At 43.5% G+C, this 144,179-nt stretch overlaps 3 protein-coding genes and 1 long non-coding RNA gene across 5 annotated transcripts; 3 read left to right on the top strand and 1 right to left on the bottom strand.

The window, feature by feature from the left end:
* The first annotated feature begins 43,873 nt into the window (after window positions 1–43,873).
* On the top strand, window positions 43,874–70,017 carry NKAP (NFKB activating protein). The gene is made up of 9 exons (XM_073599341.1): window positions 43,874–44,194; window positions 47,708–47,788; window positions 47,889–47,962; window positions 48,066–48,173; window positions 49,872–49,920; window positions 56,781–56,890; window positions 57,923–58,001; window positions 66,793–66,942; window positions 68,281–70,017. The coding sequence occupies exons 1-9, from the start codon at window positions 43,941–43,943 to the stop codon at window positions 68,453–68,455; spliced, it is 1,080 nt and encodes a 359-aa protein (XP_073455442.1). The 5' UTR covers window positions 43,874–43,940; the 3' UTR covers window positions 68,456–70,017.
* Window positions 70,018–81,404: 11,387 nt separating this feature from the next.
* Window positions 81,405–89,035, top strand: LOC141108099 (uncharacterized). Of its 2 annotated transcripts, none has more exons than XR_012236006.1 (3): window positions 81,405–81,546; window positions 86,250–86,397; window positions 88,572–89,035. It is a non-coding gene; the product is annotated as an uncharacterized lncRNA (long non-coding RNA). The 2 variants fall into 2 exon arrangements; XR_012236007.1 differs by having other exon boundaries at window positions 81,405–85,211.
* Window positions 86,890–111,779, bottom strand: AKAP14 (A-kinase anchoring protein 14). The gene is made up of 7 exons (XM_073599340.1): window positions 111,596–111,779; window positions 106,043–106,114; window positions 102,201–102,335; window positions 101,744–101,835; window positions 95,858–96,037; window positions 90,092–90,144; window positions 86,890–87,320 (listed from the first exon to the last, which is right to left on the bottom strand). The coding sequence occupies exons 1-7, from the start codon at window positions 111,762–111,764 to the stop codon at window positions 87,236–87,238; spliced, it is 786 nt and encodes a 261-aa protein (XP_073455441.1). The 5' UTR covers window positions 111,765–111,779; the 3' UTR covers window positions 86,890–87,235.
* A 14,485-nt stretch (window positions 111,780–126,264) lies between these two features.
* Window positions 126,265–140,107, top strand: LOC141108097 (putative defense protein 3). The gene is made up of 5 exons (XM_073599339.1): window positions 126,265–126,625; window positions 128,900–129,012; window positions 130,556–130,671; window positions 132,867–132,931; window positions 139,728–140,107. The coding sequence occupies exons 1-5, from the start codon at window positions 126,427–126,429 to the stop codon at window positions 139,850–139,852; spliced, it is 618 nt and encodes a 205-aa protein (XP_073455440.1). The 5' UTR covers window positions 126,265–126,426; the 3' UTR covers window positions 139,853–140,107.
* The last annotated feature ends 4,072 nt before the right edge of the window (window positions 140,108–144,179 follow it).

Genomic DNA, 144,179 nt, shown 5'->3' with positions numbered 1-144,179 from the left:
TTACAAACACAGACCAACAATCAGAACCTATAATACAAGAACATCAAGGATACTTATCACAAGTCTCTCTTAGAGGCTTTGTTTCTTCCAGCTATGAGATAGCTGGAAGATATCTGGAAGACTGAGGCATAGTCCCAAGCCATCATCCAAAGGGGAAGGGGCTATTTCTCTTCTTTGCACAGTCTTTTATACTTCGATCATACACCATTCAAACCCAACCCCATTACCATACCATCTAGACTTTTGACGAATCACAGTATTTATGGGGCAGTCCTTCTCAACAGTACTGTCTGTCCTGCTGTACTTTGGCATTGTCCATGTCAATCTTTAGGTGTCTGTTGATCCTTTGATCTTTGTCACCCACCGTCATCAATCATCCTGTCAGCCATGACCCCTTTCAAGTTTGCGTTATAGCAATAGACGGTCCGGAGCCAAGAGCTGAGAAACAACATTTCAGACCGCCCCCAGGAAAGCAAATGCTTGGTTGTATCCACCAGAAAGAAACCCCTTTAAAACCATTGAATTGCAAGGATTAGCCTGGGTGATCTTTGGGAATAGGAAACAGATATGTAACGGATTTATGACAGATCCAATTCAAACTCTGGATACTAAATATGACACTAGACCATGTTGCTATCCAACATGTGCCGCTTTGCGCCTAAAGGGCGCATACCACTCTTCTTCAGACACGGCTCCCATTGAACAGTCCTTAAATGTCTTAACGCGTGTCATTTCCCATTCTGTGTTTCCGAACCAGTTCCTATAATAAAAGAACATCAAGCATACTTATCACGAGGCTCTCTGCGAGGCTTTGTTTCTTCCAGCTATGAGATAGCTGTAAGATATCTGGAAGACTGAGGCATAGTCCCAAGCCATGATCCAAAGGGGAAGGGGCTATTTCTCTTCCTTGCTCAGTCTTTTATACTTCGATCATACACCACTCAAACCCAACCCCATTGCCATACCATCTAGACTTTTGACGAATCACAAGTATTTATGGGGCAGTCCTTCTCAACAGTACTGTCTGTCCTGCTGTACTTTGGCATTGTCCAAGTCAATCTTTAGGTGTCTGTTGATCTTTTTTTTTTTTTTTAACAGAAAAGAGTTTTATTGAACAATAAGACAATACAAATTTAGAAGGAGTTATACAGAGGAATATCACTGAGTACAGATACAGTATTTGCACCAACATGTTTATGTTTCATCGTATGAGTAATCTGTTGTTAATACAACATCCTATTGGTATCCAAGGGATCTGTAAGGTTTACACATTCTAGTACAGGTGGGGTAGCTGCAAAAACATACACCTGAAAACCGAGGCACAGAGGGGTCGGGAAGTTCCCACCTGGATGATAATATTACGTCCTCAGGTCCCCAGCAGAGAGAAGGGGAAGGTGGAAGGATAAACGTGGAGAACTGGGCGGGAATAGGAGGGGATGTGGGATTGGGGGGGGGGCGGCGAGGGGGGAGGGGGAAGGGGCAGGGGAGGGGAACGATGCGGGGGGGGGGGGACGGGGGGGGGGAGAGGGGGAGGGGGAGGAAAACACCCTTCATAACGACACTTTTTCAGAAGTACGACTGTTATCCTTCCCCCAACCCCCCGAACCTTAGCAGGGATAGGTGCCCTACATCCGGAGGCCACAACCCATTATACCATCTGGAACACAAATGTTCGTTCTCCTACAAGGGTCATAAATCCCCGAGAGCGTCATCCACATGTATTCACCCAATTTGACCATATTTTATCATATTTCTGTGGGCAATTTCTACTTTCGTAGGTGAGCCTGTATAGGGGCAGTACACCATTGATCGACTTTTCCCAGGCTGCTATAGTTGGGGGTTCCTTTTGTTTCCACCTAAGGAGTATTTCTCGTCAAGCGTAAAATAGGGAGTATGTAAGGCAGAGTTTAACATAGCGATCTCCCTCTATGTCATCCAAGTGGCTCAGTAGCATAGTAAGGGGGTTGAGAGGGATTTTGGTTCCACATATGTTGCTTAGTATATCCGCCACTGAGGTCCAGTAAGGGCGCAACTCAATGCATGACCACACTATGTGGAAAAAGGAACCCACCTCTACACCACATCTGTTACAATTGGGACTGAGTCCTGGGTATATGTTAGCCAGCCTTTGTGGCGTGTAGTACGCCCTGTGGAGGAATTTTAGTTGAACAAACCTATCTCTAGCTGCTATCATAGTAGGGATAAAAGTCGTCAGGCACTCCTCCCACTCCTCCTCCCCCATAGAGGGGATATCAGCTTGCCACTTTGCCATTGACCTGGTTGTTTTTACATCGTGTGCCACTGTGAGGTGCATATATAGAGTTGAGAGAGGTTTGTCTAGCATTCCCGAAATTAGGACACGTTCTATCGGGTCTGGTTCGAGGGTTACCTGGGAAGGGAATTGTGCTCTAAGAGCGTGGTGTAGCTGCCTATATCTAAAGAAGAAGGTCCGCGGCAGCGCATGGGTCAGTCCCAGCTCTCGGAACGGAATTATACCCTCCCTGCGGATAACATGTTTTAATTTGACAATCCCTTTTTTAGCCCAACTTGCCGGGTCTGGGATAGTCAGGAGGTGGGGGAGCATGGGATTAGCCCATAGTGGGGTGTGCGGGGAAATAGAGGACTCCCCTATGAGGGCTGCTCTGGATGACCTCCAGACCTGAATGGTGGCTCTCATAGGGCCTGTAACTTCGACTCCAGTCTTTACTCCCCTGTATGGTAAATTAGACAGGGCTGCATAGGAGCCCACTATGGCTGCCTCAAGGGTGACTGCTGGGTTGAGTTGGGGTTGCGCGAACCACCACCTCACCGTTACCAATACAGCGGCCCAATAGTACATCTGGAAATTGGGCAATGCCAGGCCGCCACTGGACAGGGGGAGGTAAAGTATGTTCTTTGCAACCCTCGGGGGTTTTCCTGCCCAGATGAAGGAGACCACTATGCTTTCCAACCGCCGAAAAAATGACTTGGGGATTATTACAGGGGTGTGTCTAAAAAAATATAAAAATTTCGGGAGGTATACCATTTTTAGGAGATTTCCCCTTCCCACTGGAGTCAGCGGGAGGGACTTCCATGTGGAGCATTTTTGTTGGAGTTGTAAAAGTAGCGGGAAGACATTCTTGTCGAGGTAGCCTGCAGAATCCCCACCTACTCTTACTCCCAGGTATTTAAGTTCCTGTGTCCATTTTAAAGGGGTACCAGTTTCTACCAGGGGCATTGTTGGACTAAGGGGGAAGAGGACTGACTTATTCCAATTGATTCTAATTCCAGAAAAGTAACCGAATTTGTCAATTATTGCTAGGGCCGATTTTAGGGAATCAGAAGCATCCGCCAAGTATAAAAGGGAGTCGTCCGCATACAATGAAAGTTTCTCCATCAGTGGACCTACACGTATTCCCTTGACCGAATCATCCGCCCGCAGAAGGGCCGCAAGGGGCTCCAATGCCAGGGCGAACAGCACCGGGGAGAGCGGACAACTTTGTCTCGTGCCTCTCCCCAGCGCGAGCGCCTCGGAAAGTGTCCCATTGGTGCGGATTCTGGCAGTAGGATGGGAGTAAAGCATTCCGAGCCATTTTAAAAACTTGGGACCAAACCCAAATCTACCGAGGACCTCCCAGAGGTAGCCCCACTCGACCGAGTCGAAGGCCTTCTCGGCGTCGAGCGAGGCCACCACTCCCCGTCCATCCGAGGGGGCCCTTGCTATATGGGTGTGCAGGCGCCGGATATTTATGTCCGTCCCCCTCCCGGGCATAAATCCCGTCTGGTCCGGATGAACCAGAGCTGTAATGACCGAATTTAGTCTGTTTGCCAGAATTTTGGCGAGAATTTTTGTGTCTACATTAAGTAGAGATATGGGACGGTAGGATGAACAGAGGGTGGGGTCCTTTTCGGGCTTGGGAATGACAATTATTACTGCTTCATGCATGGAGTCTGGGAGGCGAGTTTCCTCCAGTGACTCGGCAAACAGAGTCTGGAGTTTAGGGGCAAGTTGTTCGGCATAGAGTTTATAAAACTCCACCGGGAAACCGTCCGGTCCCGGTGTCTTCCCGGTCTGCATCATTTTTATGGCCTTGTATATTTCCTCAACTTTAATGGGGCTATCCAGCTTGGCAGCATATGTTGGGGTGAGAGTTGGAATGTCAACCCCATCAAGGTATACAGTGAGTTCCTCCCTTACATAAGACACTCTAGAGGTATATAGTGACTGGTAGAAGGAGGTGAATTCTCTGTTGATTTCAGCTGGGGTGGACAGTAGTGAATTATCTGGGGCTCGGATTTGACCTATAGACATTCCCACTGTCTGCTCCCTAGAGAGCCATGCTAAAAGGTGTCCCGTTTTTTCCCCCTGCTCGAATATTTTTTGTGTTTGGTGCAAGAGCCGCTTCTGCGTGAGAGAAGTCCTCAGCAGGAGAGTGTCCCGCAGAAGGGATTGCAGCCTGGTATAGGCCTGTGGACTCGGTGATCTAATGTATGACGCCTCCTGTCTTGATGTCTCTGCTTCTAAGTTAGTGAGCTCCTCCCTACGCGCACGACGGACCTTAATGATTATGTTTTGGTATTGTCCCCTAGAGAATGCCTTAAAAGCATCCCATACGTATGAGGCTGAGGCTGTACCCGCATTTATCCCCCAAAACAAATCCAGTTCCTCTCTGTACCTCGGTTCCACCTCCACATCCGAGACCCAATATCTTGACAGCCTCCAGAGTCTGTCTGAGGGGGACAACGAAAGGTCCAACTCTAGGAGGAGTGGAGCGTGGTCCGAGATACCCCGAGGAAGGATCTTAACCTCGCGGACCTTAGGAAGAACCGGACTGCCCGCATAGACAAGGTCAATGCGGGAGAAGGTTTTATGGGAAGCAGAGTGGCACGTGAAAGCTCTATCCTGAGGGAATTTCCATCGCCACAGGTCAACAAGGCCATATGTGTCAGCCAAGTCCGCAAGCCCCTTTCGGGTCGTACCTGCAGGAGACAGCCTGTCCAGGTCTGCGTCCGGGACGAGGTTGAAGTCTCCCAGGAGGACCACATTGTCAGTGGAGAATTCAGCTATCTTCGATGTAATTTGGTTTAAAACCTGGAGGGAGGCCGGAGGGGGGAGGTAAAGGCCCACTATCACCCAGGGTACATGATGGATCAGCGCATGAATTACCACAAATCTACCATTAGGGTCCAGAGCTAGGTCAAGGAGCCTGAAGGGGAGCGATTTGAGGATTAGAATGCTTACCCCTCTGGAAAAGGTGGAGTAGGTCGAGTGGTAGTGGTAGCCCACCCATGGCTTCTTAAGGGACAGCGTCTTCTTACCAATCAGGTGTGTCTCCTGGAACACACAGATGTGCGGGCGGTAGGACTTAATAAATTGAAATACCAAAGACCTTTTTATAGGTGAGTTAAGTCCTCTGGTGTTCCAGGAGATTATCCTAAGGGAAGACATCTAAATGACAAGTGGGTAATTTAGGAGGACCAATTTGCAAAACGCATTCCACGACCCAGCTCTTAGATCCGTCAATATTCACACAGGAGACTGAATACCATAGTTCAATACCATTAGTAATTAACATCCGTACTGTCTTATAACTTAAAAAGAAAAAAACGTGAAACAAACTTAAACAATAGGGCCAACACCGGGTCTGCAACGGCAGACCAAGATAGCCGGTAAATCCCCCCCCCCACCCCGCCCGTCCCCCAGAACAGCAGGAGGGCATCTCTCCCCAGGTAGAAACAAGAGCTGTCTAGCTCAACTTGAGGGCAGTGTGCAAAAGGCGCACTTCCTTTTTTACCAATATGCGTATAACAGTCCGGCAGAAAACAAAGTAGGAGCAAAAAAAAAAAAAAAAAAAAAAAAAGAAAAGAGGAGGATTAACTTGTGTAAATCACCCGGATCTCCGGGGGCTCATTCTTCAGACCCGGGGGGAGGCAAATAAAACATACTGACATAACAAAGTCAAGAGACTCCCCCCAGATTAGTACTGCTGGTTCTGGCTAAAGTTCCCGGATTAGATCATCAGCACAGCAATGGATTCGGGCTTCCCGTCAGTCTCCAACCACTCACAACAGATAGTTAGGTTCTCCAGAGTACATGACCTCCTATATCCCAGGGTGGGAGTGTGATGTGGCTAAAGTTATTAATAAGGGGTGGAGGCAACCGTGAGGGACCAGGGGCCATGACCACCGACTCCCCAACCGGAAACCCCACCGGCACCCCGCGAAGAGGAAAGGCCATAGCAGGAGCACATCCACTTAGAGAAGTCAGAGAGGAGCCGCTGCCACCCGTCCCCCCCCCCCGAATGAGCGGGGGTGAACTAACATGCTTGCTCGGAGGATCAGTTCAAGGATCGGTCCTGATAAAGAATTAATTTCAGAACATGGTCTCATCTCCCTCCGCAGGAATACAGGAGAACGGGGGAAAGGGCGTGCATCTGCCATACCCCTGCCAAAGCCGTGCTGTCAAGACCCCTGCAGCTCATCAACTTCCTCTTACTTGGGGTTTATTGAGCAAGTTCAGGTTTGGGAGCTTGAAGTGTAGACCAGCAGTACAAAATAAAAACAAAAGTTGCAACGTACCATATGGCGGCTCAGTTAGGTAGCGATTCAGCCCACGCCACGGCATCTCTTGGCGAGGTAAAAAACTGGACACGTTCCCCATCTTGGATGCGTAGCTTCGCAGGGAAAAGCATGCTATATTTTATGTAAGGAAGATAGGGGGCGCTAGATACCATATTATTCAAGTGCTCTAAATAAATAAATCTCCTGCATTACCAAAAAAATGGAAATGTAAGAAAGCTAGGGGGCGCTAGATACCATACTATTCAAGTGCTTTAAATAAATAAATATCCTGCATTACCAAAAAAATGAAAAACATAATAATGACAAATCATAATTAGATTACACATTGGAGTGCCCACAATAGTGAAAAAAATATATAGTGATTGATTGTCCACATAAAAAAGTGTTTTGAAGTGGTTGAAATGATATCTTTCAATAATATCCCAATCTTGTTGCTGTAAACGAAAGGTTTTCCATCACCAAAGGAAAATAAGAAAAAGGAAAACACCTCGAAGTAGTAGATATCTGCTTACCAGATACCATTGACTCCTTTAGTTAAAAAGAGAGTCACTAGCGCTTGTGCAGGGTTGTGCCTGCTCACATGGATGGCCGGACTGTGGTTGGTATTATAGGCATGGATCGTTCCCGTCAAGCTCATTCAAGATAGGATAAGGATACATAGGAAACAAAAACAGTCTCCATAGCGTAAAACCATTTATTAAAAAAGTAAACAAATTAAAAAGCCAAATGGCTGCTTACATTGGTGGGTGCCTACCCGGCACTGGGGCTGCTTGCATGTCAGGGTGACTTCACAGTCAGAAAAAGCCTTTCATGTCTCCTCCACGCTGGCGTGCGTTCCAGCTTACACAGGGGGGCAGCCAAAGGATCCGGATGTTGTTGGGTGATAGGACATGTGACCACGTACCGCTCCGACGTACGTTTCGTAGTGAACGTCTTCAGGGAAGCATAATGCTATATTTTATACCTTTCTGGCGAAGCATGCCTCGTACATGGTCAAATGCTTTTCTTTGGCGCTGTGTCTCTACCGTATAGTCGGGGAATATAAGCAGTTTCCCGTTTGCAAATTTCAGCTCGCCCTGTAGTCGGGCTGCCCGCAGCACGGTGTCACGGTCCCGGTAGTGTAGCAGCTTGAATATAAAGGTACGAGGTGGATTCCCAGGGGGTCCTCTGGTAGCTGGGATGCGGTGGGCTCTTTCAATCGAAAAATGTGGGGAAAATTTAGCCCGGGGAAGCAAGGATGGAAGTAGGCCCTCCATGAAACCCACCGGATCTTCTCCCTCTGCCCCCTCCGGGAGGCCGAGAACTCTCAGGTTGTTGCGCCTGTTGCGGTTCTCGGCGTCTTCCGCTCTATTCTCCAGGTGTTTTACCTTCATTTGTAACGCTCGGATGTCCGCATGTTGCTCTCTCAGGGCGTCCTCCGTGTCTGATACTCTTCTCTCCACTTCCGTCACCCGTTCCCGAAATCTGTCCATATCTCTGCGGATAAGCGCCGTCTCGGTCTGAACATGCTCTATCTTTGTTGTCAGAGCAGCCTGACAAGTGGAGATTGCCGTCATGAGGGCCTCAAATGCCGCCGAGCCCGCTTCTATGGCCCCCGCAGGCGGCGGGTCTGTCTGAGTTTCCATGTGTGAGGCCTCGTGGGGAGTAGGCCGCGACGTGTGTCGGGCGCTTACAGGGGTGGCAGCGTTCGATTTTGACCCTGCTTTTCTGCCTGCGGGCATCGCCCGAGCCTCCTCCCAAACAGCCGCCTAAAGGGACGTGCAGGACGAGCCTTTTACACCAGGATTCGCTCAGGATGTTACTGCCGGAGAGGAGAGCGGAGTTAACAAGCGACCGCTCTCTGCGCCATCTTGGACACGCCCCCGTCTGTTGATCTTTTGATCTTTGTCACCCACTGTCATCAATCATCCTGTCAGCCATGGCCCTTTGCAAGTTTGCGTTATAGCAATAGACGGTCCGGAGCCAAGAGCTGAGAAACAACATTTCAGACCGCCCCCAGGAAAGCAAATGCTTGGTTGTATCCACCAAAAAGAAACCCCTTTAAAACCATGGAATTGCAAGGATTAGCCTGGGTGATCTTTGGGAATAGGAAACAGATATGTAACGGATTTATGACAGATCCAATTCAAACTCTGGATACTAAATATGACACTAGACCATGTTGCTATCCAACATGTGCCGCTTTGCGCCTAAAGGGCGCATACCACTCTTCTTCAGACACGGCTCCCATTGAACAGTCCTTAAATGTCTTAACGCGTGTCGTTTCCCATTCTGTGTTTCTGAACCAGTTCCTATAATACAAGAACATCAAGGATACTTATCACAAGGCTCTCTGCGAGGCTTTGTTTCTTCCAGCTATGAGATAGCTGGAAGATATCTGGAAGACTGAGGCATAGTTCCAAGCCATGATCCAAAGGGGAAGGGGCTATTTCTCTTCCTTGCTCAGTCTTTTATACTTCGATCATACACCACTCAAACCCAACCCCATTGCCATACCATCTAGACTTTTGACGAATCACAAGTATTTATGGGGCAGTCCTTCTCAACAGTACTGTCTGTCCTGCTGTACTTTGGCATTGTCCAAGTCAATCTTTAGGTGTCTGTTGATCTTTTGATCTTTGTCACCCACTGTCATCAATCATACTGTCAGCCATGGCCCCTTGCAAGTTTGCGTTATAGCAATAGACGGTCCGGAGCCAAGAGCTGAGAAACAACATTCCAGACCGTCCCCAGGAAAGCAAATGCTTGGTTGTATCCACCAGAAAGAAACCCCTTTAAAACCATGGAATTGCAAGGATTAGCCTGGGTGATCTTTGGGAATAGGAAACAGATATGTAACGGATTTATGACAGATCTAATTCAAACTCTGGATACTAAATCAACAAGTACTATGCAGTTTGGTGTGATACGATTCTAAAAAGTAGTGCTTTGTATACTGTCCCCATTCACTTGAATTGGTCATGGTCAGTGGGCAGTAGTGCCCGCCAATGCATCAGGGGATATAATTAGTGCTGCAGCCACAAAGCCAAGCATCAGCAGCTGCTGCATATGCACACCCCTGGCTGCTGCCTTTGCAGCTAAAGGGGGAGCACTTGGCGAGGTGGTAAAACCCTGTGATTGAGCCACAGTTTTACCACCCCTACAACCACCAGTGTGAATAATCTCTTATGCCCTGTACACACGGTCGGACTTTCCGACGGAAAATGTGCGATCGGAGCTTGTTGTCGGAAATTCCGACCGTGTGTAGGCTCCATCGGACTTTTTCCATCGGAATTTCCCACACACAAAGTTTGAGAGCTGGATCTAAAATTTTCCGACAACAAAATCCGTTCACGTTAATTCCGATCGTGTGTAGACAATTCCGAAGCACAAAGTGCCATGCATGCTCAGAATCAAGCAGAAGAGCAGCACTGGCTATTGAACTCCATTTTTCTCGGCTCGTCGTACGTGTTGTACATCACCGCGTTCTTGACGTTCGGAATTTCCGACCAACTTTGTGTGACCGTGTGTATGCAAGACATGTTTAGCCAACATCCGACGGAAAAAATCCAATGGATTTTGTTGTCGGAATGTCCGATCGTGTGTACAGGGCATACAGTAAGTGTTATGTTGCATATTTATGACATTTGAAATAAGATTTCCTTCTGATGTTCATTTGTTCAAGCAATGCTGCACTGTATACAGCAACTAGACTCAGCTTCTGTTTAATCATCCCTCCTTTAAGCCACTCCCACTGTTAGACCTTTATTTGCTACTATGTGCTACAGGTACTGCAGTACTTATTTTTTTGCTCCATCTCAGGGATCCTCTAGGTATTGGAAGTATTTTTTAAATGATTGTGTTGAGGTTTATATGTATCCCTGAGATCCAAGCTTGTGGCACAGCAATCAAAGCATATTTTATAGGTACAAGGTAGCCCAGGTTTTGTTTAACCACTGCTTTTAAGCCCCTCCCACTATCATGTTTGGCCACATCCACTTTTTGCAGGTCACTGTCTTCCTGAAATGTCCCTCATTCTCAAGTTCAAAGGTTGGGAGGTATGCCTTCATGCATTCTATGCATGAAGAGAAAAAATCTTCTGCGTGCAGCAGCCCCTCAGCCCCCCCTAATACCTGACCCCCATGTCGATCCAGCAATGTGAACAAGAGCCTCGGCTCTCCGGGCATTCTCACTCCTCATTGGCTGAGGCAGCAGCGAAAGCCAATAGTCAAGCACAGCCAGTAAGCCAATCAGGAGAGGGAGAGAGCGCGGGCTGAGCAGCGGGTCTATCACAGGAGCCACGTACCTGAGGTGAGACCGAAATAATGGGGAGGCCTCCCTTGTACCTCGGGTCCTTGAAGCCTCTGGAGATGGAGACAGAGACTTGGTGGACACCGAGTGGCACGGGGGTCGGGGGTGCGGAGCACCATGCAAGCCTTAGTCCAAGATCCGAGCCAAGGTCCAGTCTAGTTTGGCAAGGAAGTATAAAAGGGTTAATCAGAAGAAGAATTGTCGAGATCCAAGCCAGGGTCGGTTCCAATCTGGCAGCTAAGTACAAAAGGGGCAAAGCAGTAGAATGGTCAAGGTACAAATCCAAGGTCAATGGCAAGCAGCAAACAAGAGTAGTCAAATAGGTTTGCAGGTCACAAGTTCAGACAGATCACACACTAGCACAGGAACAAGGGGGGACTGAAGATAATCCAGCAATTTGGCAGTGTCTGGGCTGGGCTTATATAGGGAAGTTTGAGGTAATTTCCTGTGCGCCTCCCGGGCATTTTCCCACCTTTTTCCATCAGGTCTTCTGCGCAGGTACAGGTTGGCGCAGTGAGGCGTCTTTGGCGCATGCTCAGTTGGCACAGATTTCCTCTTGCGGCAACGTGCCATTGGTGCATGCGTAGTAAGCCCTGGACTCTTACAGGCTCGGTGTGTGAATGGACAAGTAGATCGGTGGCTCGGAATAAAGCCTGCTTGTGTGCCCCCAAGGCTAGCTGTTTGCTGGGCACGGGCACGTGGCAGGAGGGAGGGGCCAGGAGCATTGGTAGGGGACTCGAGAAGAGGAGGATCCAGGCTGCTCTGTGCAAAACCATTGAGCAGAGCAGGTAACATGTTTGTTATTTAAAAAAAAAAGAAATAAATAATAATAATAATAATAAAATCACTTTAACTCTCAGCATTTTTTATTAGTTTAACATGTTGAGTACAATAAAATAAATATTCCCCAGTAGACTATTTGTTAAAATTCTTACTGCACTAGACTTTTTCATCTCACCTTTCAATTATTCTAGTTATTTTTTTGAAAGCCAAAATAAATGAAAAGTTATGATAAAAATTTAGTGGTTAACCGCTTCAGCCCCGGAAGATTTTACCCCCTTCCTGACCAGAGCACTTTTTACAATTTGGCACTGCGTCGCTTTAACTGACAATTGCGCTGTCGTGCGACGCTGTACCTAAACAAAATTTGCGTCCTTTTTTTCCCACAAATAGAGCTTTCTTTTGGTGATATTTGATCACCTCTGCGGTTTTTATTTTTTGCGCTATAAACAAAAAAAGAGCAACAATTTTGAAAAAAAAAACAATATTTTTTACTTTTTGCCATAATAAGTATCCCCAAAAGTGTTTTTAAGCACTAGCTGACCAGCCGCCGCAGTTATACTGTGGCAGGTTGGCTCACCTGGGCAAATTGCCGTAGCTCTACGTCGCTCCTTTAAGTACCTGGAGCCGATGCGCCTGCCTGGCGGGCACGATGACTGCCAGGCACCCGCGATCGATGACAGAGCGAGAACCGGGATCTCTGTGTGTCTCTCTCCTCTCCTATTCAGTCCCATCCCCCCTATAATTAGAAAACACCCAGGGACTACAGTTAACCCCTTGATCGCCCCCTGGTGTTAACCCCTTCCCTGCCAGTGACATTTATACAGGAATCAATGGCTATTTTTAGCTCTGATCGCTGTATAAATGTCCCAAAATAGTTTCAAAAGTGTCCCATCTGTCCGCCGCGATGTCGCAGTCCTGATAAAAATCTCAGATCGCCGCCATTACTAGTAAAAAAATTATTATTATAATTATTTTGTAGACGCTATAACTTTTGCGCAAACCAATCAATATACGCTTATTGCGATTTTTTTTTTTTTTTACCAAAAATATGTAGATGAATACATATCGTCTTAAACTGAAGAAAAAATTTGCTTTTGTTTTTTAAATTTTGGGATATTTATTATAGCAAAAACTACAAAATTGTGTTTTTTGCAAAACCGTTGCTCTGTTTTTGTTTATAGCGCAAAAAAGAAAAACCGTAGAGGTGATCAAATACCACCAAAAGAAAGCTCTATTTGTGGGGGGAAAAAGGACATCAATTTTGTTTGGGTGCAATGTTGTATAACCGCGAAATTGTCAGTTAAAATGACGCCGTGCCTAATTGCAAAAAATGTCTTGGTCAGGAGTTGGGCAAATCCTTCCAGGGCTGAAGTGGTTAAAAAACAAATTTCTTCATTAGTTTAGGGTAATATATATTCTTCTACATATTTTTGGTAAAAAAAAAAATCACAATAAGCGTATATGATTTGGTTTGCGCAAAAGTTATAGCATCTACAAACGATGGGAAAGATTTATCGCAATTTTTTTTATTATTATTATTTTTTTTACTAGTAATGGCAGTGATCTGCAATTTTTAGCGGTACCGCGACATTGCAGTGGACAGATCGGACACTTTAAAAAAAAAATTGGGACCATTGACATTTATACAGCGATCAGAGATATAAAAATGCACTGATTACTGTGTAAATGTCACTGGTATGGAAGGAGTTAACACTAGGGGGAGATCAAGGGGTAAAATGTGTTCCCTAGTTAGTGTTTCCAACTGTATGGGGATAGGACTGACTGGGGGAGGAGACATATCGTTGTTCCTACTTGTCTCACTTCTCCTTTCTCCTTTGGGTGACAAAATTCTTGCCGCTCAGATCCGTGCTCCTCCTGAGAAACCTTGTGACCACTGTTTTGTCCCTGAAAGTCTTTGCACCGCAGTGCTACAGACTTACCATTCTCCCAAGGCTGCTGGCCACCCTGGGAAGAATCAACTCATTTGGGCTATTTCCCAACCATTATGGTGGCCTAGTCTCCGTGCTGATGTAGCCGCCTTTGTAGCCACTTGTTCAGTGTGTGCTATGAGTAAGACACCACAACACCTTCTAATGGGCCTTTTACAACCCATACCCAATGGAGAGAGGCCTTGGACCCACCTGTCTATGGATTTTATTGTGGAGTTACCCAACTCAGTTATCCTTTTGGTGGTTGACTGGTTCTCGAAAATGTCACATTGCATTCCACTTAAAGCGGCGTTCCGCCGAAATTTTTTTTTTAAAAATCAGCAGCTACAAAATGATAGACACATATCAGGAATATGAAATGTTGTGGTAACATACACTTTATTAATGTTCAACTTTAGGGCTCCTTCCCATGGCTGATTACTTCCGTGTGCCCTGTGCAGGGGCGTGTTCTGCTGGCACAGGCATGCACAGGTGTTGTGTGCATCCCTATGCAAATAGATGACTATTGGGACACAGGGTTGCACCAACACAGCCGCTGTGTCCAAAGGTGACATTTTTGTGGTTTTGTGTCCCTGGACTCACCCTGTTTGAAGCCATACAAGGCATGGATGTCACATTGGGACACAGCAGCTGTTCCTGCCTTGCGTTGTGTCCCAATAGACATCTATGAGAATGCTGGAATGGGGATGCACGCAACACCTGTGAATCCCTGTGCTGGCAGAACGTGGACACTGCACAGCACAGGGAAGTCAGTCGTGTGAATGGGGCCTAATTGTTGAGCTATTTTCATCAGATGTGTACCAGAAAACAGCAATATATAAAACACATACATAAAAGTGACTGACTGAAGTATACATTCACTAAAAAACACATTGCATTTTCTTCTGCATTCCCTGAGGAGCACTAACTACAGACATGGGAATCACTCAGATAACTGACAACATAGCCAGCCATCACACGGCCCCCACACACCATTGTATTCCAGCATCTAACATACAATAAAACGACCAGAGGTTCGTCATTCAGAATCTTACACTAGAACAGCATGAAAACATAACACAAACAGGGCTCACCTTTCTCTCTTTTGCCCTTACTGTGCTACTTCCTCCGCCATCTTTGTTTAGGGCAACTTCTAAAAGATGTAACTTTGCCCACCTCGGAGCCTCTAAATCTATGTACCGATCCGGGTAGCTCTCACTAGGCACACAGTGACCCCCAAGACTGAAAGGACATAATATAATATGGACCGGTGTTCTGCCGAGAAAGTTCCCCTCGGCGGATAAGGACCCCCTGTACTGCGCAGGCGCAGCACTTGCGCAGTACGAGCCAGCGGAAATAGCCAAAGGCGAATAGTCAGTTTTACGATAAGTATATGTATATATATAGATCCCCCTCCCTCCCATCCCCCACCCCAACCCTTGTGCAATGCCTATGTTTCTCTTGATAGCTAGTTTAAATCCTAATTTTTTCTGCATAACTCCAGGATTTTTTAAACTCCTTCCAACACTTCCATTTGTCCACTTCTCTCTTTTCCTCTTTATTATAATGAATCTGCTCCATGGTATAGGTCTCTTCCACGGCATTTATCCAGTCCCACATCTCGGGGCTTTCTTTTCCCCACCAATTTTTAGGAATTAATCTTTTTGCTGCATTTAATAAGTGCGTGACCAGGGAAGCTCTGTATTGTTTCACATGCCCTTCTATGCCGTGGAAGAGAACTATCCATGGATCTTCTTTTACCTCTGTTTTAGTAATCTCTTTAATCGTTACTAAGATTTTTTTCCAGAATTTTTTGATAGTCGGACAGTTCCACCATAGGTGGGCCATTGTGCCCACTCCTCCACAATCCCGCCAGCAATCTGCCAATTTCCCTTCTTGGAATTTACAAGTCTTATCTGGTGTTGCGTACCACCTCGCCAAGCAATTATAATTCATCTCGGCTGTTTTTATATCTGCCGCTGAGCTGTGGGCTAGGTCTAACATTTTTCTAATAGTGCTTATATTTTTTTGTGTTCCCAATTCTTTTTCCCATTTTTTTGATGAATGTAGGTACCTCTGCTTCTTCTTCTTTCAATAACAATTTATATAACTTTGATATAGTATTTTTTGTGCTTTCTGAAGTACATAGTTTTTCTAGAGCCATCAGTTTTTCTCCTGATCTTATCGGTTGAGGTAGGTTCTTCACGAAGAGGTCTAATTGCATGTACCTCCATGCATCTATCACCCATGTGTCTGTGTTTTGTTTCAACTCTTGAAATGTGACTATTTTCCCTTTTTTTAATATCTCTCTAAGTTGTACTTTATCTTTTTTTATCCAATTCCCACCTATACTTATTTTCCCTGGTGCAAAATATTCATTCTCCTTTAATTCTATCAGAGGATAATTATAAACCTTATCCAATTGCTTATATACTACATCCCATGTCTTTAAGACTACCTTTGTCAAACAATGTGTATTCTCGTCTATCATTCTGTGATTCGGAGGGTTCCAAATAATAGATCCTAAACGTGTTTTACTATAACATTTTTCTGTTTACCCATCTTTTTTCTTGGTTATCCCTAGCCCATTCTATCGCTCTTGATAAAATTATTGCTTTGTGGTATTTTAGAATATCCGGAACCGCAAGACCCCCTTTATCTTTATCTTGTTTTAAGATCTTTAACGATATTCTTGATTTTTTATTTTTCCATATGATGTTAGATATTATTGATTTTAACTTTCTAATATATTCCTGTGGTAATTTAATTGGAAGCATTTGGAATTTGTACGTGATCTTTGGGAGGAGGATCATTTTTATAGCATTAATACGCCCCATCCAAGAAAGTGGTTTTATCTGAAGCTTTTTTCCCTCCCTCTTTATTTCATCCAATAGAGGGATATAGTTTTCTTATATATCTTCTCCGGGGAGTTAGCAAGCCTTATTCCCAGATACTTGATCTCTTTTTTCCAGCGGAATTGGAAATCCCTCTTCAGCTTTTCCTCCTCTACTTTGCTCACATTTATATTCAAAATTTCCGATTTCCCCATATTAATCTTAAAATTTGTTATTTCGCCATATTGTTTTAATATTTTAATCAATCTTGGCATTGTACTCCCGGGGTTACTTATGTAGAAGAGCACGTCGTCCGCAAATGCGGCCAACTTGTGTTCTTCTTCTCCCACCTTGAATCCCTCAATGTCGGGGTTGTTTCTAATTGTTGCAAGAAGAGGTTCTAGGGCCAGTACGAAGAGAAGGGGAGATAGGGGACATCCCTGTCTTGTCCCCCTCTTCATCTCAAAGGGTGTTGACAGGGTTCCGTTAATCTTAATAGCTGCCTTGGGTTTTCTGTATAATGTTTTAATCCGTCCTATCATCCTTGGACCCACTCCTATTGTTTCTAGAGTTTGAAACAGGAACCCCCAGTCTACCCTGTCGAATGCCTTTTCAGCATCACTTGACAAGAGCAGTCCTGGGGGTCCCTCCTCCCTTCTCTTCTGGATCAACAGTAGGGTTCTCACCCCATTGTCTCTTCCCTCTCTTCCTGTTATAAAACCCACTTGATCCGGGTGGACAACCGTATTCATTAGTTATTTCATCCTCGTAGCTAAGACCTTTGCGTATATTTTTGTGTCTACGTTTAGTAATGCTATCGGTCTATAGCTGGCGCATAGGGTCTCATCCTTAGCCTCTTTTGGAATCACGGTAATTGTGGCAAAAAGCGACTCACTACTTAATTCAAAATCTCTTCCCAACCCATTCATGTATTTACACATCTTAGGTACTAGTATGTCTTTAAATTTCTTGTAATAGTATATAGTGAACCCGTCCGGGCCTGGACTTTTCCCCTGTGCAGTGTCCGCTAATGCTCTAACTATCTCTTCTTCTGTAATTGGTTTCTCTAGGGACTCTCTGGAATTTTCCATAATCTTAGTTAACTTGGCTTGCTTTAAGAATTCATTTATCTTCCTGCTTTTAATTTTCTCACTTATCTGACCCCCGTTCATCTCCCCCGTATACAATTCACTATAGTAGTTTTTAAATATTTCACCTATCTCTTTAGTTTCATAAACCATCTTTCCTTGTTTAGTTTGTATCTTTCCTATAAAATTTAGGGCTTTTTTTTCCTAAGCATTCTGGCTAGATGTTTTCCCGACTTATTTCCCCACTGGTATCTTTCTTTAGCTATTTTATAGAGTTTTTCCTTTGTTTCTTGTTCCATCAGCTTTTTTAGTTCATCGCGTTTGTTTACCAGCGCTAAATATGTTGCTTGGTGGTGTCCTCTGTATTTTTTGTGTTCTTGTTCTAAATTAAATATTTCTGTTGTGAGGTTTCCCATTTTATTTTTCCTTTCTTTCTTTCTCCTTGCTCCTTCTTGTATTATTATTCCCCTTATATAGGCTTTATGTGCTTCCCATATCACCGACCCAGAGATATCCCCTGTTTCGTTTGTTGCAAAGTAGTGTTTTAGCTCTCTCTCTACCTTATTTGAGGTATCTTCATTTTGCAATAGATCTTCATTTATTCTCCATAGTGACTGTTGTCCCTGGGCCCTGGAAATCTGCATCTCCATCTCTATGGGGGCGAGATCTGATAGTGTAGTAATTCCTATTTTTGAACCTACTATCCTATCCAAAAGTCTATGGTCCACTAATATATAGTCGATCCTAGAATACGTCCGGTGCACAGGGGAGTAAAACGTGTAATCTCGTGTTTTACCATTCATAATTCTCCATATATCTACTAGTTGATTTTTATATATTTCCTGCTTTATCTTCCTCAGCTGACCGTTATTCGTCCCCTGTGCCCCGGACGTACTATCAACCTCTGGATCTAGACACATATTAAGATCTCCCATTACTACTAATCCCCCACTCCTGAAGTCCATTAATTTCTCCAATGTGTCCTTCAGGAATTTTGTTGGATTTTTATTTGGGGCGTATATATTCGCTAGGGTGCATTCTATTTCCCCGAGTGTTCCTTTAAGAAACAGGAATCTCCCTTCTGGATCCTGCATCATACCTCCTAATTTAAAATGTACCCCTTTTGCCAGCCCTATCGCCACTCCCCTTGCTCTTTTTGATATTGCGCCCCCATAATACCAATTCGGGAATTCTCTCGACCATAATCTAATATTTGAGTCATATGTCAAATGGGTCTCCTGTAGGGACACCACCTCTGCCCCATAAGTCTGTAGTTCCTTTAAGATTTTGTGTCTTTTCGAAGGTGAATTTAATCCCTTTACATTATAGGATAAAAATTTAAGTGTTGCCATTTTCCCTCTATTCCTACCTGCTTTTGTTCCTCTAGCCTATCTCGAGTTGCTCCTGTTTCTATCATAGCATTTGCACAATGTATCCCCCCTCCGTCCCTTTCCCCTTCCCCCCTCCTTCCGCGCCCCTCCCAATCCACCCCCCCTCCCCCCACTTGGCCCCATATGGGCCCCTAGTTCATTGGGTGCCTTGATACTCAAAGCCCTCCACGAATCTATTTTTCCTAAGGTGTGGTACCCAGTGTGCCCCTTCACCCTTTCCTCAGATTGAAGGTTGAGGAAGGGTGGGCCAGCCAACCTCTATTCTCGTGATCTGAATAACCTATATTTTAGTGTTCCCCCATTTACCCCCCCTCTACCCCCCCCCCCCCGCCAAGAACCCCGCCACCATAGAACGCTCATAATAGGTATCCCCCCAAAAAGAATTTTTAAGAACGCTTTAGTCCTCCCTTGTCCAGCCCAGCATATCTGGTATCTGCAAGTCTAGTTTTCTACAGAACCCTTCTAATTCTTCGGGGAAGCGCATTCTCACCGATCTCCCCTCCTTGTACCCTATCAAACAGGCTGGGAACCCCCAACTGTATCTAATGTTTTGCTGTCTCATCTTTTCTAGAAGGGGTTTAAGAAGTCTTCTTCTTGCCAGGGTATCTTGGGACAGATCAGCATACACCTGGAACTCAGCTCCTTCATATGTCAAGGGTGGTTTTCCTCTTAGTTTCTTCCAAATCTCCAGTTTATCTTCATAGAATCTGAATCTGATAACAATGTCCCGTGGTCTCTCTTCTGAGTTTCGCCGGTGTCCAACTCGATGTATTCTTTCTATTCTTAGGGGTTCCTCTCCCCTTTTATCTATAAGGGGGCCCAGCACCATTGAACTCATTTTCCTCAGATCTTCTCCCTCTTTTTCTGGGACTGATCGTAACCTTATATTCTGTCTTCTACTTCTGTTCTCCTGATCTTCCAGTTTATAAAGGTACTGCTTAAGCGTGCTGACTGCTGGTTTATCTTTTGGGGATTTGGGGGCGCCCCCTCTTGTCGTTTTAATTGTACTTTTACTCATCTTGTCCTTTTTTATCCCTCTTATCCGTTTACCCAGCCTTAATTCTTTGTTCTCCCTTAATTAGGGGGGAGCAGTGTCTCTGAATGGGAGGGGGGGACGGTTCAAAAATGGTGGGGGGCAGGGGGAGTGAAAGACACGTGAGCTGTTCCGGGATCTACCCCTATCCAGGGACTCCCCACTCATCAGTCCTGTTGTGCTGTGCAGTAATTAAATGTTTACAAACTGGTTATATTTTCAGGTGTTATACTTCTGATGGTTATTAGCTCTTCTAATCACGGTTCTTCCTCTTTCTTCCACCCCTCCCCCGACTCAGTTCTAATACAGATTCTAATACAGATTTTGACCATTTGTCCTTTAAGCGTATGTATATTCCTTCAGGGTCCACACATCAGTTCTCTGTACTGGCAATACTGATAATACTGGCAATCACATATACTCCTTTTATGTTTCACCGGGGCTTTAAAACAATCCCTTGTTCTTAATCACGTTATCTATTTTTTACCAATTTTCTCAGTATTACCCAGTTCGCCCAGTGATTTCAACATCCGTCCTTCCTCATATGACTGTATGAACTATTGAACACCTTTGTATATTGCGGTTATCCCTTAGGGTAGTCTTACATGTTACTCACCCTGCCCTGTGGCTGAGTTATCTCCACACAGAATTAAACATCACACTTTCCACAGTACCCTTGACTTCTGCCCTTCTGCGTTTTCCCTTTATTTACTGTTGATCCACACCGCTCTCATCCATCCATTTCTTACCCTCTCCACCCTTTGAAGTTCCTGTGTCCCAGGTGATCCCCTTAGACTCCTCCGGTGCACACGACTGAGGGTTGCTGTAGATAATAAGTCATCCAGCCGGCGGCCCGGGAGGCAGGGGGGGCGGGGGGGGCGGGGGGCAGGGGCTTACCGCTGCTTCACAGATCACTCACGGTTCACACTTTGCTTTACTGTTCCTGCCGCTCTCCGGTGTCCTAAGATGTTTCTCTTGAGGTGCGTTTTTCATCTGGCTGTCATTTCCTCCGCTGACATGCTGTGGCTCTCCTCTCGTTGCTGTTTCCGCCGGGAGTCGCCGGCGGCTTCACACAGCGTTCCTCGAGGCGGCGTCTCGCTGACACACTGGGACCCCTCCATCCGTGACGGACGCTACGTTCTCACGTCCTCACCTTCCATCCCTGTAAAGGCGAATACTTCTAAATCAGCTGTACACGGCGCCTGTAAGAGGGCCCCTCGCAGGCTCGCTTCGCTTGCCACGCTTCGGACACGGCCTCACTTCGCTCGCCACGCTTCAGGCACGGCCTCGCTTCGCTCGGCACTTTTTTATTCTACCTCTAGGGCCACTTGGATGGTGGGGCTTGAACCTGGACCCAGGGCGCAGGCGCCGTGTACAGCTGATTGAAGGTTTTCAGGTTCGGCTATTTTTGGTGGCTCCTTAGTTGTTCATACTGCGCAAGCGCTGCGTCTGTGCAGTACAGGGGGGTCCTTATCCGCCGGGGGAACTTTCTCAGTAAGACACCGGACGGCTCCTGCAAGTAAGGGCAGAACACTTTCTATTTGCAGCCAATCAATGACAGGCATACAATCAGCCAATCGCTACCCTCTTGTTGACAGCCAGCTTGTCTTCGAAGGAAAAGACAAGAGCTGCAATTGGCTGTTAGCAGATGCCGGCGTAGCAGACAGTAAATATGGTATCCCATGAAATTCGGGATCACTTGCCACTACTGCGCATGTGCCGATTTCAGACAAGAGGAACGGAGCGCAGAGCTACTGCCGACGAACACAGCTGAATTATATTAACTCCTCACATGCCGTGCATCATGAAGACACAACGAGACACCTGGCTCCATCTGGATGACAGCGGGGGGACACAGGCTGGTTCGGCTACACACAGTCTGGATGTCACATGGGGGTGGCAGTCTGGATGTCACATGGGGGTGGCAGTCTGTATGTCACATGGGGGGCAGTCTGAATTTCACATGGGGGGGCTGTCTGGATGTCACATGGGGGGCAGTCTGGATGTCACATGGGGGGGCAGTCTGGATGTCACATGGGGTGGCAGTCTGGATGTCACATGGGGGGGCAGTCTGGATGTCACATGGGGGGGCAGTCTGGATGTCACATGGGGGGGCAGTATGGATGTCAAATGGGGGCGGCAGTCTGGATGTCAAAGGGGAGGCTGCATGTCATAGGGGGCACACGGAGGTTGCCACAGGCTGGCTGCATGTCACAGGGGGCCACAGGCTACACTGGTTGCATGTCACAGGGGGCTACAGGCTACACTGGCTGGGTGTCACGGGGGGGCCACAGGCTGCAAGGCACAGGAGGCACACGATGGTTGCCACAGGCTGGCTGGATATCACAGGGGGCCACGGGCGGGCACAGGTTGCGCTGGCTGGATGTCACGGGGGGGGGGGGGCTGCAGGCTGCATGTCACAGGGGGAACACGATGGTTAGCACTGGCTGGATGTCACAGGGAGCCACAGGCAAAACAGACTGGATGTCACCGGGGCACACAATGGTTGGCACAGACTGGATGTCACCGGGGCACACAATGGTTGGCACAGGCTGGATGTCACAAGGGGCCACAGGCGGGCACAGGCTGCACTAGCTGGATGTCACAGGGGGGCACAACCTGCATGGCACAGAGGACACACGATGGTTGAATGGTTGGCACAGGCTGGCCGGATGTCACAGGGAGGCACAGGCGGCCTGCATTATAAGAGGGGTGATTCCTATTTTCACGGCCTGCATTATTAGAGGGGGGATTCCTATTTTCACAGCCTACATTATTAGAGGGGGGGGATTCCTCTTTTCACGGCCTGCATTATTAGAGGGGGGAATTCCAATTTTCACGGCCTGCATTATTAGGGGGGGATACCTATTTTCATGGCCTGTATTACTAGGGGGGTGATACCTATTTTCACGGCCTGCATTATTAGAGGGGGGATACCTATTTTCACGGCCTGCAGTATTTGGAGGGGGGATACCTATTTTCACGGCCTGCATTATAAGAGGGGGTGATACCTATTTTCATGGCCTGTATTACTAGAGGGGTGATACCTATTTTCACGGCCTGCATTATAAGAGCGGGGATGCCTATTTTCACGGCCTGCATTATTGGGGGGGGTGATACCTATTTTCATGGCATGTATTACTAGAGGAGGGATTCCTATTTTCACGGCCTGCATTACTAGAGGGGGGTACCTATTTTCACAGCCTGCATTACTAGAGGGGGATTCCTATTTTCACGGCCTGTATTACTAGAGGATGATACCTATTTTCACGGGCTGCATTCTAAGAGGGAGATTCCTATTTTTACGGCCTGCATTATTAGAGAGGGATTCCTATTTTCATGGCCTGCATTATTAAAGGGGGGGGGGGATTCCTCTTTTCACGGCCTGCATTATTAGAGGGGGGGATTCCTATTTTCACGGCCTGTATTATTAGAGGGGTGATACCTATTTTCACGGCCTGCATTATTAGAAGGGGATACCTATTTTCACGGCCTGCATTATTAGAGGGGGGATTCCTATTTTCACGGCCTGCATTATTAGGGGGGGGGGGATTCCTCTTTTCACGGCCTGCAGTATTTGGAGGGGGGGGATACCTATTTTCACGGCCTGCATTATAAGAGGGGGTGATACCTATTTTCATGGCCTGTATTACTAGAGGGGTGATACCTATTTTCACGGCCTGCATTATAAGAGGGGGGGGTGCCTATTTTCACGGCCTGCATTATTAGAGGGGGGGTGATACCTATTTCTTTCTCGTACATCACGGGACACAGAGCCTCAGTAATTACTGATGGGTTATATAGGGTATCACTAGGTGATTGGACACTGGCACACCCTAAACAGCAAGTTCAACCCCCTATATAATCCCTCCCCTTACAGGGATACCTCAGTTTTTTCGCCAGTGTCTTAGGTGTTGGTCACGTGTAAAGATGTGCTGTGCTGAGCTCCAAAGGGAATAACCTATATCCTATACTGGGGCAAGCCAGGCAAACCGGATCCATTTGAAGGTGTCTTTTCTAGGCCGAATTGGATGGTACCCAGGCCTCGTGTCCGAAGAAACAAAGTTTTACCTGTAACGCTTCTCTTTTTAGAGAGCTGGACCCCGCATTTCAGAATTTGGTTTTTCTAGCCTTATTCTTGGCCGGGTGCTTTACAGGCCCAGAACTGCGGATCCCCCTATCCATAGGGGGCCCCAGTCTCTGAAGGTTTTCCAAATGGAGCCAACCGTGAGAGGTGAAGATTGGGTCTGTATAACAGAACCCTGCAGCTGGATGGTAAGGGAGATTCCACAGAATTTTTTAATGCTAGTAGGTTTCTCCCTTAAGTAAATGTATGCTATGCCTATTGTTGCCACCGGGGGCTGCTAAGAGCACATACCTTCACATGCTTGATTGTCTGTCTCAGTGTTCACGCTGCACAACTCCTCCAGCCGAGCTCCAGGTAGGATGGGATGGGGGGGCTCTTCCTCAAGGATATTCTCCCCAAGATTGGGGGGGGCCGCGGTGTTCTGAAAGGCGGTAGTAGACCGCACTGCCGCCACCGCAGCCATTACTATTTGGCAGACCCCATCACCTGCCGGCCTCTCTTCTTCCTCCTCCACCCCAGCCTCCCCTCCACGCTTGTCCCGGAGGGTCGGCACGCGCGGGAAAGCGCACGTTTTTTGAAAAAAACAAGGAGGGGGGCAGGGGGGTGGTCAGAGGAGGGGGTGCGGCGCGTTAGCGAGACATCCGGCGTGCTTACACGCCCACATCGCCGGCTGCACAGGCTATAAGAAGCACACTTTTTCAGGTGCACACAGCCTATGGAGGGACACAGAGCTGACGGTCGCATGTAAGGTGGGACACAGGCATTCTCCTAGGCAGCATTTACTTAGAAACATTTGACCGGGCATTGGTAGCAGCGGCAGTTGCTGTACTACATCGCTCAGCAGTCAGTTTTATTTGTGTGATACCTCCACCTTGTTTGCTTTGCACTATGGGTAGAAGAGGTACAATTACCCCAAAAACCAGAGGCACTAGGGGATCTCCCTCAGGCTCTGAGGACCCCCCTTCTGCAGCGCCTTCCCCCCCTGAAGGATCTGGGATGGCCGGGCAGGGAGAGCCGTTGGGGTCGGGGGCTGCATCTGCTTCTGGCACTTCAGCCCCTGTATATATTACGCAGGAGGTTTTTTTCCTCAACCATTAATGGAGTAGAGGAAAGATTAATGGCCTTAATCGCATCTTCACTCAGTGGAAGAAAACGCACTAGGTCTTCCTCTATTATCCAGGACCCTCAGGCAGAGGAGCTCTGGGAAAAAGGAGAAGAATCCCTTTCAGAGGATCAGGTTGGGACTGATGATTCCTCCTCTGAGGAATCAAGTGGAGAAGGGCTCTCTTCAGCTTCTCAGGATGAGAAGGTCTTAGTACAGATCCTTGCTGGATTGGTCCGCTCCACATTTAAATTACCCGTATCTGAGTCAGTTAAAGAACCCTCTTCTTCTTTGGGTTCACTGAAGCCTCCTCAAACAACACATGCTTTTCCTGTTCATAATTTACTAGAAAAGCTCATTTATTCTGAGTGGGATCACCCAGATAAACGTTTTTTTTCCGCCTAAAAAGTTTTCAACACTTTATCCTATGAAAGAAAAGTTTATGAAGATGTGGGGGATACCGGCTGTTGATGCCACCATTTCCTTCGTAAATAAGAGTCTGACTTGTCCTGTAGACAATGCTCATATGCTCAGGGATCCTGTTGATTAAAAAAAAAATGGAATCCCTGTTGAAAGATATTTTCTCCTTAGCAGGTTCAGTAGCTCAACCTGCAGTGGCAGCGATCGGAGTCTGTCAATACTTAAGAGACCATGTTAAGCAGGTCCTCAAAGTTCTACCTGAACAGCAGGCCCAGGTGTTGGCTAACCTTCCAGCGGCCTTATGTTTTGCTGTTGACGCCATCAGAGATTCTGTCATCCAAACCTCTTGTCTTTCACTTGGGTTGGTGCATATGCGTAGAATCTTATGGTTGAAAAATTGGTCAGCCGAAGCACCATGTAAGAAGCTTCTGGCTGGATTTCCATTTCGTGGTGCAAGGCTGTTTGGAGAGGATTTGGACAATTATATCCAAAAGATCTCTAGTGGGAAAAGCACTCTCTTACCTGTTAAAAAAAGGAGTAAGCATCCCTCTTTCAAACGGGCTCTTTCCCCAGTGCCAGGAGCATCAGCCTCCTCCGTCAGGGTCTAAAAATACATTTCAGAGTCGACCCCAGAGACAAAAGAAGTCCTGGGGGAAGAAGCCTACTAGGCGAGAAGCTAAAGCCTCCTTATGAAGGAGCGCTCCTGTTCGCTCAGGTGGGGGGAAGACTGCTACGGTTCTCAAAGCTCTGGCAGGAGGATTTCCAGGACAGATGGGTAATCTCCACGGTAACTCTAGGTTACAAACTAGGAGTTTCAAGAATTCCCCTCTCCTCGTTTCCTCAGATCAAATGTCCCCAGAGATCCAGAGAAAAAGCAGTCGCTCCTTCTAGCATTAGAGCGACTATTGTCGCAAAAAGTAATCGTGGTGATTCCCATGAAAGAACAAGGATTGGGGTTTTATTCCAACCTTTTTACGGTTCAAAAACCAAATGGAGATGTCAGACCCATCCTGGATCTAAAGGATCTAAATCGATTCCTAAGGATTCAATCCTTTCGCATGGAGTCAATCCGGTCAGTAGTCTCCATCCTACAGGGAGGAGAATTTCTGGCATCAATAGACATCAGAGATGCGTATCTGCATGTACCCATTTTTCCTGCTCTTCAAATGTACTTGCGCTTCGAAATAGAAGGACGCCATTTTCAGTTTGTGGTCCTGCCTTTCAGGCTAGCCACTGCACCTCGAGTGTTTACAAAGATCTTGGCTCCTCCTCTGGCCAGATTAAGGGCTCAGGGTATGATGCCGCGTACACACGGTCGGACTTTCTATCCTACTTGGTCCGGCACACTTTCCGACGGACTTTGTCCGCCAGGTGCGCCGGACTTTAAAACGGACGGACTTGCCCACACATGACCGGACTTTCCGGCGGGCTAAGTCCGCCCGTCTTTCCGACGGACTTTCGCCGGAGTTACGGCGGACTTTCAGAATGAACGGACTTGCCCACACACGGACAAGTCCGTTCATTTTGAACGTGACTCAGGTGCGACGGGACTAGAAAAGGATGTCAATCTTGCCGCTTTTATCGGCGAGATTGACACCTTGCGAGCCCCGTCGCGGGGTATACCAGGCCCTTAGGTCTGGTATGGATTATAAAGGGAACCCCGTACGCCGAAAAAACGGCGTGGGGTCCCCCCTAAAATCCATACCAGACCCCGATCCGAGCACGCAGCCTGGCCGGTCAGGAAAGGGGGTGGGGACGAGCGAGCGCCCCCCCCCCTCCTGAACCGTACCAGGCCGCATGCCCTCAACATGGGGGGTAGGTGCTTTGGGGGAGGGGGGCGCCCTGCGGGGCCCCCCACCCCAAAGCACCTTGTCCCCATGTTGATGAGGACAAGGGCCTCTTCCCGACAACCCTGGCCGTTGGTTGTCGGGGTCTGCGGGCGGGGGCTTATCGGAATCTGGGAGCCCCTTTAATAAGGGGGCCCCCAGATCCCGGCCCCCCACCCTATGTGAATGAGTATGGGGTACATGGTACCCCTACCCATTCACCTAGGGAAAAAGTGTAAGTAATAAAACACACTACACAGGTTTTTAAAATATTTTATTAAACAGCTCCGGGGGGGATCTTCCTCCGGCTTCGGGGGTCCCTCCGCTTCATCTTCTCCCGGCGTCCGGTTGGTTCTTCTCCCGGTGTTCCAGTTCTTCGGCCGGCTCCTCTGCTGTCTTCAGGTAGCTCTCTTGCCAGCAGAGGTCCGGACTCCTGGGCTTCTGGGCTTCTGGGCTTCTTCTCTTCTCTTCTCCAGATGTTGACACGACGCTCTCTCCGGCTGGACTGCTCTCCGAGGGCTGCGTTGTGACTTATATAGGCGGAGACCCCGCCCCCTCTTATATAGGCGGAGACCCCGCCCCCTTTTGATGTCACAGTCCCTGGGCATGCTGGGACTGTGACGTTTTAGGGGGCGTGGTCACTGGGTGATGTTGACCACGCCCCCTAAAACGTCACAGTCCCAGCATGCCCAGGGACTGTGACATCAAAAGGGGGCGGGGTCTCCGCCTATATAAGTCACAACGCAGCCCTCGGAGAGCAGTCCAGCCGGAGAGAGCGTCGTGTCAACATCTGGAGAAGAGAAGAGAAGAAGCCCAGAAGCCCAGAAGTCCGGACCTCTGCTGGCAAGAGAGCTACCTGAAGACAGCAGAGGAGCCGGCCGAAGAACTGGAACACCGGGAGAAGAACCAACCGGACGCCGGGAGAAGATGAAGCGGAGGGACCCCCGAAGCCGGAAGAAGACCCCCGAAGCCGGAGGAAGATCCCCCCCCGGAGCTGTTTAATAAAATATTTTAAAAACCTGTGTAGTGTGTTTTATTACTTACACTTTTTCCCTAGGTGAATGGGTAGGGGTACCATGTACCCCATACTCATTCACATAGGGTGGGGGGCCGGGATCTGGGGGCCCCCTTATTAAAGGGGGCTCCCAGATTCCGATAAGCCCCCCGCCCGCAGACCCCGACAACCAACGGCTAGGGTTGTCGGGAAGAGGCCCTTGTCCTCATCAACATGGGGACAAGGTGCTTTGGGGTGGGGGGGGCCCCGCGGGCGCCCCCCTCCCCCAAAGCACCCACCCCCCATGTTGAGGGCATGCGGCCTGGTACGGTTTAGGAGGGGGGGGGCACTCGCTCGTCCCCACCCCCTTTCCTGACCGGCCAGGCTGCGTGCTCGGATCGGGGTCTGGTATGGATTTTAGGGGGGACCCCACGCCGTTTTTTCGGCGTAGGGGCTTCCCTTTATAATCCATACCAGACCTAAGGGCCTGGTATGCCCCGCGCTCGCCGCAATAGGAAAATGTGTTTTTCCTATTGCAGCGAGCGCAAGATGCAATACCCTGCCCTCGTGTCGCATCTGGTCCGTCGGACCAGCATACACACCAGCGGGCTTTCCGTCGGACCAGCACACACACGAGCGGACTTTCCGCCCGAAACTGAGTCCGGCGGAAAGATTTAGAACTTTCTTCAAATCTAGGTCCGGCGGGCTTTTGGGAAAAAGTCCGCCGGAAAAGTCCGCTGGCGCCTACACACAGGCGGATTGTCCGGCACACTCTGGTCCGCCGGACCAAGTATGCCGGAAAGTCCGACCGTGTGTACGCGGCATAACTGTCATAGCATACCTAGACGACCTGCTCTTGATAGACTGGTCGATAGCCTGTCTGAGCAGGAACTTGATGACCACAGTCAACTACCTGGAACACCTAGGTTGGATTCTCAACCTAGAAAAGTCTTTCTTAAAACCAGTAAGAAGACTAGAGTATTTGGGCCTGGTCATAGATACAAGCCAAGAGAAAGTATTTTTACCTCAGGCAAAGATCAGTGCCTTAAGAGAGCTGATTCGGGTAGTCAGGACCAAAAAGGGTCCTTCTGTCCGTCTTTGTATGAGGCTGCTGGGAAAGATGGTGGCTTCATTCGAAGCAGTTCCCTATGCTCAGTTTCATTGAAGACTGCTGCAACACAGTATCCTGTCTGCCTGGAACAAGAAGGTTCAGGCATTAGAATTTCCGATGCACCTGTCTCGTGCAGTGCGTCAGAGCCTCAGTTGGTGGTTAATACCCGAAAGCCTGCAGAAAGGGAGATCCTTTTTACCGGTTACCTGGACGGTGGTAACAACGGATGCCAGTCTTTCGGGTTGGGGAGCAGTTCTGGAACAGTCTGCGTCCAAGGGGAATGGTCCAAAATCGAGAGGACCTTACCCATCAACATTCTGGAGATCCGTGCGGCATATCTAGCCCTAAAGGTCTGGACTCTCAGGCTACAGGGTTGCCCTGTCAGGATCCAGTCCGACAATGCCACAGCAGTGGCTTATATCAATCATCAAGGAGGCACCAGGAGTCGGGCAGCTCAGAGAGAAGTGAACCAGATTTTAGTCTGGGCAGAAAAGCATGTGCCATGCATATCGGCAGTTTTCATTCCGGGGATAGAGAACTGGCAGGCGGACTATTTGAGTCGCCAGCGGTTGGTTCCAGGGGAATGGTCTCTTCACCCCGACGTCTTTTGGGCCATATGCCAAAGATGGGGGGTTCCAGATGTAAATAAACAAAAACACCAAGCGCAATAATGTTCTAGCGTGACATATTGGCACTATTTATCTATTTATACTCATCAATTGTATATATATTGCACCTTTTTAAGCATATCATTTATTTATGTTTTATTATGGAGGATTCAACACTTATCACAGGGAATATATCTAATGTATTTATTTATTGGCACTAATTTGGATTGATTACTATTTGCAAACGCATTTTTAGTATATCTATACACAATTGTTGCTTAGTTTACTTTGGAGATATCGCACCACTTCCAGTGGATTTGTATAACTGGAGGAACACAGTTTTTAAATATTTGCGATTTTTTCATATATTTGCGATTTTATATATATGCGATTTTTTAGCGATTTGGTAGCAATTTTTTTCACATTGGTTTTTTAGCACAAAAAATTATTTTCTCACATTGATTGAACTTTGTATCAGAGCGCATCAATCTATGTTATATGTTTAATAATTTATTTATTTATTGGCACTAATTTGGATTGATTACTATTTGCAAACGCATTTTTAGTATATCTACACACAATTGTTGCTTAGTTTACTTTGGAGATATCGCACCACTTCCAGTGGATTTGTATAACTGGAGGAACACAGTTTTTAAATATTTGCGATTTTTTCATATATTTGCGATTTTAAATATATGCGATTTTTTTAGCGATTTGGTAGTAATTTTTTTTCACTTTTTTTTAGCACAAAAAATTATTTTCTCACATTGATTGAACTTTGTATCAGAGCGCATCAATCTATGTTATAGGGTTCCAGATGTAGCTCTCTTTGCATCCAGATTCAACAAAAAGATCGACAAGTTTGTGGCAAGAACAAAGGATCCTCTTGCATGCGGGACAGATGCGTTGGTGATTCCGTGGCATTGGTTCTCGCTGATTTATGCATTTCCTCCTATTCTGCTACTGCCACGACTCCTTCGCAGGATCAGGCAGGAAAAGAAGTCGGTACTTCTGGTGGCCCCAGCTTGGCCCAGGAGAGCCTGGTATGCAGAAATAGTAAGGATGACAGTAGGATCCCCGTGGACCCTACCGTCACGTCCAGACCTGTTATCTCAGGGTCCAGTGTTCCATCCTGCCCTACAAACGCTAAATTTGACGTTTGGCTATTGAAACTCACGTTCCGAAGAGTCGTGGGCTTTCAGGTTCTGTGATCTCTACCTTAATCAATGCAAGGAAGCCAGCTTCCAGAGTGATTTATCATAGAGTCTGGAAAGCTTATGTATCCTGGTGTGAATCCAGGGGTTGGCATCCCAGAAAATATGTAATGGGTAGAATTCTTGACTTTCTACAAATGGGATTAGAAATGAAGCTGGCCTTGAGTACCATCAAGGGCCAGGTCTCGGCCTTATCAGTATTATTTCAACGGCCACTTGCTTCACATTCTTTGGTGTGAAACTTTATGCAGGGGGTGACGCGTCTTAATCCTCCGGTTAAGGCGCCCCTAAACCCCTGGGACTTGAATTTGGTTCTGTCAGTTTTACAGAAACAGCCTTTTGAACCAATACGTCAAATTCCCTTGGTCTTGTTGACAAGAAAGTTAATTTTTCTGGTAGCCATTTCTTCTGCTAGAAGAGTATCAGAATTAGCAGCTCTTTCCTGTAAAGAGCCTTATTTAATCATACACAAGGATAGAGTGGTATTGCGCCCTCATCCTAGCTTTCTACCGAAGGTGGTTTCAAATTTTCATCTAAACCAAGATATTGTTCTGCCTTCCTTTTTTCCAGATCCCTGTTCTACGGAAGAAAGGTCACTACATTCTTTGGATGTAGTAAGAGCAGTCAAGGCCTATCTGGAAGCAACTGCTCAAATTCGCAAAACGGATGTTTTGTTCGTACTGCCAGAAGGTTCCAATAGAGGACAGGCAGCGTCAAAATCTACCATTTCAAAATGGATTTGACAAATGATTATTCAAGCTTACGGTTTGAAACAGAAAATTCCACCTTCAAATCAAGGCACACTCCACAAGGGCTATTAGTGCTTCTTGGGCAGTGCATCACCAGGCCTCTATGGCTCAAATCTGCAAGGCCGCAACCTGGTCTTCAGTCCATACATTCACCAAATTTTATCAGGTGGATGTGGGAAGGCATGAGGATATCGCCTTTGGGCGTAGTGTGCTGCAAGCAGCAGTACGAGGTCCTCAGGTCTGATTACACCCTACGTTGTGTGGTCCCCTCCCCTCAAATAGCATTGCTCTGGGACGTCCCATCAGTAATTACTGAGGCTCTGTGTCCCGTGATGTACGAGAAAGAAAATAGGATTTTTTATAACAGCTTACCTGTAAAATCCTTTTCTTTTGATGTACATCACGGGACACAGAGGTTCTGCCCCTCTTCTAATACACTTATATTGCTTTGCTACAAAACTGAGGTATCCCTGTAAGGGGAGGGATTATATAGGGGGTTGAACTTCCTGTTTAGGGTGTGCCAGTGTCCAATCACCTAGTGATACCCTATATAACCCATCAGTAATTACTGAGGCTCTGTGTCCCGTGATGTACATCAAAAGAAAAGGATTTTACAGGTAAGCGGTTATAAAAAATCCTATTTTTCATGGCCTGTATTACTAGAAGAGGGATTCCTATTTTCACGGCCTGCATTACTAGAGGGGGGTACCTATTTTCACGGCCTGCATTACTAGAGGGTGATACCTATTTTCACGGCCTGTATTACTAGAGGGGGGATTCCCATTTTCACGGCCTGTATTACTAGAGGATGATACCTATTTTTACGGGCTGCATTCTAAGAGGGGGATTCCTATTTTTACGGCCTGCATTATTAGAGGGGGATACCTATTTTCACAGACTGCATTCTAAGAGGGGGATACCTATTTTCACGGCCTGCATTATAAGAGGGGGATTCCTATTTTCACGGCCTGCATTATTAGAGGGGGATGCCTATTTTCACGGCCTGCATTATTAGAAGAGGGTATACACAATTTCACAGTCTGCATTATTACTATTGTGGAAGGACACAATTTTAACCCACCAACTGCCATAGAGGTGGAAAAGCAAGCCGCTAGCAAGCAGTTATCATTGTCTTTATTTTTGGGGTGATGTGTATTAGGGGCGGTGGCTCAGTCTGGTCTTTCAGTTGGACGGGGTAAATCTGAGGTGTCAGTGTTTTGTTTTGTGGGTTGTCAGTCTGGGGGGTGTAGCCAGCGGTGGGGGGGGATTCCTAATTATTTTTTGGTTTGGAGTAAGTAGGTTTCCTCACTCCTTAGTGTACTTATAATATTTACATTAAACTTTTTAAAAACTCTGTGTGTTATTTGTTTATCTCTGTGTTAGTGATCATTTCCCTTTCATTGTTGTGTACAGTACTACATGGACCCTTATTCAGTGTACATCAATGTACAATATAGAATATTGCCTCAATTAGTTACGTCTAGGGATAGGGGCGGGTACCATCATCCTTTGTATTAGGATATTGGAAAGGGGGTGTGCCAGGGGCTGCTCCAAGTTTGTCCCGCGGCACTGTGAAAGTTGAGGACTATCTTGATACCCAAGGATTAGGCCAAAGTAAGTATAAAATGTCAATTTATTAAGAAAGAAAGTAAACATAATTAAAAACATTTTGTACAGCAGTACATGAACAGTTGTTGCAAAATTGATATAAATGGTTCACAAAGAATAGGTAAACCTCACAGGTATTGTGAGTAATTGAGATGTATGTCCTGACGTAGTCCTCTGCATGTTTTGTGGCTTTGGCCGGTTCTTCAGGAGGAGTCAACCATAAACATCTACAAAAGTAAATACAATCTCATAGTTACATGGTCAAAAATGTGTTTGAACATTAGAAAAACAGATTTTATGCAATAAACTTAATAATGTTAGAGATTTATATAGTCATGCATGGCTTACAAATGAAGGCCCAATGGAACATCAGACAACACAAAAGAGAGGCACCCAATACATGTAAATCCCCCCACGTCGGACACGGGAGGCACTTGATGGTGCAGTAACTAAAATAAAAAAGTACAATGTTCTAGCAGTGGGTATAACTGGTAGTCTGTGGACAAGAACAAACATCAAGAAACAACAAAAGAGGAAAAGGGGGGGGGGAGGTGGAAGGCAAAAAAGGAAATAAGAGGGGGGAGGGGAAGAGATAGAGGGAGGGAAGGTGAAAAAGCAGAAATAAATGAAGAGAAAGGGGGGGTGGGCGGGGGAGGGGACACCAGGGGGGAAGGAAAGAGAGGGGAGGGGGAGAAAAGGAAAAGGGGAGGAAGGGTGAATGGGAGGGGGGAAGGAGAGGAAAGGGAGAGAGAGGGAAAAAGGAGGGAGGAAAAAAGAAAGGGGGGGGGGGGGAGATGAACAGAAAAGAATCACAAGGTAAATATATAAATACACGTATAGGAAAAAGACATACATCTGTCCACTCATCAGATAACCAAAACCCCCTAATTAATCACATACGTGAACGTGGAACACCAGGGAGATCAGAGGCAAAGAACCAGAAGCAATGGTGTCCAAGGACACAGGGTAAGCTTGGTTGCATAGGGAGATAATGTTCAAGGGTCAGTCACAACCAGTGACAGATCCCCTGCAACCAAAGAGGATGAAAAAGTTGTGCATTGAGAATATATACATATATGGAGCGAACATATAAATACAATTCCTGTGTCCCATGATGGTCAGGGAAATTCTACCCCAATGCAGGTCCCCCTGAAAATGAAGCATTGGCCCCAAAAAATGTGTGTGGCCCCTGGGGGTCCTCCATTTTCCCTGTACCAAGTTTGGTGCCCCTGGGCAATGTGGTTTAGGGCCCCAAGGGGGCCCTAAATTTAGGCTAGCTTGGCCCGGTATGTTAATCTATGGCGCAGTCAGGAACTTTGAGGAGCCACAGCTTGGGCCCCAAACATGTCCAGGGGCTCGATCTGTGGGGGCCCGGACTCTTTCAGGCCTGAGCTGTGGCCACTCAAAGTTTCCAACCGTTACTGCGCCATAGATTAACATAGTGGGCCAAGCTAGCCTGAATTTAGGGCCCTGTAGCTGAACCATGGTGCCCAGGGACACCAAAATTGGTACAGGGATACTAGAGGACCCCCAGGGGCCACACCCATTTTATGGGGGTAGAATTTGCCCGACCACTGCAGGACACAGGCATTGAGGAGCCCCGCTCTGCAGGTACTGTTAAATAGTTAATAGTCCAGAGATTCCTGGAGTACTCAGCACTTACTGCGCCGTGATACTGCCCGAGGGCCACACACAGTGGCCCCTGAAAAAGTTGACCAGAACAATTCAGGCTAGCGACCCCAAAATTTTAGTGGTGGTAAAGGAGGACCTCCCCTAACGCTGTGCCAAGTTTGGACCTCTGGACATGTTCAGGGCCCAAGCTGTGCCCACTCTATGCTTCCCATACTGCACCAAGCTGACCAAAAACCCAGAAGGGCTAGGGGCACTAAACTTGGTACAGGGATACTAGAGGCCCCCAGAGGTAGACCTCCCCTATCTCTGTGCCAAATTTGGGGCCCCAGACATTTGGATAAAGTATTGCATGACCGAGTAATTGCCAATTAAGGCTGGGTTCACACTAGTGAGAATTGGATGAGAGTTTATCCGCATCCAATTCGCATGTCAGGAGATTGTGACTGGCTCTCTATGTGCGTCTTTTGTTCTGTTTCAGGCCAAAATTCGGACCTGTGAATGGGACTCACTGGACCCCTGCTCTGAGCCGCTCTGGTGTGCAGTGTGAACCCAGCCTAAGGCTACTTTCACACTGAGGCGCTGGCAGAACGGTAAAAAATAGTCCTGCTAGGCGCACCTTTGAGGCGCTCCTACAGCGCCCCTGCCCAATGAAATGAATGGGCAGCGCCTTGGAACCGCCAACAAAGTGCTTTTTCGTCCGCTAGCGGGGGTTAAAAGCACTCTGCTAGCGGCCAAATAGCGCCTCAAAAACGACGGTAAAGCACCGCTAAAAATAGAGGCGCTTTACCGCCGACGCCCCCATACTTCAATGTGAAAGTAGCACAGTGCTGGATAGCAAACAATACTATGGTCATAAAGGGGGTAAAACATTCCGGAGGTCAAAAACAAACAAACTGAAAGACAAAAGTTAAAGAAATAAGCAACAAGACAAGAGTATGAGCAAAAATAGGCACTGACCATTTTATTGATGTTAAAAGCATATAGTTTTTAATATTTAAAAACAGTGAATTGTATTCAAAAAATGTGGCATGAAAACAAAAATAAAAGTAAGTAAATACCGTACCTGTCACCAAAGCTCAGACAGCAAGATTCAAGCTATACAACAATAGTCCATTTAAGTTTTTAATCACAATGTTTACCAAAAAAGTGGGCACCAATATCCCTAATAAAGAATAGCTATGATTAGGAAAGGAAGGGTGGGCCAGGTCAGCTTGATTGTAAAGCCATTTCTGCTGACAGACGATGCAAGATTGGAAAAATGTAAAGGTGAGCTGCATAAAGAATTGGTATATACGTTTCCACTCCAAACGTACACGGCCAATCACGGGTGGATGAGAAAATTGCAGATCTGCATGGTGACAGCCAAAACAGATGGGGGAAGCTGAAAAAGAAAAAAAAACGAAGAGTCAGAAACTAACAAATTTAGAAATGCATAGTAACATACCTCTTTAACTTTGGTTAACTAAAAAATGGGTGGGCCAGGGATTTAAATTTCCATTTAGCACTGGTTGGGTTCACATGGAGAATGCAGCGGCTCACAGCAGGAGTCCGGTGCGTCTCCATTCACCGTTTCAGGTCTCATTTCAGCTCGAAATTTTGGCTAAATTCAGACCTGAAACTAATCAAAAGATGCACAGAACTCCTGTGCAATTCACACCGGAGCTGCTGCAGAGATGTGTGAACTGGCTCCATAGAGAGCCGGTCACCATCTCCTGCTATGCCTCATCCAATTCGCAATAGTGTGAACCCAGTCACAAAGTTTGTAAAAAATAGTTTAATTGAAATATAATAAGTACGCTGAGGAGTGAGGAAACCTACTTACTTCAAACCACTAAAAATTAGAAATTACCCCTGGCTACACAGACTGATAGATCACCACCCCCTAGACTGACACCCCCCATAACAAACTACTGACATTTTTGACTGACCCCCGTCCAACTGAAACACCAGACTGAGCCCCTGCCACTAATACACGTCACCCCCAACTAATGATAATAATAACTGCTACCGGTTTCCTTTTTTCCCCCTCTATGGCAGTTGGGGGGTTAAGTTTGTGTCCTCCCACAATAGTACTAATGCAGGTCATGAAATTCCGCATCCCTCTTTTATATTACAGGCCATGAATATCAACATCCATCTTTTATATTACAGGCCATGAAATTCTGTATCCCATCTTTTATATTACAGGCCATGAAATTCTGTATCCCTCTTATAATATTACTGGCCATGAAAATAGGTATCACCCTCTAGTAATGCAGGCCATGAAAATAGGAATCCCCCCTCTAGTAATACAGGCCATGAAAATAGGTATCCCCCCCCCCCCCCTAATAATGCAGGCCGTGAAAATAGGAATCCCCTCTCTAGTAATACAGGCCATGAAAATAGGTATCCCCTCTAGAAATACAGGCCACGAAAATAGGAATCCCCCCTCTAGTATTGCAGGCCATGAAAATAGGAATCCCCTCTCTAGTAATGCAGGCCATGAAAATAGGTATCCCCTCTCTAGTAATACAGGCCACAAAAATAGGTATCCCCTCTCTAGTAATACAGGCCACGAAAATAGGAATCCCCCCTCTAGTAATGCAGGCCATGAAAATAGGAATCCCCCCTCTAGTAATACAGGTCATGAAAATAGGAATCCCCTCTCTAGTAATACAGGCCATGAAAATAGGTATCCCCCCTCTAGTAATGCAGGCCATGAAAATAGGTATCCCCTCTCTAGTAATACAGGCCATGAAAATAGGAATCCCCCCCTCTAGTGATACAGGCCATGAAAATAGGTATCCCCTCTCTAGTAAAGCAGGCCATGAAAATAGGAATCCCCCCTCTAGTTATGCAGGCCGTGAAAATAGGAATCACCCTCCAGTAATGCAGGCCATGAAAACAGGTATCCCTCCTCTAGTAATGCAGGCCATGAAAATAGGTATCCCCTCTAGTAAAGCAGGCCATGAAAATAGGTATCCTCCCCTCTAGTTATGCAGGCCATGAAAATAGGTATCGCCCCCTCTAGTAAAGCAGGCCATGAAAATAGGTATCCCCTCTAGTAATGCAGGCCATGAAAATAGGTATCCTCCCCTCTAGTTATGCAGGCCATGAAAATAGGTATAGCCCCCTCTAGTAAAGCAGGCCATGAAAATAGGTATCGCCCCCTCTAGTAAAGCAGGCCATGAAAATAGGTATCCCCTCTAGTAATGCAGGTCATGAAAATAGGTATCCCCTCTAGTAATGCAGGCCCTGAAAATAGGTATCACCCTCTAGTAAAGCAGGCCATGAAAATAGGTATCCCCTCTAGTAATGCAGGCCATGAAAATAGGTATCCCTCTAGTAATGCAGGCCCTGAAAATAGGTATCACCCTCTAGTAAAGCAGGCCATGAAAATAGGTATCCCCTCCCCTCTAGTTATACAGGCTGTGAAAATAGGTATCCCCCTCTAGTAATACAGGATGTGACAATAGGTATCACCCCCTCTAGTAATGCAGGCCATGAAAATAGGTATCCCCCCCTCTAGTTATGCAGGCCGTGAAAATAGGTATCACCCTCTCTAGTAAAGCAGGCCATGAAAATAGGTATCTCCTCTAGTAATGCAGGCCGTGAAAATAGGAATCACCCTCTAGTAAACAGGCCATGAAAACAGGTATCCCTCCTCTAGTAATGCAGGCCATGAAAATAGGTATCCCCTCTAGTAAAGCAGGCCATGAAAATAGGTATCCTCCCCTCTAGTTATGCAGGCCATGAAAATAGGTATCCTCCCCTCTAGTTATGCAGGCCATGAAAATAGGTATCGCCCCCTCTAGTAAAGCAGGCCATGAAAATAGGTATCCCCTCTAGTAATGCAGGCCATGAAAATAGGTATCCCCTTTAGTAATGCAGGCCATGAAAATAGGAATCACCCTCTAGTAAAGCAGGCCATGAAAATAGGTATACCCTCCCCTCTAGTTATACAGGCTGTGAAAATAGGTATCCCCCTCTAGTAATACAGGATGTGACAATAGGTATCACCCCCTCTAGTAGTACAGGCCATGAAAATAGGTATCACCCCCTCTAGTAATGCAGGCCATGAAAATAGGTATCCCTCTAGTAATGTAGGCCATGAAAATAGGTATCCCCCCTCTAATAATGCAGGCCATGAAAATAGGTATCACCCCTCTAGTAAAGCAGGCCATGAAAATAGGTATCAACCCCTCAATTAAAGTAGGCCATCAAGATAGGTATCCCCTCTAGTAATGCAGGCCATGAAAATAGGTATCCCCTCTAGTAATGCAGGCTGTGAAAATAGGTATCCCCTCTAGTAATGCAGGCCATGAAAATAGGTATCCTCTCTAGTATTGCGGGCCATGAAAATAGGTATCACCCCCTCTAGTAAACCAGGCCATGAAAATAGGTATCCCCTCTAGTAATGCAGGCCATGAAAATAGGTATCCCCTCTAGTAAAGCAGGCCATGAAAATAGGTATCCCCTCTAGTAATGCAGGCCATGAAAATAGGTATCCCCTCTAGTAATGCAGGCCATGAAAATAGGTATCCCCTCTAGTAATGCAGGCCATGAAAATAGGTATCCCCTCTAGTAATGCAGGCCATGAAAATAGGTATCCCTCTAGTTATGCAGGACATGAAATTAGGTATCCCCTCTAGTAAAGCAGGCCCTGGAAATAGGTATCACCCTCTAGTAAAGCAGGCCATGAAAATAGGTATCCCCCCTCTAGTTATGCAGGCCATGAAAATAGGTATCCCCCCTCTAGTAATACAGGATGTGACAATAGGTATCACCCCCTCTAGTAATACAGGCCATGAAAATAGGTATCACCCCCTCTAGTAATGCAGGCCATGAAAATAGGTATCCCTCTAGTAATGCAGGCCATAAAAATAGGTATCCCTCTAGTAATGCAGGCGTTCACAAGGAGTGGCTTCACAACAACTCTGTGATTGTTCTTGAATGGCCCAGCCAGAGCCCTGACTTAAACCCAATTGAGCATCTCTGGAGAGACCTAAAAATGGCTGTCCGCCAACGTTTACCATCCAACCTGACAGAACTGGAGAGGATCTGCAAGGAGGAATGGCAGAGGATCCCCAAATCCAGGTGTGAAAAACTTGTTGCATCTTTCCCAAAAAGACTCATGGCTGTATTAGATCAAAAGGGTGCTTCTACTAAATACTGAGCAAAGGGTCTGAATACTTAGGACCATGTGATATTTCAGATTTTCTTTTTTAATAAATCTGCAAAAATGTCAACAATTCTGTGTTATTCTGTCAATATGGGGTGCTGTGTGTACATTAATGAGGAAAAAATGAACTTAACCACTTCCGGACCGCTCACTGTATATATACGTCATTTTTTTAAAGATGGATATCTCGGTAACGGCAGCAGCTGCTGCCACAACCGAGGTATCCATCTTTAGGGCCGACGTTTCTGTACACGATAATGGTGGTCTCTGCGGCGGGTTCGAGATTACCGTTATCGGCGGCGGGAGAGGTGCCACCCCCCCTCCCGCCGCTCTCCTGCACTCTCCGCCGCTTACCGGAGCCGTCGGTAGCGGCGGAGGAGATCGGGACCTGTCACTGCTGAGGTACTGAGACCAGTGAGGCCAAGATGGCCCCCACCCGTCTCTATACCATAGGACGGCCGGAGCAACGTCATTACGTCAGCTCTGCCCACTTCTCTTAAAGGCACAATTTTTTTTTGTGTCATTTTTTTAAATGACTTTTTTTTTTTTTTGCATTTTAGTCTAAATATTTTGACCCCAGATCTCATATTTAAGAGGACCTGTCATGCTTTTTTCTATTACAAGGGATGTTTACATTCCTTGTAATAGGAATAAAAGTGATCCAAATTTTTAAAAAAAAAAAAAAAAACAGTGAAAAAATAAATAAAATAAAGTAAAATAAATAAAAAAAAAAAATTTTTTAAAGCGCCCTGTCCCGACGAGCTCATACGTGAGTAGTGCCCGCATATGAAATCGGTGGTCAAACCACACATGTGAGGTATCACCGCGACCGGTAGAGTGAGAGCAATAATTCTAGCACTAGACCTCCTCTGTAACACAAAACATGCAATCTGTAGAATTTTTTAAACGTCGCCTATGGAGATTTTTAAGGGTAAAAGTTTGACGCCATTCCACGAGCGGGCGCAATTTTGAAGCGTGACATGATGGGTATCAATTTACTCAGCGTAACATTATATTTCACAATATAAAAAAAAATTGGGCTAACTTTACTGTTGTCTTATTTTTTTAATCAGAAAAGTGAATTTTTTCCAAAAAAAGTGCGCTTAGAAGACCGCTGCGCAAATACGGTGCAAAAAAAAGTATTGCAATGACCGCTATTTTATTCTCTAGGGTGTTAGAAAAAAAACAATATACAATGTTTGGGTGTTCTAAGTAATTTTCTAGCAAAAAAAACCTGTTTTAAACTTGTAAACACCTAAAATCCAAAACGAGGCTGGTCTTAAAGTGGTTAAATGATTTTGGCAAATGGCTGCAATATAACAAAGAGTGAAAAATTTAAGGGGGTCTGAATACTTTCCGTCCCCACTGTATCTCTAAGGCAGGAGTCCAGCTGGTGCGAAACTACAAGTCTCAAGAGACATTGCAAGGCTGACAGTTACAAGCATGTCTCCCTCTTGCAGAGGCATGATGGAACTTGTAGTTCTGCAACAGCTGGAGGGCGACCAGTTTGAGACCCCTGCTCTAAGGGTTCTGTGTCGATTGGCTTTTTTCACGTTAGGACAGCCTTATTCTCCATATGAGACTATCAGAATACAAAATGCCTCTTCAAGCAGCTCAATAGGAGGTCAACTGAAGGTCAAATCCTGCCGTCAATGATTTTTGAGTGATCTCAGATGGGTCTCAAACTGATGCCAAAAGCAAGCTTGTTGATAGAGGCCATAACAGAGCTCCAGATAGCAGAAAAAAACTAGACAGGAGTTCTAATCCTAACCCATTCTATCCAAAGCTAGAGAAGACGGGAGTTCTAATCCTAACCCATTCTATCCAAAGCTAGAGAAGACGGGAGTTCTAATCCTAACCCATTCTATCCAAAGCTAGAGAAGACGGGAGTTCTAATCCTAACTCATTCTATCCAAAGCTAGAGAAGACGGGAGTTCTAATCCTAACCCATTCTATCCAAAGATAGAGAAGACAGAGTTCTAATCCTAACCCATTCTATCCAAAGCTAGAGAAGACGGGAGTTCTAATCCTAACCCATTCTATCCAAAGATAGAGAAGACGGGAGTTCTAATCCTAACCCATTCTATCCAAAGCTAGAGAAGACGGGAGTTCTAATCCTAACCCATTCTATCCAAAGCTAGAGAAGACGGGAGTTCTAATCCTAACCCATTCTATCCAAAGCTAGAGAAGACAGAGTTCTAATCCTAACCCATTCTATCCAAAGCTAGAGAAGACGGGAGTTCTAATCCTAACCCATTCTATCCAAAGATAGAGAAGACGGGAGTTCTAATCCTAACCCATTCTATCCAAAGCTAGAGAAGACGGGAGTTCTAATCCTAACCCATTCTATCCAAAGCTAGAGAAGACAGAGTTCTAATCCTAACCCATTCTATCCAAAGCTAGAGAAGACGGGAGTTCTAATCCTAACCCATTCTATCCAAAGCTAGAGAAGACAGAGTTCTAATCCTAACCCATTCTATCCAAAGCTAGAGAAGACAGAGTTCTAATCCTAACCCATTCTATCCAAAGCTAGAGAAGACAGAGTTCTAATCCTAACCCATTCTATCCAAAGCTAGAGAAGACGGGAGTTCTAATCCTAACCCATTCTATCCAAAGCTAGAGAAAGGGTATTTAGTTTGATGTTAGGGGTGAGTTTTGGGTTAACAGCTATTTGGATTCATGGCAAACCCCCCGGATTGTCAAAGATCAAAAATTGGAAACTTTTGGCCAAAAACATTGCTGGTTTGCTGCCATAAATAAACAACAACCCATAATGCAGTGCATAGCCTTTGCCCTTGGTCAGCTGCGCCACAAGAGCCAATTACTTGAAGGAAGGGGTGACCCAACCCCCATTCTATAAAATAATGGGCAGCCATATTGTCAAAGTGTGTTGGACCTGTTAGGATAAGCTGACCATGATGGGAGAAATATATTATATTTTTTTTTTCATTTTGCCATTGATATGTGTCCCTCGTGGCAGCGGCCAGCTTACAATGCCTTTGTACAATATTTAGTTTATTATCCCTAAAAATTACCAGCTTTAAGTAACAAGAATTTCCCCAATATACTTTGATGGGGTTTGGCAAAAAGTTTGCAAAGTTCAAGTAAGATTTGTGAAACTGTTTGCAGACTAAACACAGGAAGATATGCTCATCCCTACTTGCCATATGCTTTAAAATACCAGTATATAAAAGTCAAAAACTAAAATGGAATACCAAGTATTATGTAATCAAGTTCACCCTTGGCAGTGCTTATGATTCTGAATCATGCTGGTTCAGCCGCCCCCGGCAGAAACCTCAGGGAGACATTTCACATCCTACAAGCAAAACAAACATTGCTGTAGAAGACTGAAATCCCACCACTAGGATCTAATCTGAGCCTGTACACATTTATTGTTACTCGGGGGACCCGCAGCACCAGTGCACAGCCACGCCCCCATCACACGGACGGGTATCACAGGCGGACACACGTATCCGGTCGGTCGATTTCCGGTTCCGTGTATAGTAGATGGGGGTCAGGAATGGCTCCTGTACACCACTCTCGGAGCCGGAGCCCAGGCTCTCCCCGAAAAAGACGGCATGACAGCGGCTCTCCGGGTAGGAGGACGGGGAGGTCTCGGTCCAGAGACAGAGGAGTCAGCAACGGGCACCGGCGGAGCCACTCCAGAGACAGAGCTGTGTTCAGCAGGCCGCATGCAAGTAAACAATGGGGGGAGTACTATGACAAGGGGAAGGAGGAGATCCTCCGACAGAGGCAGGAGGCCTTCATCGCCAGGTGAGTGGTCCCCATTCACTGTGTGTGGTGCTCCTTAGATCTGTAGTTGTCATGGTGCCCAGACTGGGGATCAGTAAGTTTAGTGGAGAGCTAACATAGGCATACTGACGTCTCATCTCACCAGGGACATGCCTGGAATGTAGAGCACATTGTACATGACTAGTACACACACTGCAGATGAGAAGAGTGTAGAAAACCACACTTGTATGTTTTATTAGTGCCAGTGTAATATCGAACAATGCCTCCGATGGGTCTGTGCATGCGCAGGACGCCACGTCACGTCACTCCAGCTGATATGTTGATCAGCTGGTGTGACGTCAACACAGCGCATGCGCAGATTGGAGGCATTATGTCCGACGGAGAACGTAATTGTCAGATTCTGCCTCACTGTTGCAGGGCGGGTTTTGTATGTGTTGTAGGGCGGGTTTTGTGTGTTGCAATCCGCCCTTAGACACAAAACCTGGCATTCAACACACTGGACTCTCCCTGCAACACGCACAAAACCCACCTCACAATAGCATGGCAGAATTTGACAATTACATTCTTCTCTCTGCGCTTTGCAGAGCATCAGATAATACCTCTGACAATCTGTGCATGCGCTGTGTTGACGTCACACCAGCAGATCAACATATCAGCTGGAGTGACAGTGTGTCCTGCGTATCAGCAGACCCGTTATGCGCATTATTCGATAAGACGCCGGCATTACACAGATATGTGGCAGCTCTAATGCCACCTATGGGGCAGCACAGTGGTTAAATGGTTAGCACTTCCACCTAGCAGCACTAGGGTCATCAGTTCGAATCCCAACCACGACACTACCTTCCTGGAGTTTGCATGTTCTCCCTCTGCCTGTGTGAATTGTACCTAGTGTAGGAATGTGATTTAGACCCCTTTCACACTGCCAACGCCCGGGCGTTTTAGCGGCGCTATTCGGCCGCTAGCGGGGTAGTTTTAACCCCCCACTAGTGGCCGAAAAGTGGTTAAATCCGCCCTCAAAACGCCACCGGTATTGCAGCGCTGCCCCATTGATTTCAATGGGGAGCAGCGGTGGAGGAGCGGTGAGTTCACCACTCCAAAGAAGCTGCTGGCAGGACTTTTTCTGACGCCCTGCCAGCGCACTGCTCCAGTTTGAAAGTCTTCGGGCTTTCAGCTTTTGGAGTATTTATATGCACTTGCACACTATTCACCTATTGGGTTTGATTTACTAAAACTGGAGAGTGCAACATCTGGTGCAGCTCTGCTCAGAAACCAATCAGCTTCAAGTTCTTTCTGTCAAAGCTTAATTAACCACTTCCATAGCGGGTGTTTTCTGGAGATTTTTGTTTACACGTTTAACTACTTAAGGACCAGCCGCTGTTGTTATACACCGCTACTTTGATATTAAATACTGTTTTTATGGCAGCAGCTAGCTGCTATAACCCCTGTATTTTTTTAAAACGGCTGACTGTCCTCTTTGGGATAAAAGTGGTCTCAGCGGTGGATTCGCCGTGAGATCACTTTTATTGGGGGTGGAAGAGGGCCACCCCCCCTGCCGTGCTCTGGTCATCTCTGCCGCTTACCGGAGCCGTCGGTAGCGGCGGAGACTATCAAGTCCGCCCCCCTCACTGCCTGGATTCCGAGTGAGGGAAAGATGGCCCCTGCTAGGCTCCATAGCATTGGCGGGCGGAAGCGACGTCAAACGCCACTTCCGCCCCATGCTCTTAAAGGGGAAGTTTTTTTTTTTTTTTTTTTTTTTTAATTGCATTTTAGTGTAAATATGAGATCTGAGGTCTTTTTGATCCCAGATCTCACATTTAAGAGGTCCTTGTCATGCTTTTTTTCTATTGCAAGGGATGTTTAAATTTTTTTTTTTTTTTTTTTTTATATAATTTTTTCTAAAGCACCCCGTCTCACCGAGCTCATGTGCAGAAGCGAACACATACGCAAGTCACGCTCGCATATGAAAACGATCTTCAAACCACACATGTGAGGTATTGCCGTGATCGTAAGAGCATAATTCTATCCCTAGACCTCCTCTGTAACTCTAAACATGAAACCTGTAGAAATTTTTAAACATGGCCTATGGAGATTTTTAAGGGTAAAAGTTTGTCGCCATTCCACGAGCGGGCGCAATTTTGAAGCATCACATGTTGGTATCCATTTACTCTGCGTAACATTATCTTTCACAATATAAAAAAAAAAAATTGGGCTAACTTTACTGTTATCTTATTTTTTAAATCAAAGTGTATTTTTTCTCAAAAAAAAAATTGCACTTGTAAGACCGCCGCGCAAATATGGTGTGATTGCAAGTATTGCAACGACCGCCATTTTATTCTCTAGGGTGTCTGGAAAAAAATAAATAACATTTTTATATGTATGTATAGTCTGAAAAATAGGCCGGTCCTTAAGTGGTTAAATTAGTATTTTTTTGCTAGAAAATTACTCAAAACACCTAAAACATTATATATTTTTTTTAGCAGACACACTAGGGAATAAAATGGCGGTTGTTGCAACTTTTTATGTCACAAGGTATTTGCGCAACAATTTTTCAAATGCTTTCTTTTTTTTTTTTTTTTTCATGAATTAAAAAACTAGTTAGCCCATTTTTTTTGTATAATGTTAAAGATGATGTTATTCAGAGTAAATGGATACCTAACATGTCACCCTTTAAAATTGCGCGCACTTGTGGAATTGCACCAAACTTTGGTACTTAAAAAATCTCCATAAGCGATGCTTACATTATTTTATTTTTATTTTTTTTACAGGTTACCGGTTTAGAGTTAGAGGAGGTCTAGTGCTAGAAATGTTGCATATGCTCCAACGCACGCGGTGATGCCTCGCATGTGTGATTTGAATGCTGTTTACATATGTGGGCACAACTTACATATGCGTTCGCTTCTGTGCAGGGGGCGCTTTAAATTATTACTTGTTTTTTTTATGGTTTATTTTACTTTTTTTTTTCTTTCTTTTTTTTACACTTTCTCTTTAAATTTTATTTTTTATCTTTTTGATCACTTTTTTATTCCTATTACAAGGAATTTAAACATCCCTTGTAATAGGAATGGTGTGTGACAGGTCCCATTTATGGAGAGATCTGGGGTCAATAAGACCCCAGGACTCTCCTCCAGACTGGAAAGACAGAGATCAAAAAAAAAAAAAGTAAGATCTCTTTTTTTCAGCCGAGTCCAGTCCTCGGCATTGTTTACTTCCGCAGGAATGCAGTACTTCTCCCACTCTCCATTTCCATATCATAGGGAGAGTGGTTCTGTAGTCTTCACAGAGAAGTAAAGATTTCTGGCAGGATCAAAAGGTTTTTTTTTTTTTTACTCATTAAACAGATATAACAAAACTCTTTCAGTGGTATTGTTACCAGATCAAATATGATCAAATTAAAGAAAGTTCATTGTTGAAGTTTGCATACAGTTTAATTTAGAACCCTCTGTAACTGTTTATATGTAGCACAGTGTTTGATATCTTTTAAAACCTGCATTAGTCATTCTAAATTTGTATTTTCATTTTTGTTTTAACCCTTAGGCGTTTAAATGAAAGGGAAAGGATTGGGGAGTTGGGAGCTCCAGAAGTTTGGGGTCTTTCACCCAAAGTTCCAGAACCTGAGTAAGTTTATATCTGAATTTGCTTTCTTGTTTAGTTGCTAATATTGATCATGAAAATCATTCCAGCCATATGTGTTGATATATATTTATTTATTTATTAGCTCAGATGAACACACACCTGTAGAAGACGAAGAAAAATCAAAAAAATCCAGTAGCTCTGATTCTACCTCAGAAGGTAGATATTTAATTAAACACGTTTTGCCTTTATTATTGCACTTGTAAAATTGTCCTGTTTATCTGTTTTTTGGTTACTTTTTCCTTAAATATGTCTTTTGAAGAAGAAAAGAAGAAAAAGAGAAAAAAAAAAAAGAAGAAAAAGTCAGCAAAAAAGAAAAGTAAAAAGCACGCTGATGAAAGTGAGAGTGACTCTGAGTCGGAAAGCAGCGGTAATTATGAATCTATCCATAGTATGTAAATTTCGAGAAATAATTGGCTTTCACAATTACAGGAGGAGAGACCAGTGAACTCTGTGCACACACACACACACACACACACACACACACACACACGTCACTTCCTAGTATCTATGCCATCTGCACACACACCCCAGTCCCTAGCATCTACACCCCAAAGCTAGCATTTAGGAATGTGTTGGATCATGGGTTAGGGTAGGTGGCAGCATTCGGACTAAGGGGCTGTAGGCATGCCATGTGACTACAGTGTCTTATAGCTCCCAAGAAGAAAGCATGCCGCCATATTGACCATGCTGGTACAGATCTGCTTCTGTGCTTAGCGTGGTCAAAAACAAACAGGAATGGGACTGACAGGATCACCAGGTATTTACTGGGTGTTGTTTTGAACTAAGTAATTGGAAGTAATATATACAGCCATAAGAGCTTTCAGGGAGCCTTAAAACAACTCTGTTGCTGGAATAAAAACTTGTTAGTTGGATCAGCCTATAAAGAAAAGACTGAATACACACCTTTCCTGCTGCCCACACACCACTGATTTTAAACTTTCTTAAAGGTCTAAAATTTGCTGTTGAATCTTTGGCATCTAGGTGTGTTGGATGGTGGGTCCCCTGCTTAGCACTGCTGGTTGATCCGTCAGACCCTATGTCTCTACAGGACAATTATAGTGACAGGGGCTGGCAGAACAAACCACAGTATTTTGCAAGAGACCAGGGGTCCAATGCTCCAAGAAGTATCGGACGATCATCTTTCAACAAGGTATTTAACTGCTTTCTGCCCGCCCACCATCAAATGACAGAGGGACAGTGCGACTCTCATTTTGGGTGGACTTTATATGACGTCGCCCCAGAACGGCTGCTCTCGCACGCGACCGCGCCGTGTTGCTGGGAAACGGCACGACCCCGATCTCTGTAAAGAGCCGATCACGCGGCTCTTTAACCATGTAATCGGCTGTGTTCGATCACAGCTGGTCACATGTAAATACGGAAGTGCCAGTGATCGTCTCTCATTGCCTCACACTGACACAGAGTTTGTGGCAAGGAGAGACGATCAGCAGCATCTCCTCGCAGGGATCAGCCGGACATGTAATCGGGGCACTGATCATCAGTGCCCTGATTACAGTAAAGCCCAACCCCCCCCAGTGCCACCAATCAGTGCCCATTAGTGATGTCAGTCACTGCTGCCTTTCAGTGTCCATCAGTGCCACATATCAGTGCAGTGTATTAGTGCCTCCTCATCAGTGCAGCCTCATCAGCACCCATCAGTGAAGGAGAAAAATTACTTATTTACAAAATTTACTGACAAAAACTAAGAAAAACTTGTTTTATTTTTTACTAAAAAAAAAAAACACAGCGGTGATTAAATAGCATCAAAAGAAAGCTCTGTGTGAAGAAAATTTATAAAAAAAATTCATTTGGGTACAGTGTTGCATGACCGTGCAATTGTCATTCAAAGTATGTCACCACTAAAAATTGGCCTGGGCAGGAAGGGGGTGAAAGTGCCCTGTAGGCAAGTGGTCAAGAGAGCAGATTAGAGGCATGGGCGGAAAATCGACTAAGTATTATGTCCAGCAAAAAAAAAAAAAATTGACTTGTAGCATTTTTTAAGTGATTTATTTTGTTTTAAAATTAGATTTTGAAAACTGTTTGTTTTTCTCTTTTTATTTTTTTGCAGATGAGAGTAAAAAAAAGAAATCCAAGAAAAAGAAGAAAAAACATCGAAAGTAAGTGTTTTTTCTTTTTCAAAGTTCTGCCTAGAAATAAACACTTTTAAGGTGCCTTTTTCTGTTATGCTCTCTGATTTAGTTCCTTTGTTTCCAGGGCTTTACTTGAAGGCTACATCCTGTGGCCTGCCATTCCATTGTCTATTGAGATTGCCATTCAGACTACGAAAGGCACACTCAGAGGACAGGGGTATATAGCAATTGTGGAGATTTACCACTAGGTCTGGAAATCAAGGCAGAATTTACTTTTGAAATGTTTTCTCAGGTGGTTCTTGAGAAAGATCAGAAATATAGAACACATACTTTGCACAGGCCTAGTCTATTCCATGGCAGATAAGCTAATACCTGTATATAACCTAAAATTTATACTAAACCATAATAGAATAGAATATATATCCCCCCCAATCAATTTCTCTGTTTTTTTTTTTTTTTGGCTCCTGTCATTCAAGAACAGCTGCACTGATGGCTCACATGGTTTTTGTCAGAATGGCATACAGGCATTACAACACACCCTGCCCTTTTATAGTGACCACATGTACTACACCAGTGACTGTGTTCTGAACCTTGCCCGTTTTTAAAGCTGCGGGGCCAACATTGAGGTATAAAGATTATTTGTCTAATTTGAAGAGAGGAACTATTTGCTGTCTAATAATATTAGGATATTAACTGTGAAAGATTGTGGGGTATCACAAATATTAATTTATCTAATCGTGAATAAGTGTTTTGTTATTGAAGTGGGTGCTTGCACAGGAGCCCTTTGGCAATTTTTGTCTGCTGCATGTGTGCCATATACACTTTTTTTTTTTTTTTTCTTGATCTCTAGCCTATTACAGATCTTCACTATAAGTTATGGCACAGCAAAAAAGTGCTCAGCCTGCGGTGCTTAGTGGTGTCCAAGGGTACGCCGGTGCACAATTAGGGCTCCTGTCAGCCATCAAAGGAAGTCCATCCAAAAAGTTTAATGCAGGCTAAAATCCAGTCATAACAAAGTTATTTCTAAGAATCAGTGACTGTGTGCCAATTCTACTTATTTGTTTTAATTTAATTTTTACAGTTTTCAAGCAGAACAGTGGAACAGACTAGTGCCTAGACAGTATGTCGCACTAAAAACAACTATATGAAAAAAAAAACAAACAACCGTATAGGAATATTTTTTTTTTAGCACAACAGGTTAGGTTATAAATCCATAATATCGTCCAAAATAGCGTATGCTCCAGGGATTCCAGCCAATTCTACTGATGGACTTCACTACAAGTTGACCTCTGCTTGGTAGTTACGACGTAACAACTTGATCTTTGGCTTCAAGTAGGCTGGCATAAGGGAAGCTTGTAGAAAGCCCATTGAACCCCTGAAAATGCTAGATATATTTCTTCAATACTCACTGAGGCAATGACCTTGAACAAGTGAGTCAGTGACTCAGAATATATTGAAGATCAAGGAACAGCATGTTAACCAGACAACTTTTATTTTCGGAAGGAGGTCAGTAATTGAAGCCTTGTTCACACAGTAGCCATCTTCAGGCAGTGTTCTTGAAGTCGCTAAAGCAGCCTACAGCTCCAGTTTGTGAACGTCAAACACAGATCCTAATGAGGATACTGGCTTTCGCTTTAAACAAGCAGCTGGTAGGCATCCGCACTACTTGAGGTCTGTGAGATTCATTTACTTACTATATTGGTTTAGAACTTCCTCACATACTTTTTTTACCTCACTGTATATATCCAAGTATTTGATCCCCTGCCGATTTTGTACGTTTGCCCACTGAAAAAGTAATGATCAGTAAATAATTTTAATGGTAGGTTTATTTTAACAGTGAGAGACAGAATAACAAAAAAATCCAGAAAATCGCATTTCAAAAAGTTTATAAATTGATTTGCATTTTAAAGAGTGAAATAAGTATTTGACCCCTTCACAAAACATGACTTGATGGCAAAACGCTTATTGGCAATCCACAGAATTCAGACGTTTCTTGTAGTTGCTCACCAGGTTTGCACACATCTCGGGAGGGATTTTGTCATTAAGGTTTCTAGGCTGACATTTGGTAACTCGAACCTTCAGCTGCATCCACATATTTTCTATAGGATTAAGGTCGGGAGACTGGCTGGGCCACTCCAGGACCTTAATGTGCATCTTTTTGAGCCACTTCTGTGTTGCCTTGGCCGTGTGTTTTGGGTCATTGCCATGCTGGAATACCCATTCGCGACCCATTTTCAATGCCCTGGCTGAGGGAAGGAGGTGCTCATCTAAGATTTGATGGTACATGACCCCATCCATCATCCTTTTTGATGTGGTGAAGTTGTCCTGTCCCCTTAGCAGAAAAATACCCCCAAAGCATAATGTTTCCACCTCTATGCTTGACAGTGGGGATGGTGTTCTTGAGGTCATAGACAGCATTCCTCCTCCTCCAAACATGTTGATTTGATGCCAAAGAGCTCAATTTTTGGTCTGATCTGACCACAACACTTTCACCCAGTTCTATGAATCATTCAGATGTTCATTAGTAAACTTCTGACGGGCCTGTACATGTGCTTTCTTGAGCAGGGGGACCTCGCGGGCGCTGCAGGATTTCAGTCCTTCACGATGTAGGGTGTTACCAATTGTTTTCTTGGTAACTATGGTCGCAGCTGCCTTGAGATTGACAAGATTCTCCCGTGAAGTTCTGGGCTGATTCCTTACTGTTCTCGTGATCCTTGAAACTCCACAAGGTGAGATCTTGCATGGAGCCCCAGACTGAGGGAGATTGACAGTTATTTTGTGTTTCTTTCATTTTGTGAATAATCGCATCACTTGTCACCCTCTCACCAAGCTGCTTGGCGATGGTCTTATAGCTCATTCCAGTCTTGTGTAGGTCTACAATCTTGTCCTTGAAATCCTTGGACAGCTCTTTGTCTTGGCCATGTGGAGAAATTGGAATCTGATTGCTTCTGTGGACAGGTGACTTTTATACAGATAACAAGCTGAGATTAGGAGCACTCCCGTTAAGAGAGTGCTTCTAATCTTAGCTTGTTGCCTGTATAGAAGTGACCTGGAAGCCAGAAATCTTGCTGATTGCTAGGGGATCAAATACTTATTTCACTCATTAAAATGCAAATCCATTTGTAACTTTTTTTAAAATGCATTTTACTGTATTTTTTGTTATTCTGTTTCACTGTTAAAATAAACCTGCCATTAAAATTTATAGACTGATCATTTCTTTGTCAGTGAGCAAACATACACAATTAGCAGGGGATCAAATACTTTTTTTCCCTCACTGTATATACAGTGCTCAGGATAAATGAGTACACCCAACAGACTTGTCAGAAAACCTTTACTTTCCTTTCAGAATCAACATTTTTTTTTTTATACAACACTATACTACAAAATACTCCCACCAATGCGGGCCATTGATTGCATTCAAGATTTGTTAATTTGCACACGAAAAAGAAAGTATGACTGGGGTGATTTGTTTCCCGTGACACAATACAGCGTACACTGAAGAGGAATGACATGCATGGGTGTCATTAATGAAGGAAGCCCCTCCTAAAGCCTATGCACAAAAAAAAACCCTTTTACCTGTTTTCACAGCACCTCTCCCAGCGATAAGAAGACTCCAGGCTCTTGACTCTCTCCGTGGGATATCTCCAGTGGGCAGGACTGAGATTCCCCTGCTGACATCAGCCAGGGAGGAGTCATCTAAATTGTTGGGAGACACTGTTAAAACAGGTAGAAATCATCCTCCTCCTCCTCCCTCCTCCCCCCCAGCCCCCCCCGCTTTAACCTTACTTTCATGTAATGAGCTAAACAAATGCTCTATAAAATTCAGTTTTGTTCATTGAGATATTAAAATCTTACTTTTCAAAAAAAAAATATATATATATATACCGTATTTTCCGGCGTATAAGACGACCTTTTACACTTAAAAAAAAAAACGTGCAAGAATCGGGGATCGTCTTATACGCCGGGTATCAAATGCAGTCGGCTGTATGTCAGCCCATCGGATGTGCGGTAATACTGTATGTAGCTTCGGCTAAATACAGTATACAGCGCTGAGCCAATCCCGGCGAGCGATGTATTCCAATAATGAATACAGAGCCTGCTTGGTAATGACCTCTTCCAATCCGAGCAGGCTACATACAGTAGCCTGCTTGGATTGGCTTTGAGAGTCAGAGAGGCGCGGGCTGATGATGTTTCAGCCTCTGCCAATCCGAGCAGGCTTTGTATTCATTAATAGAATACATCGCTCGTCGTGATTGGCTCAGTGCGGTATGGCGCCAAGAAGAAAATAGAGGCAATATGAAGCCTCAGAAGGGGGGTCATCCTATACAGTGAGTATTATGCAAAAACTGTAGAAATACAGTAGAATTGGGGGGTCGTCTTATACGGCCGGTCGCCTTATACACCGGAAAATATGATATATATAATATACACAGTGGATATAAAAAGTCTACACAACCCTGTTAAAATATCAGGTTTCTGTGATGTAAAAAATGAAACAAAGATAAATTATTTCAGAACTTTTCCACCTTTTTAATGTGACCTATAAACTGTAAAACTCCAATTGAAAAACAAACTGAAATCTCTTTTTTTTTTTTTTTTTTTTTTTTGGGGAAAGGGGGGGGTGGTAGAAAATATAAAACAAAAATAATGTGGTTGCACACCCATAAACTGATACTATGTTGAAGCACCTTTTGATTTTATTACAGCACAGTCTTTTTGGGTATGAGTATCAGCATGGCACATCTTGACCTGGCAATATTTGCCCACTCTTTGCAAAAACACTCCAAATCTGTGATATTGTAAGGGCATCTCCTGTGCACAGCCCTCTTCAGATCACCCCACAGATTTTCAATCAGATTCAGGTCTGGGCTTTAGCTGGGCCATTTCAAAACTTGAATCTTCTTCTGGTGAAGCCATTCCTTTTGTTAATTTGGATGTATGGTTTGGGTTGTTGTCATGCTGAAAGACAAAGTTCCTCTTCATGTTGTTCTTTCTAGCAGAAGCCTGAAGGTTTTGTGCCAATAAAAAAAAATGTTTTTCTTCAACTGGAACAGGGGCCTTTAGTCAAGGTAGAGGGAATTATGAACAGTTCCAAATACCAGTCAATATTGGCACAAAACCTCCAGGCTTCTGCTAGAAAGCTGAACATGAAGAGTAATCTTTTTAGCATGACAGTGACCCCCAAAGCATACATCCAAATCAACAAAGGAATGGCTTCACCAGAAGAAGATTCAAGTTTTGGAATGGCCCAGACCTGAATCTGATTGAAAATCTGTGGGGTGATCTGAAGAGGGCTGTGCACAGGAGATGCCATTTCAATCTCACAGATTTGGAGTGTTTTTGCAAAGAAGAGTGGGCAAATATTGTCAAGTCAAGATGCGCCATGCTGATAGACTCATACCCAAAAAGACTGAGTGCTGTATTAAAATCAAAAGGTGCTTCAATAAAGTATTAGTTTAAGGGTGTGCACACTTATGCAACCATATTATTTTATTTTTACTTCCCTCCACCTAAAAGATTTCAGCTTGTTGTACAAATGAGTTGCACAGTTTGTCCAGTTTCCTACCTTTTGGCATGTTACAAATGCCTAATAAATCTCTTCCTCTGGACTCCAGGCGTGTCTTGTACATCTTTGAGACTGCATGCAGTTGCTTATCTCCCCTGCTGGTTCACATGCACAGCTCTGTGAGACCTGGTGTGTGTGTGTGTGTGTGTGTGTGTGTGTGTAGAAAGAGGAGCTGCTGATGCTACGATCAGGGGCCAATCGGAAGCATTTCTTATTGAATGATCACTGTGACAGCCAATCACAGTGACCATTTAGGGCTCTTTCACACGGGGCGGATCAGTGATGATCCGGCCGGTAAACACCCGCTTGCTCAGCGGGGACACTGTGCAGCGATGGACCTGTCAGAGCGCCGCTCTCCCCTATGGGGGATCGGATGATGACGGACCATAGAGTCCGTCGTCATCTGATCCGAAAACAGATGGAAAAGTAGGGTTTTCCTCCGTTACACTTTTTCGGATCGGAGCGGGCCGGATGTCAGCGGACGTTCATCCGCTGACATCCGACGCTCCATAGGGATACATGTATGTCTGTTTTTCATCTGAAAACGGAAGGATGAAAAAAGGGGCATACGGATCGTCCGTGTGAAAGAGCCCTTAGTGTACTTGTATATTTTAGCAAAAGTAACAGTAGCTGTCTTATCTCTTCAGTTCCCTGACAGACAGCTATTTGTGAGATGGGAGGGCTGCAGTTAACACAGATGAGGGTTTATTGTGTGCACAGGGAATTTTAACCCTTAATTAACCTATACATGCCCTTTAACATTTTTTTTTTGTAAATACCTATTTAACATGCTTTCTACCACAAATTACATTTTTAGTGTTGCAATTAATAGAACAATCAGCAGGATAAAATATATATACATTTTCCCCACAGTAATGGTACCTGTGTTCAAAATATTGCTGATCAAACTTGGAAAAAAAATGTAATTTCTTTCAAATTTTTACTTGTTTTTCAACTTAACATGCAAATAAATTCATAAAATTCCCAGTAGACCTTAAGATCACAAGAAAGCCCTGTTTGTCCCCCAAAAAATGATATATGTATCAATCCTGTATCATAAGTAATTACAAAGGTATAGCCTCATGAATAGACCCTTAACTGAAATGTGAAAATATGGCTTGGTCCATAGGTGGTAAACTGGTGTGAGAGCTTAAGTGGTTATAGGTCACATTAAAGGTGGAAACAGTTCTGAAATTTATCTTTTGTCCCATAAATTTTACATCACAGAAACCTGACATTTTAACAGGGGTGTGTAGACTTTTTATATTCATTGTATGTGTAGATATATTTTATTTTTTTTTTCTTTTAATGTTCCCTACAGGAAGAAATCAAAGGGAAAGAAAAGCAAGAAAAATAGGAAAGAATCGAGTGACTCCAGCAGTGAAGAATCCGATGATGAACAAATGCAGGAAGATAGCTGGGTAGAGCGAAGTACGTTTTTTTTTTTTTTTTCCTCTAAATTTTAACAATTTGGGGCTGATTTCAGGAACAATTTTCCCTAGTATGTTTCACTTCAGATGCCCAGTCAGGTCTTTTTGGTGTGAACATGACTTCCTTTTGCTTAGAATGGAACTCCAACCAAATTTGAAAAACTTAAATGATCACATGGGAAATTCACTGTAAAAGCGCCACAAAACGGTTGGTCTTTAACCACTTCAGCCCCGGAAGGATTTAGCCCCTTTCTGACCAACTGGCACTGCGTCGCTTTAACTGACAATTACGTCATTGTGCGACGTTGTACCCAAACAAAATTGACGTCCTTTTTTTCCCTGCAAATTGTTTTCTTTTGGTGGTATTTGATCACCTCTGCGGTTTTTATTTTTTGCGTTATAAACAAAAAAAAGAGCGACAATTTTGAAAAAAAAGCAATATTTTTTTTTACTTTTTGAGATGTGTACACACACACACACACACACACACACACATATATATATATAATCGTTTTTATTTATTTATTTTTTTTATATCGTGATTGCAGCAGACACATCGGACACTTTGACACTATTTTGGAACCATTGACATTTTATACAGCGATCAGTGCTATAAAGTTGCACTGATTACTGTGTAAATGTCGCTGGCAGGGAAGGGGTTAAACACTGGGGGGCGATCAAGGGGTTGACGTATGGGTATGTGGTTCTGCGCAGCCGTGCCACTTTGCCAACGTATATCGGCGTGAGCCGGTCGGCAAGTGGTCAAGATCTGTCTGGAGCCCAACTTTTTCAGTTTTTTTTGCCGGTATGAAAAGCACTCTTGCATGAAGGTGCTTGTGATCTTCCCACAATTCTGAGACCAATAACATTACTATAGTTATGAATTATAGTTATTGTCAATTTAAAACTATAAATCACATCCAGGCATGTGTACTCTTTGTACATGGTTATACAAAGGCAGCAAAATTGACATGTAAATGATATGTTTTAGAATTACTGTTTACAATCTTTTTGTGTGTGACTTTGTCTTCAGAAACTATCCTGGATGATGCTGAATTAGTTGGACCTGAAGCTCCGATATCACATCTGTCACAAGACGATAAGCCATTAGAGTAAGCAGCTGATATAATATATGTATATATATATATTATTTTTTTTTCTTCTAAGACTTACCCTTTGACTAAAACTGTTAATTATGTAAGAAATGCGTGTAACTAATTACATGACACATGAGGTTATTTCGTGAAGCAGCGCAGAGAGCAGTGTTATTTAATGGATCGCCGCCAAACCAGCTGAATTTCATCACTTAGTGGGTTTGAAGTATCAGAACCATAAAAGATGGTTGCTGAGGGTTATTAATGTTTGGATATTTCCTTTTGTCTTATTAAATGTGTAAATTATTTATTACTTACAATAAAAGATGCACCACAAAAGTTTTTAACTCAGTGTTAGGCAAGTATAAAAATTTTAAATGCACAATTAACTACTTCCATACGGGGCCTATTCTGGCACTCCTACATTTTTCAAACTCGTTTTTTTCTCGTTTCATGGAAAAAAAAAAACACTTATGCTGGCCTGATTTTTTTTTTTATAATGTGAAAGATGATGTTACCCCCAAGTAAATAGATATCTAACATGTCAAGCTTTAACCACTTGAGCCCCGGACCATTATGCTGCCTAAGGACCAGAGGTCTTTTTCCAATTTGGCACTGCGTCGCTTTAACTGCTAATTGCGCGGTCATGCAATGCTGTACCCAAACGAAATTTGCGTCCTTTTCTTCCCACAAATAGAGCTTTCTTTTGATGGTATTTGATCACCTCTGCGGTTTTTATTTTTTGCGCTATAAACGGAAAAAGACCGAAAATTTTGAAAAAAAATGATATTTTCTACTTTTTGTTATAAAAAAAATCCAATAAACTAAATTTTAGTCATACATTTAGGCCAAAATGTATTCGGCCACATGTCTTTGGTAAAAAAAATGTCAATAAGCGTATATTTATTGGTTTGCGCAAAAGTTATAGCGTCTACAAACTAGGGTACATTTTCTGGAATTTACACAGCTTTTAGTTTATGACTGCCTATGTCATTTCTTGAGGTGCTAAAATGGCAGGGCAGTACAAAACCCCCACAAATGACCCCATTTTGGAAAGTAGACACCCCAAGGAAATTGCTGAGAGGCATGTTGAACCCATTGAATATTTATTTTTTTTGTCCCAAGTGATTGAAAAATGACAAAAAAAAAAAAAAATATTTACAAAAAGTTGTCACTAAATGATATATTGCTCACACAGGCCATGGGCCTATGTGGAATTGCACCCCAAAATACATTCAGCTGCTTCTCCTGAGTATGGGGATACCACATGTGTGTGACTTTTTGGGAGCCTAGCCGCGTACGGGACCCCGAAAACCAATCACCGCCTTCAGGATTTCTAAGGGTGAAAATTTTTGATTTCACTCTTCACTGCCTATCACAGTTTCGGAGGCCATGGAATGCCCAGGTGGCACAAAACCCCCCAAAATGACCCCATTTTGGAAAGTAGACACCCCAAGCTATTTGCTGAGAGGCATATTGAGTCCATGGAATATTTTATATTTTGACACAAGTTGCGGGAAAGTGACACCCCAAGCTATTTGCTGAGAGGCATGGTGAGTATTTTGCAGCTCTCATTTGTTTTTGAAAATGAAGAAAGACAAGAAAAAACATTTTTTTTTTTCTTTTTTCAATTTTCAAAACTTTGTGACAAAAAGTGAGGTCTGCAAAATACTCACTATACCTCTCAGCAAATAGCTTGGGGTGTCTACTTTCCAAAATGGGGTCATTTGGGGGGGTTTTGTGCCACCTGGGCATTCCATGGCCTCCGAAACTGTGATAGGCAGTGAAGAGTGAAATCAAAAATTCACGCCCTTAGCCTGAAGGCGGTGCTTGGTTTTCGGGGTCCCGTACGCGGCTAGGCTCCCAAAAAGTCTCACACATGTGGTATCCCCGTACTCAGGAGAAGCAGCAGAATGTATTTTGGGGTGTAATTTCACATATTCCCATGGCATGTTTGAGCAATATATCATTTAGTGACAACTTTGTGCAAAAAAAAAAAAAATTTGTCTCTTTCCCGCAACTTGTGTCGCAATATAAAATATTCCATGGACTCGACATGCCTCTCAGCAAATAGCTTGGGGTGTCTACTTTCCAAAATGGGGTCATTTGGGGGGGTTTTGAACTGTCCTGGCATTTTATGCACAACATTTAGAAGCTTATGTCACACATCACCCACTCTTCTAACCACTTGAAGACAAAGCCCTTTCTGACACTTATTGTTTACATGAAAAAGTTTTTTTTTTTTTGCAAAAAAATTACTTTGAACCCCCAAACATTATATATTTTTTTAAAGCAAATGCCCTACAGATTAAAATGGTGGGTGTTTCATTTTTTTTTTTCACACAGTAATTGCGCAGCGATTTTTCAAACGCATTTTTTGGGGAAAAAACACACTTTTTTAAATTTTAATGCACTAAAACACACTATATTGCCCAAATGTTTGATGAAATAAAAAAGATGATCTTAGGCCGAGTACATGGATACCAAACATGACATGCTTTAAAATTGCGCACAAACGTGCAGTGGCAACAAAATAAATACATGTTTAAAAGCCTTCAAAAGCCTTTACAGGTTACCACTTTAGATTTACAGAGGAGGTCTACTGGAAAAATTACTGCACTCGATCTGGCCTTCGCGGTGATACCTCACATGCATGGTGCAATTGCTGTTTACATATGACGCCAGACCGCCGCTTGCGTTCGCCTTAGCGCGAGAGCAGGGGGCGACAGGGGTGCTTTTTTTTTTTTTTTTTTTTTTTTTTTTTTTTCCTTTATTATTTTTTTGCTTTTTTAATCTTACTTTTAAACTGTTCCTTTCATATTTTTTTTTTAATCATTTTTATTGTTATCTCGGGAAATGTAAATATCCCCTATGATAGCAATAGGTAGTGACAGGTACTCTTTTTTGAAAAAATTGTGGTCTATTAGACCCTAGATCTCTCCTCTGCCCTCAAAGCATCTGACCACACCAAGATCGGTGTGATAAAATGCTTCCCCAATTTCCCAATGGCGCTATTAACATCCGGCGAAATCTAAGTCATGAAATACTCGTAGCTTCCGGTTTCTTAGGCCATAGAGATGTTTGGAGCCACTCTGGTCTCTGATCAGCTCTATGGTCAGCTGGCTGAATCACCGGCTGCATTCTCAGGTTCCCTGTTGAGACAGGAGAGCCAGAGAAAAACACGGAAGACGGTGGGGGTGGGGGGGGCATTCCCTCCCACGGCTTGTAAAGGCAGTCTAGAGGCTAATTAGCCGCTAGGATTGCTTTTACATGAAAGCCGACCGCTGGCTGAAAAGAATGATACCAAGATGATACCTAAACCTGCAAGCATCATTCTGGTATAACCACTCAAAGTCGTGAATGGCGTACCTGAAGACAAAAAAATGGTTAACAATGGTTAACAATAAAGCACAGTAAACAGTAAAGTATAAATAATTACACACCTGAAAAACAAACATGATAAAACATAATAACAATAACAATAAAACATTGCAGAATAGAATACAGTAAAAAAGAGCAGAACAATAGAGAGAGAGAATAGAGAGAGAGAGAACAATAAAACGACAACTATTTTTTTTTTTATTTCATATTTTCTTTTTTTTTTACACTTTTTTTGTAACTAACTTTTATAACGGTAACCGGTTCCAGGTTCGGGTCTCTCAAAATGCGATGGCATCTTGGGAGACCCTGTGAAAGTGTGCCTAGTCTGTGCAATGCTGTACTCTACGCTAATACTCAACTAGTGAATGGTAGCGTTCAAAACATTCACCAATGCAAAGACCAGGATTGTCAGGACAGGAGGGACAATAATAGCGGGTGTCACGCCTATATCCACGCTTGCTGCAGACACGACATCTTTTTTGGGGGGGTTCGCTGGGTAGGGGTACTCGGGAGGACATAAAGAAAATGCCTCTCATGCAGCTGACTGCATTTGGTTGGGGATGTGAATGGGGGAAGTACGGGCGCTGCAGAAGCGGTGGGTTCCCAATTAGGATTGGCGAATGCAGCAGGAAGGGCATTATGGGCACGACGGGCCTGTGTTTGTCTTCTTGGTGGCAGCGGGACACTACTTGTGCTTGCCACCTCACCAGCTTGAACTGCACTTATGGGACTCGCCACGTCACCACGTGTTACTGCAGTGCTGGTTTGACTACGACCGGGGTGTACTAGGCCGCTGGCGCTTGCCAGTTCCCCAAAACGCTACCAAAAAACTGTTAGCGATCGCAGGGATCAGGCCTGACTCTGCGAACGCTGCAGTTATGCGTTTAGTGTTTTGTAAGTGACAGCGATCAATCGATACTGCACTTGGGTGGGCTGGGCCGGGCGGAGGGGCAAAACGCAGGTGCTAGCAGGTATCTGGGCTGATCCCGCTAACACTGCGTTTTTGGGAACCCTAAACTGCTGGTGACGCTAGTATAGATCTGATCGGATCAGATATTGATCCGTTCAGATACTATACCACTAAGGGAGGTGTACGGTGCGTGCGTGGGTGTTAGCGGTACTGGCGCTAACCTGACGCTGCCTGGGGCTGGTGCTTGCCAGTTCACCAAAATGCTACCAAAAAAACTGTTAGCAATCGCAGGGATCAGGCCTGACTCTGCGAACGCTGCAGTTATGCGTTTAGTGCCTTGTAAGTGACAGTGATCGATCGATACTGCACTTGGGTGGGCTGGGGGAGGGGCAAAACGCAGGTGCTAGCAGGTATCTGGGCTGATCCCGCTAACACTGCGTTTTTGGGAACCCTAAACTGCTGGGGACGCTAGTATAGATCTGATCGGATCAGATATTGATCCGATCAGATACTATACCACTAAGGGAGGCGCATGCTGTGTGCGTGGGTGTTAGCGGTACTGGCGCTAATCTGACGCTGCCTGGGGCGACGCATATCACCGCCGGGCGATCGGGGGGCTAAACCTTTATTCGGTAATAAACGGCGGGTGCCCTGACACTATAAAAAAAAAAAAAAAAAAAACTAACCAGCGTCAACCGTAACGGTTATACAGTGATCAGTGGTGAAAGGGTTAACTAGGGGGCAATCAAGGGGTTAAAACATTTATTAGGTAGTATATGGGGGTCCCTGACGCTATAAAACGCTGACGGCGAACCTAAATATTTACCTCACTAACTAGCGTCACCAGCGACACTAATACAGCGATCAGAAAAATGATCGCTTAGCGACACTGGTGACAGGGGGTGATCAAGGGGTTAAAACTTTATTAGGGGGGGTTAGGGGGGTACCCTAGACCTACAGGGGGGTAACAGTAACTGTGCTAACACAGTAACTGTCACAAACTGACACAGCAGTAATCAGAAAAAAAAAAAAAAAAAAAAAAAAACTGCTGGTGTCAGTTTGTGACAGGGGGGGGGGGGGTGATTGGGGGGGGATCGGGGGGCGATCGGGGGGGGGATCGGGGTGTAATGTGTGCCTGGCATGTTCTACTGTGTGTGTGTGTGTGTTGGTGCACTCACTCACATGTCGTCTCTCCTCGGGCCGGAACGGAAACTACCGACCCGAGGGGAGATTACATCACTTCCTTTGCTGCTGTTTAGCATACAGCAGCAAAGGAGTGTTCCCATTGGCCGGCGGCGATCGCGAGGGGGGGGGCCACGAACGGATGGCCTCCCCCTCGTCTCTGATCGCCGGGGGACAGAACGGGACCGCCTCGGGCGGCGGGGGGGGGTCCGATCGGACCCCCCACCCGCGGAAGGCAAATCACGTACCCTGTACGTGATTTTGCCTGTCCGTGCCGCCTTGCCGACGTACATCGGCGTGAGGCGGTCGTCAAGTGGTTAAAATTGTGCACACTCGTGGAATGGCGCCAAACTTCGGTACTTAAAAATGTGGCGCTTTAAAAAATTTTACAGGTTACTGGTTTAGAGTTACAGAGAATGTCTTGGGCTAGAATTATTGCTCTCGCTGTAACATTTGTGGCAATACCTCACACGTGTGGTTTGATCGTTGTTTACATAAGCGGGCGTGACGTATATATGCGTTCACTTCTGCGTGTGGGGGCCAGGGCGCATTCATTTTATATTTTATTTATTTTACCTTTTAATTTTTTTACACTTTCCCTTTTACATTTTTTTTTTTTTATCACTTTTATTCCTATTACAAGGAATGTAAACCTCTCTTATAATTTTTTATTAATTTCAGGTACTTATATAGCGCCGTCAATTTACACAGCGCTTTACATATTCATTGTACATTCACATCAGTCCCTACCCTCAAGGAGCTTACAATCTAAGGTCCCTAACTCACATTCATACATACTAGGGACAATTTAGACAGGATCCAATTAACCTACCAGCATGTCTTTGGAGTGTGGGAGGAAACCCACGCAGGCACAGGGAGAACATGCAAACTCCAGGCAGGTAGTGTCGTGGTTGGGATTCGAACCAGCGACCCTTCTTCCTGCTAGGTGAGAGTGCTACCCACTAGACCACTGTGCCGCCCTTATAATAGGAATAGGGCATGACAGTTCCTCTTTACAGCGAGATCTGGGGTATAAAAGTCCCCAGATCTCGCCTCTAGGCTGGAAGCCTGAAAAAAAAAATCGATCTTGGCTTCCCAGCCGAGGAAACAGCAGTGTTTACATCTGCCGAGGCCGGACGTGACGTCCATAATGTCGCGCCCAGCCTCGGAAGGTCATACAGACTGCTGGGACCATCTGGTCCACAGTATTCTCTATGGTAAACTGCCGTCGCCGGCCGATTCATTCTCCGGCTCACCAATCGCAACGGCGGGTAGGGGTGGGGAAAAAAAAGATGTATAAATGATGCCTGCAGCTGCAGATTTAAACACTTAAACTCCAGGATGTCATATGACGTCCACCTAAGGAGAAGTGGTTAATGAAACTATAAATTAAAAAAGTGTTGCTGCCCCTTTTTAAGAACCACCAAAAATTAAAATAGTATCTGGGGAAAAAAATAAATAAATATACAGACATAAGGTGGCGCTACACATCAACTTAACCTTAATTCATAACTGCTGTTACCAAGGAATGTGCTGGAATTTCTTCCCTGCTTTGCACGAAAACAAAATCCAGCACATCCCCACTGACATGTGCGGACTTCCTCATAGGGCTAAACTGCACACCTCTACTCGCCAGTTTATATACGGCTAACTCGGGAGATATTAACCCCAGATATGCCGAATCAAATTAAATAAATAGTTCCAATCTTATACCCTCAAAGCTTAACATTTGGACAAATTTATTAGAAATATGAGAGATGTTCATTCAAGATCATTCAATTTTCTCCCAACCTCAAATACTTGATCCCCTAACCCCAAAAGCTGCCTAACCATATACCATTTATCCCACTCTGAAGCGACAAATTTAATATCCAACTTTTCCCACAGAAATCGAATTAAATTATATGCATTAAATTACCTCCAAAGATTAAAATTAAGTCAAATTAGCATTTTGAATATAAGCCTCTCAATGACGTAAAAAAAAAAAAAAAAAAAAAAAAACATTATTTTATAGATCATTATCATTCCCATTCATTAAATGTAGGTTAAATATAACTTTAGAACACTAATGCCGCGTACACACGAGCGGACTTCTCGTCAGACTGAACTCCGAAGGACTTTTTGACGGAGTTCCAACAAAACGGACTTGCCTACACACGCTCACACCAAGGTCCGATCGCTTCGATCATGATGACGTACGACCGGACTAGCATGAGGAAGTTCATAGCCAGTAGCCAATAGCTGCCCTTGCGTCGTTTTTGGTCCGTTGGACTAGCATACAGACAAACGGATTTTTCGATAGGAATCGAGTCCGTCGGAAAGATTTGAAACTTGTTCTATTTCTAAGGTCCGTCAGATTTTTAGACAGAAAAGGTCCAATGAAGCCCACACATGATTGAATTGTCCGACGGATTCGTTCCGTCGGACCTTTGATGCTGAAAAGTCCGGTCGTGTCTACGCTGCATAACTCTCTCATTATTCTAAAAATCCCTCTCCAATCATGACCTGCATTACTCGGGAATTGAACCTCCAACCCTGACCTATTCAACGACTTTTAATTACCCCTACCATGGAGCCATCCTATACATTGCTAATGAAACAATTCAAGTCTATTGTAATTATTGTATTACAATGGCCTACTGCCTGGATCATATATTGGCATCTATGAATCGTAATTTAGTTTAATCTAGAGACTTGAAGGGACGCATTATCCCCTCACTTGTTGGTGAAAACCATGATTAAACCTTTTTAGTACACCTAAACAGCAACACTTGGCACCAGTGTCTATATCATTTTAGATATTGATTGAAGTGCGAGCAACATTTGCCAAAGAGTTTTTTTCACGTATTTGTAAGAATGTAAGTGTATTTAGGTCCTATTCTTAAAGAGGAACTTCACTCTGGGGAAGAAAAAAAAAAGTCAGCAGCTACAAATGTTGTTGTAGCTCTTGACTTTTATTAAACATGATCTTTAAAAGTCCAGGGATCCAGCACTGTCCTCACCCGGCCAGTTCTCTACTGGCCTTCAGGTCTCCGGCTCCGCCGGCTGTGATTTCCTGGTGCTTCGCAGCCAGTTTTCCACTGTGCATGCGGGAGTAATGCTTCAGTTTCTCAATGGATCCACAGCCTCTTGGGTTGTCTTCCCTTTTGTAGGTGAAGTTCAACTTTAACGATTGCCGTTTGTTAGCGTTACTGCAAACTAGATGTATTTGCTATTCCGTACATATGCTAATAATAAATATACATCCAAAGAGAGAAATTGGCATATATTTGTGTGTTATGTTTGTACATGTGAACTGCTTTTCATTATCTTTACTGCATATATTCACCTGTACAGCTACGGACATGCTTTGCTACCTGGTGAGGGTGCTGCGATGGCAGAATACGTTAAAGCTGGAAAGCGTATCCCAAGGAGAGGTGAAATTGGCCTTACAAGTGATGAAATTGCCTCTTTTGAGAAGTCAGGCTATGTAATGAGTGGAAGCAGGTGAGTGTTAATGTTGATCAGGCTACAGACAACATAAATTAGTTTTTAGCACTCTTTAGAAATAATAGTGCGGAAGTTCTGTTTTTGGTAAACTGAAATTGATTGTAAATGTTCTTTAAAAAAATAAATGTATAACAAAAATGTTTATACTTGCCTGCTCTGTGCACAGAGTGGCCCTAAACCTCCTATTCTAATTTCCCCTGGAAAAGAAGAACTGGCTGCACATCCAAAGGTTCCAAAAATAGTGTGCCTTTATTGAAAATGACCAGGATACACCAGGGACACCAGATATTTAGTCATGTAGACACGTTTCACACATCCAACTTGTGCTTTAATCATTAGGGTATCACATTTGAGATTTCCCAAGAGTGGCTCAATGATATTGAGGTCAGGAGACTGAGATGGCCACTCCAGAACCTTCACTTTATTCTGCTGTAGCCAAAGACAGGTCGACTTGGCCTTGTGTTTTGGATCACTGTCATATTGGAATGTCCAAGTACGTCCCATGTGCAGATTTCTGACTGATGAATGCAAATGTTCCTCTGGTATTTTTTGATAACATACTGCATTCATCTTGCCAACAATTTTGACCAAATTTCCTGTGCCTTTGTAGCTCACACATCCCCAAAACATCACCGATCCACCTCTGTACCTTTCATCATAGACCTTGTTGGTTCCTCTCCAAATGTAGAGTTTTATGGTTGTGGACAAAAATTTGGTCTCATTTTTGGTCTCATCACTCCAAATGACTTTGTGCCAGAAGGTTTGAGGCTTGTCTCTTTGCTGTTGGCGTATTGTAAGCGGGGTACTTTGTGGCATTTGCGTAGTAATGGCTTTGTTCTGGCGACTCGACCAGGCAGCCCATCTTTCTTCAAGTGCCTCCTTATTGTGCATCTTGAAACAGCCACACCACATGTTTTCAGAGAGTATTTCACCTGAAGTTACTTGTGGGTTTTTTTGGCAGTTGTGCCTGAAACGTTAGTTGGTCTACCTGACCGTGGTTTGGTTTCAACAGAACCCCTCATTTTCCACTTCTTGATTAGAGTTTGAACACTGCTGATCGGTGCCCCTTTAAGATGCAGCTTGCAGGACTTTTTTTGGAGTCCTGCCAGCGCACCGCTCCAGTGTGAAAGCACTCGGGCTTTCACACTGGGGCGAGAGGAGAGGCTCTTTACAGGCGCTATGTTTAGTGCTATGGCGCCTGTAAAGCGCCTCCGTGTGAAAGCAGCCTAACACTGGAATTATTCTTTCTGTTGTGGTGCCTCAGTATTATCGGGTGAGATTGGGGAAATAAATTTGTGTCTTTATATATGCTAACACAATGTTGTGTTTGTTCAGACATCGCCGTATGGAAGCTGTCCGTCTGCGTAAAGAGAACCAGATTTACAGTGCAGATGAAAAGAGGGCGCTGGCTTCATTCAACCAAGAAGAGAGGCGGAAGAGGGAAAACAAAATCCTGTCCAGCTTCAGAGAGATGGTATACAGAAAAACCAAAGTGAAAGAGGACAAATGAGACACTTACATTTTACAGAACTGCTCCAGTACTGCAGGTTGTTCAGGGTCATCAGATTGATGTCATCAGCAGCTGTCTTCATCTTACCAGACAGTCTTACTAATTGCCAATTATCCAAAAAAATATTTCAACTGGCTGTGTACCCACTCATAATGAACTATTGCTAGGTATTGAAACCTTTGAGATTTGAGGGCACTGCAAGCATGCAATGAAGAGAACAATCTTCTTTAAAATTCCACTTTTAATGAAAAACTGTTTGTTCTTACAAAAGCATAAACTACCATTTTCAAACCTTTTCTTTTTGAATGTTAAGTTTTATATGAGATTTTTTTTTTCTGTTCTGAAATCTGTGTTCTATACCTAGCATCAGTCTGTCTTACAGGTCTAATGTTAAAGTTTGTGTTTTTTAGCTTTTATGTTCATAAATGTACAACACTCAACTTTTCTAGAATTCCTAAAAATGGCAAAAATTAGCGAAGACATTTGAAGTTGTAAATATACTATAATAAAGAAAAAGAAATCCATAGTTAGCGACTGAACCGCTTAGAATATGGGTTGGGTATAAAAAGGATATTCATTATTATTATTTTATCATTTTTTTTTGTAAAAAGTACATTAAATCTGCAAATGTATAAATTCTTTAGCATCACATGATACTTTTGTTGGGAATTTTGTTGTATTGTGAAAGTGTTTGTCCCTGGTGGACTAAAGCTGGCCTTACATCTGTAGCATTTTGTTCTAAAATGGTCATTCTCAGAATGTTTGTTAAATTATCTAAAGATTTAAACGGGATGACTCCACAATCAGTTTTGTCCTTGGCGAACAAAAAAAACATTGAAGAACAAAGATGAAATAATTTTGTCACATTGAATGGGAATGAATTTGTAATGGTTTGAGTTGGCTTACAGCCGAGGAAAAATTGTAACGAGCGCATACACATGTCAAAGTTAATCCAGAAGTAGCACATTCTTTAACGAGAAAGTTCATTCGTTCCTGGACAGTGGAGGCATTGACATGCTATTCAAACAAAAAGTCATTCGAAATGAGTTGGGTCCACGAAGGCACCATCAATTATTTGGTTGGATGAGTGATATTTTTTTATTTAGTTATTTTTTTTACTTTCTCGTATGAATGCTCCAAACTTAATTCTACAGGTGTAAGGCCAGCATTAGTCAATCGTCTCGGATACTTCACCAGTGAGATCTCCTCTTCTACACTGAGTTTTGGGTGTTCCAACATTGTGTTTCCAGTGTTGCAATCTCCATAAAATAAAACATAAAAAAATTGAGCAGGCAGACTGAACATAGGAACTTCAGCACAGATCTTTTCAGTAGAATCACCAAGATACATGACAAGTTGTTAGGTGGCTTATTTTTTTGTATCTGCCAAAAACTGAAATATCCATTTTAGGTGGGCTAACCCTGGTGTCCAGTCCCATGCAACTGTGCTGTATATATTGTATTGATGTGTACTGGAAATACTTTCTTTTATTTTATACACTGCAACAAGATTGTGTGAAAGATTGTCTTTAACATTTTGTAAATAAAATTCTGCTACTTTTATAGGTTGGAGGTTTTAGTCTTTGCAATACTGTTTTGTTAGACAGTTGTCAAAGTATTCGGTATATGCAGCGTTAGTCACCTGAAGTTTGTTCAATGAAATTTTACACAGTGATTGCCTGGCTGGAGATTCCTTTTATCATAATCACTTGACTATCCTTTGACATTCTTTTGTATGTGCAAGTCCCCTACCAAAAATAAACCCCCTAATCCAATACACCTAAGGAGACATTGTTAGGGGGGCGTGGCCTGGCAGGCAATGGAGTAAGACGTGGGTAGAGCGAGCTCCCGTTCTTAATACTCCTGGCAGGCATCCTGCCCAGAAATCCGAGGAAGTGAAGTCCCAGGTCTGGTCCCTAATACTTCAGGCTCTCAAAGAACATGTCTCCGGGGAAAAAATCAACAGGGCCAGCAGATAAACTGGCACAATATCGCCGGCATGAAAAGGACATGCAGCCTCAAGATGGCGCCGCCACGAGTCCGGCGCCGGATCCCCAGGAGACTGGCACAGCAAAAGTACTAGACGCAATAGCAGCTCTACAAGGCACCTTGACTGCAAAAATCGACGAGGTGAAAACAGATATCTCCCTGTTGAGACAGGATCTCTCAAAGGTGAGAGATAGAGTCACGGAGACAGAAAACCGGATAGGGGAGGTGGAAGATACTCTCCATCCCCTAAGACATGCTTCGGAAGAAATGCAGAGACAGATTCAACAGCTGCACTCCCATCAGGACGAGATGGAAAACCGTTTGAGGAGGTGCAACCTCAGATTTATTGGCATTCCTGAGAAGGAAGAGGGAGCTGACCCAGCAACATTTCTGGAAAATCTCCTTATCAAGAGCTATGGCAGAGAGGCATTCTCAATGATGTTTGCGGTGGAGAGAGCGCACCGCATTCCGGGGAAACCCCCCCCCCACCTGGAGCACCCCCACGTACCTTTTATACCAAGTTCCTGAATTTCCGTGACCGGGACAAAGTGCTGCGCCTTACCAGAGAAAAAGGAAATATACAGCAGGGCAATGGGCAAATAGCGGTGTTTCCAGATTTTTCTAACGAGGTGCAGAAGAAGAAAGCCCACTTCCAGGAGGTAAAGCGTCGATTGCGAGCACGGCATTTAAAATATGCCATGCTATTCCCCGCCAAGCTACGGGTGGAGGAGGATGGCCGTGCTCACTTTTTTGAGGATCCGACAGCTGCTGCAGCATGGCTGGATCAAAGAGAACGTCCAGCATAAACACCCTGTGAAAAGCCTACTTCAGTGAGTACACTCTTTATTTCATTGTGTCACATGTGAGCCCTGTCTGCTAGGGGATGGGGGAGACAGTGCTTGCCCCATGGAACTCAGGCTTACATGCTAAAACCTATTATCGAGCTAGGGACGGAGAGAGACAGCTCTGTTATCTTCCTCGGTCTTACTATATAGTTGGAGTATCATCTCTCCCCGTCCCCCACTAAAGGAATGCAGATAAGGTTGCGAGACTGCCTTCCTGAGCACTAATAGGGGTTAAGCTCATTGTTTTTTTTGTTGGGCTTATACTACCTCCTCACTGAGCATCACAGCGGTCTTGCTCTCACTGACTTGGAGTGTCTCACACAGATGCCTACAGACTTGGGACTTGAAAGTATCCTGTCACGATCTCAAATAAGCCTCATAGGGAGCTCCTACCTAGGGAGAACTGTGAGGATTCTGCTCATCTTCTTAACGTTGGGCTCCACAACTGACAGTGAATTGTTCGCCCCCCAAGAAATGGTTATTCAACATGATATCCAGCTAGCAATCATACCAAGTTTAGTGCCTTCAGCTAGTTGGACAAGCTGGATGTTTACTCTCATGTTGTTGGTTTGGGAATTTATGCTCACACCATGTTGGGGAGGTGTGCTGCTGGGAGGGACGGGATGGGTTAATTGTTGTTTGAATAGTTTTGGGAAAGAAAGCAATGTAATAGCACATAAATGTACAGATAAACGTATTGCAAACAAGGATACACGGGTTATACTGCACAGACACAGAACCGGAATTTTGTCAGTAATCACGATGGCTAGGTTTTGCTCTGCTGGTCCGATGACGGCGAAATGTTCAATGGGATAAGATGACGAATATTAAATTCCTAACATGGAACGTGAGGGGCTTGAGGGACAAGGTTAAGCGTACTGCTGCACTCACGTTTTTAAAATCACAGAAAGCCGACATTATAGCACTGGAGGAAACACATGTCACCGGCCACCTACAGGCGGCTTTAAAAAAACCATGGATGGGCTGGGTATATCATAGCACACACACAAATCAGTCCAGAGGAGTATCCCTCATCATAGCTAAGAACGTCCCATTTGAGTTAGTAGAGTTGGAATCGGACCGGCAGGGCAGATACTTATTTCTCAATGCTCTAATAGGGGGGAATCCGACCCTTGTCATGGCAAGTTATGTTCACGGCGGAGGTGGTCATGAAGGGGTTGGCATATTTAGCCGAGCACCCGACGACCCCGGCTGTCTGGATGGGGGACTTCAACATGACCATGAATCCTGCACTGGATAAACCAGATCAGAGGGGAGCCCCCAGCAGCTCATTACAACACACCAGATTGTGTCGCTTGTTGACAGAATTTGCCCTGACGGATGTATGGAGGTGGCGGAACCCGTCCACAAGGGCATACACATGTCACTCTGCTAGCCACCATACGATGTCACAGATAGATTTTGTGTTGGTGACAAATACCCTGCTTCCCAAAGTCACTGGTTCAGGTATTGCACCCAGAGCCCTTTCGGATCACTCGCCGTGCTGGATAACAGTCTCCTTGTTAAAGGCGGCTCCCACTCCTGTTTGGCGACTTAATCCATTCTGGCTCACGGTCATACCAGGGCTGGAGACCATCACGAAAGAGTTGCAATATATTCTGCACAATACGTGCAAAGTAGACACACCAGGAATGGAATGGGACGCATTCAAAGTTCAAGCACGCAGGGTGCTTTCATCCCACATAAATAGATTCAAATCATCATCCAAAATTATATTACAGATGACGACTGACAAACTTACAGAGCTAGAAAATTTATATGCTACAGACCCTAACTCTGACAATCTTCAAAAAGTAAACTTACAAACCAGGGTGGTGAACCAGATACATATAGAGAAAGCCAGACAACAAGTATTCTTTTGCAAACAACGAGTGTTTGAGCATGGTGAACGGGCAGGAAAGCTTTTAGCGTACCTAGCGCATTTGAATGACAAACCACCGGTGGTGGTGTCTCTGGTTACACCTCAGGGAGATATGGTTACTGATCCCCCTCAAGTAGCGGCCAGTTTTCAGGTATTCTATGGCGATTTGTATAAATCGCAGAGCACACACTCTCAACAAGACATACAAAATTTTCTACGTACAATACAGTTTCCCAAACTTAATCTAGAACAAATTGAGATGCTTGAAGCCCCTATAACACAAGATGACATCACAGAAGCCATATCCCAACTGTCCAAATCAAAGGCACCGGGACTGGACGGCCTGCCCCTAGAATTTTATGACACCTTCTCGGAGGTAATGATTCCAAAACTTAAACAGCTATATCAGAACATCTTCGACAAAGGTATACTCCCCTCCTCTATGCAAGAAGCACAAATAATAGTACTACCCAAAGCAGGAAAAGACCCCCGGTATCCAGAATCGTACCGACCCATATCTCTTTTGCAGGGGGACATTAAAATTTTAGCCAAAATACTCGCATCGCGCCTTAACAAGGTCATTCTATCGCTAATACACCCTGATCAAACGGGCTTCATGCCAGGGAAAAATACGGCCATGAATGTTAGGAGGTTATTCATGAATATTCAAGCACGACATGACAATCGCGGAACTAGAGTGGTGGTGGCCTTGGACACTGCCAAGGCCTTCGACTCGGTAGAATGGCAATTTTTATGGGAGTGTTTAAGGGAATTCGGATTCGGGCAAAATTTTATTAAATGGGTACAGATCCTATACCAAACACCAAAAGCTAGAGTATTCGTAAACGGCTGGCTATCAGAACAATTCCCCCTGGAGAGGGGCACACGACAGGGGTGCCCCCTCTCTCCTCTTCTATACGCCTTGGCGGCAGAGCCATTGGCAATTGCCATACGAGCGGAAACAGAAATAGAGGGCCTACGCGTTGACAATTACACCGAAAAAATAGGATTATACGCGGACGACACTATCCTATACTTGGCAGACCAGGGCCCATCGCTGCAAACAGCGCTGAGGATTATAGAACAAATGGGAAGATTCTCAGGACTGCGCATAAATTGGGATAAATCCCAAATTCTCCCCATAGACCACTTCCCTCCTCCGATCACTTGCCCAGAACTGCCCCTAGCCAGAGTAAATACTATTAAATATCTCGGGGTGAAGGTCACGCGGGAGTTGGGAGACTACATTACAAACAATGTAGAGCCACTGATCCAACTGATAAAAACCAAAACGCAGGCCTGGTCCAGATTACCCTTAGGGGTAACGGGTCGAATAAACATCATCAAAATGATCTTATTGCCAAAAATTTTATACATGGTCTGGCACGCACCATTATACATCCCCCTCAAGTTCTTTAAAAAGATGGAGGCCATCCTTAACTCATTCGTATGGGGACACGGAAGACATAAACTGTCCTGGCATATTCTTAAAAACCCCACTGCCATGGGAGGGATGGCATTGCCTGACCTACAGGAATACTACATAGCCGCCCAATTATCTCACATGTATTACTTCAACAAGAATGAAATGCAGCGATACAAAATGTTAATATGTGATCACCCCAAAAGTCCTCTATCATCCCCCCTACAAGCTATTTTTCGAGGGGGACTAACGGGTAAAAGACTCCCCCGATATAATGAGGGCATGCTAACACATCACCAAAAAATATGGGATGCAGCCTTGAAGAGGCTTAAACTGGGACATATACACTCCCACACCCCCCTTTGGCTCAATAACCACTTGCCAGAACTCAAAAATCTCCCAGATCCGCACATATGGGCTAGATATGGAATAATATACCTTCACCAGGTCTTGACTGATACACAGCTCAAGACTTTTCAATCCCTCAAAGATGAATACTCGATACCGCACCATCTGTTATTCAAATACTTGCAGCTTCGCCATGCTCTGCGCCTCCAACTTAGGGATGTCGCTAACGCTATTTCTCACCCTCAAGTATTAGAAATAATTATGGGTCCTGAACCCCAAAAACTGATCTCAAACTTGTATTATACTATCCGACTTCCCAGAGTAGATACAGTAATTCAAAAGGCTAAATCGGGTTGGGAAAGGAATGTGGGAGATATCAGTGACTCCGACTGGGACGAAATACTAGATAATGTTAAACAAGCATCACCCAAACTCTCAGACAGATTGACACAACTATATATTGTCCACCAAGCATACTTGACTCCCGAAAGGATAGCTAAATACCAGCCGTCACGGGGCTCGACATGCCCCATGTGCACATACGGGCCGTGTACCTATTACCACTTGATTTGGGAATGCCCATGTCTACAAATATATTGGGAGCAAGTGATAAAATTCTTACATGATAAAATGGGCTCCCCTGTGGCACTGGACCCAAGACTATGTGTGCTGGGGCTATTACCCGATGCAGATATAGATAAGTTCCATGCTACCTTTATCTATGAAACCCTGTTTGCAGCCAGAAAAGTCATAGCTAAAACCTGGATGCAGACTCTGCCCCCTACAGTGTCGTCCTGGAAAAGAGATATAAACAATACACTACCGTACAAAAAGTTGATATACACACATAGAGGATGCACTCAAAAGTACTCGAAAGTATGGGATAGATGGCTGGAAGACGGCAAGACCTGTACTTAGAGGCTTCACACCAATATATATAAAACAGTATACTGTGTTTGGGGGAGGGGGAGGGGGGGATGCAAAGGCTGCAAAATAAAAGAAATATAATTGAGCGCGGATTAAGAAAATGGCACCAGGCTTACCAGCGGCTCTCTCGCAATTGTCAAACTAATAAGAAATGGTATGTTAAAATTTTCAATGTGCAAGATGTAAAGCTATTCTCTAACCTCTGTACATGGCAAATGCTTGTTATATACCTGTGAATTTAAGTTTAATAAAGCTGGATTTCCCAATTAAAAAAAAAGGAGACATTGTTAGAAATGTATTCTATGTAACAAGTTGATTGCTTCTGTAGACCTCTGGGAGAGGCACTGGGCAAATTACTGGAACAAGCAATGACTTTGTAAAAACCTGTCCTCGATCTGTTTATATGGTGGCAAGAAAGAGAAAATCATCTTAATTGTAAAAAAAAATGATGGCGGTAAACAGACTAAAATGGGGGGAAAAAAAGAAACCCTCTCATCAGAAAGTATGCACATATGCAAATACTGATGTTCTGACACAGGATGCCATAATGTGCATAGAATAAAGGTACACCAATTACCTTTTTAAAGCTCAACTCCAGGTACAAAAAAACTTTCATGAAAATATAAATTCAGAGCCCTTTCATACTGAGGAGCTTTGGCGCAAAAAAAAAAAAGCGACTGAAAAGCTCACGAAAACCTATTTCCATTAAAATCAATGAACGCTTTCACACTGGGGCAGTGCGCTGGTGGGGAGGTGAAAAAATTCCTGCAAGCAGTATCTTTGGAGCATTAAAAAAAGCGCCTCAAATGCACCCCTCCATTGAAATGAATAGGAAGCGCCTCCAAAATGGTCCTTGAAGCAGCTTTTGAGTCACGCGACCTTCAAAAAAAGCGTACCGCTAACACCTCCAAAATCGTTCTGTGTTTTTATGAGCAGTCTTCAAGCGCCTCAGTGTGAAAGGGCTCTAAAGCTATTTCCTCAATAGCAACAAAGGATATAGACCCCTTTCACACTGGGGCGCTTTGGAAATAGCCTCTGCTAAGCGCCTGAAAACCGCCTCACATTCATTCCAGTGTGACTTTTCACACTCGGGCGGTGGAACTTCATGAAAAGTCCTGCAAGCAGCATCTTTGGGGCAGTTCGGAAGCGCTGTATTTAGCGCTCCCAAAATGCTCTGCCCATTGGAATGAATGGCCAGTGCCTGAAAAGCACTTTGAAAGCACGGCAAAACGTGAGGTTTTTAACTTTTATTTTGGGGGGTTAAAAGCACCCTGCTAGCGGCCGAAAAGCGCAGCTAAAACGAGCGGCGCTTTCAGTGTGACAGCGCGCTTAAATGCACTTTGGCATTGACTTACTAAAAACTGGAGCGTGCAAAATATGGTTCAGCTGTGCATGCTAGCCAATCAGCTGCTAACTTCAGCTTGTTCAATTAAGCTTTGACAAAAAAAAAACTGGAATCTGATTTCTATGTAGAGCTGCATTATTTTTGCACACTCCACTTTTAACTCCTTCAGATCCACGCTATAGCCGAATGACGGCTACAGCGCAGACCTACTTTGCCGGGCTGTCAATAGACATCTTCCCCTTTGCACGCTCCCTGCCCACCATTATCGCCAAGTCAATGAGAAGCCGATCACCGGCTTCTGAGCACGGGACATCAGTCCTGAAGAGAAAGGCGAAGCCGCCTCATCTGTGCCAACTGCCAGTGCCCTTAGTGCCATGAATCAGTGCCCACCACTGCCACCCATCAATGCCCACCAGTGGTGCCAATCAGTGCCACCTGGCAGTGCTGCCTATCGGTGCAGCCTCATCAGCATACATCAATGAAGAAGAAAAATTACCTGTTTGTAAAATTTATTAACAAAATATAAAACGGTTTTGTTTTTTTTAAATGCGGTCTTTTTTAAAAAAAAATTTAACAAAAAAGAAAAAACCCAGAGGTGATCAAATACCACCAAAAGAAAGCTCTATTTGTGGGGAAAAAAATGTTAAAAATTTCATTTGGGTACAGTGTTGTATGACCGCGCAAAGAGTGACAGCGCTAAAAGCTGAAAATTAGTCTGGCCAGGAGGGGGGGTTTAGGTGCCCAGTAAGCAAGTGGTTAAGCCCCATACATGCTATTGGATTTTCTGTAGATTTTTTCTTCAGATTTACCAAAACTATATTACATGAGGTCAAACCTTAAAGTGGTGGTTGTAAACCCACGTAAAAAAAAAAAAAAACCTGCAATACAAAGGCATAATGAAATACTCACCTTAGATCAAAGCCGCTGCAGTGGTCTCGACACACTGCTCTGCCCAGCGACATGTCTCGGAGTTATTTCTGGTGATCCCAGGCTGCGGTGCTGTGATTGTCCAGAGCCGGAATGACGTCACTCCCACGCATGAGAGCCGCCGGTAACGGCACATCAGCTGAAGCAATGGCACGAACGAGCCGTTGGTTCAGTGCGCATGTGCCAATGAGGTAGACACATGCCGATACAGGGGATAGCCACAGTATCTACAGGTAAGGCTTATTATAGGCTTACCTGTAGTGAAAAGTGGTCTGTAAGGGTTTACAACCACTTTAAGTGTTTCAATTTGTATGCAATCAGGCAGGCCCTTGCACTACATGGTTTTGATAAATATGAAGAAAATCTAATAGTGTGTATGGGGTCTTAGCCTGGGTTCACACATATGCGAACACAGACATTGCATGTGATTCACACCACATTGCTGGTGAGGATCACATACGATGTCTGTGCAATGCAAATTTAGCCATACAGTTGTATGGCTGAACTTGTATTGGAATCGCACAAAAAAAGGTGCAGGGACTTTTGGTTTTTTTTTTTCACATGGGTGTTCCCACATTCCTGTCCAAATCCACAGTTCACACTGCTATCTGTGAACTGATCTGCGGGTTTCAATAACTTTGTATTGAAACCCGCAGTGGGAAGTGTGAACTGGCTGCGGGGGGAGATGCCATGCGGGAACCAGCACTAGAATCGCGCTGATTCACACATTGCAAGAGTGTGAACCCAGGCTGATGGCCCGTACACACGAGAAGAAAATCAGAAGAACATTTCGTACAACGAACAATCGGCCGATTATCTGATCATTAGTAAAGTGCTTTCGGTAGCTGGTTCTGACTTGTCAAGGTGACGAAACCTGAAGGTGCAGACTAGAAAATTTGTATCGGAAGTGAACACATTTGCTTATTTAATTGGCACAGTTTTCGTCCAAAAAAAAAAAAAAAATCGTAAGAGCAAGACTACACATCCTTGAAAACGAAAGAATACATTACAAAACGTTTCAACACATCGCTTCCGAAGTTGCATTTTGTCATACGAGAATTTTCATAAATCGAGTAACACATCAAAAATGAAGAGAAGACTGACTTTTTTTTATGCTAATCTCATTGCGTGTACCAGGTTTTAGGCTCGCATTTGTCCAGCCCTGGTTTTCTTGTATATATATATTTATTTTAAAGGAGTCCATTGTAGTTTTGTTCACTGGTTCAGGTGCAAATTTTTTTACTTAAATAGCACCTGAACCGGAGGGAAAAACACACAGGACTCTTTTTAAAAACTGACCACAGATGGCCTGCACATATGTGAACCCAGCTCCATGGAGAAGGCTGCCAGTTTACATGTCATGTGAATTGGATGTGGTTTTAAACACATCCGATTCGCATATATGTGAACCGAGCCTTAGTAAATCAACCCTTTTGTGTGCCTCTGCAAACTCAGATATTGCCTAGTAAAAGTAACATCATCACTGTGCTGTACATAGCCTGTGAAGAGCAGAGTTGTGAAAGTGACCAGCAGATCTTCCTACTACAGATTGCCTGTAGAAAACTACAGGAGAGGATGGATACTAGACTGGTTACCCTGCACAAGGAGAGAGAAAACCAGTGACCGGTCTTTATTACAGGAGACTCCTGCACAGAGGTAAAGTTTTTACACTGGATTATTGTACAGATCTGGAAGAAATAAGCAAATCACACTAAGATTTAAAGCGGAGTTCCAGCCATTTCTATGTTTTAATAAACACACACTCGCCTGTCCCACAGTCCAGCGATGCGGCCTCCCGAAGCCTCGCTTCTCTCCTTCTCTCCACGGCGCCGGCATTGCAAGTTTGGGTACCCGTCTCGGTGACCACTTTTGGCTTCACAGCCGGGTGGGCACTGTGCATCCTGAATGGCCAGGCAATCTTCTGGGACCTGTGACGTGTCCCAGAAGATTGCAGGGAGGAGAACTTTCGCTCGTGGCGTCACGAGTGGGAGCTGGGTACCCGTCAGAACTAGGAACCTCCCCCCCCAAAAAAGGCCTTCCTAAATATGGCATGTCAGGAGCCCTTAAAGCGGAAGTTCCACTTTTGGGTGGAACTCTGTTTTAAGTAAAAATTACACATGACTCTTGTATTTAGACAATATTTGCTTTTCTTGCCGTTCAGTATTAACATCTAATATAATGATGGTGTATGTGTGTATATACCGTATAAAGACCAAATTAAAAAGGTTTTTATTTCCCCTTTAGTGCTTTTATTGGTTGAACTGGGTGGACCTGTGTCTTTTTTTTTTTTTCAACCAGATTAACTATGTAACTGTGTTTAATGTAAGGTCATACAAGAAAAAGCAGTCACTTCTAGCACTAAGAGGTCTGCTATGGTAAAGAGCAACAAGGACATCAGTATTCCAAGACTAGGCGGATGCTGTCCTCCTCAGATGGGCTAATGCGATAGAAAAAAAGTAGCAACTCTCAATGAGCCATAAAACCATACAATGTAGAATAGTGCGGACATATGTGCTGTATCACATCAAGGGGTAAAAACTGACACGTTTTGGGGGCACATCCCTTTCTTAGAGCTAAGCTACCTTAAGATCATACATAAGCAATCCAGTCTTGCCATTTTTTCAGTGTAGGATGACGATGGAGCAAAGATTTTAGCTGTTTTCAGCAATACAAGCAGTTATTTTAGACTATGTGTCGAACGCAAGGCCCGTTGCCAAAATGTGGCCTGCCAAGCCATTTTATGTTGCTCTAGCACCCAGAGATTTTTTTTTTTTTTAGCCGGAGGACTCTCGCCCTCCGCATACCACTGTCACTCATTAAAACACAAACTTTCTGTGTTTACCAGAACAGCTTTCCTCTTGGCTGCTCTCATAGATCCCTGCCTACATGGGTGGCACAGCAGAGTATGTTACAAATGGGAGGGGGGGCGCAAATCACATTACATGGTGGATACATGGATACAGCACATTACATGGTTGGCACTGTAAGGCACAGCACAACAGGTGGGCACTGCACAGCACATGACGTGGGCACTGCACAGCACATGACGTGGGCACTGCATGGCCCCCTTACTGCACTGTGATCCCCATCTGTGCCTGGGTGCACAGTGTTGAAAGAACAACATGTAATGTAAAGTTAATAAACTGACAATACTGTACGCATTATACCTATCTTTGCAGCAGGTGGTGCTGTGATATTATTGTGTACAGTTCTTGTATTCTATGATATAACAGGATGTATTGTCTAGCTATGCTCAGTGCACTTGTTTGTGTTCTCTTCCTGTTCCATAATGATAAAAGTATTCTGCTGTATACAAGAAGATTCCAGACATGATTTCAATACCCTGCTAATAGGTTATGGGTCCCAGGTAGCCAGCAGCACCCAGAGGCACTGAAAAGAATACTCAGTGAGTACAGCAAGTCAGTGAATACTGTAAAAAAAGCTACTGAAACATGCAAGCGGTTCAGATGTGAAGTTTGCAATTGCAAAGCAATTTAATGCCAATTACCAGCTGTGGAAGTTTAAACTGGAAGTGTTTCTCACCAGACTTTATTACAAAAACTGCATGAGCGTTCAAGTCTAAACAGCAAACAGTTTTGCTACGAAAGTTTTACAAGATGAGACTACAAGAAGGCCAGCAAATGTGTGACCATGTGAATGCTATGCTAAAGATCATAGAGCAGCTACGCACCATCAGAGAGGACAACAAAGATAACCATACTGTTGCCCTTCTCCTCTGCAGCCTTCCAGAAACATATAATGCTCTCATTAATGCTTTAGAAACCAGACCCAAGCAGCAGCTGACACTAGGTGTGTCAAAGGGAAATGAATTGATGAATATGACAGAAGTAAAGAAAATAGGTACCATGATGATAAAGCTCTTAAGATGTATAAAGGCACAAGAAAGCAGAGCCTGTTTTCGCTTAAAAAAGGATGCGGTGCATACTTGCTCATTATGCCTTTGCCTTACAGTTTTGTTTTGTTTTTTTGCTGGTATACAACCACTTTAAGTTCCGGGGCGATGAATGCACAATTCACAATAAGCAATTCCTCGCAAAAGGAAAACTGGATGATTACCTATACAGGCTCATCACCACAGACCAGCAAGTCAATATAGTCTCTAATGACCTACACAGCAAATGTATTCACTTATGGCACAGGCGACTGGGGCACAGAAGTCCAGAAGCTATACAGGACATTATAAAGAGAGGGTTATCAGAAGATTTAACAATAGAGCCTTGCAAAGTGCACATGAAATGCAAATGCTTTATTGAAGCAAAAGCCACACGTGCTCACCTTCCACAGGCATCTCACTGAAACCTACCCACCCCTTGCAGCTTATACACAGCAACGTATGCAATCCAATGAAAACTCCCACATCAGGCGGGAACAGATATCTACTGACTTTCATTGATGATTATTCCAGGTACACAACTACTTATCTGATGAAACATCAGAGAAACTTCAAGAGTTTGTTGCCATGTCTAGTAACAAATTCCAACGCAAGCCAGGCATAATATGCACAGACAATGGGGGAGAATACAAAAGCAAAGAAGTGGCCTCATACCTGAAGAGACAAAGAATAGTACACCAAACAACTGCACCATACACTGCTGAAAAAAATGGTGTAGCAGAAAGGAAAAATCGCACTCTTATAGAAATGGCCAGGTGCATGTTGTCGGATGCCAACCTACCTCACAAGTACTGGGGAGAAGCAGTCATGACAGAAACCTACCTACAGAACAGACTACCCTCAAGAGCTATCAAAAGTACCCCATTCAACATATGGCATGTATCAAAGCCTAGCATAGGGCACATCAGAGTGTTTGGATGTAAAGCATATGCCTATATTCCAAGTGAAAAGCAATCCAAACTGTAGAACAGAGCCTTAGAGGGCATTCTAGTTAGTCTACAGCAAGTAAACTAAAGGTTACAGAATCCTACACCCAAAGACTGACAAAGTGACAATAAGCTGTAGTGTTAATTTTGATGAGAGTCCATCATCAGAAACACCGATCCCTGAAAGAGGTGGAATTCACAATGCCTAAATCAAGTTCCCCACCAGATCCTGCTGAACTGCCTGAATTCAGAAGATCCACTCGAACTACCAAGAGGATACCATCCCGCAAGTTGTCATACACTGTCAAAACACACAGCATACTTGAACCCAAATCCTGGGAAGACATAGAAAAACTGCCAAAACGTGAAGCCAATAAATGGAGAGAGGCAGCAGAAGAAGAATTAAAGTCACTTCAAGAAAATAAAACCTGGACACTTACATAGGTCCCTCCAAACAGCAAAACTATAGGAAGTAAGTGGACTTTCAAAGTAAGGTCAGATGCAGAAGGGTATATACACAAATACAAAGCCAGACTAGTTGCCAAGGGTTACTCCCAGAAATTAGGTGAAGGTTGTGATGAAACATTCGCTCCCGTCGTAAAACACTCCACCATCAGAGCACTTCTTAGCATTGTAGCTGGGAAGGGCATGTAAGTCAAACACCTAGATGTTAAAACTGCTTTCCTATATGGAGACAATAATGAATAACTCTACATGGAGCAACCACCAGGGTTTGAACAAGGAGACAACCTTGTGTGTAAATTTCAGAAGAGCATATACGGTCTTAAACAATCTGCAAGGATGTAAAATGAGAAAGTGAACAGTACTTACCAGAGAGGGATTCTCAAGAAGTAAAGCAAACCCCTGTCGCTATTCCAGGAATCAAGGAGACAGATGGATATACTGTACATCCTTATCTATGTTGATGACATTATAACTTGTTTTTAACAAGAATGGGATTACGATCAGATAGTTCACAAGCTGAAAGAACATTTTGAAATCAAAGAACTTGGGAAATTAGCTACTATTTGGGAATCCAAATAGAAAGAGAAGAAGATGGAAGTTATCTTCTCAACCAATCTCAGAAAATCTCAGAAATCTTGGAACAATTCCATATGCAAGATGCAAATGAAGTGAAAACTCCTATGGAACCAGGCTATCAAAAGAGCAATGAAGCAGAAAACTTGCTACCCAACAATGACATGTATCGCAGAACAATCGGTAAGCTGGTAAATGTTGTCACTGTGACAAGACCAGATATAGCCACAGCAGTGGGCATACTATGCAGGAAAATATCAGCTCCCTGTCAGCTTGACTGGAACACAATAAAAAGAGTGATGCAATACCTCAAAAGAACAATTCAGATGAAGTTACGGTTACCAGCAACATCACATCCAAAACTGGTCAGATTAGTGGATGTTGATTGGGGCTGGGACTGTACAGACCGCAAATCCACAAGTGGATTCATCTTCCAGTATTGGGAAGGAACCATAAGTTGGTCTAGTCGAAAGCAAGCAACTGTCGCTCTATCTTCAACTGAAGCAGTATACATTGCAGCAGCATACGCATGTCAAGAAGTGATGGATTTGTCAACTTTTTGTGGACATTTGGATAGACATGTAAAAACCATTTCCCATTTTTGAAGACAACCAGGGATGTATAAAGCTTACACAATCAGAAAGGATCAATCCTAGGACCAAACACATTGACATCAAGTATCACCTACTGAGGGACAATAAAGAGCAAGGTGTAATTGATATTCAATACTGCCCCTCAGAGGAGATGACTGCCGATGCACTCGCCAAGCCTTTTTTGAAGGAACGTCATAGTTATTTCCAGAAGGAGCTGAATATAATTTGACAAAGCACATGCTGTTGAGAAGGGGTGTTGAAAGAACAACAACATGTAAAGTTGTTAATAAACTGACAATACTGTATGCATTATACCTATCTATGCAGCAGGTGGATCCTGATACAACCAAACACATTTCCAGATACTATATGGAAATGGGCCCTGGGAACCCTGAATTGATTGCCAGGACTAGGTCTTGCTGGGTGGCCGTTGTACCGGAGTTGTCTGAGGAGCTGTGGCAGGAGATTCTGGATACATATCTTGTCTCTGTTATATCCTCCACGGATAGAATGATCCAGCTTGGATACCTCCACCAGATGTACTACACATCGGCCAGATTGTTTCAAATGCACAAAAGAGACCCTGCAGAGTGTCACAAATGTAAGGGGGCAGAGGGAACTTTTATTCACATGGTCTGGTAATGCCTTAGGATATGTCCCCTGTGGTTCAGGGTGACTGAATTAATCTCTGATAACTTTGCCCTTCCTAACATATGTTCTCCCTTATGTTGCCTCCTGGGTGCCTTTGACCAAGATTAGGTAAATGTACATGCAAAGTTGTTCCTCAGGCTTCTATTCTTTGAAGTGCGAAAACTCTCGGAGATGGATTTATGATGAACAACTGACATTAGTGATGTGGGTAAAGATAGTGAATGCTGATGTGCTTTTGTATCGGATGACGTATGAAGCCAGGGGGGCTCCCAAGAAGTTCAGGAAGGTATGGTTTAGGTGGGTTGACTCAAAGAATACAATGGAAGAGGATGGGGCTCAAAGCAGAGAACAAAGTTAAGAGCAAGAGCCAGCTGGAGTGGTTACACTGGAAGATGAGAGTACGTGTGCACTACGCTGAAAGTATGGAGATTGGGGGGGATTAGGGTGCTCACACTCTATCCCACTATGCATGGTCTGAATTTCAATGGTGGGATGCCTGAGGTGGGAAGAGGGGGAGGAGTTTACCCTTTTGGGAGTGGGAGGGGACGTGCCACCTCTTCTCCCTAAAGGCATTGTTGGGACTTGAATTGTTAGTTGTAAGGGGGGGGGGGGTTGTTTGCTGTTTTGGTGTCATTAATAAATTGAAAAAAAAAAAAAAAAAAAGTGTTAATACTATACGGGGGTATGTTTGAGATTCAGGAAAATATGCTAACAGAATGATGGCGCTGATATCCTTGACTGAATCACTGTGAATTTATTGCTACCGGTATGTATTACCCACCCGGTGTTTTGCATGTAACATTTTTATTATGCTAAATAAAAAATTGAAAAGAAATCTATGTAGCAGGTGGCGCTGTGGTATTATAGTGTATAGTTCTTATATTCTATGATATAACAGGATGTATTGTCTATCTATGCTCAATGCACTCAATTGTGTTCTCTTCCTGATCCATTATGATAAAGACATGTTCTTGTTTCTCCATGACAGTAAAGTATTCTGCTGTATACAAGAAGCTTCCAGCCATGATTTTAATACCCTGCTAATACACAGATGTCAACCAATGATCTCCCTTCAAGTGAGAGAGAGATGCGGATCCATCTACAGACAGTGCCGGAAGGTACTAGAGCCTGACCAGGTAGGTGAGATGCAAGGAATATTTTAGGGAGAGGGAAGGGTGTGGAGGGAAATGTGTGCAGAGATTGGGGGGGGGGGATGTAGTGCGGTGTCGAGGTCAGAGCTGAGGAGGGGGTGGAAGTGAGAAGTGGACAGCCTGTGGAAGAAAGCTGAACCCTGCATTCTGCATGTAGCACAGTCCTCAACCTTGCACTCTGTACACAGAACACCCCTGAACTCTGCACTCTGTATGTACACAGCACACCCCTGAACTCTGCACTCTGTACACAGCACACCCCTGAACTCTGCACTCTGTACTTAACACATCCCTGAATCCGCACATAATGCACTTCTTGTATTTATTGCCCCTTTAAGCTCCTCCCACTGCGCAATTTGCCCACAACTGTGGTTTGGCAAAGAGGATCTGCTTGAATTCCTGCACATATTTCCTGAAAAAGCCCTGGATAAATTTATATAGACTTACAGATACAACTGGCCCTTTGAGGGCAACCGTAATGTGGATGCGACCTGCAATGAAATTGAGTTTGAAACCCCTGTTCTAGACAGGCAAAGGGTTCAATACACATTATGAAATAATTTCTTTTGTAACTGTGAATAGGTACAAATACTGACTGTCTACAGTGTTGCAGTGAATGATCAATGAAACTATCACACATCCTTTGGGGAAATACGTCTTTAGTTCCAACACGTTTTATTTCTTTTTTAACAACATTGACATGAAAGCGTTCTCTCTATAGAGAGCAGTATAGAGGTAGAGAAAAATAAGCTCCAACGCCTGTAAAAGCAGCTTTTTTTTTTTTTTTTTTTTGAGCTGAAGTCTGCATGAGGTCTAAAGCTGGTTAAAATGTAATACTGTCCATCATTATAATTTTGCTCTCAATGATGTCTTTCAGCCATTTTTCTCTGAATCTTGTTTGTCCAGGCCTGTAAAAGAAAGACAAGTGAATGTTCTTGTTTCATATATGCAGACATGGGTGACTTTGTGTTTGTTTTTCCTAGGTTAAAAGTAAGCCTAGGTTCACATTGATGCGATTTGGCATGCGATTTGACATGTCAAATCGCATGCCAAATCGGTGGCTATTGCCAACAATGGCACCATCTGATTTGGTGCGCTGCCGACTTTGCGGCGGCGCACCGATTCCCACAAGTAGTTTCTGTACTACTTTTGGCGACTTTGGGTGCAATTTCAATCGACATCTGTGCAGGAACCCGCACAGATGTCTCTGAAATCGCCACAAAGTCAGACTGACATGCGGGAATTAAATTGTGCGAGTTCAGCTGAACTTGCACAATTTCAATCCTGCAGCAGTTTGAATCTAGGCTCAAAGTACTCATATTTTGTAGTGATATTGTTCTGTGTCTTTATGGTCTGATGTTCCTTGTTTATTAAAGGCCGATTCACACTAGAACGTGGTGCTGGAAAGGTGCAATTCTAGGGTTGCCACCTCATCCCTTTAAAACCGAACACATATTAATTACACAGGTTCTGAGGCTGATTAAGGTGGTAATTAAACTCACTTGGTGCCTTATCTGCATTAAATTAGCCACAGAACCTGTGTAATTCATATGTGTTCAGTTTTAAAGGGATGAGGTGCCAACCCTATGCATATCCCTAATCACATTTGAACGCGCTGCTCTTGCAAGACACACGGGTGCCATTAAATGTTAATGGCATCTCAAACACATCTCCCAAACGCAGCATGTTTGTGGCCACCAAACTGCATGGTACCACAGGACATGCAGTTTGGTACAGCGCTTGCACTACATTCTCTGCTTTCCAGTACGTTTGGCAGCTTATTGAAATTATTTTGCTGTCAAAACTGTAATGCGCACATTCTAATGTGAACCAGCCCAAAGTACAGAAGCTGCTTTAAAAAACAGAGAGAAGCAGCTGTGAGTTTCTAAATAAACACCAGTAAAAATCCAGGAATTTAAATGCATAGTAAATACTGTATACAGTGTGTTCAGTACATAGGAACAATAGACTTTATTTTACCATGTTTTGATCAGTTTGCATACACTGAAAAATCTATGCTCCTAAATGAGCCTATCAACACTTCTACCTTTGTTAAAGTGTAATTAAACCCAAAAACAAAAATTAATAATTTATTTCAGTTTTGTCCTTAGATGAGGTACGCACATTTGTTTTTGTCTTTTTTCCCGTTTTTTTACCAGGTAATCCTTTGAACTACACAGTTCCTGTCCCTGGGTGCCTACATTCACTCCACTGTAGGAGTGAACCATGGTCACCACCCAGGCTGGACTTCAAACATGTCTACTTTTGTTCATTTACATTACATAGAAGAGGGGGATTAGTAGTTTGCAGAAGGGAAGATACCATCGATTTTTTTTTATTTTTAAACTTATCTCACAGCAAGTGACAAGGACATTCAATTCCTGGAAAGATCAACAGACATTTTCTTTTCTTGCCCAAAATTTTATTGGCATTAAAAATGAATATGAATTGGCAATAAAAATGAATAAAAACCCAGCCACCACATTTAAGGACTGGTAAGTTGCAATACATTACATTTGTTTGGGGGTTTATATGCCTTTTAAAGTAGATTAAATATAACAATGCATCCATTTTTAAGGCTGTTTAACGGAAACTTTCATGGAGAGAAAAACACAATGTGCAAATTGGCAACCTCCTTCTGAAAATGCTAGTTTCATGGCATTTCTGTCAGCAATACAGTTACTGTTGTAAAAAACATGCAGATCTAACTTGTCAGTGCTCCAGATCTACATGCTTTACACAATACTCTACAATACTAATACAACATTACAGCCCGTCAACCAGTATTTTCAGAAGGAGAAGTCACCAGTGGCCTCCATATTTCCATAGTACGTTTCCTTTAAAAGTTAAATAGCTGACAGGTTCACCTAAAGGTACATTACACACATGCAACATCTGTCAATTTTAGCTATAGGCTAAGCTCATAAAAGTACAGAGAATACAGAAAGTATCAAAAATGTATGGAGTATACAAGGTACAGCACAGAATTCAGAGAGAAGCCATGGTCGGTGGAGTGTGCAAATGTACTGCACGGTTTACAAAATGGGACAGTCTTGAGTATATACAGAGTGGGATGGTTTGGAAAATGGTTTGGAAAATATAACTTTGGGCCTGTGTAGACAGTCTTTTCTTTGTCAAAGAAACCTTTGCAGCTGTGTGTCCAGCCAATCTATAATTAAAAAGAACAGCATAATATTGTGCAAATGTTTACTGTAATTCCATAATAAATGATGTTTTGGGGGCATACTATATCTTGCCACCTTGATAAAATGAGACCAATGCATCTTAGAAGTGTTGTTTTTTTTTTGTTTTGTTTTTTATAGGATTACAGTAAACACACTTAATTTGCACAATGGTATGCTGTCTTTTTTGATTTAGGATTTTTGAATTTTAGAATGATTTTCGGAGCATCTTACACTGATGTTAAAAACAAGCTCATCAGTTCTCACTCGCTCATCGGGGGATTTTTGTTAAATTTCCAAGTGAATACAAGAAAGTCATAAATAATGAAACTATCTGGAACCCATCCAACACTGAAAGTACACCTGACCCTTCAAAGACTTAAGTTCTCTCCCATTAGGCTGTATCACTGTCCCAATCTCTTTCTGCTTCTAGCACAATCATTCAGCTGGTAAATTTACTAGAAAATATACTCTTCTTATATCTAGGGATTTCATACCTGTGTACAAGTCTATTTGATTCAAATACAAAGAATACTTCCACTGGCAAAGTCTGAGAAAAAAAAAATATAATCATGGTTAGGCCAATCAAATGAAAAAACATTTTTTTTTACAGCCCTTATATGTTTCATAAACTGCTGCCCCACAGATTTTGTATTTATGGCAAAGCATATGCTATTTTTAACATCCCTGGAAAGCATTAAATAGAAATTGTCAATTTTTAGATATACGAATTGAAATATTTGTTCTTAAAACATATATACATGCCTGTGATTGAGGCATTCATTCCAGTTGATTGATTCCAGTAATATGTGCAAATAAAATATCTTCCATAATAGATGTAAAATAACATTTCAGGACGGAATTCAAGTGCAATATTAAAAGATACATATCTAACAGTACAATAGGAGCACCACTATAACTTTTTAATCTTGAAACCAATATTTAAAAAAAGGCCAAGATACATCCCTGGGAATTACAGACCAGTTAGCCTAACATTAATAGTATGCAAGCTCTTGGAGGGGATGATAATGGACTATATACAAGATTTTAGTAATGAAAATGGTATCATTAGCAGTAATCAGCATGGATTCATGAAGAATCATTCTTGCCAAACCAACTTATTAACCTTCTATGAGGAGGTGAGCTGCCATCTAGATAAAGGAAGGCCCGTAGACGTGGTGTATCTGGATTTTGCAAAGGCATTTGATACAGTTCCCCATAAACGTTTACTGTACAAACTAAGGTCTGTCGGCATGGACCAAAGGGTGAGTACATGCATTGAAAACTGGCTACTGCGGCAAGTTCAGAGGATAGTGATAAATGGGGAGTACTCAGAATGGCCGGGTGTGGAACGCGGGGTCCCCCAGGTTTCTGTGCTGGGACCAATCCTATTTAATTTATTCATAAATGATCTGGAGGATGGGATAAACAGCTCAATCTCATTATTTGCGGGCACTACTAAGCTAAGCAGGGCAATAATTTCTCCGCAGGAATATGGAAACATTGCAAGAAGATCTGAACAAATTAATGTGGTGGGCAACTACATGGAAAATGAGGTTTAATGTAGAAAAATGTAAAATAATGCATTTAGGTGGCAAAAATATGAATGCAATCTATACACTGGGGGGAGAACCACTGGGGGAATCTAGGATGGAAAAGGACCTGGGGGTCCTAGTAGATGATAGGCTCAGCAATGACATACAAGCTGCTGCAAGCAAAGCAAACCAAATATTGGCATGCATTAAAAAGGGGATTACCTCCAGAGATAAAACGATAATTCTCCCACTCTACAAGACTCTGGTCCGGCCGCACCTGGAGTATGCCATCCAGTTCTGGGCCCCAGTCCTCAGGAGGGATGTGCTAGAACTGGAGAGAGTCCAGAGAAGGGCAACAAAGCTAATAATGGGACTGGAGGACCTTAGTTACGAGCACTGAACTTATTCTCTCTGGAGAGGAGGCGCTTAAGATGGGATATGATATCAATGTACAAATACCGTACTGGTGACCCCACAATAGGGATAAAACGTTTCTACGAAAGGGAATTTAAAAAGACACGCGGCCATTCACTAAAATTAGAAGAGAAGCGGTTTAACCTCAAACTGCATAGAGGGTTCTTTACTGTAAGAGCGGTAAAGATGTGGAATTCTCTTCCACAGGCAGTGCTTTCAGCAGGGAGCATCGATTATTTCAAAAAAATATTAGATAGGCACCTGAATGAGCACAACATACAGGGATATACAATGTAATGCTGACATAAAAGCACACACACAGGTTGGACTTGATGGACTTGTGTCTTTTTTCAACCTTACCTACTATGTAACTATATGTAATGGGTGTTTTTTGGTTAAAAAAGACATATGAATACATACAGTATATCAATATTAAAAATCCTCAATATCAAATGTACTACCAAAGACACTTGGAGAAAATAGTGAGATTTGCATGTTCACTATACCTGGAAGCATAGAGGTATTTTTCTTTCCTTTTTAACTCTCTCTTATCATTCCGCTGTATATATACAGTATTGTACTTTACAAATATTAACCGCTTGCCGACCAGCCGCCGTCATTATACTGCGGCAGGTCGGCGCGATCCCGCGAACCGTCATAGCGGTACGTTTGCCCTTTAAATGCCTACAGCAGGCGCACGCCTGCTGCACAGCAGGGGAACAGATGCGCATGGCCGGCGGTCGCGGTGACAGCCGGCCACACGCAATCGCAGGCACGAAAGCCAGAACAGGGACGTGTGTGTGTGTGTAAACACACAAATCTCTCTTCTGTGAGGAGAGGAGAGACAGATCGTCTGTTCCTACTAGCTAGGAAGAACTATATGTCTCCTCCTCTAGTCAGTTCCATCCCCCCATTGTTGGAAACACGGCGGCCGCTTTAAGGGGTATAGGTGGCATGCACGCCCGCCACGGTGCTGAGGAGCCAATGTGCATTCCCGGCGGCTGCGATGTCCGCCGGCCGGGCTCACGTGATCACTTCTGACAGAGCCAGAATGAGCATCTGTGTGTGTAAAAACACAAATCCACTTTCTGACAGGGGAGAGGAGACAGATCGTGTATTCCTAGTATATAGGTACACCGATCATTCTCCTCCCCTTGGCAGTCCCATCCCCCCCACAATTAGAACACACTGAGGGAACACATTTAACCCCTTGATCGCCCCCTAGTGTTAACCCCTTCCCTCCCAGTGACATTTATACAGTAATCAGTGCATTTTTATAGCACTGATCGCTGTATAAATGTCAGTGGTCCCAAAAAGTGTCAAAAGTGTCCGATCTGTCCGCTGCAATGTCGCAGTAGCGCTAAAAATCGCTGATCATCACCATTACTAGTAAAAAAAAAAATAAATAAAAATGCCATAAATCTATCCCATAGTTTGTAGATGCTATAACTTTTGCGCAAACCAATCAATATACGCTTATTGCGATTTTTTTTGCCAAAAATATGTAGAAGAATATATATTGGCCAAAACGGATGAAGAAATTTGATTTTTAAAAACATTTTAGGGGATATTTATTACAGCAAAAAGTAAAAAAAATTTTTTTTCAAAATTGTCGCTCTTTTTTTGTTTATAGTGCAAAAAATAAAAATCGCAGAGGTGATCAAATACAACCAAAAGAAAGCTCTATTTGTGGGGAAAAAAGTATGTCAATTTTGTTTGGTTACAGCATTTCGCGACCGCGCAATTTTCAGTTAAAACAACGCAGTGCCGTATAACAAAAAATGGCCTGGTCATTAAGCAGGCAAATCTTCCGGTCTGTAAGTGGTTAAAGTGGAACTGCAGTGCACTGATTTCTATCAGACTTTGTATTTGCATGTGTTTATACACCCAAAATGCATCCTTTCAGCCCTGCAAATCTTTGGCCCTATGTGCCCTTTCTCTTGTATACTGATGATGTCATCTTTACTCCACCCAGCTTTCACCTTACCTACTGGGGAAACCCACATGTAATCACGCAACTCAGTTGACTGTATCAACACTACAGTGCATGTAAACAATGCATTTGTGTTCACTGCAATCTTTTTACAAGATATTGGAGAGATGACACAGATCACTGATCTCTGCGTGATCCCATGGATCGCATTCCTCATACACTTGGTCCACTTGACCTAGCAGTTTTAGTTGACAACGCACTGCACCTCAACAATTGCCATACTCACTGAGCATAAGTTTACTTAAAAAGTCTTTGTTATATAATATACAGTTGTGCCCATAAGTTTACATACCCTGGCAGAATTTATGATTTCTTGGCCATTTTTCAGAGACTATGAATGATAACATAAAAACATTTTTTTCACTCATGGTTAGAGTTTGGCTGAAGCCACTTATTATCAATCAACTGTGTTTACTCTTTTTAAATCCTAATGGCAAAAGAAACTACCCAAATGACCCTGATCAAAGTTTACACACCCTGGTGATTTTGGCCTGATAACATGCACACAAGTTGACACAAAGGGGTTTGAATGGCTATTAAAGGTAACCATCCTCACCTGTGATCTGTTTGCGTGTAATTAGTGTGTGTGTATAAAAGGTCAATGAGTTTCTGGACTCCTGACAGACCCTTGCATCTTTCATCCAGTGCTGCACTGACGTTTCTGGATTCTGACTCATGGGGAAAGCAAAAGAATTGTCAAAGGATCTGCTGGAAAAGGTAGTTGAACTGTATAAATAAGGAAAGGTATATAAAAAGATATCCAAGGAATTGAGAATGCCAATCAACAGTGTTCAAACTCTAATCAAGAAGTGGAAAATAAGGGGTTCTGTTGAAACCAAATCATGGTCAGGTAGACCAACTAAGATTTCAGCCACAACTGCCAGGAAAATTGTTTGGGATGCAAAGAAAAATACACAAATAACTTCAGGTGAAATACAGGACACTCTGAAAACATGTGGTGTGGCTGTTTCAAGATGCACAATAAGGAGGCACTTGAAGAAAGATGAGCTGCATGGTCGAGTCGCCAGAAGAAAGCCATTGCTACGCAAATGCCACAAAGTATCCTTCTTACAATACACCAAACAGCAAAGAGACAAGCCTCAAACCTTCTGGCACAAAGTCATGTGGATTGATGAGACCAAAATTTAGCTTTTTTTGGCCACAACCATAAATGCTACATTTGGAGAGGAGTCAACAAGGCCTATGATGAAAGGTACACCATTCCTACTGTGAAACACGGTAGTGGATCACTGATGTTTTGGGGATGTGTGAGCTACAAAGGCACAGGAAATTTGGTAAAAATGAATGGCAAGATGAATGCAGTATGTTATCAAAAATACTGGAGGAACATTTGCATTCATCAGCCAGGAAGCTGCGCATGGGACGTACTTGGACATTTCAACATGACAATGATCCAAAACACAAGGCCAAGTTGACCTGTCATTGGCTGCAGCAGAATAAAGTGAAAGTTCTGGAGTGGCCAGTGGCGGCTGGTGCTCAAAATTGGTTGAGAGGTGGTTCAATGTTAGCAAAGTGAATTCCTTCGCTTTGCTAACATACAGCTGAGTGAGAAACGAACGCACAGCGTTGCTCCCGCTTCTCACATTTTTGGGCACCTATTAGAGCCTAAGGCTCTAATCAGGTGCTTCCAAAAAACACCCCCGCTGGTGTAATTCAGATGCCTGGCACCCGAAAATGGGCCGGGCACCTGAATAGGGGGTGTCAGCATGCAATGCATGAATCTATCTATGGTGATTAGAGTGGTGCAGGAGAGGGGGGGGGCGGCGCTCCTGCGCCCTTTATGGACACACCGCCACTGGGAGTGGCCTGGCCATCTCAGTCTCCTGACCTCAGTATCATTGAGCCACTCTGGGGAGATCTCAAACGTGCAGTTCATGCAAGACAGCCCAAGAATTTACAGGAACTGGAGGCTTTTTGCCAAGAGGAATGGGCAGCGTTACCATCTGAGAAGATAAAGAGTCTCATCCACAAATACCACAAAAGACTTTAAGCTGTCATTGATGTTAAAGGGGGCAATACACGATAATAAGAACTGGGGTATGTAAACTTTTGATCAGGGTAATTTTGGTAGTTCCTGTTGTCATTATGATTTAAAAAGCATAAACACAGTTGATTGATAATAAATGGCTTCAGCCAAACACTAACCATGAGTGAAAGAAATGTTTTTGTGTTATCATTCATATTCTATGAAAAATGGCCAAGAAATCATAAATTCTGCCAGGGTATGTAAACTTATGAGCACAACTGTATATTTATACAAGTTACAGAATAGGGACAGAATATGGAGGTATTGTACTTACAGATGGTTTAATTTTGGAGATCTTTATTGTGAAATAAACACAGGCGGTAGCTCTAGGAACTGGTTTCCTACAGGTTGGGATGCTCCATCTCATTCTGTAGTGGAAGAGCTTACTATACTCCATCTCCTCTTTTTTCAGAAAATCTGTACAGTACAACCAGCTCTCATCGAATTCCCATGTCTGTTCAGGACAAGTAAAACAATGCTAGTTATCAAGCTTAAACCTTTGATTTATACTTAGTTTGTGACATAATGGCATTAATGTATGTGAGAGCCTACACTGTGCTGTGACACTGACATTGGACCCCGTCATAGTGATGACATATTGGTGTATAGTGTGATAATACTATTGCAGTTTCAGTTACCTGGTCATTGTTCACATACTGTACTGCATCCTAGTAGATGGTCTCACATTCCACCTAAAAGCTTTAAAGGAAGCATTATTCTGAGGGCTAGTAAATCCACGAATGTGAAAATGAAATCAAAATAATTAGTCAAGTGGTCATGGGTAATTGTCTATTCTAATAGGCTGCTTTTTAACCTTTTTAATTATGGGAAGGTTTATTATTTCTTTTGATATGTTTTTTGTATGCTGGGGGAGTAGAATTGGAATTTAGTTTATTACAATAAAAAAATACACATTTATTTTTTACAATGACAGTAAATCATATCTTATCTTTGCCAGGAGAGACATAATGTACAGTGCTGTGAAAAATTATTTGCCCTCTTCCTTTTTTTTAATTTTTTTTGCATATTTGTCACACTTAAATGATTTGGGTCATTAAACAAATTTTATTATTACACAAAGATAACCCGAGTAAATACAAAACGCAGTTTTTAAATGGTGATTTCATTTATTAGGGGAAAAAATCTGTTCAAACCTGCCTGGCCCTATGTGAAAAAGTAATTGCCCCTAAACCTAACAACTGGTTGTGCCACCCTTGGCGGCAACAACTGCAATCAAGCGTTTGTGATAACTGGTAATGAGTCACATCACTGTAGAGGAATTTTGGCGCACTCCTATTTGCAGAATTGTTTTAATTCAGCCACACTAGAGGTTTCTGTGGATGAACTGCCTGTTTAACCACTTCAGCCCAGGAAGGATTTACCCCCTTCCTGACCAGGCCATTTTTTGCGATACGGCACTGCGTCGCTTTAACTGACAATTGTGCGGTCGTGCGACGCTGTACCCAAACAAAATTGACATCCTCTTTCCCCACAAATAGAGCTTTCTTTTGGTGGTATTTGATCACCTCTGCACTATAAACAAAAAAAGAGCGACAATTTTGAAAAAAAAACAAAATATTTTTTACTTTTTTGCTATAATAAATATCCCCAAATAAAAAAAAAAAAAAATTTCCTCAGTTTAGTCCGATATGTAATCTTCTACATATTTTTGGTAAACAATATTGCAATAAGCGTATATTGATTGGTTTGCAAAAGTTATAGCATTTACAAAATAGGGGATAAATTTATGGCATTTTTATTTATTTTTTTATTTTTTTACTAGTGAAGGCAGTGATCTGCGATTTTTATTTGGACTGCGACATTGCGGCAGACAGATTGGACACTTTTGACACTTTTTTGGGACCACTGACATTCATACAGTACAGTGATCAGAGCTATAATTAGCCACTGTTTACTGTATAAATGTCACTGGCAGGGAAGGGGTTAACACTAGGGGGCAATCAAGGGGTTAAATGTGTTCCCTCAAGGTGTTCTAACTGTGGGGGGGGTGGAACTGCCAAGGGGAGGAGACTGATCGGTGTTCTTATATACTAGGAACACATGATCTGTCACCTCTCCCCTGTCAAAACGTGGATTTGTGTGTTCACATACACAGATCCTCGTTATGGCTCTGTCGGGAGCGATCATGTGTGCCCAGCCGGCGGACATCACGGCCACCGGGCATGCACATTGGCTCCTCAGTACCGCGTCAGGTGTGCGCTCCCCCTATAACCCTTAAAGCGGCCGCCGTACAGTTACGGCGATTCGCGCAGGGGAGCCATTCTGCCGCTGTCACACGATGGCAGGCAGTCGGGAAGCTGTTAAGGTCATGTCACAGCATCTCAAACGGATTTAAGTCCTGACTTTTTCTGGGCCACTCCAAAACTTTAATTTTAGTTTTTTTGCAGCCATTCAAAGGCGGACTTGCTGGTGTGTTTCAGATCATTGTCCTGCTACATAACTCAAGTGCTTGAGGTCAGGAATTGATGGCTGGATATTCTTCTTCAGAATTTTCTGGTAGAGCGTAGAATTCATGGTTCCATCAATTATGGAAAGTTGACCTGGTCCTGAAGCTGCAAAGCAGCCCCAGACCATCACACTACCAACACCATGTTTGACTGTTGGTATGATGTTCTTGTTATGATATGCTCTGTTAGTTTTACGCCATGTAAAATGTAACGGGACATACACCTTACAAAAAGTTAAACTTTTGTCTCATCAGTCCACAGAATATTTCCCCAAAAGTTTTGGGGATAATAAATATGTTTTTTGGCAAAAGTGAGATGAGACTTTGTGTTCTTTTTGGTCAGCAGCGGCTTTCGCCTTGGTACTCTCCCATGGATGCCATTTTTGCCCAGTCTCTTTTTTATTGTTAAATCATGAACACTGATCTTAAAGTGGTTGTAAAGTTAGGTTTTTTATCTGACTGTATTCTATGCAGTCAGATAAAAAGCCTTCTGTGTGCAGCAGCCCCCCTCAGCCCCCTTAATACATATCTGAGCCCCATCTAGCTCCAACGATGTTGTAGGAATGCCTCGGCTGGCCGGGACTCCCCTCCTCATTGGCTGAGACAGAAGCATTGTGCCATTGGCTCCCGCTGCTGTCAATCAAATCCAGTCAGCCAATCAGGAGACAAATAGGTTGGGGCCAGGCAGCGGCTCAGTGTCTGAATGGCTCAGCTCGGGTGCCCCCATAACAAGCTGCTTGCTGTGGAGGCATTCAGCAGGAGGGAGGGGCCAGGAGCACTGAAGAGGGACCCAAGAAGAGGTGGATCCAAATCCACTGTACAGGGCGGGTAAGTATAACATGTTTGTAATTTTTAACTTAGAAAAAAAACAAGACTTTACAATCACTTTAACTGTAACACGTGAGGCCTGCGGTTCTTTAGATGTTGTTCTGGGTTCTTTTATGACCTCCTCGATGAGTTATCATTGTGCTCTTGGAGTAATTTTGGTAAGCTGGTCACTTCTGGGAAGGTTCACCACTGTTCCAAGTTTTCTCCATTTGTGGATAATAGCTCTCACTGTGGTTTGCTGGAGTCCCAAAGCCTTAGAAATAGCTTTCCAGACTGATACATGTCAATTATTTGTTTCTCATCTGTTCTTGAATTTCTTTAGCTTGCAGCATGATGTGTTGCTTTTTGAGATCTTTTTGCATGTTTCACTTTGTCAGACAGCTTCTATTTAAGTGATTTCTTGATTCAACCGGTCTGGCAGTAATCAGACCTGGGTGTGGCAAGTGAAATTAAACTCAGCTTTCCAAAACATGTGGTTAATTACAGTTCATTCATGATTTAGTCTGAGGGGAGGGGGGGAGGATTATTTTTTACATAGGGCCAGGCAGGTTTGTACAGCTTTTTTTTCCCTTAATAAATGAGATCATCATTGAAACACTGCATTTTGTATTTACCAGGGCTATCTTTGTGTAATTTTAGTAATTAGTTTGATCTGAATAATTTAAGTGTGACAAATTTGCAAAAAAAAAATCAGGAAGGGGAAAATACTTTTTCACAGCACTGTACGTAGGATGCCACTGACAACTTGCTGCTGAAAATACTTTGTGCCTGGCAAGAGATTGCCACATAGCAGTACATGCCCATGCTTGCATTTACAGAATTGCTACAAGGGAGATGTTGTAGAGCACCCTTGTCAGAGATACAATTGTAAGTGTAAGTGACGGTTCACACTGGGACGACTTGTCAGGCGACCTAGTCGCCTGACAAGTAGCGTCCCGTTCTGTACAATGGAACCGTTCTAATCGGAGGGACGCAAGTCGCTCCAACTTAGAAAAAGGTTCCCGTACGACTTTGGGGGCGACTTGCATTGACTTCTATACAGAGGTCGTTTTGCAAGTCGCCGCTCCTGTCGTGTCCAGGTCGCCTGAGGCAGTCGTGCTGCAAGTCGTGCTGCCTCAGTGTGAACCGACACTTAGAGGTGATTTGCAGCCTCAGGTTAGACAGGATATGGAAGGTGGGGAAAAGGTTTGTGTTAGACAAGAGCTTAGCCAAGGTTCACAACTCATGGACCTGTTACTTTTTTAACATGACTAACTGTGTAACTATTGTGACAGTGCAAGGCCCTGACACTGTTAAAAATGCTGCAAAAAGGACACAGAGTTTGCATGTGCAGAAGGCAAGACTCCAGAGTACCAAGCTGTTTTTGCAGCTTTCTCTGGATTTTGGTATTCCTGGATTGGGCTCCATAGTTTGGAGATTTTGTGTGTCCAGGTGCATACAGCCCTTATAATATAAGCTTGAGGATAGCTCAAAGCAATGGCTTCCATTCAGAGACACAGCCTTGGAGTGAAGATATGGGTGTGCTCCAGCCAGGAGGGGTGACTTACTCAGGAGACAAAACTTGACTGGGCGAGTCAGGACAACTATGTGGATCTGGAGAGACTGAGAAAGGTGAGGTGACTAATGAGTCCACAGAGGAAGCTGGAGGGAGTCTGATTTCCCGAGAAGTGTGAAAGAACCTTATCTGGGGGCCAGAAGTAGGCCCCTACAGCAAGGTGCTGTGACAAAAAAAGGCTAATGCCGCGTACACACGGTCGGACTTTTCGTCTACAAAAGTCCGACAGCCTGTCCGACAGACTTCCGGCGGACTTCCGGCGGACTTTCGGCGGACTTGCAGCAGACTTTCTAACGAACGGACTTGCCTACACACGACCACACAAAAGTCCGACGGATTCGTACGTGATGACGTACACCGGACTAAAATAAGGAAGTTCATAGCCAGTAGCCAATAGCTGCCCTAGCATGGGTTTTTGTCCGTCGGACTAGCACACAGACGAGCGGATTTCGGGGTCCGTCGTAGTTACGACGTAAAGATTTGAAGCATGTTTCAAATCTAAAGTCCGTCGGATTTGAGGCTGAAAAAGTCTGCTGAAAGTCCGGAGAAGCCCACACACGATCGGATTACCAGCCAGCTTTAGTCCGTCAGCGTCCGTTGGACTTTTGTAGATGAAAAGTCCGACCGTGTGTACGCGGCATTAGTGAACCTGAAGAAGCCATAGTCTGGGAGACCAGAACTAAGAGCAGCTGTGCTGATGAATTGTAGCCAAGTCTGTTAGCATTTTTCCATTTCCGTTTTTTGATGTTGAAGAACCAGTATGTGAACTTTACCACTGTGTGAACTTTGTCGCTTGTGTACTTTGCTTTGCCTTTTTATTAAAAGTAAGCGGTCAAGCCTTTAAAAAATACAATTCGGACTAATGTGATCTCACTTACAAATGCATCTAATCACCCCATATCACACTAAAATAATAGCACACTCTTACTTGAATGCATTAGAGATTCAGGTACATTACTGGCAGTTGGGAAAAAAAATATTTCAGCAGTTAAGTCCCATTGTAACAAGTCTGAGTCTTTCTTACTAGAAACTAGATTTATTTCCCCATAGGCAACAATCAGATTCAAACTTTTCAGGTTCCTAATTGAATTTTGGAGAAGAAATAGCTCCAGTTCTTATAAAGAGCAAATTGATCCACAATACCCTATCTAACCTTCCATTTAATTTGTGGAGTTATACTATATCTAGCTGAAGAATTTTGTAAATGTTTAGTAACAGCTTTTAGTATCTCTAGTATATCAAAAAAGGAGCTAATTACTGTAAGTCCAAGTAATTCTATATGTGGTCATCACATTATGCCATTAACTTACAGAAACATATTCTTCAATTTGTTTCTTCCCCAGATCCACCGTGAAATCCTTACACTGCACCCATGCAATGTTCTTCAATGTGTAATTCTGCTCTGAAACAAGGGTTGCAAATATTATTTTGTTTAGCCAATACTGACAGACATGAGCATCGAGGGGGATTTAGTGTATCTAGGAAGTTATATACAGAATTGGGTGCAATTCTACTGGCCTATAGAGTAAGAACAGGAGATATAAAAGGGGCCGAATGAGCTGAAACATTATCAGAATTAGCAAACATTTGACTGTAATGGTAGGGTATTAGAGATGTCTATACTTTTACCAGCAGAAATTTTTGTTTTTTGACAGTTACTATTTTTAAATAGAAGAGGGAGGTTAATAATCAAGCTGCATTTTATAGTAAATCTGCCTCAATGTTGTTATTCTGCGCTGTCTTGCTTTGAGTCAAGAGTCTTCTTACCCTTATCTGTGTCATCCATTGGTGCCGTTTGTAGGGTTCTGAAACAATCCTGGGCATTTTTCATGGCTGTTTCTACCAATTCACGGGCTTTTTCTTTTAGCGCTGCAATGTAACTTTCCTCTGAATCCATTTTATCTAGTCAACAAATAAATCAGGATTTTATCAAAACATAATAGAAGCACCATTGTTTGCTGGAATCCTACCTTTCATTTTAAAGCAGCAACCTTTTTCCATGTTCTCGTTGATGATCTCCTACCTTCACCAACTATGTCAGCCATGTTTTTCTGAGCTCTGTAGTTCCTCTGCAATAGCCTGCTGAACTTGCTGAAAAACCGTTATTGCCTTGTGATTTCCTGTTTGTAAAACTGCTGGCTGCTAGTCCTCCAGTAACCTCAGCCAGCAGTCTGACAGGCCCCCTTGTAGTCCTTTGAAAGCGAGTAGGGAGTTCTATTTTTGCCTGGCTCGCTGTAGTGGATGGAGGGGTGTCACAGCCCCTGGTTATCGGGATGACAGAACGAATCTCAGGCTGATAGGTCTGTATGTGAGAACACCACTCATGGTACCACTCCGTGTACATTGGAACAGTGCACTCTGCACTGTCTATCACAATTCCAGTGCAGGGAGGTGGGGCTGTACTACGAACGGTGTTCTCACATACAGGCCTATCAGCCGGAGATGCGCTCTGTCATCTCGATGATCTGTAACTCTCCCCGGTCTACAATGATGGGCACTGATAAGGCACTGGTGACACCGCACTGATGGGCACTGATAATCTGCACTGGTGACACTGCACTGATGGGCACTGATAAGGCACTGGTGACTCTGTACTGATGGGCACTGATAATCTGCACTGGTGACACCGCAATGATGGGCACTAATAATCTGCACTGGTGACACCACACTGATGGGCACTGTTAATCTGCACTGGTGACACTGCACTGATGGGCAATGGTAAGGCACTGGTGACTCCACACTGATGGACACTGATAATCTGCACTGGTGGTCCCTGATATGTGGCACTGGTGGTCCCTGACATGCAGCACTGGTGGTCCCTGACATTCAGCACTGGTGGTGGTCCCTGACATTTGGCTTTGGTGGTCCCTGACATTCGGCTCTGGTGGTCCCTAACATTCGGCTCTGGAGGTCCCTAACATTTGGCTCTGGTGGTCCCTGACATTCGGCACTGGTGGTGGTCCCTGACATTTGGCTTTGGTGGTCCCTGACATTTGGCTTTGGTGGTCCCTGACATTCGGCTCTGGTGGTCCCTAACATTCGGCTCTGGAGGTCCCTAACATTTGGCTCTGGTGGTTCCTGACATTTGGCTGTGGTGGTCCCTGACATTTGGCACTGGTGGTCCCTGACATTCGGCAATGGTGGTCCCTGACATTTGGCTTTGGTGGTCCCTGACATTTGGCTCTGGTGGACACTGACACGTTGCCCTAGTTTGCATTTATATTAAAATGCTTTGTATTTATAAGGCTGTAACCTATCATACCGTGTGTTATGTATGGCTTGCTGGCTGCAAAATGAGGGATGTGACTTACAGACATCTCAATTCTCCCGCGAGGTGCAGAGACTCCTGCATTTCGGCTGCGGCTCCCGGACACCCACAAGTGCCCTGCAATATCCCGGCTGTCAACCCAGGACAAGAAGTCCTGTGGGAACGCCTGGGAATGGCCAGGGCCGGTACAAGGGCTGGGCGAAGTGTTGCCATGCAGAAGAGGGGAGCAAGCTTGGATAAGTCCCACACAGTGAGTGTAAATAACGCACAGCGCCCTGGCTCAGGCTCCTTCCTACAGCGTTCAAATGATACAGCATATTCCCCGATCTCCCACCCCTTCAGTGACAGCCTCAGGTGGAGGGAGCGTGAGGAGAGAACCGTACACTTTGACTGGCTGAGGGTTCCATCCATCAACTACACTGGCCCCACCCCCTGCACCTCGGCTTTCCGTGTGGAGAAGAACGGCTGGCAGAAGTAAAGCAGCACTCCCCCAAATGATTGGGGAGGGCGTCTAGAGTCCTGAACTCTATCTACCATTGTGTTATCCCAGGTACACTTGTTCTATCTGCACAGACATACATGATACTACCAGACAGTGAGCCACCACAGTTGCTGTATGTTGTTACTTTTCCACTGCAAAGTAAATGTGTTGAGCTGTGTTGATTTGCATTAATCAACACAGGCTCCACACAAGAGCACAGAGAAAACCAATTGTTCTCTATATGCTCTGTTCACACTGTACATAAATGTTGGTGTGTGTGTTGTGTAAAATTGCAGCATTTCTGCATTTATATTGCTGCATCATACAGATGGGCACAGTGAGGCTGCATTGTTGGCACAGTGAGGCTGCATTGATGGGCACTGACGTGGCTGCAGATGAGCACAATGGGCACAGTGTGACACAACATTATCTTTTAAAGTATTATTTATTTTATTATGGCATTATATTATTATCTTTAAAGTATTATTTTATTATAGTATTTTACTATGAATGGGGGGCTTGTCGGCATGGAGCGTGACCTCCCTAAAATGAGCTTGCCACCTCCCTGAAATGAGTTTTTGCAGGTTGGGATGTCTGGATTTATGTTGAAGTGGGCGAGTTCACACATTCTCTCCCATCCCAAAGATTCATGGGAAATGTAGTCTGATTACAGTTAGAGAGAGAGAAGGGGATATGATGTAATCACTGATCTAAGAGATCCTCCCTGCCAGAAAAGATGATGCATTTTTTGAATCATAGAGCCAACTTCCTCAAAAATTAAAGCAGACATATCTCTTAAACGGTAAGAGATTTCACAAATGTAATAACTGTTTAGTGTTTTGTATGAGGGGGGTGTACTAATGGGGGATTTTTTGAAAATCCCGGAGTTCTGCTTTAAAGGATAGATTAGGGCACTATCTATAATGTTGCTGCTAGCTTTAGCTATATGCAGCCTAACCCATCAATGACTTACAAGACACCGGGGCCTACCAGGGAGAGACCAATACTGTTTTACCTAGTTAGTAGCTAGCAAAGTCACTCTAGATAATGTTTTTCGCAATTGGCACCCAGGGCTGACAGTAGACTTGTCAACAGGAATCAAGATCTAATCTCCATATTGTACACTGGACATCATCAATACATCAACATTTTTGATGCTGGTTACAAGGTACCTTGTTTATATTATAAAGACACTTTGTCCTGAAGGCTACTTCAAGTCAAACTTACAAGGCCATTTTTTCTTCTTTTCTCTTACCCCCTGTTCCAGAGCCATCTATAAAACTTTGAATTTCCCATCACTTTGTGTCCTGGTGACAGTGGTCACAAAGACAAAAAAAGATGGGAATCTCCCCATTGGAGACATAGATAGACAACAAGAAAACCCAGCTGAGGTTTTGACCATTCCTTCCTCTACCCAAAACTAAAAGAAAAAAAAGTTGAAATCATTATAGTAATAGGAAATGGGTTTTAATGGCAGGAATGGCAAATTAGCTTATATAGCATGACCTGGGTGGATTCTGCTACTTTTGAGATCTAGGAGAATCAAAAACAGTATGTATTCACAATCATTTGTATAGTCACATTCTAGCAAAAAACGTCCTTATATCACTGGAACAGAAAATTAGAGCAAATTCCTACAAGGACATTGATGCCAATAAAAACTTTTCTTTGGATTTAGCACTTTGTCACTCAGTATTAAAAGGTTTATTTATTGCTGTTTGTATCTACATTAGGAAATGAATGTGGACACTGATTGAGTCAGTAAAAATATAGATAGGAATAATATATTGCTGCATATCTCATGTTTTCCTTATGGCAGCAGAAGTATTTGCTGTGTTTAAAATTGACAAAGTTACTTACCGACACCGAGGCTTATGATGCAATGTTCAATCAGTTGTCGAAATGTGAATTCGGGTCTCTGTAGCACATCCTCTACAAAGAAATAAAGGTTGATTGCTGGTTCAGTAAGTCAGGGACATTAAGGATCAATGTGTTCTTTATAAAATTAGATAACATTTCTTGACTGAAACATATTCACAACTGAGGGGAGCATTTCATCATATTGAATATAAAGTAACCAAGTATTACACTCTGCATGTGAATACAGAAAGGCTTCTTCACAGTAAGAGCTGTAAAAATGTGGACTAGACTTCCTTTGGAGGTAGTTCTAGACTGCTCTGTTGATTGAAAAAGCTGGACATGTTTCTAAATGCATGGAATATACTGAAGCTGGCCGTAGATGTGATTGTAAAGCTTTAACCACTGTTGGACCGCCCACCATATATATACGTTGCTACTTTGACATTATTTACCACTGTTATGGCAGCAACCATCACGGAATAACTGTGCATCCCATCCCCTTGCAGGTAAACACAGCCCTCCATGGGCGTACCCTTTCCCATTGTGGCACACCCAGAGGCTTGATCCTGAGCCACGCTGCCTGCATCCATAGACATAGACAAAGCATCTCAGCACCCCCCCACCCCCGCTCCCTTGTCACAGGATGTAACTCGCAGCAGCAGGAGCTAATGGCTCTGCCTCAGTAAAGACTGTGAGAGCGGAGAGAGACGCTTGAGGGTGTGATACTAATACCTATACTAATGCAGGGAATGCATTATAATAAAACATGATTAGGCTTTCTCATAACCCTGTGTTGAGGTGCATTGCGTAAGAATGAAAGCAAAAGGGGGGAAAACAGTTTTAAGCCCCCCTTTCCTCATGGGATTACGGCAGCGGGGTTTCTAGTATACCCTCAGGTTTGAAAAATGCGGGAAGGCCCCTGATTGCTGCAGAGGTCAGCTGACCACTGTATCTGGGCAGTTTAGGGGGACCTGTGAGGAGAATTTCAAATAAAAAGGGGGTTCCGAGCCCCAGATTTTCAGTCGCCTCAGTAGCATCAAGCTGTGGTGTTCCCTCCCTCCCTTCAGTCGCAGCTATTTTATTATGTGGCAGTGTCACCTTATTTAAGGGGGACAGTTTACATGTTTTAAACAATTGAATTTATTTATTAATAAAAGTGTTGGTGTTATTTGAAGTGAATGTTTGAGTTATGGGGTGATTCCCCTCTTCTTTTGATGATACCGCTTAAGTCGTAGTGGCTGAGCTGTTTACATGTTTTTAAATGGAAGTAAAAGTCTATTTTATTTATTAAAGCCAATAATAATAAATGCCATGGCCATAATTTTATCCAAAAGAAGTGTGAGTGTGTTTATTGTTTATCTAAATTCCTGCTGTCTGCTATCCCATGCAGACATCCTGCCCTTTTATGCAATGCTCTGCACCTCACCTCACTCCAGCGTGTCATTTTGTGACACTTTAATAAAGTTTTAAAAAAGAGAAAAAAAGTAAACAGTTTGATACATTGTAACAAAGTTTACACCTGCCAACATGACATCTGTCAGAGGGAAGCCTTCCAGCTCCAACTTCCTTTGTGGTTATGAGATGTGATGTGACCGAATGCTGACAACTACAGGAAACTGATGTTGAAGATGTGAAAAGATGTTTCACAATAAACCATGTTCTTTAGGAACACCCACCTTTCACCAACAATTAACCACTTCAGCTCCAGAACATTTTCCCCCCTTGATGATCAGGCCATTTTTTGCTATTGTGCTATTTTAACTGGTGATTGCGCGGTCATGCACTGCTGTACGCAAACAACATTTATATAACTTTTTCACGCAGTTTTCTTTTGGTGGTATTTGATCACCATTGGGTTTTTTATTTTTTGTGCTATAAACAAAAAAGCACATACATTTTGTAAAAAAAAAAACAAACAAAAAAAAAAACAATTTTTTACATTCTGTTATAAAACATATCCAATAAAAACATTTTTAAAATCACATTTCTTCATACATTTAGGCCAAAATGTATTCTGCTACATGTCTTTGGTAAAAAAAAAAAAAAATACCATTAAGTGTATATTGATTGGTTTGCATGAAAGGAATATCATCTACAAACTATGATATATATATATATATATATATATATATACTGGAATTTTTTTTATACTAGTAATGGCGATGATCAGCGACTTATAGTAGGACAGCAGGAAATCTGACACTTTGTGGGAACTGGCTAGCTGTCACTGACATCTCCAGTGACACTAATAGTGATCAGTGCTAATAATATACACTGACACTGTACAAATGACACTGGCTGGAAAGGGGTTAACATATGGGGCAATCAAAGGGTTAAATGTGTGCCTAACTATTGTAGCACCCTCTACCTTAGGTAGGTGCTAGAGTAAGATTTTTGGCCAGTGCAGGTAAATTTAGGGGGGCCTAGCTGAAAGGCCTGTTTGTTTTTGATCTGTGGGGCTGGAAGTGGTTTAGAGTAGGCTGGTGACTCACAGGCAGTGTCACTTCTTGGCTACCTCCCTCTGGCTCTCAGAATATTCTGAAAGCAGAGGAGGGGAGGAGAGGTGGAGCTGTCTGGGGTGTGGTAAGGAGCCCTGACCAATCCCCAACTAGGATTGGCAGGATGCAGGCCTCCTTAAATACCTTGGGTCAGCCCAGCTGCGGGGTGGGGGGGGAGTTGTTCGGGTGGAAGAACTGAGAGATGGAGTGTTAGGCTGTCGGGGCCTTGGAGGGAACCCCCTGTCTGGGGGGAGGGGGGAGAGGACAGCGGGGAACACTGCCGGGCAAGTTTTCAGGAGGGATCCACCAGAGCTGGGAGAGGCATGCCAATGGGTGGATGTAGAGCCAGCGGGAGAGACTGTGATGTTACTGGCGTTTAAGTTGGGTTGCTGCAGCCGGAAGGGCTGGCAGAGTCTGCACAGGACTAACTGGGACCAGTAGTCCACCTTGATACAGCTAGCACTAACTCTACTGCTATCGGTGGCTACACCAAAGGGGTCCGCGGTCCCTGCCAGCAAATGGCAAATCCCTAAAGTTGGGCTTAATTCAGAGTTGGGCCTAACCATGTGCTAGCTGTGCCAGGAACCAAGTATTGCACAGGAGAGAAAGTAACAATCTACAAATAAGTGTTGTGCTGGAGAAGTCTGGAGCTTTAGAGGATGTGAATAGGAGGTTTCAATCAATCATTTCATCGTTTAATACTATTGATTCTGGGCATCTCATAATCCCTTTACCCCATCCAAGTTTATTCCCTCAGTAAAACAACAAAAACAAAGCTGATGGACTGTTCATTGTCGGAAGAGTGACTGGAAGTGAATGACAGGTGGAACTACTACACTCAGCGGCCCCATGGGGGTACCGATACACTATGTTTACTGTGTGTACTGTGTGGTGCCTTTACTAAAGGATGTGCCAGTTTTTATTCCCAAAGCGCCACAGCACAATGGTCCATGTTCTGCGGGTGCATTGCACTGTAAAAAATGCAACCTACCCCAGATTGTCATGTGTTGAGGTGCATCTTAGTACATCCATTTTGAAAAGGCTGTTTAATGCAGCACACCACAACGGGCCCTCTATTGTCTATTTGTATACGCCACTGCAATATGGAGACCTGCAGAATTTGAAAACTAGAACTACAGCTATATTAACATGAGTGTCGAAATGGAACACTAGCTGAGTGTTTTCAAGGCATCCCCTGGCACCCCAGCTTCTGGGCCTAAAAGAGCATAGTGGTCTGAACCGCTTAGTACATACTTCCATATTTGTCAGGAAAGGCTTTGCATTAGCACTGAACCAAATATTACATGCAGCAATCCAACCTTGACATAACAGTGATTTCACTATATAGTCTGGTGGCTCCTCCCACCAGTAAAGCATTTGCATACACAGGTACTGGGTGCTTAAATAAAGTCTTAGTCCTCACTCAAATGGTATGTATCAATGTGTACCCTGTACAAGGACCCCGCACAGAAATGCACAGGTATTCCATGCATCCCCATGCAAGCAGTCCCATTGATGTCTATTGGGATGCAGCAGCTGCACAGATATAGTCTCTGCTCCCAATTCGACATCTGTGTAGGTGTGGGTATTTAGACCTACCTAAACAATCCATTTAGTTTGTATACAATCAGGCAGGCCCGTAGTTGTAGGTAGATCTAAGGCTGACCATACACTATATAATCTGGCTGTAAAGTCTCCTTTAGATCTATAATCAAATATGAAATGCAAAGGCTTGCCTGATTAGATACTAACTGAATTGGTTGTTTAGGTTTGTCCTCATTTGGTAACAATTGTACAATCAGATTGTATAGTGTGTGGCTGGCTTTACGAAGCTTGTACAATCAGATTGTAACAGGTATAGTCAGCTTTAAATGGCTCTGAACCTTCTTATCTATCCTTGTATGAGTCAGGTGGATGAAGACAAAAAGCAATATCCATGGAGGAGCTATAAAATTGAATTTTTTTGGAATAACCAATCTGATAGCTGTTCCATTTTAAACTCTACACTAGAAAATAATAGCTGGAATATGAATATGATACTATGGACAAGTTCAGTACTTTTTGTTTAAAGTACGGTATACGGTATGTAAAACGTTTTTTTAAGCATTAGATAGACAGAGTAGTAAAGACTTTAAACCCCTGCCTGCATAGGCATGTACACAGGGTGCGCCAGGTGCCTGGGCACACCCTAATCACCCCATGTGGCTCAGATTCCCCCTGTTTAGACCCATGATATTTCACCAAAGCCCCCTAACAGGGCTCCTAAAAAAATTGTAAAAAAATAATAATAAAATAAATAAAATTGTAAAAATAAAAATAAATACTGACACCAGCCGCTTCCATACTGACACCGTCCATTACTCATATATATACCTGCACACACATGCATATGTGTTTGAGCTTTGGGGTGCATACCTATGCCTGCCTGTTAATGTTTTGCTGTCTGAGTATTATTGGGAAAATTTACCTTCACCTCCTCTTCCAGAGCTGAAATAGGCAGCTAAAGATAATCTACCGAGGTGAAGTCAATTTCTGTCTTTGATAGTTGCCAGCAGAAAACTGGTCCCCATTGGAACCCCATTGGAACCATTCTCCTCACCTCTTGTTTTGGGAGCAGCTCTAAAATAATGAATTTCTCCTTACTTCCTTTTTCTGTCACAATGGTCACTGCTACTAATAGAGTGCTGGATCTCCCCAATGGGGACACAGACAGCAATAAAAACATGACAGAGGATCTAACCCTGCCTCCACACTAGTTAAAACGTAAAAAAAAAAGGTTTGCCTTAGAAACACACTATAACTGTACCGATCACATAAATACCGATCTGATTAATCTTGCTTATTTGATTAAAACCACTGTAAGGACTGATTCATCTGCCTGTTACACTGACATACCTATATAAAACTATACTGTTAACCATCACATTGGACTGAGTACAAAATGGGATGTGGATTTTGCTATAAAAAAATCTTTTGACATTTTCTGATCATAATATGTCCAAAGGAAGCAATGCTGCAGTGTGTCTGTGCTGAAATCTATAAAGTAGATACCTACCAGACTTTCCAGATAGCAGGCTGTCAGGGACGGTGTGCTTGTCAGATGCCAGGGTTTGTAGCAGGGAACAGTGTTTGAATACAGCTGTAACTATGGAGACCAACAATAGGCGCACTGCACACTCTCCAATACCCTGACAGGTCAGTTCTACTGGGCTTGTCTGCTGCATAATCACAGCACTAACACAATGGGACATAAAGCATACAGTTGTAGCATAGTCATTGATGATGTCTTCCTTTAGCATTTATTTAGCTGCAGTTTACCTAATTTGCATCACTATTGCTTTGCTACTTATGATGAATACCAGATATTTTTAAACAGATTGCACATTTTCCAGATACAGCACACGTTTTTTCTGATGATATTACCAGTTAAGCTACACGTTAGTAGTTCAATGTGGAATGACACACACCTCCCCTTCATTGATACCTCATCCACAAGCTCCCTCACCAGTGCAAACATCTTCTCACTCACAGCACACCATGAATCTTCAAAGAATTCCAATTAATGTTTTTTTTTTAAGTGATCACATCACTGCGGAAGATTGCAACGTTTCGGGGCCGCAAAGAACCCCTCTGCCAAAAAAAAATATTCTCCCAAATTTTTTAAAATAAGCTGAAGGGTTGCTCACATTCTCTCCCATGTGCTGACACTCCTGAGATGTAATTGTCCAAATGCATGGTCAACACATCCATAGGGCAGCTTAGGCATATGCCATAAGGATGGGGGGCAGTAAAATCTGGATTTGTAACCTTGCTGCAGACATGTTTTTAAGCCGACTGTTGGCTTTCAATGTGGAAGTAATACAAGTGGCTGTAAAGCCGCCAATCACTTCCACAACCACCGTGATGTGCCCCCCCATGTTTACATCTTCACTTGTGTAGACAAAAATGCTTGCACCGGCCCTGGGAGAATGGCACACTACTTCACATTTATCAGGAATGCCCATTGCTGCAAACATACTGTAGAGAAATGACGAAAAATAGCCACAAGACTTCCTGGAGTCATCTTGGGTAAAAACCTGCCAATTTCCTTCTCCACCTCAGCCCACTTCCCAGAAAACACAACAAGAATATATTGCTTATCCACCTTTTAAATGCAACTAGAAGATGTATACCTCCTATATGGAAAACACAAACTCACCTTCTATTGGCTAATGGAATTCGTGGTGAATGAAATGTGGCACATGGAACAAAAATTGTGAGAAACTTAATTATCTTAAAACAATTTCCAAACACAAGAATTATCTGACACCACTGACTGAGGCTCAACCAAATAAAGCAGGCAGATAGATACAGGGCAGCCAAACTCTACACCCCCTCTTTTTTTTCCTCCACATAGCACCTCTTGCTGGCGGCCTTCCTTTACACCCTCCTACCTTAGCCCCTCCCATTTACTCCTACCAACGACATTCCTTTAGGCTCGGTTCACACCATCACCGCATGCAGCTCACAGCAGGGGTCTGGTGCGTCCTGGTTCAATGTTTCAGGTCTGATTTTAGCCCGAATTTTGGGCTGAATTCAGACTTGAAATGGATCAAAAGACACACTGCGTTTTTGTGCAAAACGCACCGGACCCGCGGTGGAGATATCCATAGAGAGGCACTGAGCCAAGCATATTTTGCATTGTGCATTTTGTCGCATTTTGTGCATGTTGTGTCACGCAACAAATGCAAAATGCCAGTCTGATACCCGCATTTGAGGTGCCATTAAGAAATAATGGTAACACAAGCATGATGCAAGTTTTGCTGCATTTTTGTGCGTTTACATGTGAATGGAGCCTAACAGGTGCAGAATTTATAATGCATTACTGGAGCCCTTTTTTGTAACATGTTTGCCCTGGGGATGAAACAAAGGTATTGAATTGCATTCTGTATAATGTGGAAATTACAATTAAAATAAACTAAAGCCAGCCATAGATGGTTTGAATCTTGGCTGGTTCAACAGGGACTGGCTGAGATTCGATCCATCTATGGACAGGCTGATTGTATCCAAGGCAATCCATCGATCGAACCAGCACGTTGGATTTCTAGCATGCTATTATTGCCAGCGGCAGTAATCATTGTAATATACCGGCGGGGGGGGGGCACCCCTCGCCCCCCCTTAACACCTCCGGGAGAACACAATAGCTCTGCAGGGGGGGGGGATTGCCCCATCAACACAGTCCCGGAATTGAGTGATTTTTCTTTCCAACAACCCGTGGTTGCAGGAAAGAAAATCACATAAATTAAGTTCCGTTTTAAGGTCTACAATTGAATGACAATTAATGGCTTGTTTAGATTTAGAAGAATTGTTAAGGCCCTCGTGATAACATAATCTGTTGATGAAACAGCAATGTACAGAGATTGTATAATCAGATTGTACTGTATGTAACCTGTGTTTCTAAGTGCACAAAGTATGAATGGATATTAATGTATGAAATAGTATTATACACTGCCTGTTTTTGGATAAATTTGGAACACACTTTTTGGGGATTTTTAGCTTCCTATAAATCAATTGCACTATTCTTTTTGTTGTTTTTTTTGTTTTGTTTTTTTCACTCAATGGACAAGTGTCCTTTTTAAACCTAATTATGTAGATCAATGTGCTGCTAATAAAATGATTGTTACATTGAATTTAAGCATCTCCGCCACTTTGCCCTAAATTGATTTGCCACTGGATACTTCATATAAATTCACTTTGCTAATTGTGATTTTTAATTCCTTTCAAGAATATATAAAACATTAAGCCTTGATGAAGGGAGAGTGTTTGGATCCCCAAGATGCACTGATTTCTTCTGATTATCTGATAAACAGTTGAAGTTTCCTTGGACTCTTCTGTAGTTTGGCGTTCTTCATACTATCTTTTGCTCTCTGTATTCAATTTCTGGGTTCCCCAGTTAGGCAACCCATCTGACAAGAGCGGACTCACCAGGGATATTGAGTCTCAGAAATTGGTTGGACATTCTGCAACATTGCGCCACTGATTATCTGTATGTTAACATTATCAGTTTTGCATGTTCCTCTCTAATACCTTTTCAGGGCTTTGCCTGAACTGTTTTATCCCTACAATGAGGTATTAAGTTTGTTAAAACATGCTTGCGATATACTGTTTTCTGTTCTGGTCTATGTATGTTGATCTTTGGCTATTCAGCTCTGTAAACATGCTTTTTTTCCCAGCAAAGCAGTTTAAGTTTATCTGCTCAGGTACGTTTCTAAGGTGTCAAAAATGTAATTTTTTTTTTTGTATTTCAAATAATATTTTGTTGGTGATCCTACCAGTCAAGGTATAGCCACTTCCTTTTCTAGGGTGACAACACTGATTCAGTTCATCTTCAGCATTGTCACCTTTTCCTGCATGCTCTCAATTTAAACTTCAAGTGGCCATACCAGCATATGTTGTGCTGACATGTTCCCCTGTAGTCACTGCAGTAAAACTGTGACATTCAGCTGTGACCGGAGCACATGCATGTCCACAGAAAATGAATGCAAATAATCTACAGCAGGGCTAGGCAACCTTTTGAGCACAGTGTGCCGAAAAATGTTTTCAAAGAAATTGAGCATGCCGATTTTATAACAAAAAAAGTTAACTTCACACTAATCACGAAAAGGATTTTTTATAAAGTAAATGCTTTAAACTACTTGAGTAGTAGTGAGAAATTAACATCCTGCACTCTCACGCCTTAGATCAGCCCCAATTCACCTGCACATCTGCCCCCCCTCTGTACCACCCTGCTCTTCTGTCCCACCACTGTAACCCCCTGCTCATCTACCCCACCACTGTAACCCCCTGCTCATCTGCCCCACAAATGTACCCCCTTTCTAATTTGCTCCACCACTGTAACCCCCTGCACATCTGCCCCACCACTGTACTACCCTGCACATGTGCCCCACCACTGTACCACCCTGATCTTCTGTCCCACCACTGTAACCTCCTGCTCATCTGCCCCACAAATGTACCCCCTTCCTAATCTGCCCCACCACTGTAACCCCATGCACATCTGCCCCATGACTGTAACCCCCTGCACATCTGCCCCACCACTGTACTACCCTGCACATCTGCCCCACCACTGTACCACCCTGCTCTTCTGTCCCACCACTGTAACCCCCTGCTCATCTGCCCCACAAATGTACCCCTTTTCTAATCTGCCCCACCACTGTAACCCCCTGCACATCTGCCCCACCACTGTACTACCCTGCTCAGGTTACTATCTGCCAAGAGTAACTACCTTGGCTAATTGTTAGGGATCAATTGATTTATCCCTAAGTCTGGCATTGCTGCACTTTTCTCTTCTGCCACTAGGTGGCCATGTACCTGGTGGTACTGGATGCGAGAAGGGCAATGCAAGGTTAGAGTATGGGTATATGGGGTATCTCAGCCAATAGGTAGGGGTTTTCTTGAGTCCCTGCTGGGAGAGCCTGTATATTTGGGGGGAGTCAGGTGATCGGTGTTCTGTGCCACCTGGACGGCTGTCTGGGTAGACGTGTGTTGTACTGCCCGGGCTGCTAGGCCAGAGATTGGGCCTATCCCGGGCACATCTGGCTGCTAGGCTGTCTGAGGGCCTATCCAGAAGCAAGAGAGCAGTGCAGGGTTGGGATTGCGGCTTGCAGTCCAACCAGAAGTAATGGTTCTGCCCACCGGAGAACCTGTCATGGTCAGAGGTAGAGGGGAAGCTGTCACCACTAAGGGACCAAACACCATATTACCAGGGACCACAGTGAGTAGCTGAAGCAAGTACTTGAGCAGTATTCTCACCAACAGTGGAGAATCTGGAAACTTCAGTGGGTATCAAGCCAGGGACCCAGCCAGCGGAGGTGATGCTTTGCAGGTCAGTGGGGTGAAGCTTGAGAAGTATCTTGAGTGCCAAGCTAGGGACCCAGCAGAGAGGCGGGGGTGACGCTTAAGGAAGATACTACCGTGAAGATTGGAGGAGCTCAAGGGATTCAGTGGCAGTGAATCATCTAGTCTAGCGAGAACTGTTACACTTTGTGTTAGAAACTGTTAAAGACTGTTGCCAAAGGAGACAACATTTCTACACATGCAGATGTGGCATCTCGCTGTATGCCTTTCCCTACATGGCTGTCCTCCTGTTGAAGTCTTGGAGTCTGCCAATTAATCTTGCAACTACCTAAGGATGTCCTGGCCCTAACCCTCTCTCAAAGTTCTGTTAAGAGAAAATCATGGTTAAGAGAAAGAAAATCTCTTTTGCATTCAAGAAGTGTCTGGCGCCCAATGAATCTAACTGCTTTGCACCCACCATGGCTTACAACCCACCATATACAGAAGGATGTCAGCTATCTCTGGCCCTGGAGGCTGTCATTAGACCGAAGGAGGCCTGGGACCTTGCTACAGTGATGTGTTTTTTTTTTTTTTTTTTTATAAATCAATGCTGTTTGCTTATGCAGAGATAAGTTGATAGTGATATAATACAAGCTTCCATTCATTTCTTATGTATGTGTGATTAGCTTGTGACAGGAGTATAAAACCCTTGTCTATGACTGATTATTTTTGCTTTAAAATTCTGATAGTCTATGCTTAACTCCGTTTCGTCATGGACTGATGAAGCTCATCCCATGATTTTTATAGTTGTGTAAGGGAACGGAACACAAAAAATGTTACTTTTTAAGAATAACAAAGACACAGAATGGCACAATCTATTTATTCCATGTCTTAGATAAATGGGAAATGCTAATCCAAAAATACTAGTTCCCTGGTTGCCTCTCACTTCAATACACCAAACATATATGCAAATCAGTAAAGTCAGAAGTCAATAACTACTGTTTATACCTGTGCCCAGTCAGAGACTCGTAATATTAAAGTAAGAGTTTCGGCATAATAGCCAGGCAAATAGCATTACCAGAAGACGAGGTCAGCAAAGGCAGCCTCCTTGTTTATCTCACAATAGATATACTTTAAAGGATTCTTTTAAAAGCCATGGTTCTCCAAGTGGGGTAACAACAGCCATAGAAGTCCACACAGCTGCTATGGGTATGGGGTCCAGAGTGGGGGGGGGGACACTAGAGAGGTTTGTGAGGCACCTTAAACATGGAAAATAAGTGTACATATAACCATAGCACAGATTCAGTATTGCATCATTAACCCTGATCCTGAGCTGTCTGAAGCTGAAGATGTCCCTTGCTTCTCCCATCTATGAGAATATTTATTGCCTTCAGAGCTTCTGTTCATCCTAGTCATCACTCTGATATTTGCCCTATATGTCTAATGCAGACTTTTTTTTAAAAAATACACTTTCCAAAAGTATTGTGGCGCCTGCCTTTACACGCACATCAACTTTAATGGCATCCACAGACATCCCAACCTGATAAAACTAATTTCAGGGAGGTGACAAACGTATTTGAGGGAGGTGGCGCTCCGTGCCCCCCCCCCCCCCACCACCACCAATTTAACCCAACTAGAGAATGATCAAATGAAATGGAATCAGTATACAGAGGTTTACTGATATTCTGATATTGATATTCTGAGAGATATCAAAGGAACACTCTAACCACCATGACCACTTCAGTGATTTGAAGTGTACATGGTGGTAGGAATCAGTATGTGCAGTGTTTCATGCTGAAGGATGTAAGGGGGCACTCTGGAGAAAGTAAAGGGGCACTCTGAAAAAAGTAAATGGGCACTCTGGAGGCACACTGAAGGATGTAAGAGGTAAGCTGACACACAGGAGATGGGCTGGGCGGGGACTAGGGAGACACTGGGGGTTATTTACGAAAGGCAAATACACTTTGCACTGAAAGTGCACTTGGAAGTGCAGTCGCTCTAAATCTAAGGGGTAGATCTGAAATGAGTGGAAGCTCTGCTAATTTTATCATCCAATCATGTGCAAGCTAAAATGCTGTTTTTTATTTTCCTTGCAAGTCCCCCTCGGATCTACAGCAACTTTACTTCCAAGTGCACTTGCAGTGCAAAGTGGATTTTCCTTTAGTAAATAACCCCCACTGTCTGGAGAGTGAAGATCACTCTAGTCCTAACTCCCTGCTGCATGCCGCTGGGCACCGGAGAAGGAGGAGGTGCCAACTGCCGAGGTGGGTGGAGACAACAGTGCAGCACTAGGCGCGGCCTCTCTCCCGGCCTCAATGTCTAACATTCTGTGACGTCACTGGTTGCTATACGCCAGGCGGCGTATAGCAACCTTAGCAACCAGTTCCGCAAATGTATTTAGTAGGGTGGTTGCACTGGCTGTGTCAGCTATTTCATTCACTGTATTTTCCCGGAATGAAGGTGCCCGGGCGCACCCGCCCAGGATCGCCCCGGCAGCACTTGTAGGTGTCAGGGAGCCACAGCTGAAATGCGGGAGACTCCCACACCTCACGGGAGACTTGGGATGTCTGCATCCCAGTCTTAGTCCATAGGGTTCAATATTGAGTGGGCCCACCCTTTGCAGCTATAACAGCTTCAACTCTTCTGGGAAGGCTGTCCACAAGGTTTAGGCGTGCGTCTATGGGAATGACCATTTGACTATTCTTCCAGAAGCGCATTTGTATGGTCAGGCACTGATGTAGATGAGAAGGCCTAGCTCACAGTCTGAGCTCTAATTCATCCCAAAGGTGTTCTATTGGGTTGAGGTCAGGACAGTTAAGTTTCTCTGCCCCAAACTTGCTCATCCATGTCTTTATGGACCTTTCTTTGTGCACTGGTCCAAATCATTTGGTGGAGGGGGGACTATGGTGTGGGGTTGCTTTTCAGGATTTGGGCTTAGCTCCTTGGTTCCAGTGAAGAGAACTCTTAAGGCGTCAGCATACCAAGACATTTTGGACAATTTCATGCTCCCAACTTTGTGTGAACAGTTTAGGGTTGGCTCTTCTTGTTCCAACATGACTGCGCACTAGTGCACAAAGCAAGGTCCATAAACACATGGATGAGCGAGTTTGGGGTTGAGGAACTTGACTGTCCTGCACAGAGTCCTGACCTCAACACCCTTTGGGATGAATAACCATCAGGTTATGACTGAGCATAAGATGTGTGAAACATGTTAACCTTTCGTTCATTCCTGTGACTGAATCTGTCCACATTACAATGAAGAAGTTTTTGTTGGTGTCCCATTGCGGTGTGCGGTTGCCTATTCCAACTTTCTTTGTATGTCCTGGTTGCAGGTCAGGCCACCACCTGTGGGGTAACCTGCTCTGGGATATCCTTGGCTCACCTGGAGCAGTGATTTCTCCTCTGCCTTCCTGCCTTCAGCTTTTCTGCTACCTGTCCTTGATGTAAAAATACTGTATGTTAAAATCAGTTACAGTATTGTCTCAACTGACACTGCCAGAGCAGTCACTGGAGGGGGCCTTATCACAACTCAGTTGTTGGGCCCCAAAACCTGTAGTCATCCCCTGCATTCCCCTTCTAATAATGTTAGTTGCATGCCTGTCAGTGTGATTCAGTGGCTTTAATACTTTCTGAGTCACTGCCCTGGAACAAGCATACACCATCGGGAGTTCTGACTTGTTGTTTCTCTGGAAGCCCAGATACTGGATCTAGAAAACAAGGTGGCAACACTGCGCAGCATCAACAACCTTGAAAGGAGTTTGGACATTACCCAGCAGGTACTGGGCGGGGACCAGTGTAGATGAGGGTGGAGACATGGAGGCACAGAAGTCAGAGGTAGGTAGCTGGGTGACAGATAGAAGGAGGGGTAGAGGGAAGAGCGCTAGGGAGGGTAGTCCTGAGTTGGTACACCCCAACAAATATGCCAAGTTGCATGATGCTGGGGATATACAGTAAGCTCAGGGGTCGCAGTGCTGGAGCAGGCGGTCTCCCCTAGCTACCTGGGGAGTGACAGTTCTGGTAAGGAGAGGGCAGAGATGGAGGAAAGGTTAGACAGGTACTGGTAGTAGGGGACTTCATTATTAGAAGGATAGATAGGGCAATCTGTCAAAAAGACTGTGGTCACTGAACAATATGTTCTTTACCGGGCGCTCGGGTTCAGCACATCGTGGAGTGGGTGGACAGATTATTGGGAGGGGCTGGGGAGGACCCAGCTGTCATGGTACACGTTGGTACCAATGACAAAGTGAGAGTAAGGTGGAGAGTCCTAAAAAATGATTTCAGGGACTTAGGGAATAGATTGAGGAGAAGGACCTCCAAGGTGGTTTTCTCTGAAATACTACCTGTGCCTCGAGCCACACCAGAGAGGCAGCAGGAGATTAGGGAACTGAACAAGTGGCTGAGGAACTAGTATAGGAAAGAGGGGTTCGGGTTCCTTGAGAACTGGGCTGACTTCACAGTCAGTTATCAGCTCTTTAGTAAGGACGGGCTGCACCTTATTGGTACAGCTCTATTGGGAAGAAAGATGGCCACAAAGTTGGAGGGGCTTTTAAACTAGGTGTTGGAGTGGAGGGTTTAGCGGTAGCGATAACTGGCAGTGAGCATAGGACAGAGGGGATTAGTGGAGACACTAGTGGTATTATATCCGTAACATCTAATCCCGGGGTTAAGACGTTACTAATTCAAAAACTAAGCCTGAGAAATCATATGGGAATTAAAATATGCACCAATACAAAACTCAGGGGAATGTTCACAAATGCCAGGAGCCTAGTCAATAAAATGGAGGAACTGGAGCTGCTACACGAGGAGGATGTGGGCTTCATGGGAATATCAGAAACTTGGTTTGACAGCTCACATGACTGGCTGGCAAACATCCAGGGGTATTCCTTGTATCGGAGTGACAGGGAGGTTAGGAGAGGGGGAGGGGTGTGTCTATATATCAGGAATGATTTAAGGGTAGAAGGGCAGAGTTACATCAGTGATGGGGCAAGGGGGGAGGTGGAGGCCGTATGGGTGGAACAGTTCTGCTGGGGGGGGGGCAGTTCCTGTTTCCAGGAGCAGGAGGACTGTCACTGGCCACTGCTAAAGCCAATCACAGTCCTGCTAGCCCCCCACCCACCATCTGGAGGAAGATGACTCGCTTGGTTGCCACTACCAATCTCAGAAAGAAGGGATTTCACTGATTCAGAAAACCACAATCAGGTGACAGTTTGTGGAATTACTATTGAGCTTCTGGGAACTTTGTTGAAATTATTCCTGAACCTTTGTGTCACTTACTACTGAACCCCTGCACTCTGTGTCTCTTTAAGCCACAGCCAGTATTCAGCGCAATGAAAATCACACCCAACTTTTCCTGTGGCGCAGAGTGCCGCCCATTTTCTCAGCTGCAGGGGCCCAACTTATGATCCTGAACACAGACCCACTGCTTTCAGAAAATGCCCCTGACCTGAGCTCATCATTGCGCATCTATTCCAGATGCTTGTATGTGATATCACATACATCACATACAAGTGCGTGGGCTGGATATGAGAGTTGGATCAGCAGGATGAGTGTGCCAGGACAGGTAGATGTGTCTCATCTTAGCTTCCTTTCACCACTCTGCATATCACGCATATCATAGATGAGAACAGGGTACAGCGGTGGAGCAGATGACCAGGAGGGTACAGCGGTGGGGAAAATTAGGAGGGGGAGGGGTTCAGGGGTAGGATAGAAGAGCCAGAGGGTACAGCGGTGGGCAGATGAGCAGGGAAGTACAGTGGTGAAAGAGATGAGAAGGGGGGTTCAGCAGTGGGACAGAAGAGCAGGGGGGTACAGTGTTGGGGCAGATTCAGTAGTGAGACAGAAGAGCATGGGGATACGGTGGTGGAGCAGATGTGCAGGGAGGTACAGTGGTGGGGCAGATGAGAAAAGGGGGTACATTGATGGGGCAGATGAGCAGGGAGCTTACAGTGGTGGGACAGAAGAGCAAGGGGGTACAGTGGTGGGGCAGATGAGCAGGAGGTACAGTAGTGGGAGGGATGAGAAGGGGGTTCAGCGGAGGGACGGAAAAGCAGGGGGGTACAGTGATGGGGCAAATGAGCAGGGGGTTACAGTGGTGGGACAGATGACCAGGGGGGGTTCAGTGTTGGGCCAGATGAGAAGGGGGTTACAGTGGTGGTAAAGATGAGCAGGGGGGGTTCAGTGTTGGGGCAGAGGAGAAAGGAGGTACATTGGTGGGACAAATGAGCAGGGGGAACAGAGGTGGGGCAGATGTTCAGAGGGGTGCAGAGGAGAAAGGATGTACATTGATGCAACACATGAGCAGGGGGTTACAGTGGTGAGGCAGACAAGCAGGGGGTACAGTTGTGGCACAGATGTGCAGGAGGTACAGTGGTGGGGCAGATGAGCAGATAACTTCAGTGTTAGGACAGATGAGAAGATGGTTCAGTGGTGAGACAGAAGAGCATGGGGGTACGGCGGTGGAGCAGATGTGCAGGGAGGTACAGTGGTGGGGCAGATGAGAAAGGGGGAACATTGGTGGGGCAGATGAGCAGGGGGTTACAGTGGTGGGACAGAAGAGCAGGGTGGTACAGTGGTGGGACAGAAGAGCAGGGGGTTATAGTGGTGGGGCAGATGAGCAGGGGGGTACAGTAGGTAGACAGATGTGCAGGGTAGTACAGCGGTGGGGCAGATGTGCAGGGGGTTACAGTGGTGGGGCAGATGTGCAGGGGGTTACAGTGGTGGGGTAGATGTGCAGGGGGTTACAGTGGTGAAACAGATTTGCAAGGGGGACAGTGATCTGAGGTGTGAAGGTGCATGAATTGGGGCTGATCTGAAGTGTGGAGTTGCAGGAATTGGGGCTGTTCTGAGGTGTGAGAGAGCAGGCTGATCTGAGGCGTAAAGCAGTTTACAGCATTTACTTTATAAAAAATCCTTTTCGCAATTGAGAGTGTGGAGTTGAAATTTTTTTGTTAGAGAATCGGCGCGCTCAATTTCTTTGAAAACATTTTTCGGCACACTGTGCTCAAAAGGTTGCCTAACCCTGGTCTAGAGTGGTTAGTGGGGTACCCCAGGGCTCTGTCCTGGTACCAATTCTGTTTAATTTATTTATAAATGATATAGAGGATGGGATAAATAGCTCAATCTCAGTGTTTGCTGACAACACAAAAATATGCAGGGCAATAACAACACAGCAACAAAACTTTACAGTCAGAGGACCTGAATAAATTAATGGAGTGGGCTACTACATGGCAAATGAAGTTTAATACTGGTAAATGTAAGGTGGTGAACTTGGGGGGAAAAATATAAATGCAAGTTACTCTTTAGGGAAAGAATCTCTAGGACCTTCCAGGATAGAGAAGGATCTAGGGGTCCTAGTAGAAGGCAGCCTGAGCAATAGCATGCAGTGTCAAGCTGCGGCTACCAAAGCCAGCAGACTATTAGCATGCATCAAAAAAGGAAATTACTCCAGGGATAAAACGATTATTCTGCCACTTTATAAAACTCTGGTTCGACCGCATCTGGAGTATTCCATCCAGTTCTGGTCACCAATCCTCAGAAGGGATGTGCTGGAGCTGCAGAAAGTCCAGAGAAGGGCAACTAAATATGGGGACTGGAGGACCACACAAGCACTAAATATATTCTCCCTGGAGAAGGGACACTTGAGAGGGGATATGATTGCGATGTACAAATATCTCAATGGTGATCCCAGCGTAAGTATGAAACTTTTCAGTCCCAGGGAGTGTAACATGGGGCCACACAATGAGACTGTAAGAGAAGCGGCTTAACCTTAAAGTGATTGTAAAGCTTCGAGCTTTTTTTTTTTTAATAACGAACATGTCATACTTACCTCCACTGTGCAGTTCGTTTTGCACAGAGTGGCCCCGATCATCCTCTTCTGGAGTCCCCCTGGTGGCGTTGGTAGCTCCTCCCCACATTGTATAACCCCCTAAGAGAAGCGCTCTCCCAGGGGGTTACCTTGCGGGCGCGCTCCCGAGTCCAGCATTTGCGTACATAGATGCAGAATGCTGGACTCGGCCCTGCCCCCAGCGCTGCGTCATTGGATTTGATTGACAGCAGCGAGAGCCAATGGCTGCGCTGCTATCAATCTATCCAATCAAAGGCCAAGAACCCCGGGCAGAGGAAGAGCGTGCCTCCGCCGTGGGAAATTCCAGGGCTCAAGTGAGTAAAACGGGGGGCTGGTCACTGCCAGGTGCTTTTTCACCTTAATGCATATAAGGTGAAAAAACATGAGGGTTTACAACCCCTTTAAGCTGCGTAGGGGTTTTTTCAGGGCGGTAAGGATGTGGAAAACTGGCTACAAGGGCGTGTTCAGAGGGTGGTGATAAATGGGGAGTACTCAGAATGGTCAGGGGTGGGTAGTGGGGTTCCCCAGGGTTCTGTGCTGGGACCAATCCTATTTAATTTGTTCATAAACGACCTGGGGGATGGGATAAAGAGTTCAATCTCTGTATTTGCAGACGATACTAAGCTAAGCAGGGCAATAACTTCTCCGCAGGATGTGGAAATCTTGCAAAAAGACCTGAACAAATTAATGGGGTGGGCGACTACATGGCAAATGAGGTTCAATGTAGAAAAATGCAAAATAATGCATTTGGGTGGCAAAAATATGAATGCAATCTATACACTGGGGGGAGAACCTCTGGGGGAATCTAGGATGGAAAAGGACCTGGGGGTCCTAGTAGATGATAGGCTCAGCAATGGCATGCAATGCCAAGCTGCTGCTAATAAAGCAAACAGAATATTGGCATGCATTAAAAGGGGGATCAACTCCAGAGATAAAACGATAATTCTCCCACTCTACAAGACTCTGGTCCGGCCGCACCTGGAGTATGCTGTCCAGTTCTGGGCACCAGTCCTCAGCAGGGATGTACTGGAAATGGAGTGAGTACAAAGAAGGGCAACAAAGCCAATAAAGGGTCTGGAGGATCTTAGTTATGAGGAAAGGTTGCGAGCACTGAACTTATTCTCTCTGGAGAAGAGACGTTTGAGAGGGGATATGATTTCAATTTACAAATACTGTACTGGTGACCCCACAATAGGGATAAAACTTTTTCGCAGAAGAGAGTTTAATAAGACTCGTGGCCACTCATTACAATTAGAAGAAAAGAGGTTTAACCTTAAACTACGTAGAGGGTTCTTTACTGTAAGAGCGGCAAGGATGTGGAATTCCCTTCCACAGGCGGTGGTCTCAGCGGGGAGCATTGATAGCTTCAAGAAACTATTAGATAATCACCTGAATGACTGCAACATACAGGGATATGTAATGTAATACTGACACATAATCACACACATAGGTTGGACTTGATGGACTTGCGTCTTTTTTCAACCTCACCTACTATATGTAACTATGACATGCATCTTAACGTAAACAATTTAAGGGGATATGAGAAATTATTTTTATGGACAGCATTGCACGACCGCACAATTGTTAGTTAAAGTAATACAGTGCAGAATAGCAAAAAATGGCCTGATCATGAAGGGGGGGGGGGTAAATCTTCCGGAGGTTAAGTGGTTAAGCTAGAGACAGCTAGGCAGGTAACATTTTCAGAGGGAGATCAGATATCCTTTATGTTTGAAATGTATTTCAGTGTTACAGCTGAGCTAGAACCCTTAACTACTTTTTGAACATAATTTTTATATCAGTGATGTCGAGTGATATGTCAGTTGTAGATGCCTCTTTATATCCATGTAAGATTATTATCCTACCTAACTAAAAGCTTCTATGATCCCCAATCCACTACTTAATGTTATATTAAGATTTTCTTATTATGAATCTGTAAATCCAGAAATTACCAAGATGTTTTTTTTTCTTCTGATTAACTTTACCCTCCTTTCTACTGGCCCTTTTATGTTGTACATGCTTACATGACGTGTGGTCAACAACCACACTAAAATTGATTTCACAGAATATAAATGGTCACTGAAAACTAGTTCACGGCACTTTGTTCTATCAGTACAACTAAAAGAAAGTGCTCAGAGGATCAGAAGCTATACCAGAGAGAACTGTTCCCCTTTTTCCATTATCTTTAAAACACTAACAGGGTACAAACAGTACAACCAGATCTCTCTCCAGGAATGGGGCAACCTAATTTGTCGCTCCTCTTAGTTCTGTTGTCTTTCAGCACCGTTACCGTCTGTTACCCAACTGGGGCACCTATATCTGCCTGTGAAACAATGATGCCGGGGCATGTTGGAATCTTTCCCCAACCTAAGCCTGCCCCGTATATAATCAAGACAAACTCAAGCTCTGTCAAGAGTGGAAGACCCATACAAGGTAGGCTGGCATGCTTTCTCTCACATTGGATGGGTGGGATATATTAGAATTCAGAAAAAACCTAATACTACATTCGCAGAATACATTTTTTGGTAATTCATTCTCTATCAGTTATATAAAAAAAGCACCTTCTGTATTAGATGTTATTAAATGTGTTTATTGTAGTTACAATATTGCATTTACATACTAAAATATAAATCTTAAGACACAGATATTGACGCACTTGGTGGAAATTATTCATGCTAACTGTTAATGATTAAATGATTAGTACAATTAATCTGTGGAAATCATCAAAATTCATCTTCTACTGGTCTGAATTCAATTGGAAAATTTGAATTGGTTCTGTAATTAAGAGGAAAAGCATTTAGGAACACTTTAAGAATTATTTTAATGTAAATAATGAACCTTGGGCATCATCACAGGACTGACAGTGTTCAGAGGGAGACATGCTATCTAACACATCCAGTATAGGTTAGTATTCAGCCTCTTCTATTACGGGGGGCAGCTGCCTGGATGTAGTTAAAAAAAGTGACAGCATTGCTTTAAGAATTCATTTTCCTATGCAATTATATCGAGTAGGTAAGGTTATGGGGTTCATTTACTAAAGTCAAATAGGCTACTCCAGAGCTTAGTAAATAAGAGGATGCTCTGCTGACTTCCATCCAATCATGTGCAAGCAAAAATGCCTTTTTTGGGGGTTTTTTTTTTCCTTGTATGTGATTAAGTATTCTTTGTAAAGTGAAACTTTACCCCATTTACCAAACTCTGGAGCAACTGCACTTGTAGAGTGCAGCTGCAATATTTCTGGTTTGAAATATCTATGTGGTTTGGGGAACTAAGCACTTTTGCCACCTCTTGTGTGATTGGCAGTGAGACATTCAGAATTGTCTACCATTTCCTCTTTAAACTATTTAACCACTTCAGCCCCTGAAGAATTTACCCCCTTCCTGACCAGAGCACTTTTTGCGATACGGAACTACGTCGCTTTAAATGATAATTGCGCGGTTGAGCGATGTTGCACCCAAACAACATTTACGTCCTTTTTTCCCCACAAATAGAGCTTTCTTTTGGTGGTATTTGATCACCTCTGTGGTTTTTATTTTTTGAGCTATAAACAAAAAAAGAGAGACAATTTTGAAAAAAAAGCAATATTTTTTACTTTTTGCTATAATAAATATCCCCAAAAAATATAAAGAAACACATTTTTTCCTCAGTTTAGGCCGATATGTATTCTTCTACATATTTTTGGTAAAAAAAAAATGAAATAAGAGTATATTGATTGGTTTGCGCAAAAGTTATAGCGTCTACAAAACAGGGGATAGATTTATCGCATTTTTATTATCATTTTTTTTTTAATTAGTAATGGCAGCAATTTGCGATTTTTATCGTGAGTGCGACATTATGGCAGACACATTGGACACTTTTGATTCTATTTTGGGACCATTGTCATTTATACAACGATCAGTGCTATAAAAATGCACTGATTACTGTATAAATGACACTGGCAGAGAAGGGGTTAAACACTAGGGGGCGATCAAGGGGTTAAGTGTGTCCTAGGGAGTGATTCTAACTGTGGGGGGGTGGGCTACCTAGGACATGACAGCGATCACTGCTCCCAATGACAGGGAGCAGTAGATCTCTGTCATGTCACTAGGCAGAACGGGGAAATGCCTTGTTTACATAGGCATCTCACAGTACTGCAGCTCTGTGACACGATCGCGGGACACCGGCGGACATCAAGTCCGCGGGTCCCGCGGGCACGGTCACAGAGCATGCGGCGGGCGCGCGCACGCCCACAATGCCGCGTCTTAAAGGGGACGTACCTGTACAACCATTTGCGCAGCCATGCCAGTGTGCCGATGTATATCGTCATGCACTGGTCGGCAAGCAGTTAAACTGGGGAAGTGAAAGGGGTGTTTGCTGTCTGACTCTAGTAGCATAATATGAACACTGAGGGAGTGCAGGGTTTTGTAAAGGCTATTCTTAGGCAAATTATTATTATTATACAGGATTTACTGTATATAGCGCCAAAAGTATACGCATTAGGGGGTCCAAAAATCATTCTCATACTGGGGTCCTTTTAGGGCCTTGTAGTATGCAAGAATGACACACATAGGGATTTCATAAGTGGCTAGACAGCCACACAAGATGAAATGTAGATCAAATAATTACAGCCACCCAGCAGACGGACTTTGTTAATAGATGCATTTAATTGCAGATGTTTCATATCTAATGGCTATTTGGTTTTAATCTGATCTTTTTTCCACTTTCAAGTTCAGATAGTCGGCCCGGCTTACAGGGGGATCCTTCTACAGACACGGACCTTTGCACAGACCACTCTGTTTGGAAAATGGCTACAGCCTCCAAACAACACCAAAATATTAGCGGTAATGCTTCATTTTAAAATATATACTGTATTATAGTTTAGGATTGGCTGGAGTAATCCATTTCCAGGTCAGTCTTGGCAGTCTAATTAATTTGTACGCTTTCATTGTATAAGACTAACATTATATTGGATATCCTAATATAAAAAAACAAAAAAACAAAAGACCTTAATCCAGTACTTAATAAAAATAATTGCCTAACTCTGGGATAAGCAAATATTGTCTAAATACAAAAGGCATGTATATTTTTACTTGAATCTTGGTGTGTTTTATGTATGAGATCTGTGCAGCAATCCAGTGTGAAATACAACATATTTTCCTCCTTGCAGGAGCTTCCTGTAATAAAGAGCGATCACTGCTGCTCACTCTTCATGTGCATGGTGACTGGTCTTGTCTCTGCCCCCTTCTGCAGTTTTTTGCAGGTAGTCTGTAATGAGAAGACCTGCTGATAATTGATTTTATCTTTTTGTAGTGAGGCTTTCCATAGCTTAAATATTTTTACTGAACCTTTTCCAAAAACCATGGTAAAATCTACAGGCTTCCAAACCCCTTATCTTTTTTACAGTACTTTTTTTCTGACTCTGGAGATATTTAAACATATTATTTAAGCTGCCTTTTTTCAAAGGGAAATTATTTTTGTCTGCTTGTGTTGAAAGCGATATTGTCATTGCCTTTTATTATTCTAGTAGTTACTTGCTTTTCAACTGTTCCCCAAAACTCCTGTCTTTTTCACAAGGAGATGCTTAAAAAATGTAACCCCAAAGTCTAGAGGGGGCCCTAAAGGATTTATACATGGAGAAATATTATAATATACCTCACTTTTGAGACAAACTAAAATTGGGTTGTCTTTGCAGGTGAAGCTTAGCATTAAGTGTTTCTGCTAATATTTTCGCTAACACTATTCCCAACTTTTTCTCCAGCTCTGTTATGCACAACATTATTTTATGTCATCTACAGAGGTCAATTCAGTTACTATGACTTTAGGTGCATAGCCTTACATTTTATAATATACTACTAGAGTATATTTCTATGGGGCAATATATACAAGGAGTACCTCTATGATGTGATTTGCTTCTTGTTATTTCTACCCAGCTAACTAAAACTTATAGAAGTGCTCTTGCCATTGTTTTCACAGACACATTTTGCTGTGTGTCCAAAATGAGACATTTTATAAGGGGGGGGTCGTTTTCAGTAAAATTATAGGTTTCTAGTACCAGCCACTTTTTACTACTGGCTGCCTAAAAGCTGCCATTAAAAGCCCCACATCCTCCTTTATGTGCAATGTTGTAACCTTGGTTTGAGGGTTGAAGGTATGGTATACTTATGTAACTCTTCTGCATATAGTAGCCATTACTGGAGATGTGAATGTTAAGAAATATAGAATATGAGCCATGTGACAAAAGGCGTTTGCAGGGTCACTAGGAACAACATTTATGCAAGGCACTACTATGTATGTAGATCTACAAACGACTTGCACATCGTTGTCCTGTCACAAATGTTCCACATCACGCTGCTACTATTTTAATGAAATATTATTTAATTTCAGTGTCCAAAAAATCCCGTTGGTGCAATTACGCATGCCAACACTAACTTAAAGGACCAATCCACAACATACTTATGGATGCCACCAGATTCTGGATCTCCACCTGTCTTATTCTTCATGTAAGTAAGGGGAAGTGGCAATTCAAGTAAAATCAGAAAAATATTTCGTGTTTATGGCATCACCTTGCCAATTTCTGCAACTTGAAATATTTGTCCACTCTTCTTTAGCGTGTAATTACTTACTCAAGAAATTTAGCTCATTCAAAGTGAACTTTCTGGCCCTGACTTGTTATAAACCACAGGCATGGATGAATTTATTAAAGTACATATCTTGTCAATGTTCAATAATCAGAATATAGAGAAGCTTCCCTCCGACTGTTAATAATTGAGGTCCCTCTGAAAAAAAGACCACATTCTGATATGAAAGTTTAATGTAAATCTGTCACACCCCAACTAGACTAATCAAATGATTATAAAATGTACAGGCAGGGGTTACCTTCCAGGTAAAATGTATGTCAAGCAACCAAAAGATCCCAAAAAAACTGGCACCCTAGAGTCTATGGAATTTTTTTTTAGTTTTTGTATAGAAAAAAAATAATTGGGAGTACAGCTATCTCTACACTTCAGAAGCTCTGACAGAAACTATTGTATCCTGTGAATGAATTCACATACTGTAATACAGAGTGTTCTGTGATTGGGCCGGAGGAGGGGAAGGGTGGGGAACAGCAGCTGTATGTGACTTTGCAGACTCAAGAACTGAGACCAGAGGGTCCAGCGTCTGAGCGCTAAAAGTATAGCAATATTTATGCTCCCAGGAAAAATGTAAACTATAAATCAATTAGATAAGTCCACGAGGTGGCATGCACCTTGTTGGACTTAACCACTACTTACATAGTTACATAGTTACATAGTAGGTGAGGTTGAAAAAAGACACAAGTCCATCAAATCCAACCTACCCTGTTTCCCCAAAAATAAGACCTAGCGTGATTGTCGGTGATGGCTGCAATATAAGCCCTACCCCCCAAATAAGCTCTAGTTAAAGTCCTTTTATGTCTTATTTTCAGGGTAGGGCTTATTTTCGGGGAAACAGGGTAGGGCTTATTTGGGGGGTAGGGCTTATATTGCAGCCATCACCGACAATCACGCTAGGTCTTATTTTCGGGGAAACAGGGTATGTGTGTGATTATGTGTCAGTATTACATTGTATATCCCTGTATGTTGTGGTCATTCAGGTGATTATCTAATAGTTTCTTGAAGCTATCAATGCTCCCCGCTGAGACTACCGCCTGTGGAAGGGAATTCCACATCCTTGCCGCTCTTACAGTAAAGAACCCCCTACGTAGTTTAAGGTTAAACCTCTTTTCTTCTAATTGTAATGAGTGGCCACGAGTCTTATTAAACTCTCTCCTGCAAAAAAGTTTTATCCCTATTGTGGGGTCACCAGTACAGTATTTGTAAATTGAAATCATATCCCCTCTCAAGCATCTCTTCTCCAGAGAGAATAAGTTCAGTGCTCGCAACCTTTCCTCATAACTAATATGCTCCAGACCCTTTATTAGCTTTGTTGCCCTTCTTTGTACTCGCTCCATTTCCAGTACTAATCCAGAACAATTTCTAAAGTAGCTGAATTTCTTGGAGTTCAGCTTTAACCATTCCCTACGCAATCCAAAAATAAAAAATAAAAATGTAGGCTCTAGGTTTAATGCAATCCGCACTTTTCCTGTAAAACTCACTCTTTGCCCTCCCTCCCCCTACTTCCCTGTTTGTATATAGGAAAGTTTAGAAGGAAAAAGAGCCAAACTTGAAAAGTTTAAATTTGCATAGGATTTTAGCTAGCAATATGTAGTGATTGTTTCAAATTATAGTGTTTTTTTTTCTCCCGTAATTTTTATTGTTTTCTGGATAATTTGTACAAATAAAAAGTTATTGTCCTCAGGTAGTCGCTACTTATTCATCGTTTCATAATATAACAAACGGATTCCCCCCATCTACACATTAGAGGTTGATGAAGGAATCCTCTCCACTGCTCTATTGTATTCTGACAGCAGGGACTCCGCTGTCAGAATACACTGTTTAGCGAATTTAGCCAAACGGGTGCATGCGCTGATCTAGAGAAAATGTTCTACCAGTCCTGTTTGCTAGGAGTTGATCATTAGATTTCTCTGGAACTGGATAGGCCAACATTGGATTGAAAATCAACCGGTCCCTGCTGAGCCAGATGAATTTCAATCCATCTTTAAGGTTGTTTCATTATACAGAGTGGCCTAATGTGTTTTCTATTTTACAACCATGTTTTTTTTTTTGTTTCTTTTTAGAGCAACTGTAGCTGAGGCATATGATAAATACTGGCTTGGAATCCAGTCTGCAATTTTATATCAGTGTGAGTATTGTAGTAATATATAGATAAAAAAGAAGCAATGACATAAATAGTTGTGCTTTCAATGTGGATTACAATGAGCCTTATCTAAAGTACTTTAAATAAAAGGTGAGCTTTGTGGACATCTACCAATCCAAGTTCAATTTGAACAATTAATTTCCATTAATTTTCACTATAGACTTGAATCTAAAGCTGGCCATACATGGATTAAATTTCAGCTGGTTCAGCAGGGAAAGGCGGAATTTTGATCCATGTATGGCCACTGTAGTTGAACAAAAGTTAATCTACCGATCAATTTCTGTTCAACTGCCCTGTTGGAAAAAACAGCGGGGAAGTCTCCCTGCTGTCAGAATACAAAGACAAAGTGGGGAGGATTCTCCCATCCACCTTGAAGGAAAAAAAACAACTGACTCATGCCTGGCCAGCTTAAAGTAATTGTAAATGATCACCTTGTAAAACAATCCATTTGGTTTAAAATAGAAATGAAAGGCATAACATTTGTGTATAGAAGTTAAAAAAACATTATCAATACTTTTTTATAAGTAATCACATTCCCTGTGTTCCCTCTGTTCTCAGCTGCACAAGAGCTAGAGGAGGAGCAGCAACAGTACACTGAGCTTCCCAGTGAATGGCTGTGCAGGGGAGGTGTGTCAGGACAAATCTGATCATTGGAGGAGAGCAGGCGGAGTTCCCACCATAACTAGAGGACTGACCATTGTGTGTTCTCCTGCCTAGTGTGGTCAGTTTTTAATAGGAAAGCAGAGGGACTAGCAGGAACACCAGGGAGTTCACATAAAGGCGATACGTTTTCATACAATGACACAGTATAGCAGGCACATATCATGAATATGAAATGTTGGGGTAACAAACACTTTAAGGATGGCTATGAAGCACTATGGAACATCTGAAATCATTATTCTTTTGAACGCTTTAAATAAGGCCTGTTTTAATGGAGAATAAATATGAAAAATACGTTATTTTCAGAAAGATTTGCTGTTTATGTAAATCCTAACAATCCCTTTTTTGTAGTATACATTTATATACTTTATGTATGGTTCAGTGTCTTTCAAGTAATCCAAGGAGCTGAAATGTACCAACCACGATCTACCTCACTCAGAATAGTGAACTAGGAAATAAACAAAAATTTCCAGCATTTAGGAACTTTATTTTGTTGGAAACCCTGGTGAATATTTGTTATTTATCCCCATTAGGTCATCACCTGGTAGATTTCTCTTTAAGAGAAGGTGACATAGATCTGTGGCCAAATGTCCTGTGTAAAGAAGAACTACAATAATTCTCAGTTTTTGCCGCTGGGAAATACTGTATTGCCAAAATGTATATTCAGCCAAAACTTTTTCCTTCGTTTTGGAAAGAGTGAGGAAGGATTAGAACCTATTTCAGATTTTTACTGCTATTCGGGGCTGTGTTAAAGAGGTCTACCCTCATTTCCTGCCCTGCTGACAATGTTTTATCAGACAAGTGAGGACGTGAGGAAACATTTCCAACAGCAACACAGACAGAAATAAATCTACTATATTTATTTTAGTAGAGTGGGGGAAGGCTAGAATCCCTGTCAGAACTTTATTTTTGTCTAACTCCCAGTTGCATATTTTCTCTCATATATCATCTGATGAAACCACCATCAGCAGGACAGGAAGTGAGGAGAAATCTCTGTTACAGAGCCCAGATAGCAGAAAAAACAAAACAGGCAGGAGGAAGATGGCAGCACAGTGTGCCGTAGCATATCACAGCAGGACAATGTTGAATTTTCTGGGGGTGTAAGTCTGTTACTTACACCCCCTTACTTACTGAGTGCTGAAGTGCAATTGCCCCACCTTAGGGAAATGACCTTGTCTGTGGCCCTCAGAGTTTGCATAGAAAGACTACAAAGTGAGCAACTACAGTAAGAAATGTACATGGACCAGACCTGGATTGGAGATAAAGAGAAAGGTCTACTTTGAGTGAGAAAGAGTGTGTAGGAAAATCCGCAACAGAAACCCAACTAGCAATCAAAAGGGGTTCTAGCCTTCCCTTTCCCTCCTAAAAACGCAAAATGCACCAACAGGTTGAATGACAAAAAAAAAACAACAAAAAAAACAAAAACAGGATGGATAGAGGAATTCTCCTCACTGGGTGCTTGTATCCTGACAGCTGTATTTGATGCTGTCAGAATATTCTGATCAGAGGCTGCAGTCGCTGATCAGAAGAAACATTGCAAAATGTCCCTTCAACAGATGCTAAACAAATGATAAGTTTCAGTCCAACAGGGATTGCCACACACTGATCAAAATTTATCCAGTCCCCCCTGCGATCAATGTATGGCTAGCTTTAGTATATTTACCTGCAGGCATTAGAGGCAGCATATTTCTAAACTGAAAACAGATTAAGGCCTGGTTCACACCTATGCAGGTTGCAGTTTGCATATTCCAGGTGCATTTTGCGTTTTTCAACACACAATTTTGATCCTTGATGTCTATGGAACCAAAAACCAGGAAAAAGTCCCTGACCCTCTCCATGAAATGCACAGATGTGAATGTGACCCATAGGAAACCATGTTAAATGGACTGTAGTGTGTTTCTGCAAAACTGAAAATGCACTAAAAATGCATAAGCGTGAACCAGGCCTAAGATGTTAGTAAAGTTTTTTTCCATAGTCTGGGAACAGGGCCAGAAAGATGCATGAAACCTGTGGAAATATAGGAAATCTAATGCAGCAGCCATAATCTGTAGAGATATAGTGATGGTTGCAACAAAGTAAAACCGTAAAGGCCAACACAATATAGTGGCAGGGCATGTGTGTCATATATGGTCCACATAGCACGTCTGGCTGTTGGAGTTACAATACCTTGCAAAAGTATTCACCCACCTTGGCTTTTTACCCATTTTGTTACATTACAGCCTTTAGTTCAATGTTTTTTTAATCTGAATTATACTGTATGTGATGGATCAGAACACAATAGTCTAAGTTGGTGAAGTAAAATTAGAAAAATATATACATAAATCTATTTTTCAGAAATAAAAAACTGATAATTGGCATGTGCGTATGTATTCACCCCTGTTGTTATGAAGTCCATAAAAAGCTCTGGTGCAACCAATTACCTTCAGAAGTCACGTAATTAGTGAAATGATGTCCACCTGTGTGCAATCTAAGTGTCACGTGATCTGTCATTACATATACACACCTTTTTGAAAGGCCCCAGAGGCTGCAACACCTAAGCAAGAGGCACCACTAACCAAACACTGCCATGAAGATCAAGGAACTCTCCAAACAAGTAAGGGACAATGTTGTTGGGAAGTACAAGTCAGGGTTAGGTTATAAAAAAATATCCAAATCTTTGATGATCCCTAGGAGCACCATCAAATTTATCATAACCAAATGGAAAGAACATGGCACAACAGCAAACCTGGCAAGAGATGGCCGTACACCAAATCTCACAGACCAGGCAAGGAGGGCATTAATCAGAGAGGCAGCACAGAGACCTAAGGTAACCCTGGAGGAGCTGCAGAGTTCCACAGCAGAGACTGGAGTATCTGTACATAGGAAGACAATAAGCTGTACGCTCCATAGAGTTGGGCTTTATGGCAGAGTGGCCAGAAGAAAGCCATTACTTTCAGCAAAAAACGCCACGTTTTGAGTTTGCAAACAGGCATGTGGGTGAATCCCAAAATGTATGGAGGAAGGTGCTCTGGTCCGATGAGACTAAAATTGAACTTTTTGGCCATCAAAGAAAAAGCTATGTCTGGCGCAAACCCAATACATCACATCACCCAAAGAACACCATCCCCACAGTGAAACATGGTGGTGGCAGCATCATGCTGTGGGGATGTTTTTCAGCAGTCAGGACTGGGAAACTGGTCAGAGTTGAGGGAAAGATTGATGGTGTTAAATACAGGGATATTTTTGAGCAAAACCTGTACCACTCTGTGGCTAGGCTAGGACGGAGGTTCACCTTCCAGCAGGACAATGACCCCAAACACACTGCTAAAGCAACACTTGAGTGGTTTAAGGGGAAACATGTAAATGTGTTGGAATGGCCTAGTCAAAGCCCAGACCTCAATCCAATAGAAGATCTGTGGTCAGACTTAGGCTGGATTCACACCTATGCAGTTTTAGTGCATTTTGCAGATTTGCACTACAGAACGTGTTCCATAGGAAACCATGTTAAATGGACTGTAGTGCAAATCTGAAAAATGCAAAAAGCACTAAAACTGCATAGGTGGGAAACCAGCCTTAAAGATTGCTGTTCACAAGCGCAAACCATCCAACTTGAGGGAGCTGGAGCAGTTTTGCAAGGAGAAATGGGCAAAAATCCTAGTGGTAAGATGTGGCAAGTTCATAGAGACTTATCCAAAGCGACTTGGAGTTGTGATAGCCGCAACCGGTGGCTTTACAAAGTATTGACTTTAGGGGGGTGAATAGTTATGCACATTGACTTTTTCTGTTATTTTGTCCTATTTGTTGTTTGTTTCACAATTAAAAAAAATAAAAAAAAACATCTTTAAAGTTGTGGGCATGTTCTGTAAATAAAATGATGCAAATCCTCAAATAATCCATGTTAATTCCAGGTTGTGAGGCAACAAAACACGAAAAATGCCAAGGGGGTGAATACTTTTGCAAGACACTGTATTATACTGTTATAAGGATAGGTATTAGAAGGGGCACATGGCTGCACTGTGTCCAAAAAATGTTGTTAAGCACCGCAGAAAGCACGGGGCATACGCAGCTGTGTTGGTTCTAGTTTTGGGGAGGATGAGTTGAGATGGTAGCAAGCATAAGTAATGATTGAATGCTCCTCACACTGCACTTTAATAATACCTAAATACATTGTTATCATAGAACAGCAAGCAACAGGTGAATATGTAATAAAACATTGTGTGCTTTGTATGTAAACTACCTCCTCTCCCAATTAAGCAAACACCATCCCAAGTATCCTCAGTTATGAAATTATGCTGAAACACATGCCACATCTGTTAGTAAATATTTTACTCAAGGTGTAACTGTGACAGGCTATGGACTTTCAAGTACAGAAGGAGAGCAGCGCCATCTAAGTGCAGCGTTAAGACATTTTATGGGATTGTACACCCCATTAACACCCATCATACCATAAGAACATACCTAAAATATAAAATAAACACACGACAAGGATTGTGGAAAAGTTTAGGCTGATTTTTTTGGGTTTAAAAGACTTCTCTATTTTATTTTTTTGTGGCCCCGACATTCCATAGACAGTGGTGTACGTCACTTCCAGAACTCGCTTTTGGAAGTGACGTACAACGCTGTGAGCCGTCCTTAGTGTCTGGAAGCACTGGGAACCACCGGCGTCCCTGGACCCATCAGCTGCCTCTTCACCAGTGAGAAGATTGTCTTTCCCATGAGCGGATGAACCACATTATTAATCCCACATGCGCTGACATCTCATATATCTTGTGAGTTACCAATTGTCTTTTATGGAATAAAATGTCTTATTAATGCTGCACTTAGATGGCGCTGCTCTCCTTCTGTCTTTGCCTTCCACAGATACATCTAGCCTGTCACGAGCTGGCAGCCATCCCCAGTCAGCTCATCTAAGAACACTTCAACTGTCCTTGTGCCACAAATGTACCCTGTAGTTCTAATTACCCACTCTCTCTTTATCCAGCTGATTGAGAGCACATGATTGAATTTACTTTTTCTTGCCTATGGACTTTCAAGTGTTTGCAATTCATCCTCAAAGTGCACAGCAGAAACATTACAGTCCTTGTTCGAGGCAGTTCAGCTCCCCTCCCAGCAGTGATCCCCCCCCCAAGCGCTTCTGCTTGGAACTTAGAGAATACATTTCTGCAGAGTGCCTGCAGCTACAAAGGTCAGTGGGGGCTTGCTTTAAAGTTAATTTACTACAGTGGAACCTCGGATTGCGAGTAATGCGGTTACCGAGCGTTTCGCAATACGAGTACTGTATTTTTAAAAATCGTAACTGAGTTTGCGAGTGTTGTCTCGCAAAATGAGCACGATTCAGGCCAAAGCGGTGTGCAGTACCGCTTTTGGCCTGAGGTGGGGAGGGCGCCGGAGCCGAACGTCCCATTCAGAAATGCACGGAAAGGCCCGAGTACAGCACGGCTGACCTCGGCAAATCTCGGGTAGGAAGTCTTTCCGAGGTTTGCCGAGGTCAGCCGAAAATGTCCTTGGGCCTTTTCAGCCATTTCCGAGGCTCTCCGGTGCCCCCCCGCATCTGGCCGCATGCGGTATTGCATCCCATTGAAGTCAATGCGGAACAAATTATTTTCGTTTCCATTGACTTCAATGGGAAAACTTGCTTTGATATGCGAGTACTTTGGATTATGAGCATTCTCCTGGAGCGGATTATGCTCGTAGTCCGAGGTTCCACTGTACTTTTAAAAGTTGCTTTAACTGGTTAAAAAATTAAATCACAGCTCCAGCTGCAAGATTTGCTTCCTTTCCAGCAATTTCCCCTTCAGTAAATAATTTTTGCAATTAGATGTCCTTTGTCTTTTGGGTTGAAAGATGCTAGGCGTCCTTCAACACAGACAACAGAGTGCAGGGGCTGCCACCTGAGGGTTCACCACCACAGCACTTTGCACCCACTGCTAGAGAAAATGCAAAGAGGAGGACCAGGTGTGTTTCATGACCATCCTTAAGACATCTGAATAAGATAAATATTACGAAAAAAAAGGAAGGAAACTGAAGGGAGGAGCAGGGGTCAGGCTGGGCATTAAGAATATATAAATACTTGAATGGCACCACCAGGTTCACTGTAAGCCGTCTTGTAATGTATGTTTTAACCCTGTTATTGTCATTCCAGATTCCGTAGAAACCAGTGGTGTAATTTCAGGTTCCATAGAAACCAGTGGTGCAAATGAAATTACTTGGGCAACTACCATTTTCACAGTTACATTCCTTCAATTTACTAAGTCGCTGCTATTTTAATAACAAATATTGCTGAGGTACAAGACAATACATTAGTGGCTCCAAACAACATTGGAGACTGTGGTCTGAATGCCAGAGACATCCTTCAACATATCACTTTTCAGAATTGTAACCCTGTCACCAAAACTGAAATTTAAGATGATGTTTTACATGGTATTGGTGGCTTAGTGCTGCTCTCAGAGCAAATAAGAAATGTAGATTATAAATGGTTGTATTCTCATAATACCTGAAGTGCAATTAAACAGATAAATCAAACCGTGGGCCAATTCACTTTTTAGTAATCTGTTACTATGCATTAATGCATGTGTGTTCAAGTGCATTTACATTGTTTGTTTGAATTTCAGGTGTAAATATTTTATGTATAGTTAAATTGGTCCAGCTTGGACTAATGTAACTATATGACATAACGGGTTGAGGCCATACTGCCATACTCCTTCCTTAGTGCACTGACTCCCACCCTCCCTCACTGGTCACTACACCTGTCACATTGGGGGTTACTTACTAAGGCTCGGTTCACAGAAGGGCGGCATGACTTGCAGGTCGCCTCACCGAGGCGACCTGCACACGACATCCACGGCGACTTGCAAAACGACTTCTGTATAGAAGTCTATGCAAGTCGCCCCAAGCCTCCCCCAAAGTAGTACAGGAACCTTTTTCTAAGTCGGAGCGACTTGCGTCGCTCCTATTAGAACGGTTCCATTGTACAGAACGGGAGGCGACTTGTCAGGCGGCTAGGTCGCCTGACAAGTCGCCCCTGTGTGAACCGGCTCTGAATCTTCGTAGTGCAAAATTTGGTGCAGCTCCAATTAGCTTCCAGGTTTTTATGTCAAAGCTTAATTGAACAAGCTGAAGTTAGAAGCTGATTATTTACTATGCGCAGCTGAACCAGATTCTGTGTGCACCAGTTTTACTAAATCTTCCTCAGCGACAGGCGCATGACTGAGGAGCTTTGTATTGGGAGGAGGCCTGATGAAGAACTGCGAGACTAGCTCCCCATCAGGTCCGCTTTACTTGACAGCACACCACAGTGGGGAGATCAATAGCCTCTATTCAGTCTAACAGCGGCTTTTAACCCTTCCCACTGCAGTGCGTTGTCAATCAAAATTAAAGTGGACATGATGGGGAAATAGTCTCTCTATTGCCCACACAACTCCACCCACCCAAGTTATTTCCCAAACATGGGCATTGTCATATTTGTGTAATGACATCACCTCTATCCCACAGTCCCCTTTGTTGTTCACCCTTAGCTTTCGGACAGAAAATCTGAATGTGGCCGGGAATAAAACCCTGTGCGGGAAGCTATCACATACATGACAGCTTTCCAGCACAGATACGGCCCACTCGGAGTACTGGCTTACCTCTATACTTCAACTCAGATCTGGTAACATTATCGCCAGTTTTCTAATCTGAGAACTGGCTGTAATCCTTTAAGAATCAGTCACTGCTACAGCAACAGGTTCTTAAAAGTGGCGGTAGTAAGAACTACCTGAACTTGCCACATGTCGGTAATGTTTTCAATGCTGGCACAAATGCTTACCTCAATTAGGTGCAGGTAGTTCTTAAAGCGGATCTTCACTGCATCCGAGCCCCACAAACCAAAAACACTATTTAGTTCATTTTTAATATTCAAAGCAACCTCCCACATCCATCCATGTCTCTATGCTTTATTCTGTTGAAAAATTACCCCTAACTTTTTTGGCCATTGCCATCTTGAGTAAGGGCAAATGATTAATGTAGCATTTACTTCCTGGAATTGATCTGCATGCATGCAGGAGAGTGCGCTTAGCTGAGAAAACCCCTCCTCCAAGTAAATAGGATATACTTTCCTATTTATTTACTAATGCTAGCAGAACGAGGAATAAAAAAATAATCAAATGTTGGTTGGGAAAGTGAAGTTTGACTATAAGGGGACTACCACCAGAAAATTGTGATTATGACTATCTTGAATTCACATTATTCTGTCTTTAGCGCCATTGCTTGGATTACTTTGGCTTTTTACTGAGTGATTTTATCTGCTGCCTGGGGTGGCCCTTTAAAAATCATATCCACCAGATGTGCAGAACTTTGCAATCAAAAGAAACTGTGAGAGTCACCATTGAATAGAAATGCATTGTGCGCATCTTGCTTCTAGCTGTGTCCCACAAAAGGCACATGCAGGAAGTAGAGCGGTTGTTGTTCTTCCTTTCTTCTAAACAGTGCATCCAAGAACACAAAGGCAGATTTATATACAAAATAAAAAAAATATGCATGAGGCATATTTATAATTGAACTCCATCTGCAGCCCAATTGTAAAGTAGCTATAAACAGAAAGGATCCTGTTTTTTACCCTTTGTAGACGTCTGTCCTACTAGCTTGGGAGTATGTTGTAACTACAAAGGGCAACAGTAAGTAAATATCCAATTTCACTTCTGTAATACCGGCTTCTTTAGTACATTTACTACAGTACATGACAATGTGATTAGTAGAGACATATCTAAAAAAATATGCTATATTTCTATCCAAAAAAATACTACATAGAGGCAAATCTAAACATTTTACAATCAGATTGCAACAGGTATGTGGGCAGAATTGGTTCCAAGCTGCTGAAACTGTGGGTGCTAGACTTTAGATATCCAATAACTTTTTACTACAGTTCTATAGGGGTTTTCATGCACTGTGTTCAGCAACAGCAGTGCGATATTAAAGTGGTTGTAAACCCTTACAACACACTTTTTGCTGCAGGTAAGGCTATAATAAGGCTTACCTGTAGCTACCCTGGATATCTCCTAAACCTGAACGGTTTAGGAGATATCCCCTGTATTTGCATGTGCCGACGCCATCGGCACATGCGCACTGAAGCACACTGCACATGCGCACTCAAGCACGTATGCGCCGTTGCTTCAGTTAGACTGTGCCGTTACCATCGGCACCCGTGCGGGAGTGAGGTCATTACGGCTCCAGCCAATCACACCGCCGGAGCCCGGGATACCCGGAAGTAGCTCCTGGAGCGATGTGGACTGCCGGAGCGGTGTACGAGGATGGCTGCAGGGGCTTCAATCTCAGGTAAGTAATTCATAATGAGGTAGTATGCTAGTATGCATTATACCTTCGTCTTGCAGGTTTTTTTTTTTTCCTAGGGTTTACAACCACTTTAAAAGAAAATGATATATTGAATTAGGTGTGGAGTGATCACTCAGGCGTGCTCTGTTTGCAGAATACAGGAAGAGAAATGGAACAAAATAGTGCAGGTGAATAAAGCCTGTATAATTGAAGCCAACCATATACACTATGATCACCTTTAACCTGGCCATTCACCTTCCATATAATTGTACAATCTTTACCAAACTTAGAAAAAATTGTAAACGATCACCTTGTGAAACAACCCATTCAGTTTAAAATAGAAATGAAAGGCAAAACATTTTTGTATAGATCATAAAAAAAAAAAAACCACACATTATAAATACTTTTTTTTAAATAAGCAAAAATGCATAAGAGCTGGTAGGAGGAGAAGCAGCAGCACACTGAGCTTGCCAGTGAATGGTTGTGTGTCAGGACAAGTTTGATTGGAGGAGAGCAGGCAGAGTTCCCAGCATAGCTAGAGAACTGACCACAGTGTGCTCTCTTGCTTAGTGTGGTCAGTTTAATAGTAAAGCAGAGGTACTAGCAAGAACACCAGGGATTTCACATAAAGGAATCAATACAAAGAGGGCAGGATACATTATCATACAAGTACATGGGTACAGCAGACACATATCAGGAATATGAAGAGTTGAGGTAACAAATGCTTTAAGTGATATGACCCAGCAAAACAATCCCTATCAATTTATATCCTTTCAAGCAGGGTCCTTGTACCACATAGATGTTGTTAGACCTAAAGCGGGGCTCAGCAACCAGTAGATCACAGTCTGGGCTTGCTAACCCGCCATCCCAGAGCATAAAAAGGGAGTGCAATGCAAAGGGACTACTTGCAAAGTTGGAGCTGTGGTAGGGAGTAAAAGCTGCATAAGCCGATGTCTCCTCTGCAGTGCTGGCTCCTTTCCCATGTGGAGTGATACCAACTGCACTCCATCTCTTATCCCAGCTAATGGTCTCCAGAGTGGTGCCAGCAGCAGGAAAGAAGAGATCTTCAGGTCAGTGTGATGCAATACACTGGACATAATAGTAGGCTGCTTTCACACTGATGCGCTATGGTTTACCCACACCAGGGGTGCAGCTTTCTTGTGGGTTTGCTGCCCTTAGCCATAGACTTCAATTATATCCTTTGGGTTTGGCACACTTTCTGACTGTAGTTTTGGTGTGCTTTCAGTGCATTGCACCTGCAGAATATATTAGAAGACTATGGCCAAGT

The sequence above is a fragment of the Aquarana catesbeiana genome, linkage group LG09 (assembly GCF_042186555.1).
Source record: "Aquarana catesbeiana isolate 2022-GZ linkage group LG09, ASM4218655v1, whole genome shotgun sequence".
In the NCBI taxonomy this organism is placed as follows: Eukaryota; Metazoa; Chordata; class Amphibia; order Anura; family Ranidae; genus Aquarana; species Aquarana catesbeiana.
The sequence above is the reverse complement of the archived record's forward strand: the minus strand, read 5'-3'. Positions and strand labels throughout refer to the sequence as shown.

What these genes read in the sequence shown, in the direction of transcription:
- NKAP (XM_073599341.1), top strand. Translation starts at nt 43,941, where the DNA reads ATGGCTCCTGTACACCACTCTCGGAGCCGGAGCCCAGGCTCTCCCCGA. An exon ending in CCCAAAGTTCCAGAACCTGA is followed by an intron (nt 47,789 to 47,888) that starts GTAAGTTTATAT and finishes TTTATTTATTAG; the next exon opens with CTCAGATGAACACACACCTG. An exon ending in CTCTGAGTCGGAAAGCAGCG is followed by an intron (nt 48,174 to 49,871) that starts GTAATTATGAAT and finishes ATTTTTTTGCAG; the next exon opens with ATGAGAGTAAAAAAAAGAAA.
- AKAP14 (XM_073599340.1), bottom strand. Translation starts at nt 111,764, where the DNA reads ATGCAGCAGACAAGCCCAGTAGAACTGACCTGTCAGGGTATTGGAGAG. An exon ending in CATCATAAGCCTCGGTGTCG is followed by an intron (nt 102,336 to 106,042) that starts GTAAGTAACTTT and finishes TTTGTTGACTAG; the next exon opens with ATAAAATGGATTCAGAGGAA. An exon ending in TCAAATAGACTTGTACACAG is followed by an intron (nt 87,321 to 90,091) that starts GTATGAAATCCC and finishes TTTCTTTTACAG; the next exon opens with GCCTGGACAAACAAGATTCA.
- LOC141108097 (XM_073599339.1), top strand. Translation starts at nt 126,427, where the DNA reads ATGGGGCAACCTAATTTGTCGCTCCTCTTAGTTCTGTTGTCTTTCAGC. An exon ending in ACAACACCAAAATATTAGCG is followed by an intron (nt 129,013 to 130,555) that starts GTAATGCTTCAT and finishes ATTTAATTTCAG; the next exon opens with TGTCCAAAAAATCCCGTTGG. An exon ending in CCACCTGTCTTATTCTTCAT is followed by an intron (nt 130,672 to 132,866) that starts GTAAGTAAGGGG and finishes GTTTCTTTTTAG; the next exon opens with AGCAACTGTAGCTGAGGCAT.